The sequence below is a fragment of the Oncorhynchus masou genome, chromosome 28 (assembly GCF_036934945.1).
Source record: "Oncorhynchus masou masou isolate Uvic2021 chromosome 28, UVic_Omas_1.1, whole genome shotgun sequence".
Lineage (NCBI taxonomy): Eukaryota > Metazoa > Chordata > Actinopteri > Salmoniformes > Salmonidae > Oncorhynchus > Oncorhynchus masou.
In genome coordinates, this window is record NC_088239.1 from 35,222,375 (window position 1) to 35,344,270 (window position 121,896).

The window sequence follows — 121,896 nt, forward strand, 5'->3', positions numbered from 1 at the left end:
ACTTCTTTCTTTAACTTCTTATGGGCCAACATCCAGTGAAATTGTAGAGCGTGAAATTCAAACGACAGTATTATAATTATTTAACTTTCATACAATCACAAGTGTAATACATCAAAATAAAGCTTAACTTCTTGTTAATCCAGCCGCTATGTCAGATTTCAAAAAGGCTTTACGGCGAAAGCAAACCATGTGATTATCTGAGGACAGCGGCCCGCATACAAACACATGAAAAACATATTTCAACCAGGCATGTGCGACACGAAAGTCAGAAATAGCGATATATAAAATGCCTTACCTTTGATGATCTTCTTCTGTTGGCACTCCAAAAGGTCCCAGTTACATCACAAATGGTATTTTTGTTCGATAATGTACTTCTTTATGTCCATAAAAACTCAGTTTAGCTGGCGCGCTTCAGTCAATAATCCACACAGTTTCCCTCCATCAGAATGCATACAATATGAATCCCAAACATTACTAATACATTTTGCCAAACAAGTCAAACAACATTTATAATCAAACCTTAGGTACCCTAATACGTAAATAAATGATAACATTTAAGTCGGAGAATCGTTATTGTCTTTACCGGAGAAAAATACCAAAGAACTCTTCCTTGAGCTTGGAAACACTACACCTAGAACAACAACCATTCCTGGCTCATTTTTCCAAAATCCAGCCTAAAACTCTTTCTAAAGACTGAGGACATCTAGCGAGAGCCCTAGGAACTGCAATCTGGGATAAATTGGCCTTATAATCAAAGTGATCGCCATTGAAAACAGGGGTAGGGCAATTCTTTTTTGGGGGGGGGTGGTTTGTCCTCTGGGTTTCGCCTGCCATATCAGTTCTGTTATACTCACATACATAATTGTAACAGTTTCAGAAACTTTAGAGTGTTTTCTATCCAAATCTACCAATTATATGCATATCCTAGCTTGGGCCTGAGTAGCAGGCAGTTTACTTTGGGCACGCTTTTCATCTGAACGTCAAAATACTGCCCCTACCCAAGATAGGTTAAGGAATGGCTTTTTTCTGGCCACTCTCCTGTAAAGCCCAGCTCTGTGGAGTGTACGGCTTAAAGTGGTCCTATGGACAGATGCTCCAATCTCCACTGTGAAGCTTTGTAGCTCCTTCAGGATTATCTTTGGTCTCTTTGTTGCCTCTCTGATTTATGCCCTCCTTGCCTTGTCAGTGAGTTATGGTGGGTGGCCCTCTCTTGGCAGGTTTGTTGTGGTGCCATATTCTTTCCATTTTTTAATAATGGATTTAATGGTGCTCCGTGGGATGTTAAAAGTTTCTGATATTTGTTTATTACCCAATCCTGACCTGTACTTCTCCATAACTTTGTCCATGACCTGTTTGGAGAGCTCCTTGGTCTTCATGGTGCCACTTGCTTGGTGGTGCCCCTTGCTTAGTGGTGTTACTACCTCTGGGGCCTTTCAGAACAGGTTTATATATACTGAGATCATGTGACAGATTATGTGACACTTAGATTGCACACATGTTGACTTTATTTAACTAATTATGTGACTTCTGACGGTAATTGGTTGCACCAGATCATTTTTAGGGGCTTAATAGCAAAGGGAGTGAATACATATGCACGCACCACATTTCCTTTTTTTATTTCACTTCACCAATTTTGAATGATTTGTGTATGTCCAGTACATGAAATCCAAATAAAAATCCATTTAAATTCCAGGTTGTAATGCAACAAAATAGGAAAAACGCCAAGGGGGATGAATACATTTGCAAGGCACTCTAGACTAGCCAAAGTAAACATACCATCGCAAGATTGAATATATGAGTAGCATAATTATCTGTGGCCCTACATGAAATATCTACTATAAAACAACCAACCTAAGCAATATGCACCATGCCAACCACCTGTAGCTACTATGCACTGAAGTTATTACGATTAGCACCAAAGCAATGCTATTGACTGTGGGTTGAACGCCGACATAGCAAACTATATAAGGCATGGGACTCACAGATGAAATCATCCCTCATCCAAAATCTTCTTTGCGTTTAATCTTATATAGCAGGAAACAAGAATCAACAGGACCAACGCCCCATGATCTTCAGTGTGGATGCAGGGACAGATAGAGAAGCCGTTGAAGCAGCACTGATTGGTGTATAGCTCAGGAGATAGCCCACAGCGTTGGCAGAGGATGATGAATAATGGCTTGCCCCGCATGGCCAGTTGTTCCCATTGCAGATAGCATAACATGGAAGACAGGATAGAAAGTAGTGTTTTTTGACAAATGACAACTGGAGTACCTTTACCCTTCCTATCAGTTCAAGAATGCTTTAATTTTTGGCACCTGACTGATGTGGAAGAGTGGATGTGCATCCTTACCTTGTGCACCTGCGCGAGAGAAATGTGAGAAAATCCCTGTCAGTGAATCCATTCACACATTCTGAACACCAGTCACCTGTCTGCTCACTCACTCTTCTCATAGCTACCTACACCTCAAGTATGTTTGAAATACATGTCTCCTCTTCATGAATTTACTCACTTTATATTATTTTTAGCATTTTAGTAATGGGTTGCGGGACCAGCAAAGTCCTACCAGAGCCCTTGAAAATTGGTTTTGTGAGCTTCGTAAAGCCAGTAGTTGGCTACAGTCACCAAAGAAAATAGTTTCATTATGAGCCACAGAAGTGTAAAGGTAAGCAGAAAGCCCTTTTTAGCATCAGAGTTAACAATGCAACTTCACGCATTCAACAGCCGATGGGCCAGGATGGGCAGCAGAGGCACAAGTACAGTGCGAGGTTTGGTGGAAGTGGAGATGGCAGAGGTGGAGATAGTGGGGTTGGAGGAGGCAGTGGAAGGGGCGGAGGTCTGTGTGGAGGTCTGGGTGATGAGGTAGGAAGTGTGGATAGTGAGGGCGGTGGTGATGGAGGGGATGGAAATGGCTGTAGAAGGGACAGAGGGGGCAGTGGAAGCAATGGAAGGGATAGAAGAGGGGATGGAAGAGGGGATAGAGGAGTTGCCGGTAGAAGAGACTGGTCAATGAGGACCACGTATGAGACCCCAGCGTACATGGCCCCAGAGGTGGTCCTGAGGAGACCCTACTCCTGCCAGGTGGACATGTGGGTCCTGGGGGTCATTGCTTACATCCTCCTCAGTGGTTCCATGCCCTTCGATTGCAACACCAGGCCCAGACTCAAGGGGGGTACAGCTTCCATGGAGAGGTGAGGGAAGTCCTTCCACATCCACAGCCTGCCATGCATAAACACACTTTCTGTAACTCTGATTTCACTCACTGTCTTTCATTCACTGTCACACACTGTCACACACTGTTTTTTTAGGGCAGCAGGTAGCCTAGTGGTTAGAGCATTGGGCAAGTAGCCAAAAGGTCACTGTTTCGAATATACGAACCAACAAGGTGAAGAATCTGTAGATGTGCCCTTTAGCAAGGCATTTAACCCTAATTTGCTCTACTACGGCTGACCCTGTAAAACAACACTTTTCACTGCACCTATCTGGTGTATATGACAATAAAACATGTATTTCACTCATGCAGAAAACACACACACACGGTTACACACAATATCCTCATTATTATTTAACTTCAGTCTCTCTGTTCTAATATTATAATAGTATGTGTCACTGAACTAAATGTCTTACTGGATGTCTCAGAACCATCATGTGAAGTTTTTCTCCGTTGATCCCCTTCAGCGCATCAGCACGATGACACACTTGAACAGATACGTATATGTTTGTTGTGGTTTCTCCACTTTCCTTTTGATTTAGTTATTTGAACACGCTTAGAGAGGAAATAAGGCCTTTCTTGTTGTTTATCTCCTCTCCTCTCCATTCTGCACCATGCTGTAACTGAACTGGATATTTTTAACAGGCTGCTCTGTTCTGTGGAGCACACGCACACGCACACACACATAAACACACACACAAACTCAGTCTCTGTGGTGGTGGTGGTGTGTGTGGGGAGGTTTGGGTCTGTTCTTTCATGCTGATTACACCCCAGTCTGGGATTATTCTGTAGGCTTTAAAGCATGGCCCAATTCTGTTGTATGCAGCGGCATGATATTTTAGTCTGGCATATAAGAGCCCCCCTTACATTGGCCTTGCTCTATTATCTCAATGTTTACTGCTGCTAGGCTGACCAGACAGACCACCAAAGGAAAAATAGCTTCCATGCTGGGTGGGATTTCAATGAGACTTATTTCAGAAATATTTCTTGGATAAATGGGGAAATGTTATGTTTGTTGCAATAAGCAGCTGTAGAATAGCCTGGTCCCAGATCTGTTTGTGCTCTTGCCAACTGCGTTGCTAAATGTCAAGCCAATTCTATAGGAGTTGGCAAGAGAGCAAAGACAGACTGGCACCGAGGCTAGCTGTAGCAGCCCACCTTATACGTCCCTTAGTCACATAAAGTATTTTTCACACCGGAGGCTTTATCTGGACATGGTTCTACAGGAGTTCCACCAGCTAAGTAGTAACATTAACGTGATGCCATCAAATGGCAGTTGCTGTACTCATAATATGCAGGAAAACCTTATGGTGAGGATCGCCGAGTGGTAAGCCCAGCTTCAGACGTAATCATTTAGGCAAGGGCAAATTAAGTTTAGGAAAGGATGAAAATGCATCTGTGCAACCAGTAAATACAGATAGTAGTATAAATCCCCCCCTGCACAGTCCCCGCAGCCGGACAATTTTCTCAAGGCTTCTGGAAAGAAATGCTGTCAACATGCTCAACCGGTGTCGCTCATTCAGCCTACAGAAACTTTCAACCGGTTCTTCCAATTCAGCAATGAGTCGGAGTCAGAGGCCGAGCCTTCTCAGGTCTCTCCTCCACTCGTTACAGGGTCTGATTCGCCCAAGCCTTCCACCATTAGCGCTGACAAATTGAAAATCCTTGGCAACTCCATTACCTGCAATATTAGACTTAAAAATAATCTTCCATTGTTTACCAGGGGGAAGGCTACCAACGTGAAGGCTAATCTGAAAATGGTGCTGGCTGAGACTAGTGAGTGTATAGAGATATTGTTATCCACGTCGACACCAACGATGTTAGGATGAAATAGTCAGAGGTCACAGAGCGCAAAATAACTTCAGCGTGTAACTTCGCTAGAAAGATGTGTTGGCATCGAGTATTTGTCTCTGGTCCTCTCCCAGTTAGGGGGAGTGATGAGCTCTACAATCCTCACATTTTTTGGGATACTGTCGCAAAGCTTACTAAAAGCAGCATTCCCCAAGAGAGGATGGCTTTCACTTCAGCAGTGATGAATTCATGAACTTCTTTGACGAAAAGATCATGATCATTAGAAAGCAAATTACGGACTCCTCTGTGAATCTACGTATTTCTCCAATGCTCAGTTGTCATGAGTCTGCACAGAACTGCCAGGACCTAGGATCGATGGAGACACTCAAGTTTTGTAGTCCTGTATCTCTCGACACATTCAAGAAACAGTCATGGCCTCTACACCTTCCAGCTGAATGGACCCTTTTCCAACTAAACTACTGAAAGTTCCTGTGCTTGGCCCTCCCATGTTGAACATAATAAACGTCTCCCTGTCTTTCCGGATGTGTACCAAACTAAAAGTGGCAGTAATAAAGCCTCTCATGAAAAAGCCAAACCTTGACCTGGAAAACGTAAAAACACAATCAGCCTATATCGAATCTCCAATTCCTCTCAAACTTTTTAGAAAAATCTGTAGTGCAGCTCGCTTCCTTCTTGAAGATATATAATTCATACGAAATGCTTCAGTCTGGTTTTAGACCCTATCATAGCACTGAGACTGCACTAGTGAAGGAGGTAAATTACCATTTAATGACGCCAGACCAAGGATCTGCATCTGTCCTTGTGCTCCTAGACCTTAGTGCCGTTTTTGAAACGATTGATCAACACATTCTTTTGGAGAGATTGAAAACCCTAATTGGTCTACACGGACAATTTATTGCCTGGTTTAGATCTTATCTGTCAGAAAGATATCAGTTAGTCGCTTTACCATGTTTCATCACGGAGTGCGTCATCTGCATAGCAGCGAAAGTGCTATTCCATGCCGTCCCTAGGAGAGGTGCATCATTCATGCCAGGCTTTTTTGCACTATACTCGACTTGAGTGGGTTGAGTCACTGACGTGATCTTCCTGTCCGGTTTTTCCCCCTCAGGCTCGTGCGGTGGAGGAGATCTTCATGGGCTGTACTCAGCCTTGTCTCAGGGTAGTAACTTGGTGGTTTGTTTACTCCCTCTAGTGGTGTGGGGGCTGTGCTTTTGCAAAGTGGATTACATCCTGCCTGTTTGGCCCTGGGGTATCATCGAACGGGGCCACAGTGTACCCCGACCCCCCCTTTCTCAGCCTCCAGTATCTATGCTGCAATAGCCTATGTGCCAGGGGGCTATGGTACGTCTGTTATATCTGGTATAATTCTCCTGTCTTATCTGTTGTCCTGTGTGAATTTAAGTATGCTCCCTCTAATTCTCTCTCTCTCCCTCCCCTCCCTGAGGACCTGAGCCCTAGGACCATGCCTCAGGACAATCTGGCCTGATGATTCCTGGCTGTCCCCAGTACACCTGGTCGTGCCGCTGCTCCAGTTTCAACTGTTCCGCCTGAGGCTATGGAACCCTGACCTGTTCACAGGATGTGCTACCTTGTACCGGACCTGCTGTTTTCGACTCTCCCTCTCTCTCTACCCCTCTCTCTCTACCCCACCTGCTATATCGACCTCTGAATGCTCGGCTCAGACTTACGCCTGAGGTGCTGACCTGGGGCACCCTCTACAAACACTGTGATTATTATTTGACCCTGCTAGTCAATTATGAACGTTTGAACATCTTGAAGAACAATCTGGCCATGTACTCTTATAATCTCCACTCAGCAAAGCCTGAAGAGGACTGGCCACCCAGAGCCTGGTTTCTCTCAATGTTTCTTCCTAGATTTCCGCCTTTCTAGGCAGTTTTTCCTTCTTCTTCATCTGCATTTCTTGCTGTTCGGCTGGCTATCTGTATAACTGGGTATCTGTATAACACTTTGTGACATCTGCTGATGTAAAAAGGGCTTTATAAAAACATTTGATTGATTGAGAAGTCATCATATCGATGCAGAGCTTTGTCATTGATGAATTAGACATCAATCACATGTTGACAGGCGTGAGGTTGACACCTGTTCACTGTAGTGTTCCACCAGACTGTTTCTCGCTCTCTCATACCACCCACACACATGTCCATGAGCACACACACGCACACACACACATATTCCAATTATGTTGATTAGCTATTAAGATGACAGCTATATTAAGCTATATAATGGACGTATGCTTCACATTATGTATAAAGGTCTGTCATCCCTAGGGTCCTACCTACACTCAGAAAAAAAAGATTTAGAATAGTACTTAAAGGGGTACAAACACTTTGGGAAAGGTAAAAATTTGCCTTTTTAGTGTACCACCAAAGTTCAATAGCAGTGTGTGGGTAACAACAAGCCATATTAAAAGCTACAGTGGCAAAAAAAGGTATGTGAACCCTTTGGAATTAACTGGATTTCTGTATAAATTGGTTATCAAATTTGATCTGATCTTCATCTAAGTCACAACAGTAGACAAACAAAGTGTGCTTAAATGAATAAAACACAAATTATTGTATTTGTCTTGTCTATATTGAATACATCATTTAAACATTCACAGTGTAGGTTGGAAAAAAAGTATGTGAACCCCTAGGGTAAAGACTTCTCCAAAAGTGAATTGGAGTCAGGAGTCAGCTAACCTAACCTCAATGAGACGAGATTGGAGACGTTGCCCAATAAAAAACACTCACAAAAACTTGGTTTGCTATTCACAAGAAGCATTGCCTGATGTGAAGCATTGCCATGCCTCAAACCAAAGAGATCTTAGAAGACCTATGAATTGTTCACTTGCATAAAGCTGGAAAGGGTTACAAAAGTATCTATAAAAGCCTTGATGTTCATCAATCCACAGTAAGACAAATTGACTATAAATGGGAGAAAGTTCAGCACTGTTGCTGCTCTCTAGGAGTGGCCATCCTGCAAAGATGACTGCAAGAGCACAGAGCAGAATGCTCAATGAAGTTCATAAGAATCCTAGAGTGTCAGCTAAAGACTTACAGAAATCTCTGGAACATGCTAACATCTCTGTTGAGTATACTATACGTAAAACACTAAACAAGAATGGTGTTCATGGGAGGACACCACGGAAGAAAGAAAAACATTTCTGCACGTCTGAAGTTTGCAAAAGTGCAACTGGATGTTCCTCAGCTCTATTGGCAAAATAATCTGTGGACAGATGTAACTACAGATGAGTTGTTTGGAAGGAACACACAACATTATGTGAGGAGATAAAAAGGCACAGCACGCCAACATCAAAACCTCATCCCAACTGTAAAGTATGGTGGAGGGAGCATCATGGTTTGGGGCTGTTTTGCTGGCTCAGGGCCTGGACAGCTCGCTATTGCCGACGGAAAAAGGACTTCCTAAGTTTATCAAGACATTTTGTTGCAAGAGAATGTTAGGCTCTGTCCACCAATTGAAGCTCAGATGCAACATGACAACGACCCAAAACACAGAAGAAAATCAACAGATTGGCTTCAACAGAAGAAAATACACCTTCTGGAGTGGCCCAGTCAGAGTCCTGCCCTCAACCCGATTGAGATGCTGTGGCATGACCGAGAGCAGTTCACACCAGACATCCCAAGAATATTGCTGAACTAAAACAGTTTTGTAAAGAGGAATGGTCCAAAATTCTTCCTGACAATTTTATTCTGCAGGTCTGATCAGCAACTACAGAAAATATTTGGTTGAGATATCACTGCCAAAGAAGGGTCAACCAGTTATTAAATCCAAGGGTTCACATACTTTTTCCACCCTGCACTGTGAATGTTTACACAGTGTGTATAATTGTTTGTGTGTTATTAGTTTAGGCAGACTGTTTGTGACCTAGATGAAGATCAAATTTTATGACCAATTTATGCAGAAATCCAAGTATTTCCAAATGGTTCACATACTTTTTCTTGCCACTGTATGTGTTGTGATAATTGCATTGACAATAAGACAGCGGCAGAATCAATTCAACCACACCTTTGTTTGTTTATTCACAAAACCGGAAAGCAACCTCTGTCAGACGAAATCCACAAAGCATATTGCATGTAACAAACATTTACATGACCTACAGCATGGTCAAGCGAGTAAATGTTTCCGAAATGCTTGGACCACTAAACAGCTATTGATTTACTGCAAGTCGCAAAGAAAATGAGAACTGTTGGCACTATGCTAGCATTTCGACTTCAACATTTCAACATCATCAAATCTACAATGCCTGCAGAAAGTATTCAGACCCCTTGACTTTTTTCACATTTGTTATGTTACAGCCTTATTCTGAAATTGATTCAATTGTTGTTTTTTCACATGACAAAGCAAAAACAGGTTTCTAGAAATTGTTGCTAATCTATATAAAAAAATATTTAAAAAAACATCACATTTACATGAGTACAGTGGCTTGGGAAAGTATTCACCCCTTTGGCATTTTTCGTAATTTGTTGCCTTTACAACCAGGAAATAAATGTATATTTTGGGGGATTTGTATCATTTGGTTTAAACAACATGCCTACCACTTTGAAGATGCAAAATATTTTTCTATCGCCAAACAATAAATAATCTTTGGTCTCTTTGTTGCCTCTCTGATTAATGCCCTCCTTGCCTGGTCCGTGAGTTTTGGTGGGCGGCACTCTCTTGGCAGGTTTGTTGTGGTGCCATATTCTTTCCATTTTTTAATAATGGATTGAATGGTGCTCCGTGGGATGTTCAAAGTTCTGGATATTTTTTTAGAACTCAACCCTGATCTGTACTTCTCCAAAACTTCATAGCAAAGGGGGTGAATACATATGCACGCACCACTTATCTGTTTTTAATTTTTGCAATTTTTTAAAACAAGTTATTTTTTTCATTTCACTTCACCAATTTTGACTATTTTATGTATGTTCATTACATGAAATCCAAATAAAATCAATTTAAAATACAGCAACAGAATAGGAAAACCACCAAGGGGGATGAATACTTTTGCAAGGCACTGTATTTATGGGCTTCATAGCAAAGGGGTGAATACAGAAACTCAGCAAAAAAAGGAATGTCCTCTCACTGTCAATTGCGTTTATTTTCAACAAAAAGCAAGCTTAACATAAATATTTGTATGAACATAACAAGATTCAATAACTAAGACATAAACTGAACAAGTTCCACAGACATGTGACTAACAGAAATTGAATAATGTGTCCCTGAACAAAGGGGGGTCAAAAGTAACAGTCGTGGTCTAGGGCACTGCATAGCAGCGCTAGCTGTGCCACCAGAGACTCTGGGTTCGAGCCCAGGCTCTGTCACAGCCGGCCGCGACCGGGAGGTCCGTGGGGTGACGCACAATTGGCCTAGCGTCGTCCGGGTTAGGGAGGGTTTGACTGGTAGGGATATCCTTGTCTCATCGCGCACCAGCGACTCCTGTGGCGGGCCGGGCGCAGTGCACGCTAACCAAGGTCGCCAGGTACACGGTGTTTCCTCTGACACATTGGTGTGGCTGGCTTCCGGGTTGGATGCGCCCTGTGTTAAGAAGCAGTGCGGCTTGGTTCTGTTGTGTTTCGGAGGACGCATGACTTTCGACCTTCGTCTCTTCTGAGCCCGTATGGGAGTTGTAGCGATGAGACAAGATAGTAATCACTAACAATTGGATACTACGAATTTGGGGAGAAAAGGGGGTAGCATTTAAAAATAAATAAAAAATATTTTAAAAAGTAACAATCAGTATCTGGTGTGGCCACCAGCTGCATTAAGTACTGCAGTGCATCTCCTCCTCGTGGACTGCACCAGATTTGCCAGGTCTTGCTGTGAGATGTTATGCCACTCTTCCACCAAGGCACCTGCAAGTTCCTGGACATTTCTGGGGGGAATGGCCCTAGCCCTCACCCTCCGATCCAACAGGTCCCAGACGTGCTCAATTAGATTGCGATCCGGGCTCTTCGCTGGCCATGGCAGAACACAGACATTCCTGTCTTGCAGGAAATCATGCACAGAATGAGTAGTATGGCTGGTGGCATTGTCATGCTGCAGGGTCATGTCAGGATGAGCCTGCAGGAAGGGTACCACATGAGGGAGGAGGATGTCTTCCCTGTAACGTAACGCGTTGAGATTGCCTGCAATGACAACAAGCTCAGTCCGATGATGCTGTGACACACCGCCCCAGACCATGAGGGACCCTCCAACTCCAAATCGATCCCGCTCCAGAGTACAGACCTCGGTGTAACGCTCACTCCTTCCACGATTAACGTGAATCCGACCATCACCCCTGGTGAGACAAAACCATGACTCGTCAGTGAAGAGCACTTTTTGCCAGTCCTGTCTGGTCCAGCGACGGTGGGTTTGTGCCCATAGGTGACGTTTTGCCGATGATGTCTGGTGAGGACCTGCCCTACAACAGGCCTACAAGCCCTCAGTCCAGCCTCTCTCAGCCTATTGTGGACAGTCTGAGCACTGATGGAGGGAATGTGCGTAACCTGGTGTAACTCGGGCAGTTGTTGTTGCCATCCTGTACCTGTCCAGCACGTGTGATGTTCAGATGTACCGATCCTGTGCAGGTGTTGTTACACGTGGTCTGCCACTGCAAGGACGATCAGCTGTCCATTCTGTCTCCCTGATGTAATGTCTGGGCTCACAGGGGTGTGGCCACTGACTGACTAGCTAAAACTTTATAACTAAACAAGTATCTAATTTAGAAGGCCAACATGACATTACATCTTCTCACAAATATTTTAATATTCAATAATATATGGTAGAAAAGAATAACTGAGAAATGTACACTTCCAAAGCTACCGTTATTCGGTGCTACCGTCCTATGAAACTCTCCCAAGGACATTCATGACACGTTGCTATCAACTATTAGTCTGTGTGAATTAACAGGGACTGAGCTAGAGCGGTGTTTGTGAGACAAGGGCAGGTCCTGAAGGGGCCCTGTGCCAGGTCTTTTTACAAAAACGTCTGTAGACTCCAAATGGAGCTCCCTGACACTCACAAGCTACACAAGAGTTGTTAGAAGGTAAGGGGTTCTTCTATATAGAAGATTATAGGAAATCCAAGGACATAGTGTCTATAATACCGTAATAAGCTCACATAGTTGCTGTCACAAACTTCAAACTCCACACAGTCGTCACTTACTAGTTGGATATTCATTTCCCATTGAGCAAATACTTCCTGTGCTTACATCAGTCATATAAATTCATTTTTTTATCAGGTTTTTGCTTTGGCAGACCTTATTTTTTTATTGAAATTTGCCAATAAAACTCATGAATCCAACTATTTATGTCAAATTGGATTGTGGCCTACTTGTAGCCCTGGTTGTCCTGAAAATACAGTTTAAAACAATTCATTGTGAGGCTAAATATAAGGGCTGAACTTGCAGAAAAATGATAGTCAGATAAATGAAAAGACAATTTTGGCAGGGGTTTTGGGACTGATATGGTTAATCACCCACAACTTGTATTTAGAATGACTGCCAAGCAGGGACATTACTAGACATTCAGAACGTCCGGGGCTCAGCCCTGAAGACCTGGGGCTGACTCCGGGGCAATTAATATTAACCAAATGGATCGTGGTCAGTAAACCCATAGAATATGGCGTCAATAATAAAAAATAAAAAATATATACTAGCAAGTACAAGTGCAAAACTATTATTGTAATTTTCCAATTAGAATTTTGGGGTGAAAATGTATTTAGCATTTTGTTGCAATGTTTTCATCAAACATGTCCAATATGCCTTCGGTGATGGGAACATATCAGGGATTAACAATTTATACACACAGGACATCTTTATTTTTTTTGAGAGGTAAAGTTTAGCAAGGACTACTTCCTCTGGCTTGAGAGGAATATGCTTCTCTATGTTCTCCTGTGTTCTCGCTCTGTCCTGTCTGAAGTTCTGCTCTCCTGAATCTCCTATGTTATTACAGAGACGGCATAGTGTAGCAATATGGAGTATTCTGAACAGACAAACACACACAGAAACAACATACGTGCACACACGCACACTATGAACAACGTGCAAATAATGTTTACCTGAATTGAGCTAAAGGTAAAATCTGGGATAATTTCTGTTCCTGAATGATATTAGCAGTTCACTCAATCTTAAACCTGATTAACATTCAACTGTCTTACCGTTCACTAACCACAATACCTTTCTTCTCTCTCTGTCGCTTTAGCAACCAAATCAAAATGCATGCAACCATGTGGCAAAACAGATGAGGTTGGCTTAGATTGTTAACATGTAAGCTATATTTCATCTCCAATGTTTATTGAAAACAAATACATTTGCACCATGACCACTTGTTGTTACAAATACATCATTACAGATGTTGGTTAGCTAGCTAGTGAATTTGTTTTCCATATTTGCATTGAAATGGAATCAGTGAAAACACCTCGAAACAAGACATGGTATCAATAGCATGATGAAACATGCTGAAATAAGCCACTTATGGTTCCCCACATGACAGTGTCATTCTTGCTAGCAATCTGGCCATGCAGAATCACAACAGGCTCTTATGCCCCATGGAAGTGTTTGCTGGGTTGCTAATGAAGCAGCACTGCTAGCTAGACTGGGTAGTCCCTCACGTTAGTTAGTTCGTTATTTAGCTTAACGTTATCTGTCAGTGCAGCTTTTGAGTTGAAATGTAAGTTACTCGAATCTGGCTTACTGTGAGGTCAATACCTCTGAATAAAATCATCATGGGCGAACAAAATGTGCTTTAGTTTAATAGCAAGCTAACAAAGTTTACCTCCAGTTCTCTTTCTCATATTTGCGCCACAGATAGAACAATGAGACAATTAATAATAATTAATAATTAAGTCTGACTGAGCAATGGTAGGCAGCAGCAGGCTCGTAAGCATTCGTTCAAACAGCACTTTCGTGCGTTTTGCCAGCACGTCTTCAAGCATTGAGTTGTTTATGACTTCAAGCCTATCAACTCCCGAGATTAGGCTGGTGTAACCGATGTGAAATGGCTAGCTAGTTAGCGGGTTGCGCGCTAATAGCGTTTCAAACGTCACTCGCTCTGAGACTTGGAGTGGTTGTTTCCCTTGCTCTCTTCGGCTTTTGTGGAGCGATGGGTAACGATGCTTCGAGGGTGGCTGTTGTCGATGTGTTCCTGGTTCGAGCCCAGGTAGGAGCGAGGAGAGGGACGGAAGCTATACTGTTACACTGGCAATGCTAAAGTGCCTATAAGAACATCCAATAGTCAAAGGTAAATGAAATAGAGATCGTATAGAGAGAAATAGTCCTAGAATTCCTATAATAACTACAACCTAAAACTTCTTACCTGGGAATATTGAGTCTCATGTTAAAAGGAACCACCAGCTTTCATATCTTCTCATTCTTTCCTGAGCAAGGAACTGAAACGTTAGCTTTCTTACATAGCACATATTGCACTTCTACCTTCTTCTCCAACACTTTGTTTTTGCATTATTTAAACCAAATTGAACATGTTTCCATTATTTATTTGAGGCTAAATTGATTTTTATTGATGTATTATATTCCGTTAAAATAAGAGTTCTTTCAGTATTGTTGTAATTGTCATTATTACAAATACAATGTAAAAATAAAAAAAATCTGCCAATTAATCGGTATCGGCTTTTTTGGTCCACCAATAATCGGTATCGGTATCGGAGTTGAAAAATCATAATCGGTCGACCTCTAGTATAAACTTTGGCACAAGGGGACGACAAGCGTATAAGAGGCAATCCGTAATTTTGATGAAGACAATGAACGAGCTAGGACAGACCATAACTATTTGTTTAGCACTTTTGAAATGTACAGCGACAGAATTCAGAACATGGGTTGATGTGCTCTCCCTGTACACCAAGTTAGAAACGTAGGATAAATAAAGGGGGCATATAAGCAGACAATGAAAGCTTGTACAATATTCAATGATTGCATTTTTCTTAAACAGGTTATAGTCTACAGTAGAACAGTCAGAACAGTAGACAAAATTAAGAGGGGTAAATAGACCAAATTATTAGGGTGAGACACATGGGCTACTAACATGTTACTACACAACATACACTTGTACCTTTCTTAGCTACCGTATACATATCTCCCTGGCATATTACGTAATTTATGAAGGAGCATGCAATACATTTTTGGACTCCCATTGTTGTGATCAGCTCACTTGAACAGGAAGGTGGCTCAGCGGTCCTCTGAGTTGAGCGCAGCACAAATCATGGTTCATTGACAGCATGGCCAATGTTGAATGTTGATCATTTTAAACTTGGAAAACAGCCCCTCAATCCCAGATTTGGGACCACACAGCCACCGTCACTGATTTCTTTCAAACTACTGATTGAATTAGCGATTTCCAACTTCTTGTGTAATGTTTATGTCCAATGGCCGATGAGCACCGATACGTTGTAACTATTATTTATCTTCATATACTAAGGATTGAAAATGATTTTCCAGTAGATTGTTGACTTGATTCATGATGGTGACTGCTAGCTAAGATTGTGAAAGTATGATGTTGACATGATCAGCCTTATCAAAGCTACTGTACATATAACGTGTTTTGACGTATTTATCTGTGTCCGATGACCTGGAGCCTTCTTGGATGGGCACTTCTATGGCAGCAGCCGAAGGACTAGAATTTTCAATGTCTCCACTTACACTTGGCAGTGACCTAAAGACCCCATGAGTGACAGAACACTGCGCAATCACGGCGCAACACTCCGTATTTTCTGCTGGCTTGCCCCAACACTACAGAAAGCACTGAGCTAGGCTTTAACACATGTATTTTGGAGCTGCCTTAACTCAAGAAAACAAACAAAAAAGACCATGTTTGTATGCGGCTTTATTAACTCAATGGTATGTATATATTATTTTTACATTATTTGCAAACTGATATGTGACACGTACACAAAGTCGCACACCTTAGCCAAATTCCTGACATTTAATCCTAGTAAAAATTCCTTGTCTTAGGTCAGTTAGGATCACCACTTTATTTTAAGAATGTGAAATGTCAGAATAATAGAAGAGAGAATTATTTATTTCAGCTTTTATTTCTCACATCACATTCCCATTAGGTCAGATGTTTACATACACTCAATTAGTACTTGGTAGCATTGCCTTTAAATTGTTTCACTTGGGTCAAACGTTTCGGGTAGCCTTCCACAAGCTTCCCACAATAAGTTGGGTGAATTTTGGTCCATTCCTCCTGACAGAGCTTGTGTAACTGAGTTAGGTTTGTGGGCCTCTTTGCTCGCACACGCTTTTTCAGTTCGGCCCACAAATTTTCTATAAGATTGAGGTCAGGGCTTTGTGATGGCCACTCCAATACCTTCATTTTGTTGTCCTTTTAAGCCATTTTGACACAACTTTGGAAGTATGCTTGGGGTCATTGTCCATTTGGAAGACCCATTTGCGACCAAGCTTTAACTTCCTAACTGATGTCTTGAGATGTTGCTTCAATATATCCACACCATTTTCCTCCCTCATGATGCCATCTATTTTTAAAGTGTACCAGTCCCTCTTGCAGAAAAACACCCCCACAACATGCTGCTGCCTCCCCCGTGCTTCACGGTTGGGATGGTGTTCTTCGGCTTGCAAGCCTCCCCCTTTATCCTCCAAACATAATGATGGTCATTATGGCCAAACAGTTCTATTTGTGTTTCATCGGACCAGAGGATGTTTTTCCATAAAGTACAATCTTTGTCCCCATGTGCAATTGCAAACCGTAGTCTGGCTTTTTCATGGCGGTTTTGGAGCAGTGGCTTCTTCCTTGCTGAGCGGCCTTTCAGGTTATGTCAATATAGGAGTCGTTTTACTGTGGATATAGATACTTTTGTACCTGTTTCCTCCAGCATCTTCACAAGGTCCTTTGCTGTTGTTCTGGGATTGATTTGCACTTTTCGCACCAAAGTAGACTCTAGGAGACAGAACGCATCTCCTTCCTGAGTGGTATGATGGCTGCGTGTTCCTATGGTGTTTATACTTGCGTACTATTGCGTGTACAGATGAACGTGGTACCTTCAGGCGTTTGGAAATTGCTCCCAAGGATGAACCAGACTCTCCATTTTTCTCTGAGGTCTTGGCTGATTTCTTTTTTGATTTTCCCATGATGTCAAGCAAAGAGGCACTGAGTTTGAAGGTAGGCCTTGAAATACATCCATAGGTACATCTCCAATTAACTCAAATGATCTCAGTTAGCCTATCAGTAGCTTCTAAAGCCATTACATAATTTTCTGTAATTTTCCAAGCTGTTTAAAGGCACAGTCAACTTAGTGTATGTAAACTTCTGACCAATTGTGATACAATGAATTGTAAGTGAAATAATCTGTCTATAAACAATTGTTGGAAAAATTACTTGTGTCATGCACAAAGTAGAAAGAAATTTGTGGAGTGGTTGAAAAACGAGTTTTAATGACTCCAACCTAAGTGTATGTAAATTTCCGACTTCAACTGTATTAATGCCAAAATAACATGCAAAACAGGTAAGTCCCACCTGACCTGAATGACGGATCACCACTGGATCTAAGCATCATAAAACCTATAACACAGTAAATTCATATTACTTTGTGAAAATCCATTTTTTGGGACCTAAGTTGCTTAGCATTTCCACTTATTCCTTCACAGACTCCATGAAATGAGGACCTCTTCCTGAACATTTGGTCATAAACATTTTCTAGAAACAATGGGTGGTTCAACTAACCCTTTGGCACGACTTACCCCACTCTCCCCTACAGTAAATGGTGAGGAGAGTGGGCGAGAAAGGGAGAGAGAGAAATGCAGAGGTAGAGAGTGAAACAGAGAGAGAAATGGAGACAGAGAGAGTAAGATAGCAGGGGAGAGACAGAACGAGAGAAGAAGAGAGAAAGAAAGAGAAAGAAGGGAGACAGAGAGGAGGAGAGAGAAAAAGCGGGGCAGGAAATGGTGGATAGCCCAGGTGTCACCCAGGGGGCAAACAGTGAATAAAAGTTAAGACCTGCTGGGTTCTGTGCAAACAGCCTATAGTCACCTGGCCTGAACTCCTTCACACACACACACACACACACACACACACACACACACACACACACACACACACACACACACACACACACACACACACACACACACACACACACACACACACACACAAACACACACACACACACACACAGGTTTCACAACCCTCGCCTCTGGCTCTGTAGTAGAAACTCACATGTACTGTATACCCTACTGAACTGTAGAAGGGAAGGAGGATGCAATGAGGTATTGAGGACAGAGGCATGGGGGGGAAGTTGCCTCTGGGCTTTTTTGCACCTTATCACTCATGCAAGATGGAGTGTTACTCATGCCTAACCTGAGCATATTTTGTGTGTGTGTGTGTGTGTGTGTGTGTGTGTGTGTGTGTGTGTGTGTGTGTGTGTGTGTGTGTGTGTGTGTGTGTGTGTGTGTGTGTGTGTGTGCGTGCGTGCGTGCGTGCGTGTGTGTGTGTAATAAAGCATGAAGTACAGCACAAGTATGACAAAAGCCACACAATACTGACCCAAACATCAGTATGGTAGATTTAGCAGCAAGAGCTATGCATGCTTCTAATGGTTAGTCCAGACTGCCACCTAGTGAGGGGACTGTAAATGAATTCAGCAGTCTATACCAGGACCAAGCTCCGCACCTTGGGGGATCGGGCTTTCAGCTCGACTGCCCCCAGACTCTGGAACGTTCTGCCGGACCACCTGAAGGCACCACAGACGCTGGGCTCCCTTAAAATGGTCCTAAAGACCTTTCTCTTTAGGAAGGCTTTCTGTTGATGGCTGTGCCCTTTGGTGTCCTTGTCCCTTGTAGCGTCAGCTGTGTTCTTTGTGAAAGTTGCCTGTCTCGTTGTGTCCATTTATTTTATGTATTTTTTATTGTATGCAAATTATTCTGTATAATGAAAAGCGCTTTACAAATGTAATACACTATTATATATAAAATCAATCTCCTCTCTATATTGCACGTTAGTCATGACATTAAAAAAAATACCAATATGTTTGGCATTAGCAAGGGTGTGCAATTCCAGTCCTCGAGGGCCTGATTGGTGTCACAGTTTTGCCCTAGCCCCAACTAATGCACCTGACTCCAATAATCAACTAATCATGATCTTCAGTTAAGAATGCAGTTTGATTAATCACCTGTGTTTGCTAAGTATGGAGAAAAAGTGACAGCAGTCAGGCCGCCGAGGACTGGAGTTTCCCACCCCTGCATTAGAGTATACATGCAGGCTAGTTAGATAGTCAATTTAAAACACCAGGCTACATAATTCCAATGGCCTTAAATTACAGTGCTATTATAGTGGTATATACTGTATTTACTAATGTGGTATATATATGGTATAAATGTACTATTGTTATATAAGGTTGTCTTTGTTGCTATGGGAAAACCCTGCTTGGCTTCGACTTCCCGTAACAGCAGCTAATAAATCTTTAGCAGTGAGTGTCTGAGAGGCTTGCATGCAGTTTTACATTATTCAGGGTGTATTATCCACACATTCACATCAGAGCTGTAATCCTAGCCTCTAGCGTTTCCTTCATTCGTTGTAATTATATGTTTGTCAGGTGAGAATATATCCTGGTGCTAACAAAGCTAGCTTGAAGTGAGCAACTGACACTCCACATCCTCCTCTCGCTCTTTAACAGCTAACAAGATGTTGCTCAATAAACCTTTCTCAGTAGTTTTTTCTCCTATTAGGACACCTCCCAAATGGCACCCTAATTCCTATGTAGAGTACTACTTCTGACCAGGGCCTATAAGGCTCTGGTCAAAAGTAGTGCATTATGTAGGTAGGGAGTAGCGTGCAATTTGGAGTGTAGGCTTATTGTCCCTTTCTCTCCTCAACTGACTTTCTCCTAAGCAATGATATATGGTTCAGGCTCTTGCCCCTTCCACCAAACCTAATAAAGCCATTTTTTTCTACATGGAAAATGTACAAAATAAAACAAGAAAATCAACTTCTACTTCAGGTGGCGGTAGCCCACTTCCAAAGATAAGTTGACACAATTTTTCTCTCTGAACAGTGTATTTATTGTATTGATATTGGGAGACAATACTTGGAGAAAGTATGAAGATCCATCATATTGTACAGTATATAGACCCTCGGTCATATTAGTTGGTTCATGTTGTTTTAACTATAAACCCATGTGTGAGTTACTAATATTGTATGTGATAATGTAGCTTTCACCTCAATTTTTAGTTAGAAACCCTGTTTTGACCAAGACATATTGAATGTATACAAGACATTAACAATAAATTATCAGAACAACACAATGATTAGGAGGAACAAACAGTGGTCTTTAGTTGTGACTGATCTCAATCAAATCCTGTTTCTCCCTCCAGGCAAAATGACTATGACTGACTTCTCTGCCTCCCAGGTGTGAAATAACATAATAAAAGGAGTCTGTGAGGAACATGTAAGTTGCTGCTTTGTGCGCAGTAGACTACTCTGCTCAGATACAGACAGACTTCTCTCTCTGCTCTCTTTAGTACACAGGGTCTATGTGAGACCTGCTTCTCTTTGAATTCCTCTTGCTGGCAACACTCATGATTGTCAATTTCATGGTTGATTAATTGTCATTACTCGGTGAGAGACAAAAAAGGAGAAATGCATTTATGGATAAAAATGGGGAGGAGCGAGACCTTCCCTGAAGAGTGATGTTTAGAAAGAGAAACATTAATTGTTTTCCTTGGGTTGTTGGCGTTGCCCTTATTCTAGTCAGTGTATTTGTTACAGTTTATATTTTTTTGATATTGTGGAAATTGTGAGTGAGATGAAGTTGATTAAAGTCATCATTCTCTACTTAGCAATAAAGTTAGTAAGGGCTGGGGAGCAAACCATATTTTATATTTTTACTTAAGTTTGCTAAACGTAAAATTTGGTTTGTTAAGAAAAAATGTTAACAAAAATATAATAACTGAGTTTTTTTACCTTTATTTTGCTAGGCAAGTCAGTTAAGAACAAATTCTTATTTTCAATGACGGCCTAGGAACAGTGGGTTAACTGCCTGTTCAGGGGCAGAACGACAGATTTGTACCTTGTCAGCTCAGGGATTTGAACTTGCAACCCTTTGGTTACTAGTCCAATGCTCTAACCACTAGGCTACCCTGCCGCCCCGTGCTGTGATGAAACTTGAAAAATTATGTCAATTATCCTTTCTTACCACCAGACATTTTTTTTGGTACCCTTCCACAGATCTGTGCCTCGACACAATCCTGTCTCAGAGCTCAACAGACAATTCCTTCAATCTCACGGCTTGGTTTATGCTCTGACATGCACTGTCAACTGTGGGACCTTATATAAACATGTGTGTGCCTTTACAAATCATGTCCAATCAATTGAATTTACCACAGGTGGACTCCAATCAAGTTGTAGAAACAGCTCAAGGATGATCATTGGAAACAGGATGCACCTGAGCTCAATTACGAGTCTCAAAGCAAAGGCTCTGAATACTTATGTAAATAAGGTATTTCTTTATTACATTTTTAAAAAATTTGCACAAAAATTGTTTTATCCATTTTAGAATTAAGGTTGTAACGTAACAAAATTTGGAAGAAGTCAAGGTGTCTGAATACTTTCCGAAGGCATTGTATAGAGAAACTAGTGGAGGCTGCTGAGGGAAGGACGGCTCACAATAATGGCAGGAACAGAGGAAATGGAATGGCATCAAACACATAGAGGCCATGGGTTTGTTATATTTAAAACCATTCCTCTTATTCTGCTCCAGCAATTACCACAAGCTTGTCCTTCCCAATTAAGGTACCACCAACCTTCTGTGATAGAGGTTAGTTAGTGGGAGATAAATTACAGTCGTAATTTTCTCCTCCCTCTTCGTTGAATGACATTTATGAGTTTGTTCTGTCGTGGTTGTTAAGGAAACAAGTCGATTGTGTTCTTAAAGTATTTCTAAAGTATTATAATCAGTCTACTGTATGTAATATTATTACTGTTGTCAAGCCAATGCTAAGGATCTTACATGGTTTAATACCAAAACAATCGCTTTAGTGCCAGCTGCACCTGTGATATTACATTGAATGTGGAGAGGTGACACAAAGGTCACAAAGTAACAGTACTCTAGTAACAGGCTTTAGATTTTTTTTTTAAATGTTGCAAAGTTTGGATTACTTGTAAGGGCACCTTGATTAAGGGGAACATTGTCTCTATGACAGAATGCCAAAAGGATTATGATTTATTCAATGGATTATATATTCTTTATTTAAAAACACTGCATGTTGATGATCTATTCACAAGGGTGATTTTGTTCAATTCAAGGGGAATCATTTGTAATTCAAAATAACCAAAAGACCCCCTAGATAGATATATGTCTGCAGGGTTGTATTGTGAAGTCAATATAAAACCAGGTTTGGGGTCAATTTGGAATTTCTGGATTTAATTCAATTCAAACAATGATTTTGAATTGAATTTGAATTGGCCACACCCCACAACAAGCATAATTTGAATTGAATTTGAATTGAAGGTAGTAGAGTTTAATTCAAACCAATTCAAACCAATTCAACTGAGAAGTGAAACTTAACATTTTCATTAATTTGACAAATCTTTTATCAAAAGGATATGCCATCTATTAATGCAAAGAATACAAATATTATACCACTCAAATGTCAAACAGTATTTTTCTTTGTCGTGAGATGGGTTGATCCACGAAATAAGTGCCTTTTGCGTCCATTTGATCTTTTTAGTAGAAATTGTGCACCAATATTACATTTCAAAAATATGTTATATAGAATGAAGTGGCCTTTAAAACCTCTTAACGATTGGACCATTTTTGTTTTTCAAATTTCGCCTAAAATGACATACCCAAATCTAACTGCCTGCAGCTCAGGACTTGAAGCAAGGATATGCATATTCTTAATTTGAAAGGAAACACTTTGAAGTTTATGGAAATGTCAAATTAATGTAGGAGAATATAACACATTAGATCTGGTAAAAGATAACACCAAGAAAAAAACGTGTTTATATATAAAAAAAAATCTGTCATCTTTGAAATGCAAGAGAAAGGCCACAATGTATTATTCCAGTTCAGAAGCCATTTAGATTTTGGCCACTAGATGGCAGCGTTGTATGTGCAATGCTTCAGACTTATCTAATGAACCATTGCATTTCTGTTCAAAATGTTGTATCAAGTCTGCCCAAATGTGCCTAATTGGTTAATTGATACATTTTCAAGTAACTGTGCACTCTCCTCAAGTAACTGTGCATGGTATTCTTTCACTGGAATAGCTCCTGTAAATTGGACAGTGCAGTTAGATTAACAAGAATGTAAGCTTTCCAGCCCATATCAGATATGTCTATGACCTGGTAAATGTTCTTGTTACTTACAACCTCATGCTAATCACATACATACATTAGCTCAACTGTCCCATGGGGGGGGGGGGGTCACTGATCCCAAAGAGGTTAGTATAGACCATGTGGAGAATTCAATGAATCATATTTTCTATATGAATAAAGGCTTGATAAAGTGCGAAAATTCAGCATTTTGACATATAGGAAGATTTTACCACGACTTAAAGATGGAATCCTCAGTAGTGGGAAACAGAGCCACTATCCGCCCCACAGTTGTTGTTGTTGAAAAGCTGAGGTGAGGAGCACTAGGGGAGCGTAGCGTAGTACACATGCTGCTGTTCTATTGTGTGCGCAATGATGTCCGAAGGAAAAACATCTTTGTTGTTGTAATATTGCAAACCGACGTTGTGATTTCAATGATTCCAGCTTTAGCCCCAAAATGTCTCCAAGTTTTCACCGTCATTGTAAAGCCCTAGTTATTTTGTTGCGTTGACAAAGTCATTTCTGGAGATAATTTTTTATTGTCAGCTCAGCAAAAAAAGAAAAGTCCTCTCACTGTCAACTGCGTTTATTTTCAGCAAACTTAACATGTGTAAATATTTGTATGAACATAAGATTCAACAACTGAGACTTAAACTGAACAAGTTCCACAGACATGTGACTAACAGAAATTAAATAGTGTCCCTAAAAAAGGGGGGGATCAAAATCAAAATTAACAGTCAGTATCTGGTGTGGCAATCAGCTGCATTAAGTACTGCAGTGTATCTCCTCCTCATGGACTGTACCAGATTTGCCAGTTCTTGCTGTGAGATGTTACCCCACTCTTCCACCAAGGCACCTGCAAGTTCCGTACTTTTTGTTCGGGAATGGCCCTAGCCCTCACCCTCCTATCCAACAGGTCCCTGACGTGCTCAATGGGATTGAGATCCGGGCTCTTCACTGGCCATGGCAGAACACTGACATTCCTGACTTGCAGGAAATCATGCACAGAACGAGCAGTATGGCTGGTGGCATTGTCATGCTGGAGGGCCATGTCTGTAACGCACAGCACTGAGATTGCCTGCAATGACAACAAGCTCAGTCCGATGATGCTGTGACACACCGCCCCAGAACATGACGGACCCTCCACCTCCAAATCGATCCGGCTCCAGAGTACAGACCTCGGTTCAACGCTCATTCCTTCGACGATGAACGCGAATCCGACCATCACCCCTGGTGAAACAAAACCGTGACTCGTCAGTGAAGAGCACTTTTTGCCAGTCCTGTCTGGTCCAGTGATGGTGGGTTTGTGCCCATAGGCGACGTTGTTGCTGGTGATGTCTGTGACCTACCTTACAACAAGCCTACAAGCCCTCAGTCCATGCTCTCTCCGCCTATTGTGGACAGTCTGAGCACTGATGAAGGGATTGTGCATTCCTGTGTACGCTGTGTAACTCGGGCAGTTTTGTTGACATCCTGTACCTGTCCCGCAGGTGTGATGTTCAGATCTACCGATCCTGTTCAGATGTTGTTACACGTGGTCTGCCACTGCAAGGACAATCAGCTGTCCGTCCTGTCTCCCTGTAGCACTGTCATTGCACTGACATTGCAATTTATTGCCCTGGCCACATCTGCAGTCCTCATGCCTCCTTGCAGCATGCCTAAGACACATTTACGCAGATGCGCAGGGACCCTGGGAATCTTACTTTTGATGTTTTTCAGAGTCAGAAGAAAGGCCTCTTTAGTATCTTAAGTTTTCATAACTGTGACCTTAATTGCCTACCATCTGTACACTGTTAGTGTCTTAATGGCCATTCCACAGGTGCATGTTTATTAATTGTTTATGGTTCATTGAACAAGCATGGGAAACAGTGTTTAAACCCTTTACAATGAAGATCTGTGAAGTTATTTGGATTTTATTTAATTATCTTTGAAAGAGTGTCCTGAAAATGGGACATTTCTTTTTTTTGCTGAGTTTGTCATTAGTGATTCATTTACCTCTGTCCCTCATTTTAAGGTCAACCCTTTTACATTAACTGAACTTTCATTTTAATATGGTGGAACTATTCCTTTTTAAATCTATTTTTTTAAAGTACATCTAATAGTCAAATCATATTGGCTCTCTTCATTTGAGAGCCTCTTGGAGGTGGATCCTTCATCTCGCCTCACCGCCACCCAGTCCCTCCGCCATCCCTGGGTGGTCACCATGGCAGCAAGCTCCTCCTCTATGACCAACCTGCACCGCTCCATCTCCCAGAACCTCTGGCGAAGGGTGTTTCGGCCTCAGTCCCCTCATCCTCCTCATCCTCCCAATGCCCCAGCAGCATGGGCTCTGGGGCTAGCCACAGTTGATTTCAATCTACGGGAGAGAGAGCTGCTGGAGAGGAACCAGACCCAGAGACCCACCACCCAGAACTAGAGACGACAGCCAGGGAATCAGGGAATTAGGACAGTCTCTGAAGCCCACCTCACAGCCCCAGAAGCCCCCTGAGCAGGTTCAGCCAGCGGGCTCCTCCTCCCCCACCAACACCACCCGGCCAGGGCTGCTCTGCCAAAGACCCGGTCAGAGTAACATCAGCAGCACAACAGCTGTTCAGGCTAAGTCTTCTGTCTTACTGCTGCAGACATCGGAGTGTCTCCATCCCCAGTCTGAATCATAGGCTTTGTCCCAAACGGCACCCTATTCCCTATTAAGTGCACCACTTTTAACCAGAGGGGGTGCCATTTGGGACACAGATATAGTCTCCAGCTGTGTCTGTGGGTCAGGCTGAGGCCTTAGCCTGTTCTGTCGCTGCCACTCTGTCTTAGTTACAGACCCATGCTCAGCTAGAACACTTTGATCCCTCTATGGCTCATTCAACACCTGCTTGCTCACACACCACAGACTGATATGAGGGTCAGAGGCTTTCTCTAAGACTTAACCCTCTCCAACCCCAATAGAGATGATCAGACTTTGTCTTAAAAAAATAGGCAAAACATCAGATTGTTTTTCAGGTGGAGTATGAATGAAACTTTAGTACAGGCCATATGTTCCTCCAGGAACGAAAAGGATGAAGGCTTAACAGACAGTGATATCTCTTGACACACCCTGCTCTGTGACAATGTAATAAGCCATCATAAATATTTAAATTGACTACCTGAAAAATGTTATTTCAAATCAAAACAGTGCAAGGAGTAGGCTAAAGGGAGAGGAAAACAAAAAGAAAATCTAAGTTTGAAAGTGCATTAAAATGCAAATAGTATGGGAAGAAAAATTGCCAGAAAAGCTCCATTTCATCTGGCATTATCACAAATTACATTCATGATATGTTGTTTTGCATTAATATTGCTGATTATTTTTTTCAGTTGAGATTACTTGGATTGCATCCAAAATGGCATCCTATTCCTGCACTACTTTCGACCAGAGCCCTAAATGGGCCTACCAAAGTAGTGCACTATTGAGGGAATAGGGTTTAGGGACAGCCTTGCTGTCTAGCTCACCTTGCTAGTTTCCACTGTGGAAAGGAAAATGTACAGAGGACATTGGGTCCTTATCACTGACGCTGGTCCAGTAATGGAGTCAGATGTAACTGATAGCCTATTTGTGTGGAAAGACCTCACTGCATCACCTCTCTACGCCATTGATTGGCTGTAAACATAAATATTAAATGTAATCTGCCTGACACCTGTATGTTTGTTTTCTACCCCCCTTCCCCTTCCTCCAATTCTGACCTAAGGTGAAATATCACTCCAATAGGTTAATGCAACAAAAGTGTTTAATCAAATTAATATTTGATATAATTCTACGTCATCATGTTTTGATGACATATAATGTTCTGTTTTATTTGTCCACAAGGTGACACTAGAGGGTAAGAACCCTGTGGCAGTGGGTGAATGTATGCATCAAAAGAAATTATGAGAGTAAATAATGTTAATTTCTACATTGCCCACTTGAATAATTTCTGAGAATGAGTACATTTTTCTTGAGTTGGTGTCAACACGTCCATCATTAAGCTTTATACTTGGGATTGACAACAATTATGGCACTCTTGTAGATCGGGTTGTCACCTTGCAATGGAACAGAGGAAGAACAATATCAGTAGGTCTACATACGATTCCCAATGGTTTATCTCATCACAATCCTAATTCAGACAGTGAAGAGACAAACATAACTACTGTACTGTACTGTATATTCTCCACAAGTAAGTTCCCTTGAGTCTGGTGAGACACTTGTCCTGATACGGCTGTAGCCTTCATGGCGTCTACACCACAGCCATATCAGGGAAAGCCAAACCCAGTCTGTGTCCCAAATGGCACCCAATTCCCTAAATAGTGAACTTCTTTTGACCAGGTTCCATAGTGTCAAAGGTGTGCCAGAGCACCCGCACCCTGTCCCAGGTCATCGCTCCCAGTTCTTTATGGAAGTGGGTGAACTCCATCCAGTTGTGGCTGGGAGGTAAATAGTTTCCAGAGCAGTAGAGAGACCACATCCAGGACCATCATGGAGCCAGACACCACTGCAGTCACCAGAACCACATCAGGACCTGACGGGCACTCCGGGAGGAAGAGAACAATGTCAAAGTTTAAAGCCACAATCTGCCATTTCAACAGCCTGACTTTTCCATTATGAATAATCATTGGGTTGTATGTCAATAATTCAAATGGTCTTTAAACAGCAGGAATATGACAGAGTGTGGTTTATTAGAGGGGTAATCTGGGATTCAAACAGCAACAAACTGGTTACCCACCACTCTTTTGGTAAACAACTGAGGATTGGAGCTGGAGAAATGTAGACACTTTCAAATGACTGACCATTCATGAGATTAAAATGATTATTATAATTTTTTGACAAAAAATGGTTCCTACATACAGCAGCTTAATAGTTGAGTGAATGTGGGCAGCGCCCCGTCTCTGTCTGGCCAGATACAGGTAACTAACTAAGCACCCGTCTGTGTCCCTCTTATTACACCTGTGGAAGCCATACCCAACAATTGATATGCAAACCAGGTATTGAAAAAGTTAGGTCCGAAGAGTTGGTTAGTAGACTATTTGTGGTGTGCAATTGTCATCATGGCTGTTTGCATCAGGGGCCTAGGCATGGGTTGGCCTGTGTGGACACAGCCCCACCCACTGGGGAGCCAGTCCCTGACAGGCCCAGCCAATCAGGTTGATGTGGTTTAAGCATTTTTGTGGACTTAGAACATCACATTTTTATTTTTATTTTTTCAATGGGAAAACATTTAATTTTTAACACAGGGTGGGGACTTTTTGCCAAAATTAGAGTACACCCACTTCTCCAGGCACCACTACACAACTGCATAGGGCCAATAGAAAGACACCAGTCACAGACAGTATCATGTTAAAGCATAATAAGTCAGTAGGTCCAAATCATAAGAATACAAAACACAACCATTAAGCATTTCCTGAAGGAAATATACAACCATTACGTCCCATTGCAAAAAGCATTTCACGTTTAATATATAAAGTAAATGTTGACCTAAAGTTGATTTTTTTTTTTTTTTTTTTTTTTTTTCACCTTTATTTAACCAGGTAGGCAAGTTGAGAACAAGTTCCCATTTACAATTGCGACCTGGCCAAGATAAAGCAAATGTAACAATGTTTCACACAAGTAAGTAATTTAAAGAGTTAGTGAGCTGCAATAAAAAATACAGTTCCACTCACCATGCTCTGCAGTTGTACATTTGGTTTCCTAATTTAGTAGCTAGTTATCTAGCTAAGTGTCTAGCTTCTTGCAAAATCAAGCTTCTCTTGGTAACAGCAGAGAATCCCCTCCTGTGCGTGCAGCACATTTTTGAGTTACTTATATAACTTTAGGAGCTGGGATGTCTGAGTTTATGTCAGACACCTTATAAAATATTTGCAATGCGCTCTTTAGCATTTAGCTAGCATTCGCTATGGGATTTTACATGTACTTTTTAGCATTGCTAACATTCGGATTACAACGTTCCTAGATGACCAGCAGGGTCAAATAATAATAATCGCAGTGGTTGTAGAGGGTGGAACAGGTCAGCACCTCAGGAGTAAATGTCAGAGTTAGAGACGGCAGGTGCAGTAGAGCGCGAGAGTCGAAAACAGCAGGTCCGGTGAATAGGTCAGGGTTCCATAGCCGCAGCAGAACAGTTGAAACTGGAGCAGCAGCACGACCAGGCCGGCTGTTGTATTCTACTGCTTTAAATGGGCAGGTCAAGAAAAGGGGCGCTATTTAACTGTGTAAATAGTGCCCCTTGTCTTGACCTGCCCATGTAAAGCAGTAGAAATGTTATAATCTCCACCCGGCACAGCCAGAAGAGGACTGGCCACCCCTCCGAGCCTGGTTCCTCTCAAGGTTTCTTCCTAGGTTTCTGCATTTCAAGGGAGTTTTTCCTAGACACTGTGCTTCTACATCTGCATTGCTTGCTGTTTGGAGTTTTAGTCTGTTGAGTCCAGTCTGTTGAGTCCAGTTTTCCTGAGATGGCTGTCCCCCCATCAGCTCAATTTGGCCGTGAGGCCCAGGAGGTCATGGTAAGTGAAAGGAAGAACTACCCTACGCCTTGACCTCTTTCTCCCCTCTCTCTAAGAATTCCATCCTGCAACTAGTGGTCTGGCCGACCTACAACCTGGTCGCTCAACCGCATCCCCTCCTCCAGACCATCTCTGGACCTTCTCCCATTCCTCACTTTCCTCATCGCTGACCACTGGCTGCATCCCCTCTGACTTCAAAATGGCTCAAATTACTCCCCTCCTCCATAAACCAACACTCAACTCTTCTGACGTCAAAAACTACAGACCTGTTATCCCGTCTTTATTTTATTTCCAAAACACTTGAGTGTGCTGTCTCTGATTAACTTTCTCGTTATCTCTCACAGAATGATCTTCTTGACCCTAACCAGTCAGGCTTCAAGACGGGTAACTCAACCAAGACTGCTCTTCTCTGTTTCACGCCTCTGCAATGACAAAGCTGACTCTCTCTCTCCTCTGTTCCCATCCTCCTAGATCTATCCACTGCATTCGACATCGTAAACAATCAGATCCTCCTCTCCACCCTCTCAGGGCTAGGCGTCTTAGGCCCTGCACATTCTTGGATTGCATCCTACCTGGCAGACCGCTCCTACCAGGTGACTTGGAGAGGATCTGTGCCTGCACCACGTACTCTCACCATGTACTCTTACAAGTCTAGGTCCAAAAGGCTTCTTAACAGCTTCTACCCCAAGTCATAAGACTCCTGAAAAGCTAACCAAATGGCTCCTCGGACTATTTGCATTGACCCCCTTCCCTTTTTACGCTGCTGCTACTCTCTTTTTATGATCTATACATCGTCCCTTTACCTCTACCTACATGTACATATTACCTCAATTACCTTGACTAACCTGTGCCCCCACACGTTGACTCTGTACCGGAACCCCCTGTATATAGCCTTGTTACAGTTATTTTATTGTTGCCTTTTAAAACCTCTTAGAGATCTCTTCACACGCCAGTCCCTTCAGCGGGATCCATTTGACAACATCCAGTGAAATTGTAGTGTGCCAAATTCAAATTACAGGAATATAAATATTCAACATTCACAAAAATATAAGTGTAATACATCAAAATAAAGCTTAACTTCTTGTTAATCCAGCTGCTGTGTTAGATTTCAAAAAGGCTTTACGGCGAAAGCATACCATGCGATTATCTGAGGACAGCACCAGGAACACAAAACCATACAAACATTTTCCAGCCAAGTAGAGGAGTAACAAAAGTCAGAAATAGCTATAAAATTAATCAATTACCTTTACATTTGATTACAATTACCTTTGATGATCTTCATATGATCTTCAAGATCAACCTCAAAAAAATGTAACTGCTCTTCCTCCTGTGGAAGGCCTTCTCGCTCAGACCTATCCATCACAGCTGATAGCTTCATAGTGTCACCCTCCCAGAGTGCAAAGAACCTTGGCGTGACCCTGGACAACACCCTGTCATTCTCTGCAAACATCAAAGCAGTGACCTACGGAACAGCAAGAGGAACTGTCCCTCCCTACCTTCAGGTTATGCTCAAACCCTACATCCCAACCCGAGCACTACATTCTGCCACCTCAGGTCTCTTGGCCCTCCCACCCCTATGGGAGGGCATCTCCCGCTCAGCCCAGTCCAAGCTCTTCTCTGTCCTGGCACCCCGATGTTGGAACCAGCTTCCCCAATAAGCTATAACAGCAGAGTCCCTGCCCAACTCCCGAAAATATCTGAAACCATACATCTTCAAACAGTATCTTAAATAATCCTCCTCCTCACCTTGACCCCCCCTTCTATCACTGACTCTACTGATAGCTATGTTATTGAGGCTGTGATATGTGGTTGTCCTACCTAGCTATCTTAAGATGAATGCTGTAAGTCGCTCTGTATAAGAACGTCTGCTAAATGACTAAAATGTCAATGTAAAATGGAAGGGAGCAGGGCCAGGGCTCAGTCCTTTGCATGGGTTCTGGAGCATCCCCTCTGTGGTACTATTTTGTGTCTTGTCCGCAAATGCTCCAAAGCTTTCAGGGAAGTAATGCAAAATACTGTTAAGCAGTAGTGATTACACAAATCTGGGCCAATCAGTACGGCCAGGCAGGCAGCCAGGCAAGCAAGCAGGCAGGCACGCACACACACACATACCCATTTTGAAGTCGCTGGTGGTGTTCCTCATCTCCTCCATCAGGTGTGTCCCCAGCCTCTTGACATTGGGTAGGTCATCCTCCATGAAGAAGCAGAGGTCCATGGTGGTAAAGGTCTATGGGGTAGTCCCCCACATGCTTGAACTTCAACTCAAAAGTCTGTACTAAGAGGTAACCACTCACCTTTGCTGACATATTGGGGGGGGGGGGGTATCTAGTCAGTTGTACAGCTGTTTTCCTTCAACTGAAATATGTCTTCCGCATTTAACCCAACCCCTCTGAATCAGAGAGGTGTGGGGGACTGCCTTAATTGACATCCACGTCTTCAGCGCCTGGGGAACAGTGCTTTGCTCAGGCGCAGAACGACAGATTTTTACCTCGAGGGATTCAATCCAGCAACCTTTCAGTTACTGGCCCAGTGCTCTAACCACTAGGCTACCTGCAGCCCCACAGTGCCAGTCAAAAGTCTGGAGACATTCAAGGGTTTTTCTTTACTATTTTCTACCATCGTGGAATTATTCTAATCAAAAGGAGATACTTTTAGATTTCTTCAAAACAATCCAACTTTATTATTTAATTACTGCAGTACGGAGCTTGTCAACAAGCCTCCTGTAGGTAATTCGTTGAGAGCCCCAGCAAGTGGATATGAGCCACAGCATGTTATAGCAAAGTCCATGACAAACAACAGATGTATGGAATGGGTCACAAGGCTGCTAATAATTCACTGCAAACAGTATATGCTGTAAATGCTGTTCTCATTGTGTAGAGACCAGGGTCTGGCCCTGGAGCCATCTCCCCCTGGTACCCCAGTACAGAAACATTAATGCATGCTATGGAATGCAGTCTTGTTAGGCTTATCACCCAAAGACAACGTACATCTTCTGTCAGTGTTAAATCTCCCAAAGGTCCACTTTCAGTCCACACAGACACAATAGAGTTATACAAACACTCTATTCTGTTGCATAAAACAACCATTTGATGCAATTACAGTATTACATAATCTTGCAATTTTCTCCACCATACTACATTGTAGAATAATAGTGAAGATATCAAAACTATGAAATAACACATGGAATCATGTAGTAACCAAGAAAGTGTTAAACAAATCCAAATATATTTTAGATTTTATATTGTTCAAAGTAGCCACCCTTTGCCTTGATGACAGCTTTGCATACTATTGGCGTTATTGGCAAACGTTTCAGTCTTCCAGAGATTTGAGACTGGGACTGAGGTTCACCTTCCAGCAGGACAATGACCCTAAGCTTATTGCTAAAGCAACACTCGAGTGGTTTAAGGTGAAACATTTAAATGTCTTGGAATGGCATAGTCAAAGCCCAGACCTCAATCCAATTGAGAATCTGTGGTATGACTTAAAGACTGCTGTACACCAGCGGAACCCATCCAACTTGAAGGAGCTGGAGCAGTTTTGCCTTGAAGAATGTGCAAAATTCCCAGCGGCTAGATGTGCCAAGCTTATAGAGACATACCCCAAGAGACTTGCAGCTGTAATTGCTGCAAAAGGTGTCTCTACAAAGTATTGACTTTGGGGGGGGGGGATAGTTATGCACGCTCAAGTTTCTAGTTTTTTTGTCTTATTTCTTGTTTGTTCCACAATAAAAAATATGCTGCATCTTCAAAGATGCATCTTCAAAGTGGTATGCATGTTGTTTAAATCAAATGATACAAACCTCCCAAAAATCCATTTCAATTCCAGGATTTTAATTACTTTCTTAAGCCGCTGTATATATGTCACTCCCTTTGGTTTCTTCCCCAGTAGTCATTGTTCCGGTTTCTGTTCCTGTGTCATGTCTCGTGTCTCATGTTGCTCGTGTTTCTTATTTTGTATTATATTTTGTTTATTTATCAAAACACTCACTCCCTGAACTGCTTCCCGACTCTCAGCGCACATCGTTACAGAATGACGATTTAACAAAGACCAGCATCAGGGAGTGTTTTTTTGTGTTGGGGGTGATGTCGGGTGTTGGAGTCGAAGCTACCTGGGAGGCATCAGCCGGTTTGTAGGCTCCCATGCCTCAGCGGGTTCGATAGGCTCCCATACCGAAACTGGGTGAACATGTTCCCGTGCCTCAGCCGAGGCAACCAGGGAGGTCTCAGCCGGCTCATCAGGTTAACTCCTCTGCCAGTTAGTCAGGTTTCTGTGCCTCTGCGGAGGTGAACTGTCCGCACCGGGGCATTGTTACATATGCTCTCTCTCCGGCGCTCTAAGTCGTCATCCTCCCGTCCCTCAACCAGATCGACAGGCTCCCGCACCTTAGCAGAGGTGACCGGTCCGCTCCTGATCCCTGGGATCGTCATCTTGGTCGGCATCCTGCGACTGGAGCAGTGCGTCGGGCGGGGGTACTGTCACGTGTGCTCCCTCTCTGGCCTCTAGGTCACCAGGCTGCTCGTTAGGGTGCACACCTGTCATCAGCGTTAGGCGCATAATGACACTCACCTGGACTCCATAACCTCCTTGATTACCTGCCCTATATATGTGTTGATGGAATTTATATGAATGACTAGAATAATCCACCCTGAAGCCATATAATCGTATGAGTATGAAATTGATTAGAATTATGTATGACCATAGTCTGTACAATATGTCTATAAACCGTGCCTCGTGATACATCAGAGAGGGTGTATTTTGTTACAAAATACAGCACTGAAGCAGAGAACATTAAATGAATCATTAAAAATAATTGGGGAATCATCCAAAGTGATACGCTACTACGCCAAGTCTTTCCTGAGCCACCAGTAATAAGATTTAAGAGATGTCCTACCCTAAATGACAAATTAGTCCACAGTTAAACTTGACTTGACCACAAACCCAAGGGCTCCTTTAAATGTAACCATTGCAACCATTGCAGTAATATTGCACAGAATAAGTATTTTGTTGACACAGCTTCCAAAATGGAGTATTACGTCAAGCATTTCATTAACTGTAAAACCACTCATGTCATCTATAGATTGGAATGTCCACAGTGCAAGGTGTTCTACATTGGACGGACAAAGAGACACCTTCAAGACCGCTTAGCGAACACAAGTACGCCATACGGGTAGGCAATGAAGACTACCCCATGGCAAGGCACTAAAAGTCCCTACACCATGGCAACCCTGCCTCCCTACAAGCTATGGGTATTGATCATATTCCGGCCTCAATTAGAAAAGGGGACCGTCTTAAACGGTTAAACCAAAGGGAAAGTTCTGGGATTTACAAACTACAGGCCACTAAATACCCTGGTTTAAATGAAGATATGGATTTCTCACCCTTCCTGTAAGGTTGTGATGGGTCCATTTGCTGTCATCCAGTGAACATTTTGCTTAATTTGTCCTCAGCTATGGTTAGACTGTTGTTGTTCATGTTTTGCTGTGTTCTAGTGTACTATGGAATATATTGCTTTCTTATTCTTGACACTTCTCCCAGTCATATTTAAGGTTAAAACTACCTTTCAGTCTTCTGATACTTGGAGCTTGGAGTTGTATTTTTAAGATAACTTAGCTACAGTATTTCACCTTTTAATGTGTATAGTATTTTTTGTACTCCCTGACAAAGGCCATGCAGCCAAAACGCGTCAGTTTAAAAAAAAACGTTGTTTCTATTGAACATACCATACTAATAAAGGCATTTTAATTAATTATATGAAGAGTGCCTTGGTCCTCCTTTCTTTTTGATGTCTATAAACCTTATTTGAATAACAGACAGACTCTCTGAGCAAGATTCAGTGCCGACCTTGGCTGGGGCCACTGACAGTACTTCCCAGTCTCCCTATCTTGAGGGAGGAGGGGGAGTAAGTCTCACAGAATCCCCTAATCTTTGTCGGCTGGGTAGCAGGACATTGTGTGTATGTTAGTGTGAATATGTGTGCGTATGTTTGTGTGAATGGGTGTGCGTGAGAAGCCAGTATAAAATTAATTGTTTTTAACAATAGAGCAGCGCTCTCTGTCACACCCTGACCATAGTTTGCTTTGTATGTTTCTATGTTTTGGTTGGTCAGGGTGTGATCTGAGTGGGCATTCTATGTTGTGTCTAGTTTGTCTGTTTCTGTGTTTGGCCTGATATGGTTCTCAATCAGAGGCAGGTGTTAGTCATTGTCTCTGATTGGGAACCATATTTAGGTAGCCTGTTTGGTGTTGGGTTTTGTGGGGGATTGTTTCCTGTCTTCAGTACAGCGCCCTTAACCACTGCGCCACCCGGGAGGCCCCGTATTATGTTCATGTTTAGTTTTCTTATTAAAAAACATGAACTTCAACCACGTTGCATTTTGGTCCGCCTCTCCTTCCCAGGACCAAGCGGCTTGGTGACAGGCAGCGGCAGCAGGAGCAGCGCAAGGAGGACTGGACATGGGAGGATGAGTTGGACAGTAAAGGACCCTGGGCACAGCCAGGAGAATATCGCCACCTCAAAGAAGAGCTGGAGGCGGTGAAGGCGGAGAGGTGCTGGTATGAGGAGGCAGCACGGCGGCGTGGATGGAAGCCCGAGAGTCAGCCCCAAAAATTTATTGGGGGAGGCACACAGGAAGTGTGGCGAAGCCAGGTAGGAGACCTGCGCCAACTTCCTGTGCTTACCGGGGGGCTAGAAAGACCGGGCAGGCACCGTGATGTGAGGCGCACGGTGTCCCCAGTGCGGTACATACCAGCTCCCCGTATCGGCCGGGCTAGAGTGGGCATCGAGCCAAGTGCCATGAAGCCGGCTCTATGCATCTGGTCTCCTTGGGCCGGCTTACATGGCACCAGCCTTGCACATGGTGTCCCCGGTTCGCCTGCATAGCCCAGTGCGGGCTATTCCACCTCGTCGCACTGGCAGGGCCAGTCTGCAAGGAGCCGCCAGTGCCGCCAATCTGGAAGGAGCCTCCAGTGCCGCCAGTCAGCCAGTCGCCGCCAGTCAGCCAGTCGCCGCCAGTGCCGCCCGTCAGCCAGGATCCGCCAGTGCCACCAGTCAGCCAGGATCCGCCAGTGCCGCCAGTCAGCCAGGATCCGCCAGTGCCGCCAGTCAGCCAGGATCTGCCAGGATCTGCCAGTGCCGCCAGGATCTCCAGAGCCGCCATTCAGCCAGGATCTGCCAGAGCAGATGACCATGACCATAGTTTGCAATGTATGTTTCTATGTTTTGGTTGGTCAGGGTGTGATCTGAGTGGGCATTCTATGTTGTGTCTAGTTTGTCTGTTTCTGTGTTTGGCCTGATATGGTTCTCAATCGAGGCAGGTGTTAGTCATTGTCTCTGATTGGGAACCATATTTAGGTAGCCTGTTTGGTGTTGGGTTTTGTGGGGGATTGTTTCCTGTCTTTGTGTTTGTTGCACCAGATAGGGCTGTTTCGGTTTTTCCACATTTATTGTTTTGTATTATGTTCATGTTAAATGTTCTTATTAAAAAACATGATCTTCAACCACGTTGCATTTTGGTCCGCCTCTCCTTCCCAGGAAGAATTCCGTAACACTCTCGGAAATAAATTTTCTGACAATCGTAGCTGGGACTCCGTCTGATTCATTTCAACTAGTTTCTCACAAATTCTGGGTTTCAGGCTGAGTAGTTAATTGAATTGGGTTTATGAACATTGAGAACATAATTCTCATGACATTATGTCACTCCCTTTGGTTTCATCCCCACTCGTTATTGTTCCTGTTTCTGTGTCATGTCTGTGCGTTGCTCGTGTTTCTTATGTTGTATTATGTTGTGTTTATTTTGTAAAACACTCACTCCCTGAACTTGCTCCCCACCTCTCAGTGCACATCATTACACAAGTGGTCAACAAAATAATTATTATATTGCCTTACATTGTTGTTGTTTTTTAAAATGAATACTAATGCTGTTTTCTATGCTTTGGGATACTGATGCACTTGTAGTCAGAAAGGTCCTTTTTTCGTGTAGGAGTAGGCCTACACGATTTTATTCATAACGCATGTAATATTTCGTGGACCCTACATTACACAATTTTCTTCATAATGCATTTAATACAAGGCCCCACTTTTTTGTGTACATTACACCATTTATTTCATGTCAAATTTTATGAGGGTTGCCAGATTGGAGAAAAAAGTACAGATTTTTTGTTTTTGGTGTTGATGAAGGTATTATATTCCCACCCTCCCCAGCCCTCCCCAGCCATCAGCAGTGGCACATGATGCAGGTACTGTGCATGTGTGGGAATCTGACAGAGTCTGTCGTTGGTGGCTGACCTCCAGTAAGTAGTTTAAACAAAGGATATGTTAGACATTTCTTTCTTCTACCACTCAATACAAGAAAACACATTTATAACCGTCACCAGTCTCCTCCTACATTTATGACCGAAGTCCATCTCCTACTGTAAATAACCTGCACACTGTGTGTGTGTGTGTGTGTGTGTGTAGCCAGCCAGACATGTAGCAAAATGGCAGAAAAAGTGAAAAAGGACGGACATCAGAGCTGTCACGTTCTGACCCTAGTTATTGTGTTAATTGTTTGTTTTAGTTGGTCAGAGCGTGAGTTGGGTGGGCATTCTATGTTTTGTGTGTCTAGGTTGTTTTTCTGTGTTCCACCTAGTGTGGTTCTCAATCAGAGGCAGGTGTCGTTAGTTGTCTCTGATTGAGAATCATAACTAGGTAGCCTGGGTTTCACTGTTGTATTGTGGATGATTGTTTCCGTGTCTGTGTTTGTTTCACCACACAGGACTGTTTCGGTTTTCACATTTATTGTTTTGTATTTTTGTAGTGTTCTCGGTTATCGTCTATATTAAAGCTGTTTAACACTAACCACGCTGCATTTTGGTCCTCCTCTCCTTCAGCGGAAGAAAATCATTACAAGAGCATTTGTCAGTACACCAAAACGCAAAGTAAGAACACTCGTAACCTAATATCTCAAAGACTAGTTGATAAAATGTTCATAGGAAATAAGTGAAATGCTAATGGAAAACTGTCATAATGATGTCATTAGGCAGAGCAGGCAACAGCTGGCACAGAGACAGCAGAGCTGGGGACAGATAGGCAGGGACAGACTGGAAGAGACAAGGAGTCTCAGGTAAGTTTGTTGAGTCTTTGTTCGGCAACATTGTGAAAAGTTTCTTTTTTAGACTTGTAAAATAGGAACATAATTTGAAAAGGGCATGGATACCTCCCACTCTCAACTTAAACTGGTGACTGAACTAAAATTTGTTTAAGGCAATGGTATTGCTGTTGTAATTAATTGTGTAGTTTTGGGTACCGGTAGTTAAGAGAATGGCAAAAACCTTATTTATTTTCTAGGAGACAGACTGTTTGTCAGTGAGGGTGGTGAACGCCAAGGAGAGAGACTTCAGAGGACAGTGTCACAGCTACTGCAGGACCAGATGTCAACTTTGTTGCCAGCAGCACCCGTATAGGGGACAGTGGCACAGCATTGTCCAGTTACCTCAGTAATGGCACAAAACCATACTAGCCACACCCACAATTTATAGAACCGCAAACTCTTGCCAAAAGAGTGTTGACTTTTCGAGAGAAAAATGGTTTCGCGATTTCTCCTAGCTACATTATAATCCATCAATAAAAGGAGTGTTGTGTTTTCACTGTAACCAAAGGTTTTCAAGCCAGCCATCTTTTGGCCAAAGAGCGGATGCTGCCTTCATTAGCGCAGGATTTAGGAACTGGAGAAAAGCCATTGAAAAACTTCACAGTACATCCAAACTGCCAAACCCACCGCCACTTTGTAACTGTAACAGCACACCAGCTAAATCCAATCAGTGCCCATTTATACAGCACGTGGGGTAAACAGCAGAATGCAAGGCATTGCTTGATGAAAATTGTTAGTTCGGTGTGGCATGTAGTAAGACAGGGACAAGCCTTTAGAGGCCACAGTGGGAATTTATACCAGCTTTTGAAACATAGGGCAGAAGAGGATGATCCCCTTTTACTGACATGGTTAACAAAGCGTACCACAATGTACACAGGCCCCAAAGCACAGAAGGAAATTCTGAACATCATGGCCAATACAGTCATTCGCGGCATTGCAGCTGAGATTTGGTCTCTTCCGATTGTACAATTTTCAGTAACTGTTGATGGTACTCAATATGTCTCTGGTGCTGAACAGGAGAGTGTCTGCCTGCGTTATGTTGACCATGACCTTGTCCCTCAATAGGAGTTTAATGGGCTATACAGGGTGTCGGAGGCAACAGGCGAGTGCAATGCAAAAGTGGTAACAAAATGTGTTGTTGAGGCTCAATTTGCCAATGTCTGGCTTCGTGGGCAGGGTTACGATGGTGCCTCAAAAATGGCAGGAAAATACACAGGTGCACGGGCAATTGTGAGGAGGCAGCAGCCATTAGCCCTCTATGTGCATTGTGGAGCATACTGTGTACATCTGATTACACAGGCTGGCTGCTCAGCCTCCACTGATCCGGGATCCCTTTCTTGGGTCCATAAGTTAGGTGTCCTCTATGGCCAGTGAGGAAATTTTAAGAGCATGTTTGAACCAATTACCACGTCCAAATATACACATCTGGCCACCCTGAATCCCCTATGTCCAACAAAGTGGACTGTGCGGAATACTGCTTTTAGAGCTGTGGTAGGGCAGTATGAGCGGGTACTAAGCAGCCTGCGTTGTCTTGGCCATGTGCTTAGGGTTGTTGTCCTGTTGGAAGGTGAACCTTCACCCCAGTCTGAGGTCCTGAGCTCTCTGGAGCAGGTTTTCATCAAGGATCTCTCTGTACCTTGTTCCATTCATCCATCCTGACTACACTCCCAGTTCCCTGCCGGTGAAAAACATACCCACAGCATGATGCTGTCACCACCATGCTTTACCGTAGGGATGGTGTCAGGTTTCCTCCAGACATGACACTTGGGATTCAGGCCAAAGAGTTCAATTTTGGTTTCATCAGACCAGAGAATCTTGTTTCTCTTCTCCCCCGATTGCTCAGTTTGGCCCGGGCGGCCAGCTCTGGGAAGTCTTGGTGGTTCCAAACATCTTCCATTTAAGAACGATGGAGGCCAAGGAGTCCTTGGGGACCTTCAATGCTGCAGAAATGTTTTGGTACCCTTCCTCAGATCTGTGCCTTGACACGATCCTTTCTCTGAGCGCTACGGATAATTCCTTCGACATGGCTTAGTTTTAGCTCTGACATACACTATCAACTGCTGGACCTTAAATAGACAGATGTGTGCCTTTCCAAATCCTGTCCAATCAATTGAATTTACCACAGGTGGACTCCAATCAAGTTGTAGAAACATCTGAAGGATGATCAATGTGTCAAGACTTCTATAAGTAGTGGGTGGAGGAGTCAGGCGCAGAGAGCAGGGTAGTTAGATACGTGGATATATTTATTCCCAAAGCAACAGTGTCGGTCAACACCACACACACGGGCACTAAAAGACCCAGTCCAAAACAAACAGGACGTAACGGTTCAGGAAATAAAATACACAAAAAATCACATACACCAATAACATAAAAACAAGCCCGCACAAAAGCCGGCGGGCCTACCGGGTTTAAAAAGCCCAAAACCAAAACCTAAACAAGAAAGAGGTGCAACTAATCAGACAACACTAAATGAAGCAGAAAAGGGGTTCGGTGGCAGCTAGTAGGTCGGCGACGATGTCAGAGGCACTATCTTCGGTGGGATTCGTGACAGTACCCCCCTCGGCCCCAACGCCCGGCTCGAGGGCGGCCCGGAGGGCGGTGGAAGTCCTTCAGGAGGGAAGGATCCAAAATGTCCCTCACCAGTGCCCAGCACCTCTCCTCCGGACCGTACCCCTCCCAGTCCACGAGGTACTGCAGGCCCCTCACCCGGCGTCTCGAGTCCAGAATAGCTCATACCATGTATGCCGTGGACCCCTCAATGTCCAGAGGGGGCAGAGGGACCTCCGGCACCTCACCTTCTTGTAGGGGACCAGCTACCACCGGCCTGAGGAGAGACACATTAAATGTGGGGTTAATACGATAGTAAGAGGGAAGTTGTAATCTATAACACACCTCGTTTATCCTCCTCAGGACTTTGAATGACCCTACACACTGCAGCCCCAGCTTCCGGCAGGGCAGGCGGAGGGGCAGGTTTCGGATCGAGCGCCAGACCCTGTCCCCTGGTGCGAACACAGGGGCCTCACTGAGGTGGCGGTCAGCGCTCTTCTTCTGCCGTCCACCGACCTGCTTGAGAGCGTCCTGGACTGCCCTCCAGGTCTCCCTAGAGAGCTGTACCCACTCCTCCACCGCAGGAGCTTCGGTCTGACTCTGATGCCACGGAGACAGGACTGGCTAGTAGCCCAGCATGCATTGGAATGGCGACATGTTCGTGGAGGAGTGACGGAGTGAGTTCTGGGTCTTCTCCGCCCATGAGACGTACCTCGCCCATTCTCCTGGCTGGTCCTGGCAATACAACCGCAGAACCTACCGACTTCCTGGTTCACTCCCTCCACCTGCCCATTACTCTCGGGGTGATAACCAGAGGTCAGGCTGCCCGAGACCCCCAGACGTTTCATAAACGCCCTCCAAACACAGGACGTGAACTGGGGACCTCGATCAGATACGATGTCCTCCGGCACATCAAATGCGCACAAAAACGCAAGAAATCTGCTGAAATACTTTTTGCAAATATTTACATAAATTGAGTGTGAGATTGTGTTGGCATTGTATATTCCCATGGCCCCCATAGCCACAGGAAATAGGGTGGTCAGGGTGCTGCAGCAATCACCCAAAATAGATAGTAGACACTATTAAAACATTTGCATGGAGAAAAGCACCATAGAAATAGAATTCTATTTAACATTTTGGTACAAAGTAGCACTCATATTTACAGAAATGACAACCCACATGTCACTGAATTCAGTGCCCTCTAGTTTCATTTATCAAACAGTTACTTGAGTTATATTAAAAACAGGAAAATCTGGAGTGCTCTGCTGATTACAGACCCATAAGTTTAATAATTTGTGACAAAATAATAACAAGTCTCTTTAGAAATAGAATGGCAAAAGTCTTACCAGACTTGATACATATCAATGAAACAGGGTTTATTAAAAATAGACACTTACAAATACAAGAACATGTTTCAGTTTAATACGATATGCTAAAAAACTAGATATAGATCTTTCAATAATGACCGTTGATGCCGAAATTATGTCTTGAATTACCTTTTCTTGTCAGAAGGTGGGTGTAGCTGGGGCATGAAGTCAGGCGCAGGAGAGCAGAATGAGTGAGCAATGTACTTTCTCAAAATAAAGGCACACGGTAACAATACACTTCACCAACAAAAAACGGTAATCAATTACGCACGGGTGAAAACAGTACCCGTCGAAAACCAGCCAATAACGTACCAAAAGAAACAATCACGCACAAAAACATGGGGGAAACAGAGGGTTAAATACATTAACATGTAATTGGGGAATGAAACCAGGTGTGTAGAAAACAAAGACAAAACAAATGGAAAATGAAAGGTGGATCAGTGATGGCTAGAGACCGGTGACATCTACCGCTGAACGCCGCCCGAACAAGGAGAGGGATAGACTTCGGCGGAAGTCATGACATTTCTATTTAAAACTTTGGAAGCTTTCAACTTTCCAGCTAAAATAATACAGTTAGTAAAAATGCTATATAAATGTTATGATGTTAAAATGTTAAATGCTATATAAATGTTATAATATATTATTTGATGAAACTGCTTTAGAAAGTGGCACAGGACAGGAATGTCATCTCTCCCCCCTCCTGTTTGCACTGGCAATTGAACCGCTTGCAGAAAGAATTAGACAGGACCCAAATGTAACAGGTATCAGTATTGCTAAACATTCATATAAACTAAACTTATTTGCAGATTCATTTTTAACCTTTATTTAACTAGGCAAGTCAGTTAAGAACAAATTCTTATTTACAATGACAGCCTCCCGGGGAACAATGGGTTAACTGCCTTGCTCAGGGGTAGAAAGCCAGATTTTTACCTTGTCAGCTCAGGGATTCAATCCAGCAACCTTTCGGTTACTAACCCAATGCTCTAACAACTAGGCTACCTGCTGCCCCAAAATCTCCTGATATACCTGAACAATATTGAAAATCACTGCCCCTCTTGCTAAAAATATTTTCAGAATACTGTAAAGTCTCAGGATATAAGGGCCTCCCGAGTGGCGCAGTGGTCTAAGGCACTGCATCGTAGTGCAAGCTGTGCCACTACGGACTCTGGGTTTGAGTCCAGGCTCTGTCGCAGCCGTCCGCGACCGGGAGACCGGGGAGGTGCACAATTGGCCTAGCGTCATCTGGGTTAGGGGAGGGTTTGGCCGACATTGTCCCATCACACACTAGTGACTCTTGTGGTGGGCCGGGTGCATTGCATGCTGACACGGTAGCCAGGTGTACGGTGTTTCCTCCAACACATTGGTGCGGCTGGCTTCCGGGTTAAGCGGGCATTGTGTCAAGAATCAGTGCGACTTGGTTGGGTTGTTTTACAAAGGATGCACGGCTCTTGACCTTCGCCTCTCCCTAGTCCATACTGGAGTGACAACCAACAACAAATATGTAAAGATAACTTTACTCAACAATATGAAAGCAGATCTAATTAAATGGAACAATCTTCCCATAAATCTTACAGGTAAAATAAACCTCTTCAGAATAGCTTGGCTCCTAAAGTTATTATATTCATTCTTGGTAATACCAATTACCACACTGAAGATATTCTTTATAAAAGTACACCAGAGCAATCTTGAAATAATTATATTTGAGAACAGTCTAGGAGAAATGATTGTGGCTGAGACAGGTCAATGGGTTTGTAAAGGAGAGACTAAAACTGTGTCCCAAATGGTATGTAAAGAAATAGGGTGCCATTTGGGACACAGTATTAGTCTCTCCTTTACAAACCCATTGACCTGTCTCAGCCACAATCATCTCTCCTAGACTGTTCTGACTGTAAACCACAGGGCAGTGCTAAAGAGGGATCTTTGTGATCACATGACACAGAATTTTTACAGTAAATTTCTCATAAACATTTGTATAAACCCAGATGGCTGCTGAAGACATTGCTGAGAATGTGATATTAATCACTATGTTCTACCCTCCCTCTGTGACACGATGCAAACATCTAGCAAGCACAGAACTCTGTGACATGCAAAGTTTTTACAGTCAAGAGGAGGTTTATTTCTAGATAATTCCATATGCTTCCTCCGACTCTCCCTCTCATCTGTGTGATGGGCAATATGGGCTGCAGCATTAGCCCATCCCAAAAGCAGTTGAAAGCAGGACGGATCTTTGCACAAAAAAAAAGCTGTGAAGGGAAAGGGAGAGAGGGGGTGGGGTAGGAATTAGCAAAACACTCCTTTACCTTGAGTGAGGAAGGAAAATGTTGCATCTCATTGCAACAATGTATTTCATATGGAATATTGTCACTGTGTCTGTCTGCCTGGTAAATGAATGTGTCTATACTACTGCTCCAGCAATACATTTCCACGCTAAATTCATATTATCAGGTCAGATTAAATGTTCCCTGTATATTGTCTGGCTGCAGGGAATTTACATCAAATGAGCCATACGTGTACACAATTCAATTTTAGTACAATACATTCACACAGTCTTACTATTGGCCTTCATCAATACTTAATGGAGTAGAAGTAGAATATTAATCTAGTTCAGTAATGTTTTTACTAGGTCCACTGGAGTAAACTAACAGTGAGCTCATCGTCGCCACAGGTGATTGGTGCCACTCAAACTGTCCAATCACAAACCGTCTGTTTGACAATGCAAATTTTGGCTTGGTCAGCTGAGCTGTAATCTTTTTGGACATATTTTTCGCAACAGCTATGATATCCCTTCAAGTTCTGATGTTGGACAGCCTAATATTGATCCAACACACAATTTACAATGACAACCGAGAGAAATGTTTAGCTATGTTCTCAATACTGCATAGTGTTTGTGGATTGCTGAGCTAAAGCTAGCAACTAATAATGCGAAAGGTTTCCTATGGCTAACGTTAGCTGGGATATTCGACTCATGTCGACCAGAGTTGTCATCGTTCTCCCTGGTAAGTTCATTTTCTAGTGTGGGGTTTGTCTCGCTTAGACTATCTATACTAGAATAAATATTGTAATGTACATTAGACAAGTTTTTGAATGTAGCTAGCCAAAGAAAAGGAAGACATTGGCTAATGTTAGCAAGCTGACGACGTTGGCTACGACGCCCATGTCTTAATTCACAACTCTCGTTTTTAAAAACGCTGGTGTAAAAGTAACTTGGATATCAAATGCCCTTCCCCACAATCTAGCCTGCTAGATACGCACATTTCTTATTCATCTATACATAGTTATTTAACTTAGCTGTTAATGTTAACTGTTCTCGTTCTTGAAAAAAACGAACGTTAGCAAACTAAGTTAGCTCCGCAACATCTGCCTGGACTGTGTGACCAAACATTCGCTAAGGTCAAGAATTAAAAAGCTGTTATTAAATGTAGTTTTTTTTTTATCGTGGGCGTAACGTTAACTCGACAAGTTGGCTAGCTAACTTACCTAGCCAGTCAACTAGCTAACGGCGCTAGTTACCTACTTTTTTATAACTGCAAATTATTCGACATTTGTAACCAAGTCAAGTGACCACCAAGCAAATCTCGCTAACGTACGATATTGTTGTACCATTTTGTGTCTCTGAACACTGCATTCTCTACCAGAAAGTTGGTTGGCCCTCTGACGTCACGTAGGTTGGATACTTCTGTGTATATATAGTTTAGTAATGTATGTGGACACGCCTTCAAATTAGTACATTCGGATTTTTCAGCCACACCGGTTGCTGACAGGTGTATAGAATTGTGCACACCGCCATGAATTCTCCATAGACGAACATTGGCAGTAGAATGGCCTTACTGAAGACCAAACATGGGTCATTCAGTGACTTACGTGGCACCGTCATAGGATTCCTTCTTTCCAACAAGTCAGTTCCTAAAAAAATCTGTCCTACTAGAGCTGCCCCCGTCGATTGTAAGTGCTGTTATTGTAAAGTAGAAACGTCTAGGAGCAACAATGGCTCAGACACAAAGTGATAGACTACACAAGCTTACAGAACAGGACTGCCGAGTGCTGTAGCGCGTAAAAGTAGTCTCTCCTCGGTTGCAACACTCGCTTCCGAGTACCAAGCTGTCTCTGGATGCAACGTCAGAACAAGAACTGTTTGTTGGGAGCATCATGAAATCGGTTTCCATATCCGAGCAGCCGCGCACAAGCCTAAGATCAACACCTTCTCTGGAGTGATGAATCACGCTTCACCATCTGGCAGTCCGACAGACTAATCTGGGTTTGGTGGGTGCCATGAGAACTCTACATTCCCCAATGCATGCATAGTGCCAGCTGTAAAGTTTGGTGGATCATTTTTTTCTGGAGCTTTTTTTCATGGATCGGACTTGGCCCCTTAGTTGCAGTGAAGGGAATTCTTAACTTTACAGTGTACAATGACATTCTAGATGATTCTGTGCTTCCAGCCTTGTGGCAACAGTTTGGGGAAGACCCTTTTCTGTTTCAGCATGACAATGCCCCCCGTGCACAAAGTGTGGTCCATACAGAAATGGTTTGTTGAGATTGGCGTGGAAGAACTTGACTGGCCTACACAGATCCTCGACCCCATCGAACACCTTTGGGATGAATTCGAATGCCTACTTTGAGTCAGGCCTAATCGCCGACACCCGTGCCCGACTTCACTAATGCTCTTGTGGCTGAATGGAAGCAAGTTCCCGCAGTAATGTTCCAACATCGAGTGTGGGGGGTTGTTATAGCAGCAAAGGGGGACTCTATTATATTAAGGCCCATGATTTTTGAATGAGCGTTTTGACAAGCATGTTTCAACATACTTTTGGTAATTTAGTGTGTTTTCATTTATAAAGCCCTTTTACAAAAAGTCCCACTGTACCTAACATCTTTACTAAACTTTTGGACATACGAGTAACACACGTGGTCTCAGGTATATCGAAATCTTGATATTCCAGTTGTCTCTACTGAGTTAAGTAAATCAGCTTTTTGTTCCACAACTAAGGTCCAAGAAAACCATCTTAAATGTTCTTACATTTTATGTTTTATTACCTTAGTTACCTTAAGGGCAATTCAGAAAGCTAATAGAGGATCTTATTACTGATGAATATGTTTGTATTTTATGACAGTGTTTGTCTTTCTGCATGCTTTTTATATTTTGTGTGTATCTTTTGTAATTTATGTAATTCAGGGCCCATCTGTAAGAGACCTTGGTATCAGTATGACTCCCTGAACCTTTATTTTAAATCAAAAATAACCAGCTAGCTACTAGCTGAAACGTTTTATACTTTTGATTCTACTTATCTATCAAAAAAATGTACTTTAAACAACAGGTGTAGACTAACAGCGAAATGCTTACTTACCGGTTCTTTTCCAACAATGCAGAGTTGTACATGCAGAAATGTATACACTCACCACTGTAAGTCGCTCTGAATAAGCACATCTGCTAAAGGACAAAAAAAGTTAGATAAGAAATGTTTTAATAGTGACAGTGAATAACGACTAAAAATAACCACAAATATGGTTCATTTTTCAGGGGGACTGATTATTTCCCACCCCACTGAGATGGGTAGAAAAGTTCTCTCTCTACATGCCAATATGTATAAATCTATTACAATGTATTGCATTGGGGGCTATGGAGGGGTTGGAGATAGGGATATGTATGACACAGTCCCCTTCAAACTACACATATTTGGTTGGTAGAGACCCCACTGAGTATTTCCCACCCAATTTTAGCTACAAGCCAATATGTATTCTATGTACAGTCTATAGTGTAATGCATTGGGGGATATGGGGGTGGAGTGAAAAGCCAGCAGCAGGCTGTGCAACAGTACTCTTCAAAAACAAACAATATTTGTTTAGTAGAGACTAGTGTTGTCACGATGCCAACATTTTACTTATGATACCAGGTGAAGTATCGCGATACCACGGGGGGAAATTCAGTGGTCTCGCGTCCTGTTCGCCTTGTTCCCGTTTTCTAAACGTAATGCTCATGTGCTACACATCTGGCACTGATATTCATACTTCTACTCAATACAACACATTAACTTCATACTGTTAACTGTGTAATTTATTGAACAAAAATGTAAACGTAATGTGTTAGTCCCATGTTTTATGAACTGGAATAAAAGTTCCCAGAAATTTTCAATATGCACAAAAAGCTTATTTCTCTCAAATTCTGTACAGAAATTAGTTTATATCCCTGTTAGTGAGCATTTCTACTTTGCCAAGATAAACCATCCACCTGAAAGGTGTTGCATATAAATACGCTGATTAAACAGCATGATCGTTACGCAGGTGCACCCTGTGTTGGGGACGAAACAAGGCCACTCTAAAATGTGCAGTTTTGTCACACAACACACTGCCACAGATGTTTTGAGGGAGTGTGCTATTGATGTGCTGACTGCAGGCATGTCCACCAGAGCTGTTGCCAGAGAATTTATTTTTCATTTCTCTACCACAAGCTGCCTCCAATGTCATTTGAGAGAATTTGGCTTCTTCACCTGCAGGATCGTCTGAGACCAGTCATCTGGACTGCTGATGGAACTGAGGAGTATTTCTGTCTGCAATAAAGCCTTTTTGTGGGGGGAAACTAATTCTGAATGGCTGGGCCTGTCTCCCCAGTGGGTGCGTCCCTGCCCAGTTATGTGAAATCCATAGGTTAGTGCCTAATTAATTTATTTCAATTGACTAAAATCCTTATGTGAACTGAAATTGTTGCGTTATATTTTTGTTCAGTATGGAATACTACATAGAATGGCTACTTTGCTAATATTTGCTGAGGCCTACCTGTGATTTGGTTGGAGGAAGGAATATATATGATGATCTGCATGTCACTGTGGCAGTAGGGGGAAAACACTGCATGAAATCTACTCTAAAGTGAACACACACTCTGTCTCCCTTTCTCTCAAACACACACACATGCCGAGATCCGGCGCCGACAGAGATGGCCGCCTCGCTATGCTCTTATTTTTTTATGTATTATTTCTTACACTGTTACCCAGTTATTTAACTTAGAAATCTTAAGTCTTATTACATACAGCCGGGAGGAACTATAAGAGCAACGTCAACTTACCAACATTGCGACCAGGAATACGACTTTCCCAAAGCGGATCCTCTGTTTGGTCCACCACCCAGGACAATGGATCGGATCCCAGCAGGCGTCCCAAAACAACGGTGCCGCAGAAGGGGTAGACGGTGCGGTCTTCTGGTCAGGCTCCGTAGAGGGGCACATCGCCCACCGCTCCCGAGTATACGACTAGCCGATGTCTAGTCTCTTGACAACAAGGTAGACGAAATCCAAGCAAGGGTTGCCTTCCAGAGAGACATCAAAGATTGTAACATTCTCTGTTTCACGGAAACATGGCTTACTCGGGATACGTTAGAGTCGGTACATCCACCTGGTTTCTTCACGCACCGCGCCGACAGAAACAAACATCTCTCTGGTAAGAAGAAGGGCGGGGGTGTATGCCTTATGATTAACGAGTGTGGTGTGATCATAACAACATACAGGAACTTAAGTCCTTTTGTTCACCTGACCTAGAATTTCTTACAATCAAATGCCGATCGCATTATCGACCAAGAGAATTCTCTTCGATTTATAGTCAGTCGTGTACACCCCAGCAGACAACTCAACGGCCCTGAAAAACTTCATTGGGCTCTATGTAAACCCCATCCTGAGGCTGGGGATTTTAACAAGGCTAATCTGAAAACAAGGCTCCCTAATTTTTTTTATCAGCATTTCAAATGGACTAGTAACCGGAAGGTTGCAAGTTCAAATCCCCGAGCTGACAAGGTACAAATCTGTCGTTCTGCCCCTGAACAGGCAGTTAACCCACTGTTCCTAGGCTGTCATTGAAAATAAGAATTTGTTCCTAACTGACTTGCCTAGTAAAATAAAAAAAATGTGCGACCCGGGCTGGAAAAATTCTGGCTCATTGTTTCTCTAACTTCCGCGACACATGCAAAGCCCTCCCTCGCCCTTCTTTCAGCAAATCTGACCACGACTCCATTTTGTGGCTCCCAGCCTATTGACAGAAACGCCCATGCTCAGGTCTGGTCGGACCAGCGTTGAATAATCTGATCCCACGCTTCAAGATTGCTTCGATCACGTGGACTGGGATATGTTCCAGATAGCGTCGAACAACAACATTGATGTACAGTGAGGAGAACAAGTATTTGATAACCTGCAAAATCGGCAGTGTTTCCTACTTACAAAGCATGTAGAGGTCTGTAATTTTTATCATGGGAACACTTCAACTGTGAGAGACGGAATCTCAAACAAAAATCCAGAAAATCACATTGTATGATTTTTAAGTAATTATTTGCATTTTATTGCATGACATAAGTATTTGATACAGCAGAAAAGCAGAACTTAATATTTTGGTACAGAAACCTTTGTTTGCAATTACAGAGATCATATGTTTCCTGTAGTTATTGCACACACTGCAGCAGGGATTTTGGCCCACTCCTCCATACAGACCTTCTCCAGATCCTTCAGGTTTCGAGGCTGTTGCTGGGCAATATGGACTTTCAGCTCCCTCCAAAGATTTTCTATTGGGGTCAGGTCTGGAGACTGGCTCGGCCACTCCAGGACCTTGAGATGCTTCTTGCGGAGCCACTCCTTAGTTGCCCTGGCTGTGTGTTTCGGGTCGTTGTCATGCTGGAAGACCCAGCCACGACCCACCCTCCAAACACGGCGAGTGGAGTTTAGACCAAAAAGCTCTATTTTTGTCTCATCAGACCACATGACCTTCTCCCATTCCTCCTCTGGATCATCCAGATGGTCATTGGCAGACTTCAGACGGGCCTGGACATGCGCTGGCTTGAGCAGGGGACCTTGCGTGCGCTGCAGGATTTTAATCCATGACGACGTAGTGTGTTACTAATGGTTTTCTTTGAGACTGGTCCCAGCTCTCTTCAGGTCATTGACCAGGTCCTGCCGTGTAGTTTTGGACTGATCCCTCACCTTCCTCATGATCATTGATGCCCCACGAGGTGAGATCTTGCATGGAGCCCCAGACCGAGGGTGATTGACCGTCATCTTGAACTTCCATTTTTTAAATAATTGCGCCAACAGTTGTTGCCTTCTCACCAAGCTGCTTGCCTATTGTCCTGTAGCCCATCCCAGCCTTGCGCAGGTCTACAATTTTATCCCTGATGTCCTTACACAGCTCTCTGGTCTTGGCCATTGTGGAGAGGTTGGAGTCTGTTTGATTGAGTGTGTGGACAGGTGTCTTTTTATACAGGTAACGAGTTCAAACAGGTGCAGTTAATACAGGTAATGAGTGGAGAACAAGAGGGCTTCTTAAAGAAAACTAACAGATCTGTGAGAGCCGGAATTCTTACTGGTTGGTAGGTGATCAAATACTTATGTCATGCAATAAAATGCAAATTAATTACTTAAAAATCATACAATGTGATTTTCTGGATTTTTGTTTTAGATTCCGTCTCTCACAGTTGAAGTGTACCTTTGATTAAAACAATTACAGACCTCTACATGCTTTGTAAGTAGGAAACCTGCAAAATTGGCAGTGTTGTCAAATACTTGTTCTCCCCACTGTATAAGCTAGAGGTCGACCGATTTTTATTTTTATTTTTCAACGCCGATACCGATTTATTGGAGGACCAAAAAAGCCTATACCAATTAATTGGCAATAAAAAAAAAATTTTTTTTTTGTAATAATGACAATTACAACAATACTGAATGAACACTTATTTTAAGTTAATTTAATACATCAATAAAAATCCATTTTGCCTCATAAATAATGAAACCTGTTCAATTTTATTTAAATAATGCATAAACAAAGTGTTGGAGAAGAATGTAAAAGTGCAATATGTGCCATGTAAGAAAGCTAACGTTTAAGTTCCTTGCTCAGAACATGAGAACATATGAAAGCTGGTGGTTCCTTTTAACACGAGACTTCAATATTCCCAGGTAAGAAGTTTTAGGTTGTAGTTAATATAGTATTTATGTAACTATTTCTCTCTATACCATTTGTATTTCATATACCTTCTGATTATTGGATGTTCTTATAGGCACTTTAGTATTGCCAGTGTAACACTATAGCTTCCGTCCCTCTCCTCATTGACAACATCCACCCTCGAAGCATCGTTACCCATCGCTCCACAAAATCACGGCCCTTGCAGAACAACCACTCCAAGTCTCAGAGCGAGTGCTGTTTGAAATGCTATTAGCGCGCACCCCGCTAACTAGCGAGCCATTTCACATCGGTTACACCAGCCTAATCTCGGGAGTTGATAGGCTTTAAGTCATAAACAGGGCAATGCTTGAAGCACAGCGAAGAGCTGCTGGCAAAACGCACAAAAGTGCTGTTTGAATGAATGCTTACGAGCCTCCTGCTACCGACAATCGCTCAGTCAGATTGCTCTATCAAATATCAAATCATAGACTTAATTATAACATAACACACAAATACGAGCCTTTGGTCATTAATATGGTCGAATCCTTTCTTTCAGTGAAATACGGAACCGTTTTGTATTTTATCTAACGGGTGGCATCTATAAGTCTAAATATTGCTGTTGCAAACTAATTTGTACAGTGTAACGAGCCAGGCGGCCCAAACTGTTGCATATACCTTGACTCTACGTGCCATGAACGCAAGAGAAGTGACACCATTTCACCTGGTTAATATTGCCTGTTTAAACCTGTATTTCTTTTAGCTAAATATGCAGGTTTAAAAATATATACACTGCTCAAAAAAATAAAGGGAACACTTAAACAACACAATGTAACTCCAAGTCAATCACACTTCTGTGAAATCAAACTGTCCACTTAGGAAGCAACATTGATTGACAAATTTCACATGCTGTTGTGCAAATGGATTACACAACAGGTGGAAATTATAGGCAATTAGCAAGACACCCCCAATAAAGGAGTGGTTCTGCAGGTGGTGACCACATACCACCTCTAAGGTCCTATGTTTCCTGCCTGATGTTTTGGTCACTTTTGAATGCTGGCGGTGCTTTCACTCTAGTGGTAGCATGAGACGGAGTCTACAACCCACGCAAGTGGCTCAGGTAGTGCAGCTCATCCAGGATGGCACATTAATGCGAGCTGTGGCAAGAAGGTTTGCTGTGTCTGTCAGCGTAGTGTCCAGAGCATGGAGGTGCTACCAGGAGACAGGCCAGTACATCAGGAGACGTGGAGGAGGCCGTAGGAGGGCAACAACCCAGCAGCAGGACCGCTACCTCCGCCTTTGTGCAAGAAGGAGCAGGAGGAGCACTGCCAGAGCCCTGCAAAATTACCTCCAACAGGCCACAAATGTGCATGTGTCTGCTCAAACGGTCAGAAACAGCCATTAAGTACCAAGATGAGATCATCAGACCCCTTGTGAGACCATATGCTGGTGCGGTTGGCCCTGGGTTCCTCCTAATGCAAGACAATGCTAGACCTCATGTGGCTGGAGTGTGTCAGCAGTTCCTGCAAGAGGAAGACATTGATGCTATGGACTGGCCCGCCCGTTCCCCAGACCTGAATCCAATTGAGCACATCTGGGACACCATGTCTCGCTCCATCCACCAACGCCACGTTGCACCACAGACTGTCCAGGAGTTGGCGGATGCTTTAGTCCAGGTCTGGGAGGAGATCCCTCAGGAGACCATCCGCCACCTCATCAGGAGCATGCCCAGGCTTGTAGGGAGGTCATACAGGCACCTGGAGGCCACACACATACCGAGCCTCATTTTGACTTGTTTTAAGGACATTACATCAAAGTTGGATCAGCCTGTAGTGTGGTTTTCCACTTACATTTTGAGTGTCACTCCAAATCCAGACCCCCATGGGTTGATAAATGTGATTTCCATTGATCATTTTTGTGTGACTTTGTTGTCAGCACATTCAACTATGTAAAGAAAAAGGTATTTAATAAGAATATTTCATTCAGATCTAGGATGTGTTATATTAGTGTTCCCTTTATTTTTTGAGCAGTGTACTTCTGTGTATTGATTTTAAGAAAGGCATTGATGTTTAGGGTTAGGTTCAGTCATGCAACGATTGTGCTTCTTTTGCAAATGCGCTTTTGTTAAATCATCCCCCATTTGGCGAAGTTGGCTATCTTTGTTAGGAAGAAATAGGCTTCACACATTTTACAACGTGCCAGGCGGCCCAAACTGCTGCATATGCAAGAGAAGTGACACAATTTCCCTCGTTAAAATAAATTCATGTTAGCAGGCAATATTAACTAAATATGCAGGTTTAAAAATATATTATTGTGCATTGATTTTAAGAACGGCATTGGTGTTTATGGTAAGGTACACGTTGGAGCTACAACAGTCCTTTTTCGCGAATGCGCACGCATCGATTATATGCAACACAGGACACACTAGATAAACTAGTAACATCATCAACCATGTGTAGTTAACTTGTGATTATGATTGATTGATAGATTTTATAAAGATAAGTTTAATGCTAGATAGCAACTTACCATGGCTTCTTACTGCATTCGCGTAACAGGCAGGCTCCTCGTGGAGTGCAATGAGAGGCAGGTGGTTAGGGCGTTGGACTAGTTAACTGCAAGATTGAATCCGAGCTGACAAGGTAAAAATCTGTTGTTCTGCCTCTGAACAAGGCAGTTAACCCACTGTTCCTAGCCTTCATTGAAAATAAGGATGTGTTCTTAATTGACTTGCCTAGTTAAATAAAGGTGTAAAAAAAAAACCGGATTGTTATGAAAACTTGAAATTGGCCCAAATTAAATCGGCCATTCCGATTAATCGGAAGTATAAGCTGATTCGGTGAGCGAGTTTATTAGCAAGTGCATCGGTGATATTGTACCCATGGCGACAATTAAAACCTTCCCCAACCAGAAACCGTGGATTGATGGGAGCATTCGCGCAAAACTGGAAGCGCAAACCACTGCTTTTAATCAGGGCGAGGTGACTGGAAATATGGCCAAATACAAACTGTGTAACAATTCCCTCCGCGGCAATCAAACAAGCTAAGCGTCAGTATAGAGCAAAGTAGTCTCGCAATTCAACGGCTCAGACACGAGAGGTATGTGGCAGGGTCTACAGTCTGCCACCGACACGGCCCGCTACCAAAACCTGCGGTCTCTCCTTCACCGCAGCCAACGTGAGTAAAACATTTAAACGTGTTAACCCTCGCAAGGCTGCAGGCCCAGACTACATCCCCAGCCGCATCCTCAGGGCATGCGCAGACCAGCTGGCTGGTGTGTTTAGGGACATATTCAATCAATCCCTATCCCAGTCTGCTGTTCCCACATGCTTCAAGAGGGCCACCATTGTTCCTGTCCCCAAGAAAGCTAAGGTAACTGAGCTAAATGACTATCGCCCCGTAGCACTCACTTCCGTCATCATGAAGTGCTTTGAGAGACTAGTCAAGGATCACATCACCTCCACCCTAGACCTACTCCAATTTGCTTACCGCACCAATAGGTCCACAGATGATGCAATCACACTGCACACTGCTCTAACCCATCTGGACAAGAGGAATACCTATGTAAGAATGTTGTTCATCGACTACAGCTCAGCATTTAACTCCGTAGTTCCCTCCAAACTCGTCATTAAGTTCGAGACCCTGGGTCTCGACCCCGCCCTGTGCAACTGGGTCCTGGACTTTCTGACGGGCCGCACCCCAGGTGGTGAGGGTAGGAAACATCTCCACCCCGCTGATCCTCAACACTGGGGCCCCACAAGTTTGCATTCTTAACCCTCTCCTGTACTCCCTCTTCACCCATGACTGCGTGGCCTCCAACTCAATCATCAAGTTTGCAGATGACACTACAGTGGTGAGGGCCCTCGGAGTGTGGTGTCAGTAAAATAACTGCACACTCAACGTCAACAAAACGAGATGATCGTGGACTTCAGGAAACAGCAGAGGGAGCAGCCCCCTATCCACAGACGGGATAGTAGTGGAGAAGGTGGAAAGTTTTTTTTTTTTTTTAAAGTTCCTCGGCGTACACATCATGGACAAACTGAAATGGTCCACCCACACAGACAGCGTGGTGAAGAAGGCGCAACAGCGCCTCTTCAACTTCAGGGGGCTGAAGAAATTTGGCTTGTCACCAATAACACTCAAACTTTTACAGATGCACAATCGAGAGCATCCTGTCGGGCTGTATCACCGCCTGGTACGGCAACTGCTCTGCCCACAACCCCAAGGCTCTCCAGAGGATAGTGAGGTCTGCACAACGCATCACCGGGGGCAAACTACCTGACCTCCAGGACACCTATGCCACCCGATGTCACAAGAAGGCCCCAAAAAAGAATCAAGGACAACAACCACGCGAGCCACTGCCTGTTCACCCCACTATCATCCAGAAGGCAAGGCAAGGCAAGGTCAGTACAGGTGCATCAAAGCTGGGACCGAGAGACTGAAAAACAGCTTCTATTTCAAGGCCATCAGACTTAACCTCTCTGGGATATTCGGGACGGTAGCGTCCCACCCCAACAACAGCCAGCGAAAGTGCAGGGCGCCAAATTCAAAACAACAAAAATCTCATAATTTAAAATTCCTCAAGCATACAAGTATTTTACACCATTTTAATGATAGACTTCTTGTTAATCCAGCCACAGTGTCCAATTTTCAAAAAGGATTTCCAGCGAAAGCAAACCAAACGATTGTTAGGTCAGATCCAAGTCACAGAAAAACACAGCCATTTTTCCAGCCAGAGAGAGGAGTCACAAAAAGCACAAAGAGATAAAATTAATCAATAACCTTTGATCTTCATCAGATGACACTCATAGGACTTCATGTTACACAATACATGTATGTTTTATTTGGCGCGTTACGTTCAGTAATTCCAAAACATCCGGAGATTTTGCAGAGAGCCACATCAATCATTTAGTACACAATCCAAAATCACGACGCCCGGCAAGTCCATGCTAAAGTTCAGACGAAAAGTTATATTACAGTTCGTAGAAACATGTCAAACGAAGTATAGAATCAATCTTTAGGATGTTTTTATCATAAATCTTCAATAATGTTCCAACCGGAGAATTCCTTTGTCTTCAGAAATGCAATGGAACAGAGCTCGCTCTCATGTGAACGAGCTCATGGCACTCTGCCAGACTCTGCTCAAACAGCCCTTATGAGCCCCCACTTCACAGTAGAAGCTTCAAACAAGGTTCTAAAGACTGTTGACATCTAGTGGAAGCCCTAGGAAGTGCAACATGACCAATATCCCACTATCTTCAATAGGGCATGAGTTGGAAAAACTACAAACCTCAGGTTTCCCACATCCTGGTTTTAGAAACGTCAGTGTTTTCTATCCAAATCTACTAATAGTATGCATATATAAGCAACTGAGCCTAAGTAGCAGGCAGTTTACTCTGGACACCTTATTCATCCAAGATACTCAATACTGTCCCCCCAGTCCCAAAGAAGTTAAACAGCCATCACTAACATTTAGTGGCTTCTGCCAACATACTAACTCAAATCTCTAGCCACTTTAATAATTACATTTATTACATCCAATTTGTATCACTGGCCACTTTAAACAATGCCACTTTATATCATGTTTATATACCCTACATTACTCATCTCATATGTATATACTGTACTCTATACTGTCTACTGCATCCGGTCTATGCCGTTCGGCCATCGCTCATACATATATTTATATGTACATATTCTTCTTGTTCATTCCTTTACACTTGTGTGTGTATAAGGTAGTTGTTGTGAAATTGTTAGATTACTTGTTAGATATTACTGCATGTTCAGAACTAGAAGCACTAGTATTTCGCTACACTCACTTTAACGTCTGCTAACCGTGCGTATGTGACCAATAAAATTGTATTTTGACACCACTCTCTCGCCCACAAACATGCACACACACTGCTACCAACTAAAATGTTTGGCACCAGAAATATATATTTTTAAATATAATTTAGGCCTATATGAATCCTACCTTTTTTTGAATCATTCATGAGTGGCAGACACTTTTCCTTTTAATTCCTGTGCAATAAAAAAAGAATACCTAATGTGACATGGTTTGTGAAATTCTATTAAATGCGTGCAACATCCTGCAGGAAGAAAATGGGTAGCTCTGCTTATGATTCATTTATTTATTTTGAGCTAGATACAAGCCGTTTGCTATGCTGCAAGCATGTCTGTCGCGAAGCTGTTTTTCTTCTCTGGCACTGCTGCTTGACAGTGAACTTGCAAAGCCTATACTCAGACTGGCTTGTGCTCTTGGTTATACCAGGGATTCAATTATATACAATGTATCACTTTAGCTCGTGCTGCTCTAATGGAACAGCAGAAGACTGATCAGGGTCTCCATCCTCGCTCTCCATCACCGCAAAATTATATATATTTTAAAACTGATGGCGGAATAGATGCGGACGGAGAGGAGCAGGTGAGTGAGGGCTGGTAGGGGATGCAGCTGCCACACATGATATGTGCGTGAAAGTGAAGTGGATATTATTGGAGCGGTGCATACGAGACTAGTTGCTGTTCCTTCAACAATTAAACAGAACCTATAAACTGACTATGAACATTTTATAACAGGCGCCAGCGGGTTCTTTAGATAGGTAGGGACAAGTTATTTTATAAAAACATTTTATATAAAGTTTTGGTACCGTGATATAACCATGGGACTTGTATACCGTGCAACACTAGTAGAGAACCTACTGAGTATTTTCCACACCTCTTTAGCTGAGACAGGTAGACCAGTTCTCACTACAAGCCAATATATCCCATGTAAAGTCTATTAGCTTATTGCATTGAAGCTATGGAGGGGATGGCGAACAAAGTACTGCTGGATATGTACGACACAGTCCCCCTCCAAAACTACACATTTGGTTAGTAAAGACTACTGAGTATTTCCCACCCCACTTTAGCTGAGACGAGTAATAAAGTGTCTTTTTTCTTTCCTCTACAACCCAATATGTATAATGTGTATTGCATTGCAGTAGGGTTGGGCAATATGGTTTAAAAATAATCTCAACTGTTTTTTTTAAAGGTTTTATTTTTACGTAGAACTTAAAGGTCAAATACACAGCAATAGTCGAATGAATTGAGGGCTTGTGGAGTTATACCTAGGCTAAATATAGGCCTTCCACAACCAGAACCCCTAATAATAAAATTATTTGAACTTGCTTTTTTTTGCAATAATCACTGATCTGGCTTTTAAGTTTGAAAATGTAATTTTTTTTGTTCCAAATTTAACTAGAGCCATGCATAATGCACATTCACTAATGATGACTAACTTATTGTAGCAGGCATTAGGCTATTGAAAATTAATATAGATCTCATCAACAACCTCAAGCCCACGTGCTGGTGATTAGCCAGCTAGTCTTTATATTTCAAGTTTAGCCAACTTGGATCTATTTGCTAGCTAACAAGGTTGAACAGTTATTGTTATGAACACATCCTGTCTCCAACTGTTTGCAAAGCATGTTAGCCTGTCCACTTTGTTCAGATGTTGAAATCAAGTGTCCTGCCTTATTTGTAAGAATGTGAACGAATTGCCAATTTCTTAAATTGTTTTATGCTTAGTGCACTTTCATAAAAACAGACTAGACTGCTAGTAAAACTTTCTTTGGCTAAAATGCGGCTAGCTGTAAATTGATACTATCATTTTAGTTGTCTGCAGTTGTGTGTAATTTGAGTAGGTGAAACCTAAGTGTATTGCTTAAAACAATGAACTTCTCTTTCTGTCAAATAATCTCTCAATGCGTTTTGTTGTCCATATTAGAGATTATTTTGGACCAAGCCTCAAATGGAAATAGTGAGTTAACTGCTTGCCAGAGAGAAAGATGTGGTCTAAACTTTGTTGGAGTGAGACACAGGCTTTGTGTATAAACCGAAGAGGTGAAGCGAGAAGTTTCCCTTGCTAAAATATGTTCAAAATAAGGGCAATGTGTTTCTATGGGCTTATTTTGGAATAATCTTGTCGCTTTGGGACAACTTAAATTGTAAGTGCGGAGACGTACATCTCGAGTAGTGCAACGGTCTGAGGCACTACATCTCAGTGCTAGAGGCGTCACTACAGACCCTGGTTCGATTCCAGGCTGTATCACAACCGGCCGTGATTGGGTGGCGCACAATTGGCCTTGCATCGTTAGGGTTTGGCCGGGGTAGGCAGTCATTGTAAATAAGATTTTGTTCTTAACTGACTAAATAAAGGTAAGATAAAATAAATAAAAATCTTGTCATTATATAAACATCTCTGGTGTGAATGGGGATGGTACGCACGGCATGGAGGAGCAAAAGAGACGAGACCAAAAATACAACATGAGAACAAGCAGACAAACTCTCATAAAAAGGCAAAATAACAACCTTAATTCTTGCGATACAGGCTTTTGAACTATCACACACAAATATAAATTCAAATTAATTTGAACAATTGCCCAGCCCTACATTGCAGTGGGTGGAGTAAGGAGTCACCAGTACTCTGTATTAAACCCGTTGCCCAGCACGAGACAAATTTGAAGTTTAAGACTATTGAGTAATTCCAGTAACTTATATTTTATTAAGTGTATTTCTTCAAATACAGCCTACACTATCTGTAGTATAATTTGATGAATTTCATTTATCAATAGATTTTTTTCGAAGTTGGTTGCAATACTGGGGAAAATGATTTGTTCTTGATATTCCCAACGTTTAGCATGTCTTTGCAGGGGGACTCTTAAATCTGTTATCGTGCTCCCAGCATAATATCATACTGCTAAGTGAAATGGTAATGGTTGACTGGCTAGTAGCCACACATGCTGATGCTCTTGCTGGCTACATTTAAATCAAATGTTATTGGTCACATACTCATATTTAGCAGATATTATTGTGGGTGTAACAAAATGCTTGTGACTTGAATCTAGCTAGTGACAATACATCATCTACAGTACAACTCCAAACATGGGTATATCCCCTGGGACAACTCTTACCCTACGAGGTCGGAAAACTGCTGGTTTTCTGTTCTACCGAATTAATTGCACCGACCTGGTGTCCCAGATCCAAACCAGTCCCTAATAGTGGGGAATAATGGGGGGGAGAAGCAGTGGAACTTTCTTTAAGATCGAGATTTTTAATTTGAGGGTATAGGTTTAACGTCCTTTGGACAACATGTACACAATTACATCAGTTTCATTTCGGTCTCTGCTTTCCAGGCCACTATCCCATTCCCAAATGGATGATAAGCATGGAGTACGTTCTTAGCATGTGGACTACACACCCCCACTCTACAAGCAGGAGACCACACCCTCCTATCAGTACAGGTGAGATTAAGCTATATGCATTCATACAGTGCCTTCGGAAAGTATTCAAACCCCTTCCCTTTTCCCACATTTCGTTATGTTACAGCTGGGGATGCATGATATATCGGAATTTAGTTCAACGCCGAAGTTAAAAACCGATGTCAAAGCTACCGTGCATACCTATATAACGTAGGTACATGATGTAATGACGCCACATAAAATTTTGCCCTACAAGTGCCACACAGCATTCCTAACCTAGCCCACAATGTCTGCTGTGTGGATCGAGCAGTCAACAAGGCGAGCAGTCATTCGAAAGAGTAAGAACATTCAAAAGGCAAAATTCATTAACGTCAAGATAATGTAATTCATTGCCCTTGACAATCAACCGTTCTCTCGTGGGTGATGTTGGCTTTCGCCCACTGGTCGAGCTCCGGTACTACCAAGTGCGCTATTTTTCAGATGTTGCCCTACTGGAGTTACACAGTAATAACGTCACTGCTATTGGCTTCTCAACATACAGTGGGGCAAAAAAGTATTTAGTCAGCCACCAATTGTGCAAGTTCTCCCACTTAAAAAGATGAGAAGCCTGTAAATTTTCATCATAGGTACACTTCAACTATGACAGACAAAATGAGAAAAAAAATCCAGAAAATCACATTGTAGGATTTTTAATGAATTTATTTGCAAATTATGGTGGAAAAGAAGTATTTGGTCACCTACAAACAAGCAAGATTTCTGGCTCTCACAGACCTGTAACGTCTTCTTTAAGAGGCTCCTCTGTCCTCCACTCTTTACCTGTATTAATGGCACCTGTTTGAACTTACTATCAGTATAAAAGACACCTGTCCAGAACCTCAAACAGTCCCACTCCAAACTCCACCATGGCCAAGACCAAAGAGCTATCAAAGGACACCAGAAACAAAATTGTAGACCTGCACCAGGCTGGGAAAACTGAATCTGCAATAGGTAAGCAGCTTGGTTTGAAGAAATCAACTGTGGGAGCAATTATTAGGAAATGGAAGACATACAAGACCACTGATAATCTACCTCAATCTTTTGTTCCACGCAAGATCTCACCCTGTGGGGTCAAAATGATCACAAGAACGGTGAGCAAAAATCCCAGAACCACACGGGGGGACCTAGTGAATGTCCTGCAGAGAGCTGGGACCAAAGTAACAAAGCATACCATCAGTAACACACTACGCCGCCAGGGACTCAAATCCTGCAGTGCCAGACGTGTCCCCCTGCTTAAGCCAGTACATGTCCAGGCCCGTCTGAAGTTTGCTAGAGAGCATTTGGATGATCCAGAAGAAGATTGGGAGAATGTCATATGGTCAGATGAAACCAAAATAGACCTTTTTGGTAAAAACTCAACTCGTCGTGTTTGGAGGACAAAGAATGCTGAGTTGCATCCACAGAACACCAGACCTACTGTGAAGCATGGGGGTGGAAACTTCATGCTTTGGGGCTGTTTTTCTGCAAAGGGACCAGGACGACTGATCCGTGTAAAGGAAAGAATGAATGGGGCCATGTATCGTGAGATTTTGAGTGAAAACCTCTTTCCATCAGCAAGGGCCTTGAAGATGAAACGTGGCTGGGTCTTTCAGCATGACAATGATCCCAAACACACCGCCTGGGCAACAAAGGAGTGGCTTCTTCAGAAGCATTTCAAGGTCCTGGAGTGGAAAGTCCGTGTTGCCCTGCAACAGCCCCAAAACATCACTGCTCTAGAGGAGATCTGCATGGAGGAATGGGCCAAAATACCAGCAACAGTGTGAAGACTTACAGAAAACGTTTGACCTCTGTCATTGCCAACAAAGGATATATAAGAAGTACTGAGATACACTTTTGTTATTGACCAAATACTTATTTTCCACCATAATTTGCAAATAAATTCATAAAAAATCCTACAATGTGATTTTCTGGGTTCTCTCTCTCATTTTGTCTGTCATAGTTGAAGTGTACATATGATAAATTACAGGCTTCATCTTTTTAAGTGGGAGAACTTGCACAATTGGTGACTGACTAAATACTTTTTTGCCCCACTGTACATACTATGGAACGCTGTTTGGGTCTTTGCGTGTATAAAGATACAGTTGCACTGTCAAAGCTGTACAAAAAAAGTCTGCAAACAATCAAACCCCGTACACGAACAATGTGTAAACAATACAGTGTTGGTAATAATGCATAATTTGTTCGTCTGCAACTTCTAGGGGAGATAGCTTGGTATATAGCTAGCACCAATACAACCACCCTGAAAACAATGACCAGTAGAAACTGCAGTCATTTGCTGCTGGTGATTCTCTGATCCACCTTTACGCAGATGACACCATTCTGTATACTTCTGGCCCTTCTTTGGACACTGTGTTAACAAACCTCCAAACGAGCTTCAATGCTATACAACACTCCTTCCATGGCCTCCAACTGCTCTTAAACGCTAGTTAATGCATGCTCTTCAACCGATTGCTGCCCGCCCGACTAGCATCACTACTCTGAAAGGTTCTGACTTAGAATATGTGGACAACTACAAATACCTAGGTGTCTGGCTAGACTGAACTCTCCTTCCAGACTCACATAAAGCATCTCCAATCTAGAATTGGCTTCCTATTTCACAAAACAAAGCCTCCTTCACTCATGCTGCTAAACATACCCTCGTAAAACTGACTATCCTTGACTTCGTCGATGTCATTTACAAAATAGCATCCAACACTACACAACAAATTGGATGCAGTCTATCACAGTGCCATCTGTTTCATCACCAAAGCCCCATGTACTACCCACCACTGCGACCGGTATGCACTCGTTGGCTGGCCCTCGCTTCATATGCGTCACCAGACCCACTGGCATCAGGTCATCTATAAGTCTTTGCTAGGTAAAGCCCCGCCTTATCTCAGCTCACTGGTCACCATAACACCCACTCGTAGCACACGCTCCAGCAGGTATATTTCACTGGTGATCCCCAAAGCCTCCTTTGGCTGCCTTTCCTTCCAGTTCTTTGCTGCCAATGACTGGAATGAATTGCAAAAAAAAATCACTGAAGCTGGAGACTAATATCTCCCTCACTAACTTTAAGCATCAGCTGTCAGAGCAGCTTACCGATCAATGCACCTGTACACAGCCCATCTGTAAATAGCCCACCCACCTACCTCATTCCCATATTATTTATTTTTGCTCTTTTGCACCCAAGTATCTCTACTTGCACACAGGAGGAAACCTGGCACCATATTGAAATTGAACTTCAGTTCATGAAGATAAATAAATAGCTAGCCAGCTACTTAACCCTGTTGCCCAAATCTAACGTTATTTACATTTAAGTCATTTAGCAGACGCTCTTATCCAGAGCGACTTACATATAAGCAGCCACCAAGCTTCATCTGGCTATTAAGGCTTGACCTGACTGGGTTATGTGTTAAGCTAGCCACAATACAAATTAGGCATAATAGTGGAATTTGCAGTTTGTCTTCAAAATAAGTGTCATTGACAGTCATACAAATAGTGGAATTATGCCATACTTTTATTTTGAAGGCTAACCGCAAAGTCCACTATTGTGGCTAGCTTCACATAGATGGGTCCAACCACCATTAATCAAATAAGAACTGTCTTATAAATTAGTTATTTTAGATGACACCTAGCTGTATAGTTAGCTAGCTAACTGTAGCTAATGAGACATTGTTTTCCTGTGTTCACGGCCGGATGTGATACAGCCTGGATTCGAACCAGGGACTGTTGTTTTGTCTCTTGCACTGAGATGCAGTGCCTTAGACCTGTGTGTGTGTAACTGTACTAGAATGCTTAAAAAGCTGCTCAAATTTTAAATATCGGTATCAGGGTTTTTGGCAAGGAAAATATCGGTATCTGCCAAAAATGTAATATCAGTGCACTAGTTACAGCCTTATTCTAAAATGGATTAAATTACATATTTTCCTCATCAATCTACACACAATACCCCATAATGACAGAGTGAAAAAACAGGTTTTGAAATTTTTGCTAATTTATCATTTAAAAAAATACCTTATTTATGTAAGTTTTCACACCCTTTGCTATGAGTCTCAATTGAGCTCAGGTTCATCCTGTTTCCATTGATAATCCTAGCGGTTTCTACAACTTGGAGTCCACCTGTGGTAAATTCATTGGATTGGACATGATTTGGAAAGAAACACATCTGTCTATTTAAGGTCCCACAGTTGACTGCATGTCTGAGCAAAAACTAAGCCATGAGGTGGAAGGAATTGTCCGTAGAGCTCCGAGACAGGATTGTGTCGAAGGCACAGGTCTGGATAAGGGTACCAAAAAATGTCTGCAACGTTGAAGATCCCCAAGAACACAGTGGACCCCATCATTCTTAAATGGAAGAAGTTTGGAACCACCAAGACTCTTTCTAGAGCTGGCTGCCTGGCCAAACTGAGCAATCGGGGGAGAAGGGCCTTGGTCAGGGAGGTGACCAAGAACCCAATGGTCACTCTGACAGAGCTCTAGAATTCCTCTGTGGAGATGGGAGCACCTTCCAGAAGGACAACCATCTCTGCAGCACTCCACCAATGAGGCCTTTTATTTTAGAGTGGTGAGACGGAAGCCAATCCTCAGTAAAAGGCATATGACAGTCCGCTTGGAATTTGCCAAAAGGCCCCTAAAGACTCGGACCATGAGAGCCAAGATTCTCTGGTCTGATGAAACCAAAATTGAACTCTCTGGCCTGAATGCCAAGTGTCATGTCTGGAGGAAACCTGGCACCATCCCTACGGTGAATGGTGGTGGCAGCATCATGCTGTGAGTATGTTTTTCAGCGACAGGGACTTGGAGACTAGTCAGGATTGAGGCAAAGATGAATGGAGCAAAGTACAGAGAGATCCTTGACAAAAACCTGCTCCAGAGCGCTCAGGACCTCGGACTGGGGCGAATGTTCATCTTCCAACAGGACAACGACCCTAAGCACACAGCGAAGCCAACCCAGGAGTGACTTCGGGACAAGTGTCTGAATGTCCTTTATTGGCCCAGCCAGAGCCTGGACTTGAACGTCATCGAACATCTCTGGAGAGACCTGAAAATAGCTGTGCAGCGACGCTCCCCATCCAACCTGACAGAGCTTGAGAGGATCTGCAGAGAGAAACTCTCCAAGTAAAGGTGTGCCAAGCTTGTAGCGTCATGCCCAAGAAGACTCGAGGCTGTAATTGCTGCCAAAGGTAACCTCTTGAACCTATGGGGCACTATTTTTATAGCACTATTTTAAAATAATGTTCCCAAAGTAAACGGCCTATTTCTCAGGACCAGATGACCAGATGCTAGAATATGCATATAATTGACAGATTAGGATAGAAAACACTCTAAAGTTTCCAAAACTGTCAAAATATTGTCTGTGGGTATAACAGAACTGATATTGCATGTGAAACCCTGAGGAAAATCCAATCAGGAAGTGCCTCTTATTTTGAAACCCTTCTGTTCCTATGCATGCCAATCCTCAATTTCAAGGGATATCAACCAGATTCCTTTTTCTATGGCTTCCCTAATGTGTCAAGTCTTTAGACATAGTTTCAGGCTTTTATTTTAAAAAATGAGCGTGAAAGATCACATTGCGTAAGTGGATAGGTGGGGGCTCTCAGAGTGAGTTTTTGCGCTACAGAGGAAAGCGGCCATTGTTCCTCCCACTGTTATTGAAAAACCTACACACTGGGTTGATATATTATCGAATATATATTTTAAAAACTACCTGAGGAATGATTATAAAAAACGTTTGACATTTTCTGTGGACATTATGGGGACTATTTGGAATTTCCGTCTGCGTTGTCGTGACCGCTCTTTCCTGTGGATTTCTGAACATAACGTGACAAACAAACGGAGGTATTTTGGGTATAAAAATAATCTTTATGGAACAAAAGGAACATTCCCAGTTACACAACAAGTCTCGTGAGTGAAAATATCCGAAGATCAAAGGTAAACGATTAATTTGATATCTTTTCTGATTTGTTACCAAGCTACCTGATGCTAAGTGTACATAATGCTATGCTATCGATTAAACTTACACAAAAGCTTGGATTGCTTTCGCTGTAAAGCATAATTTCAAAATCTGAGACGACAGGTGGATTAATAACAAAAGGCTAAGCTGTGTTTTGCAATATTACACTTGTGATTCATTGTGTATTCATATTTTTTTGTAATATTATTTGACTGTTGCGCAATGCTATTCAGCGGTTGCTGACAAATGATCCCGCGACAGGGATGGGTAGCGTCAAGAAGTTTTAAAGTACTGACTTATGTAAATGGAGTGTTTTTTTATTCTTAATACATTTGCAATAAAAACTAACCTCTTTCTGCTTAGTCATTATGGGATATTTTTTGTCGATTGATGTTTAAAATATAATAATAATTTTAGAATAAGGCTGTAACAAAATGTGGAAAAAGTCAAGGGGTCTGAATACTTTCCGAATGCACTGTATATACTTTGTTGTGACTTTATACTAATGAATGTGTTCTTGACAAGTATTCCCATACCATCTATTGTCTAATTTGGCGATCTGGAGTGCAGGTAATTGTTTTAAAAGCCTTATGACGTGATAGTGTGTTATCCCCAGTAACGAGAACCATGTAACCATGACACATTCCTACACGATTTCCTGATTTCCCAGATGGACCACTTAGAAGTTAAATCATGGGGGAAATTTTACCCACTGATAGAACTAAGGCTTTCACCAAATTGACAAGCTTGCATGATTTTTTATTTCTGGGGGTGGATTATCCCTTTTAAGGAGCAAATATCCACACCTGATTCTATCAATCAGCATAGGCAGACATGGTTACCAGTATTAGGTCATAGAGATCAAGGACTCGTCTTTGTATCTGTGCCATTATAGCATCTGTGATTGAGGCTATCTCCATTTGGAAGTAGCACATTTTCTTCCTTACGATTGGCTGATCTCTCCTGAAGAACCAGTTGGACATGACTCCAACAGGGTCACCAGGAGTGATCAGCCAATGAAGTTGGAAGTCCCACCCAGTTGACTAAATTAAAATGGTGGAAGCTCACAATGGCGCTGTTAATAAAAAATCTTTGATTTTTTATAACTAACCCAAGATAGACCACAACCTGTCGTTTCCAATGGGAGCAAATTAATCATAGTGACAGAACAAGCAGAGAGGTGGACAGAGCCAAGAACGAGCTAGCGAGACCCTATTTGCGCGTTCCAGCATGTAGTTCAAACAAATGTATTTATAAAGCCCTTCTTACATCAGCTGATGTCACAAAGTGCTGTGTAGAAACCCAGCCTAAAACCCCAAACAGCAAGCAATGCAGGTGTAGAAGCACGGTGACTAGGAAAAACTCACTAGAAAGGCCAGAACATGGGAAGAAACCTACAGAGGAACCAGGCTATGAGGGGTGGCCAGTCCTCTTCTGGCTGTGCCGGGTGGAGATTATAACAGAACATGGCCAAGATGTTCAAATGTTCATGTTCAAATGTTCAAATGTTCACCAGAAGGGTCAAATAATAACAATCACAGTGGTCATCACCTCAGGAGTAAATGTCAGATGGCTTTTCATAGCTGATCATTCAGAGTATCTCTACCGCCTTGCTGTCTCTAGAGATTTGAAAACAGCTGGTCTGGGACAGGTAGCACGTCCAGTGAACAGGTCAGGCTGAACAGTTGAAACTGGAGCAGCAGCACGACAAGGTCGACTGGGGACAGCAAGGAGTCATCCGGCCAGGTAGTCCTGAGGCATGGTCCTATGGCTCAGGGCCAGAGAGAGAGAGAATTAGAGCGAGCATACTTAAATTCACACAGGGCAAAGGATAAGACAGGAGAAATACTCCAGATATAGCAGACTGACCCCAGCCCCCCGACACACAAACTACTGGAGCATAAATGAGCATATTTCCATTTGGGAACGCCTACTCTCTGAAATGTGCATGCGCAATAACTCGATTTGCGCTAGCACTGTTTCTCAACAATGCAATAAATTGGCCCACTCTGTTCGTAACAGATTCAAGTTTTGTGGACAGAAAGCTGTATTGAATTCAAGTGTTTCATCAATTGGAAAATTATCATAATGTCGGCCAACATCTATCTTCTCCCACTGCCGGCCACTGGGCTTCCTCTCATCACCATATTTGGTGGTGAGTGGATTTAAACATCCTGTGAAACATCTGGGGCCTCCTTTTATAACCGTTGTGTAAATTTTACACAAAGACTTAGCAAGCACAAACATATTGATTTACTAACTTGGCGCACGCCATATACACATGGTTCCGGTTATAAATCAAACCCGTCGTAAAACCGCTTGTGAACGAGCATTGTAACGCCGCCTGATAATCGCCCGTCATTCACCTTTTTATGGTGACAATGACACCCTTTATTTTCTGTATATTTTGGAAGTAGGCAAAGACAGTATCTAAAGGAAATATCAATGGGGAACATCAAATGTTTTTGGGGATGCATACAGAATATTTTATTTTTCAGGCTACAGCAAATGTCACTGATTGTTTCTGAAAGACAAAATGATTGCAAATTGTTGTGGACCTGTAAACAGTTTAAATTCATGTTTTGCATTTACTTTTCCCCAACCCAAATAGGCTGCACTGTCTGTGAATTCTGAAACTTTGTCTACTCAAAAAAAGAATTAAACTACAGTACTCAATATTTGGAAGGTGTTCTTAATGTTTTGTACACTCATTGTAGATGCCTGTTAATAATTATTTTAGAATGCAAAGATTAAACAAATGACCAGGACCAACACCAGGCTTTTTCACCTGGTTTTACTGATTTTCCTTATGAACTGTAACTCATAACTGTTGATATTGTTGTGTTTTTTATATTTTTGTTCAATATAGAAGACCAGTTGAAGTATGACAAAACCAACGCTTTGCAGTACTTAGGGAATGCCACAAGAGGGCGACATTGACTAACATATAGGTCCCCTAAAATTACAGTACACTGAGTCGTGGTTTGCTTTTCAAATTTGGCTAGCAAATAATTTGGGGAGGTGCGTATATTTGTCCTGTTACAAGTGTCAGTAAGACCAAGGAGCTGATCGTGAACTATAGGAGAAAGAGGGGAGAGCACATCCACATCTACTGGGCTGTTGTGAAATAGGTTGAGAGCGTCAAGTTCCTTGGGGTTTACATCACTAAGGACTTAACATGGTCCACACACACCTGCACGGCAATGTCTTTTCCCCCCCAGGAGGCTGAAAATATTTATGGACCCTTGGATCCTCAAAGTTCTACAGCTGCACCATCGAGAGCATCTTGACTGGCCGCATCACTGCTTGGTATGTCAAATGCACGCCCTTGACCGCAAAGCGTTAGAGGGTGGTGCGGACAGCCAAGTACACCACTGGGGCTGAGCTCCCTGCCATCCAGGACCTCTATATCAGGTGGTGTCAGAGGGCCTGAAAAATTGCAGAAGACTCCAGCCACCCAAGCCATAGACTTCGCTCTGCTACTCTCTGGCAAACAGATTCTGAAACAGCTTCTACCCCCAAGCCATAAGACTGCTAAATAGCCAGACTGGTGAATAGTCAATTAATGGTTCCCAAACTATCTGCACTGACCCTACACACACACACACACACTAGACTATATTATATATCTACATATTGCCATCTACACAGACACACACACACTACATTGACACATTCACAGACACTACATACACACATGCATTTCAACACAAACACCCATTACACACTTTTTACAGATAATTTGCAGCTGCTACTCTCTTATTTGACTCTTATCAATCCTGATACCTAGTCACTTTACCCTGCCGTCATGTACATATCTATCTCAAATACCTCGTACCTCTGCACATTGATCTGGTACTGGTATTCCCTTTTTATATAGCTCCATTCTTGTATTTTATTTTATTCCTCGTGTTACCATTTTATTTTTAAACTCTATTGTTGGGGAAGGGCTCTTAAGCAAGCATTTCACGGTAAGGTCTACACACGTTTTATTAGGTGCATCTGACAAATACAATTAGATTTCTTGCCTAACCCAACTTCCCCTGAGACGCCCGCAGGGAGTGAGGTCACGCCAGGGTCATTTCTCACACCAGTCTGCTGCACTTGTGTTCAACTTCTCAAGTAGCCCATCTAGAGTTTGTGCATTCCTTGTAACGTGTGGAAACTTTTGTTTTACAGTTAAAGAGTTATACTACATGACCAAGTATGTGGACCCCTGCTCGTCGAACAACTCATAAAAAAAATCATGGGCATTAATATGGAGTTGGTCCCCCCCTTTTGCTGCTATAACAGCCTTCACTCTTCTGGGAAGGCTTTCCACTAGATGTTGGGACAGTTGTTGCGGGGACTAACTTCCATTAAGCCATTAGCATAGTGAGGTTGGGCACTGGCTTGCGTCGGCGTTCCAATTCATCCCAAAGGTGTAAGATAGGGTTGAGGTCAGGGCTCTGTGTAGGCCAGTCAAGTTCTTTCACATCGATCTCAACAAACCATTTCTATATGGACCTCACTTTGTGCACATGGGCATTGTCATGCTGAAACAGGAAAGGGCCTTCCACAAACTGTTGCCACAAAGTTGGAAGCACAGAATCGCCTAGATAAAATGTCATTGTATGCTTTAGCATTAAGATTTCCCTTCACTAGAACTAAGGGGCCATGCCCAAACTATATATAAAAATAAAAACGACCCAGGCCATTATTCTTCCTCCACCAAACGCTACAGTTGGCACTATGCATTGGGGCAGGTACTGTTCTCTTGGCAATAGCCAAACCCAAATTTGTCCGTTGGACTGCCAGATGGTGAGCGTGATTCATCACTCCAGAGAATGCGTTTCCACTGCTCCAGAGTCCAATGTCAGCAAGCTTTACACCACACCAGCCAACACTTGGCATTGAGCATGGTGATCTTAGGCTTGTGTGCGGCTGCTCAGTCATGGAAACCAAGTTTGTGAAACTGACGACAAACGGTTATTTTGCTGATGTTGCTTCCAGAGGCAGTTTGGAACTCTGTAGTGACTGTTGCAACCGAGGACAGACTTTTTACACGCTTCAGCGGCCCCGGTCTGTGAGCTTGTGTGGCCTACCACTTCGCGGCTAAGCCGTTGTTGCGCGTAGACATTTCAACTTCATAATAACCGCATTTACAGTTGACCAGGGCAGCTCTAGCAGCACAGAAATTTGATGAACTGACTTGATAGCCAGACTGGCTATTTGATAAGTCTGACCATAATTCTATCCTCCTGATAACTGCTTTCAAGCAAGAAGCACCAGTGACTCGATCAATAAAAAAAGTGGTCAGATGGAAAGCAACAGGACTGTTTTGATAGCACAGACTGGAATATGTTCCGTGACTCTTCCGATGGCATTGGCGTACACCACATCAGACACTGGCTTCATCAATATGTGTATCAACAATGTCGTCCCCACAGAGACTGTACGTACATATCCCAACCAGAAGCCATGGATTACAGCCAACATCTGCACTGAGCTAAAGGCTCGAGCTGCTGCTTTCAAGGAACGGGACACTAACCCGGAAGCTTATAAGAAATCCTGCGATGTCCTCCGACGAACCATCAAACAGGCAAAGCGTCAACAAAGGACTAAGATCGAATCATACCACACCAGCTCCAACGGATGTGGCAGGGCTTGCAAACTATTACAGACTATATAAAGGGAAGCACAGCCGAGAGCTGCCCAGTGACACAAGCCTACGAGATGAGCTAAATTACTTCGATGCTCGCTTCGAGGCAAGTAACACTGAAACATGCATGAGATCAGCTGTTCCAGACGTCTCTGTGATCACGCTCTCCGCAGCCGAGGTGAGTAAGACCTTTTAAACAGGTCAGCATTCACAAGGAAGCAGGGCCAGACAGATTACCAGGACGTGTACGAAGAGCATGCGCTGACCAACTGGCAAGTGTCTTCACTGACATTTTCAACCCCTCCCTGTCAGTCTGTAATACCAACATGTTTCAAGCAGACCACCATAGTCCCTATGCCAAATAATACTAAGGTAACCTACCTAAATGACTACCAACCCGTAGCACTCACGTCTGTAGCCATGAAATGCTTTGAAAGGCTGGTAGTGGCTCACATCAACACCATTATCCCAGAAACCCTAGACCCACTCCAACTTGCATACCGCCCTAAAAGATCCACAGATGCAATCTCTATTGCACTCCACTTCGACATCTGACCGTAAGACACTACAGGGGGTAGTGCGTATGGTCCAGTACATCACCGGGGCCAAGCTTCCTGCCATCCAGGACTAAGATCATGGCCAGTGTCAGAGGAATGCACGTAAAATTGTCAGACTCCAGTCACCCAAGACTGTTTCTCTGCTACCTCACAGCAAATCACCACCGGTGATAAATAAAGGTAACAAAAAAACAATGCCACTTAATATAATGTTTACATACCCTACATTACTCATCTCATATGTATATACTGTACTCGATACCATCTACTGCATCTTGACTATGCCGTTCTGTACCATCACTCATTCATATGGGGCGGCAGCCTAGTGGTTAGAGCGTTGGACTAGTAACCGAAGGGTTGCAAGTTCAAATCCACGAGCTGACAAGGTACAAATCGTTGTTCTGTCCCTGAACAATGCAGGGGCTGTTCCTAGGCCGTCATTGACAATAAGTATTTGTTCTTAAGTCATGGTTAAATAAAGGTAAAAATAATTTTACATATACACTGCTCAAAAAAATAAAGGGAACACTAAAATTACACATCCTAAATCTGAATGAAATATTTTTATTAAATACTTTTCTTTACATGTGCTGACAACAAAATCACACAAATTATCAATGGAAATCAAATTTATCAACCCATGGAGGTCTGGATTTGGAGTGACACTCAAAATTAAAGTGGAAAACCACACTACAGGCTGATCCAACTTTGATGTAATGTCTTTAAAACAAGTCAAAATGAGGCTCAGTAGTGTGTGTGGCCTCCACGTTCCTGTATGACCTCCCTACAACGCCTGGGCATGCGCCTGATGAGGTGGCGGATGGTCTCCTGAGGGATCTCCTCCCAGACCTGGACTAAAGCATCCGCCAACTCCTGGACAGTTTGTGGTGAACTTCCGGCGCCGACAGAGATGGCCGTCTCGCTTCGCGTTCCTAGGAAACTATGCAGTTTTGTTTTTTACGTGTTATTTCTTACATTAGTACCCCAGGTCATCTTAGGTTTCATTACATACAGTCGAGAAGAACTACTGAATATAAGATCAACTTCAACTCACCATCAGTACAACCAAGAATATGACTTTCGCGAAGCGGATCCTGTGTTCTGCCTTTCAACCAGGACAACGGAATGGATCCCAGCCGGCGACCCAAAAAAACGACTCCGTAAAAGAGGGAAACAAGGCGGTCTTCTGGTCAGACTCCGGAGACGGGCACATCGTGCACCACTCCCTAGCATTCTTCTCGCCAATGTCCAGTCTCTTGACAACAAGGTTGATGAAATCCGAGCAAGGGTAGCATTCCAGAGGGACATCACAGACTGTAACGTTCTTTGCTTCACGGAAACATGGCTCACTGGAGAGACGCTATCGGAGGCGGTGCAGCCAGCGGATTTCTCCACGCATCGCGCCGACAGAAACAAACATCTTTCTGGTAAGAAGAGGGGTGGGGTCGTATGCCTTATGGCTAACGAGACGTGGTGTGATCACAGAAACATACAGGAACTCAAATCCTTCTGTTCACCTGATTTAGAATCCCTCACAATCAAATGTCGACCGCATTATCTACCAAGAGAATTCTCTTCGATTATAATCACAGCCGTATATATTCCCCCCCCCCAAGCAGACACATCGATGGCTCTGAACAAACTTTATTTGACTCTTTGCAAACTGGAATCCATACATCCTGAGGCTGCATTCATTGTAGCTGGGGATTTTAACAAGGCGAAAACAAGACTCCCTAAATTGTATCAGCATATCGATTGCGCAACCAGGGCTGGCAAAACCTTGGATCATTGTTATTCTAACTTCCGCGACGCATATAAGGCTCTGCCCCGCCCTCCTTTCGGAAAAGCTGACCACGACTCCATTTTGCTGATCCCTGCCTACAGACAGAAACTAAAACAAGAAGCTCCCACGCTGAGGTCTGTCCAACGCTGGTCCGACCAAGCTGATTCCACACTCCAAGACTGCTTCCATCACGTGGACTGGGATATGTTTCGTATTGCGTCAGACAACAACATTAACGAATACGCTGATTTGGTGTGCGAGTTCATTAGAACATGCGTTGAAGATGTCTTTCCCATAGCAACGATTAAAACATTCCCAAACCAGAAACCGTGGATTGATGGCAGCATTCGCTTGAAACTGAAAGCGTGAACCACTGCTTTTAATCAGGGCAAGGTGACTGGTAACATGACCAAATACAAACAGTGCAGCTATTCCCTCCGCAAGGCTATCAAACAAGCTAAGCGTCAGTATAGAGACAAAGTAGAATCTCAATTCAACGGCTCAGACACGAGGTATGTGGCAGGGTCTACAGTCAATCACGGACTACAAAAAGAAAACCAGCCCAGTCACGGACCAGGATGTCTTGCTCCCAGGCAGACTAAATAACTTTTTTGCCCGCTGTGAGGACAATACAGTGCCACTGACACGGCCTGCAACGAAAACATGCGGACTCTCCTTCACTGCAGCCGAGGTGAGTAAAACATTTAAACGTGTTAACCCTCGCAAGGCTGCAGGCCCAGACGGCATCCCCAGCCGCGCCCTCAGAGCATGCGCAGACCAGCTGGCTGGTGTGTTTACGGACATATTCAATCAATCCCTATACCAGTCTGCTGTTCCCACATGCTTCAAGAGGGCCACCATTGTTCCTGTTCCCAAGAAAGCTAAGGTAACTGAGCTAAACGACTACCGCCCCGTAGCACTCACTTCCGTCATCATGAAGTGCTTTGAGAGACTAGTCAAGGACCATATCACCTCCACCCTACCTGACACCCTAGACCCACTCCAATTTGCTTACCGCCCAAATAGGTCCACAGACGATGCAATCTCAACCACACTGCCCTAACCCATCTGGACAAGAGGAATACCTATGTGAGAATGCTGTTCATCGACTACAGCTCGGCATTTATCACCATAGTACCCTCCAAGCTCGTCATCAAGCTCGAGACCCTGGGTCTCGACCCCGCCCTGTGCAACTGGGTACTGGACTTCCTGACGGGCCGCCCCCAGGTGGTGAGGGAGGCAACATCATCTCCACCCCGCTGATCCTCAACACTGGGGCCCCACAAGGGTGCGTTCTGAGCCCTCTCCTGTACTCCCTGTTCACCCACGACTGCGTGGCCACGCACGCCTCCAACTCAATCATCAAGTTTGCGGACGACACAACAGTGGTAGGCTTGATTACCAACAACGACGAGACGGCCTACAGGGAGGAGGTGAGGGCCCTCGGAGTGTGGTGTCAGGAAAAAACCTCACACAACGTCAATAAAACAAATGAGATGATTGTGGACTTCAGGAAACAGCAGAGGGAACACCCCCCTATCCACATCGATGGAACAGTAGTGGAGAGGGTAGTAAGTTTTAAGTTCCTCGGCATACACATCACAGACAAACTGAATTGGTCCACTCACACAGACAGCATCGTGAAATAGGCGCAGCAGCGCCTCTTCAACCTCAGGAGGCTGAAGAAATTCGGCTTGTCACCAAAAGAACTCACAAACTTCTACAGATGCACAATCGAGAGCATCACCGCCTGGTACGGCAACTGCTCCGCCCACAACCGTAAGGCTCTCCAGAGGGTAGTGAGGTCTGCACAACGCATCACCGGGGGCAAACTACCTGCCCTCCAGGACACCTACACCACCCGATGTTACAGGAAGGCCATAAAGATCATCAAGGACAACAACCACCCCAGCCACTGTCTGTTCACCCCGCTATCATCCAGAAGGCGAGGTCAGTACAGGTGCATGAAAGCTGGGACCGAGAGACTGAAAAACAGCTTCTATCTCAAGGCCATCAGACTGTTAAACAGCAACCACTAACATTGAGTAGCTGCTGCCAACACACTGACTCAACTCCAACCACTTTAATAATGGGAATTGATGGGAAATGATGTAAAATATATCACTAGCCACTTTAAACAATGCTACCTAATATAATGTTTACATACCCTACATTATTCATCTCATATGTATACGTATATACTGTACTCTATATCATCTACTGCATCCTTATGTAATACATGTATCACTAGCCACTTTAACTATGCCACTTTGTTTACATACTCATCTCATATGTATATACTGTACTCGATACCATCTACTGTATCTTGCCTATGCTGCTCTGTACCATCACTCATTCATATATCTTTATGTACATATTCTTTATCCACTTACACTGCGTATAAGACAGTAGTTTTGGAATTGTTAGTTCGATTACTTGTTGGTTATTACTGCATTGTCGGAACTAGAAGCACAAGCATTGCGCTACACTCGCATTAACATCTGCTAACCATGTGTATGTGACAAATACAATTTTATTTATTTGGATTTGGTGCAACGTGGCGTTGGTGGATGGAGCGAGACATGATGTCCCAGATGTGCTCAATTGGATTCAGGTCTGGGGAACGGGCGGGCCAGTCCATAGTATCAATTTCTTCCTCTTGCAGGAACTGCTGACACACTCCAGCCACAATAGGTCTAGCATTGTCTTGCGTTAGGAGGAACCCAGGGCCAACCTCACCAGCATATGGTCTCACAAGGGGTCTGAGGATCTCATTTTGGTACCTAATGGCAGTCAGGCTACCTCTGGCAAGCACATGGAGGGCTGTGCGGCCCCCAAAGAAATGCCACCCCACACCATGACTGACCCACCGCCAAACCGGTCATGCTGGAGGATGTTGCAGGCAGCAGAACGTTCTCCACGGCGTCTCCAGACTGTCACGTCTTTCACATGTGCTCAGTGTGAACCTGCTTTCATCTGTTTAGAGCACAGGGCGCCAGTGGCGAATTTGCCAATCATGATGTTCTCTGGCAAATGCCAATTGTCCTGCATGGTGTTGGGCTGTAAGCGCAACCCCCACCTGTGGACGTCGGGCCCTCATACCACCCTCATGGAGTCTGTTTCTGACCGTTTGAGCAGACACATGCACTTTTGTGGCCTCCTGGAGGTCATTTTGCATGGCTCTGGCAGTGCTCCTCCTACTCCTCCTTGCACAAAGGAGGAGGTAGCGGTCCTGCTGCTGGGTTGTTGCCCTCCTCCACGTCTCCTGATGTACTGGCCTGTCTGCTGGTAGCGCCTCCATGCTCTGGACACTACGCTGACAGACACAGCAAACCTTCTTGCCACAGCTCGCATTAATGTTACATCCTGGATGAGCTGCACTACCTGAGCCACTTGTGTGGGTTGTAGACTCCGTCTCATGCTACCACTAGAGTGAAAGCACCGCCAACATTCAAAAGTGACCAAAACATCAGCCAGGAAGCATAGGATCTGAGAAGTGGTCTGTGGTCACCACCTGCAGAACCACTCCTTTATTGGGGGTGTCTTGCTAATTGCCTATAATTTCCACCTGTTGTCTATTCCATTTGCACAACAGCATGTGAAATGTATTGTCAATCAGTGTTGCTTCCTAAGTGGACAGTATGATTTCATAGAAGTGTGATTGACTTGGAGTTACATTGTTGTTTAAGTGTTCCCTTTATTTTTTTTGAGCAGTGTATATTCTTATGTACATATTCTTCATCCCTTTACACTTGTAAAGGTAGTTGTTGTGTAATTGTTAGGTTAGATTACTCGTTGGTTATTACTGCATTGTCGGAACTAGAAGCACAAACTAGCTACACTCGCATTAACATCTGCTAACCATGTGTATGTGATTTGGAACGGTTGATTGTCAAGGGCAATGAATTCCATTATCTTGCCGTTAATGGATTTCGCCTTTTGAGTTGTCTCGCTGAAATGTTCTTACTCTTTCAAATGACTGCTGGACTTGTTGACTGCTCGATCCACACAGCAGACATTGGTCTAGGTTAGGAATGCTGTGTGGCACGTGTAGCGCTAGATTTTTTTGTGGTTCATTACATCATGTACCAACATTATATGGGTATGCATTGACATCGGTTTTGCAAATCGTTTGTTAAAGGAGACATCGGGCCAATGTTGGCATTTTTAGCTAATATCGTACGATTCTGATGTGCTTGCCGATGTATCGGGCATCCCTTGTTAGGAACTCTTCAAGACTGTTGGAAAAGCATTCAATGTGAAGCTGGTTGATAGGATGCCAAGAATTTGCAAAGCTGTCATAATGGGTGGCAACTTTGAAGAATCTCACACAAAATATATTTTGATTTGTTTAACACGATTTTGCTTACTACATGAGTCCATGTGTGTTATTTCATAGTTTTGATTTCTTCACTTTTATTTTACGATGTGGTATATAGTAAAAATAAAGAAAAAACAACTTTTGACTGGTACGGTGAATTGCATTTTTTTTCTTGCTGATACACGTTTTGTGCAAAATATTAATTATCACTTTTTCTACCGACTGGAGCGTGAGTACTCTCCTTTCACCAGGGTTCCACTAGTTACCACAGCCACAAAGTCAAAATTGACTGTCAAAAGTTCATAAACATCGTTTTTGGTCTTAATTTAAGTGTATGAGTGGTTTAGGTTTTTTTATATCACATTTAAGAAGAAATTGTAGAAATAGGCGGGGTTTGACTTTCTGGCTGTGGTAACTAGTGATATCCACTTCCCCTCGTGTTCCCGCCCCTCGGGGCTCCGCGAGCACGCATGCGCGCGATACCGTAAGGGAATGGCTGTTGTGTGATCGGGGGTTGGGCCGCCAGGAGCGAAGGGACAGCTGCAAGAATTTGTAATGTCCGCCATGTTGGCTATGGCGTATTGAACAAGGGAGGGAGAGTGGAGCCTCGGAAAAAAAGAGACCGACAGTAGTAATCGACCAAAATCCGGGCCTTCCCGGCTCCCGTTTGCATCGCCGTATACCTGCCCTTGTACCAAGCGACTTCTGATGAACATCACAGATCCATCCATGAGAACTCAAACCAGTACTGCTGTGAACATTATTAGATCGGTAGATTTATGCTGCATCTCACATTATAAAAAATGAGTAAATTGTCGTTTCGGGCACGGGCGCTGGACGCTACCAAGCTTCTACCCGTTTTCCGCTGCGAGGACTTGCCTGACCTGCACGAATATGCCTCTATCAATCGGGCAGTGCCGCAAATGCCAACTGGGATGGAGAAAGAGGAGGAATCGGTATGTTTTATTATCGCTGTCAGATTCATAGTTAAGATGTTTGCACTATGTTCACAATATGGGGGTCGCACCTATCTTGCCTGCGCAAGTTTGCACAAAATGGCTGCCGTGTCGGTTTTCTGTGAAGTGTAAATTGCGACGAAATGTGCGTGTAACACCGCAAATATACCGTCAACATTATCCCAGCCGTGTATTATTTCGAATGTAGGTTAGTAAGCCGTGTTGTATCCACTTATTTCACTTGGATTTACATTGGAAAACACAAAGGGGTCACGTGATTCTTTTCGCATCCGCCATTTTGTTTACGTTGTCTTTGCCAAAAACACAGTTGGGGATGGGCTTTGAAGTGGTTCCATTACCACGAACAAATACCAGGGGGGGACACTGAGTCGACATGTCTTTACTATGCATGTTTTGAATGGGCTACACATTTGGACAGATCGGTAAAACAACTACCACGCAAGACGCTGTGCGACTGGCACTACCAGTCAATAACTGAACAGAAACGTGCAAACTCTAAGGCGCAGATACCTCTTGCCAGACTGCACATACTTTTTTCTAATACACATGTGTGCACAAAAGCTATGCTTAGCCAAGTGTCTCAAATTTACAGGGACATTGATTCTGTTGGAATGTATACCCATAGTCAAATTCTTTCAAGCTTGAACTACAACTGACAAATCTGCAATTTAAAAGCCAGTCCAGGTATTCATAAAAGCACCTCGAGTAGGAGGCTGTAGTAAACTAGTTATGAAAGTAAAGAGCACCTGCCTAAGGATAATGAAGCACATGACCTCCTGAATATAATATAGCAGATCTGAGTGCTGATGTGGTGTGCATATTTTTTGCCTGTCGGGGTGAGGCAAAACAACCCAGTTCTGGGTTATAATCCAAAAAAAACCCAGTGACCATTTGAGCATTTTGTTGTGATGATCAGCAATGTCTCAACTACAGCATCGGAGGGATGGGGGAGCAGTAGTGCAGCCAATTTAACTACCAGAAGAATACCGCCAGCCCGTCTCCCTTCCTGTGCTCTCTGTTATGTAACCTGGAGTGACAGATGAGAGGTGTTTTACTACAGGGGCTCAAGTGATATGCAGCATGGCTTTGCTGTCTGACCCTCATCTACCCCAGTGGGAACTGGATGGAAAACCTGGACTATTCTCTTTTATAGTGCATTACTTGTGTCTTACTGTACATTGGGTTAGTGGTCCAGAAGTTGACATCTGGGACGCAGTCTTGGGGCTGGTTGACTGGGGCAGACTGAATGGATGAACTGCTAGCTAGCTTCCCCTGACCAGGTTGTTTTAAATCTGGAAAGCAAAACTCTGTGGCTGGCGGTCTATAGTGAAACCATATAGGAATCAACAGCATATATATTTTATACGTCTCAATGTTTTATGAAATGTTGGAAGTGTTTCCCCATCATGCTTTGCTCTAGGACATGGGTAAGCAACCCTATTTTTGATTTAACCAACTTGGAAGACCAGGTGTGTTGAATTTTAGGCAATAACTGAACTGATCAATCTCAGTTGGGCAGGTGTAGTCCCTAGTTTAAACAATCATGCATCACTCCAGGAACAGGGTTGCTTACCCCTCTAAGAAATCGAAGACTGTTTGGCTTGACCTATGTCTTTTTCCTTGACTGTCCTCTAGTTCCATTAAGTTCAAAATTATTATTTTTGTCTTGGTGGATTGCTCTTTGCACAATTAAGCTACTCGGTTACTGAATGGACTGTGCCAAACCTGTATGAGGACTTGGATTTGTTTGATGGGTGAGCACTAGGCCAGGGGTTTTCAAAGTGAGGTCCATGAAGGTACTGCAGTGGGTCCCCAGCCTCTTTTTTTTTTTTTTTTTTTACTGATTAAACATATTTTGGCCAAAGGATCCTTGGAATAAGATGAGGCTGTAAAACAATACAAATGTGATATTAATCTACAACAGGGATGGGCTACTCCAGTCCTCAGGGGCCTGTTTGGTGTAACCCTTTTGTCCCAGCTAACACACTAAACTAATGTTCTGTTTAGAATGCAGTTTGTTTAATCAGCTGTGTTTTTCTATAGATGGGGGGGCACACACAGCTCCAGCCCTCGGACTAGTTTCCCATCCCTGATCTACAATTGATCTTGTTAACCCTGCACAACAAGGCCTGGGAGGCTCACAGGAATATATTTTTGTGGGCAGTTCTCTACATTTCAACTCAATATTTCTTGTTCCCCCAAAATGTTTTTATTTATTTAAAGTAACTGTCCAGTCAATCTCAGCTTTAAAGTTATTCTATTAACTCGTACCCAAATAATGTTGACACATCCTATACCTGTATTTGTGGCCAAAGCATACATTGCAGGAAATTAACTTCAAAACTGCAACATTCTCTCCAATGCCAAGAGGCGGGCCTTTAAAATGTTCCTTCCCAAGATTCGATACTTAGTCCGTCCAGTAATTCACTGCTGAAGTCATGGTAAAACTCGGTATGCTATTTCTCATTCAAGTTGTTTTGATTGCGTTCCTGATTAGTTCCCTGTAACAGAAAAGGTTTCCCGGCCCCAAAAAGTTTGAGAATGCATGCGCTAAACTGTGTCCCATGTAGTGAACAATTTCCAACCCCTGCTTGCCTCTCCCAGTTTCAGTTTTGTAATCCTTCAAGAGAAACATGAGTCAGACTGAGCCAGTGTTTCATAATCTTCCACACTGACAATTACACCTAGCCTAATAGCTAACATCCCTGCTGAAACAATACGGTACACCTAGCCAATGTCCCTGCTGAAATGTTGACATATGCTGCATGATTTGAGTGCAGTGCTGTTGCATCTGCTACTTTACTAGAATTTACTATACACACACTAGGCTACTTCTTCAATTGGTCGATCAAAACAGAATCTGCACTGAGGCTGTAATTATAAAACCTACTTGAATACTGAACTCGGTCTTGAACAGGCCTGTGACGACCGTTTTAATTTAATTGAATACAAGATGAAATTGGCCTACTTCTTCCTTTGATTACACCACTCTTACCTTTAGCAGATGCCATTGTCTGACTGAACAGACTGGCTATGAGTCATTGTTTGTATCCCAAATGGCACCATATTCCCTATATGCCTCGCCCAGTTTGGGGCGACAGGTGGTTAGAGCGTTGGGTTTATAACTGAAAGGTTGCAAGATCGAATCCCCGAGCTGACAAGGTAAAAAAAAAATCTGCCATTCTGCCCCTAAACAAGGCAGTTAACCCACTGTTCCTAAGCCGTCATTGAAAATACGTATTTGTTCGAAACTGGCTTGCCAAGTAAAATAAAAATATCAAGGGCTGCCCAACCCTCTTTTTGGAGATCTACAGTTCTGTGGGTTTTCAGTCAACCCTAAATTAACACACCTGATTCTACTAATTAGCTGCTCAACAAGACCTAAATTAGCTGAATCAGCGATGCTAAATTAGGGTTGGACTGAATCGGAGATTTCCAGAAAGAGGGTTGGTATAATTTTCTGGAATTTTCCAGGCTGTTTAAAGGCACAGTCAAGTTAGTGTATGTAAACTTCTGACCCACTGGAATTGTGATGCAGTTAATTATAAGTGAAATAATCTGTCTGGAAACAATTGTTGGAGAAATGACTTGTCATGCACAAAGTAGATGTCCTAACCGACTTGCCAAAACTATAGTTTGTTAACAAGAAATTTGTGGAGTGGTTGAAAAACTAGTTTTAATGACTCCAACGGAAGTGTATGTAAACTACCGACTTCAACTGTATATAGTACACTTATTTTGACTAGGGCCCAGGCAATCAGCTTGTCTAATGAACACCTGCTGGAGGCCACACATTTTTATTGGAGTCTACATCCTGTTCCTCGGGAACATTACATTGAGGGAAATGCATGTCTCTGTGAAAATAGGCTGCAAATCTTTCCCATCTGTGTTTCTGTTTTGGCCCACGTGTCCTAGCTGTGTGTATCAGGTAGTCTAATGGTATCAGATGTTTCTGCTCTTGACATTGTCATGCCAAAACATGGAGTTGGCAGGATGGCACAAATACGAGCACTGAGACAAGTAAGCTGATGCTTGTAGCAAGGTTTCTGTATCATGAATTTTTATGACAGGGTGCTTTTCTATTTATCACCCACCCTACATGTTGCACCGGCCTTAGCTAATGCTGCTAGGCCATAAGAAGGTAGGCTACCTGAGCTAAGGATAAGCTAGCTAAATTATCTAATGTACGGTCCTTCTCCCTGCTGTGACTTTTGTTCATTGGTTGTTTCATTCACAAACATCCTTTATCACTACCATGTGCGTACACATTAATAGAGGAAGGTCCCCAACTTCACTAAGCTCAGTCAAGCAGCTGTGAGTAATTTTGCTATCGTCAGGTCAGCTGTGATTCAGGTTAGTGGGTCGCTGCCTGGCGTTCTCCAGAGGAGCGTGCAAAGGAGTCTGGCTTAGGCCTGCTTCCAATTGGTTCCTTATGCAAGTTTTCACCCTGCCTGGAGTTCAGCGGTGTGTATGTTGCCTTAGGCCTCATGGGGGTGATTTGGGGCCATGCTGAGACCTTCATAAACGGCTCATTGAGAGTTTAATTATTTATTTACTTTATATGCTATCATATCTGATATGAACATCCTGTCAGTGACATGGTCACATTACTAAAGCAACAGTCTATCCTTCCAATATGGTTGTCTGGAGTGTATTATTTTATAAATTTGTGAGTGCCACAACAGTTGCCAGGATTCAGCTATAAGCCCACTCTGCCACCATCGGGACAAATTGGAAACATTGCTCAAAGATGAGCTACTTCTGTACTGTTTACCATACTTACCAAATATCAGAACAATACATTGAACAAATTATCCAATAAATATTATGCTTATGCAGTATTTTGAACTATTTTCAAAGATGTTGACGTTAAAACGTCTTCTCCTGGACCGATTTGGCACCAACTTCGTTATGGCATCTCTGTACCCATGTCTTAAATGCAACTTTTTCCAGGACTCTAGCGCAAACAGTATGGCTGATATGAGCCAATGAGTTTGCATGACTGTTTTTTCATGTCTAACAACGCCACCATGCGGCATTACTGAACCATACTTTACAGGTTAGCTAGACTCATATCCCTGAGCATGTGTGCCAAATGTCATCACATGGAATCAACAGATTAAGCTATATTAACATGGGTGCATTATAGCGCCACCGTGTGGTCGATCTGACCGTGCTTGAATATGTTGAGTCTCCAGTGTTTGGAACGGGTACCAAGTTTTGTTACAATACGAATATCTGTGACTGATTTGTGCCAGACCACGCAAATGCGTGTTTGTCAATAGTGGCCATGTTTTATGTACTATGCGCCTTAAAGCTGCAATGTATAACTTTATGGATGACCAATTTCACAATTTTATTTTAGATCTGTCATTCTCATTGAAAGCAAGTCTAAGCGGTAGATCTGTTCTATGTGCTCTAATTTTATGCTTCCCGTTAAGTTTAGCTTTTACTTTCTGTTTTCTACACCAGCTTCAAACTGCTGAAAATACAATATTTTTGATGATGAAAAACATATTTCGTAGTGGTTTACAGTTGAAGTTGGAATTTTACGTACACTTAGGTTGGAGTCATTAAAACTCGTTTTACAACCACTCCACAAATTTATTGTTAACAAACTATAGTTTTGGCAAGTCGGTTAGGACATCTACTTTGTGCATGACACAAGTAATTTTTCCAACAATTGTTTACAGACAGATTATTTCACTTATAATTCACTGTATCACAATTCCAGTGGGTTAGAAGTTTACATACACTAAGTTGACTTCCTTTTAAACAGCTTGGAAAATTCCAGAAAATGTTGTCATTGCTTTAGAAGCTTCTGATGGGCTAATAGACATACTTTGAGTCAATTGGACATAATTTGAGTCAATTGGAGGTGTACCTGTGGATGTATTTCAATGCTTACATTCAAACTCGGTGCCTCTGTGCTTGACATCATGGGAAAATCAAAAGAAATCAGCAAAACTCCAAGATTGGTCATCCTGAACTTCCTTTGTGTGAAAAGTGCAAATCAATCCCAGAACAACAGCAAAGGACCCTGTGAAGATGCTGGAGGAAACGGGTACAAAAGTATCTAAATCCACAGTAAAATGAGTCCCATATCGACATAATCCGAAAGGCCGCTCAGCAAGGAAGAAACCGCCGTAAAAAGCCAGACTGTGGTTTGCAACTGCGCATGGGGACAAAGATTGTACTTTTTGGACAAATGTCCTCTGGTCTGATGAAACAAAAAATGTAACTGTTTGGCCATAATGACCATCCGTTCTGTTTGGAGGAAAAATGGGGAGGCTTGCAATAGAGGTCGACCGATTGATCGGAATGGCTGATTTTAATTAGGGCCGATTTCACGTTTTCATAACAATCAGAAATCTGTATATTTGTAAAACATATTTTGAATAACTTTATTTAACTAGGCAGAGTCTAAGTCAGATAAGAACACATTCTTATTTTCAATGACTGCCTAGGAACGGTGGGTTAACTGCATTGTTCAGGGGCAGAACGGCAGATTTTCACCTTGTCAGCTTGGAGATTCAATTGTGTTCATGTTACACAATACATGTATGTTTTGTTCGGTAAAGGGCATATTTATATCCAAAAAAAATTTCATTTTACATTGGTGTGTTATGTTCAGTAGTTCCAAAACATGCAGTGATTTTGCAGAGAGCCACATCAATTTGCAGAAATAATCATTATAATTGTTGATGAACATACAAGTCTTTTGCATGGAACTTTAGATTAACTTCTCCTTAAGACATTCACAGAAATAGCAACAGCATAAATAATCATCCAAACCAGAAAATGTGGACTACATTCGTCCAAGCTCTAACTGAGGAGACATTGATGTAACACAAGCATATTAGGAAACTTTAGGCTGACAGAGAGCACAATATGAATTATCTAATACCAATTACTATTTATAATACTTCACGGGTGAGCTCAACATTGATCTAAATATTTGAGTAAGTAATCATCGATGGGTAGTTTGTGTGCCGCCATGTATAAGAGACAAGATTAGTTTGGTCTGTTTACAGTATGCATTTTGGAGGTGGTGTGTCGTCTACGATCAGTTACTTACCTTCATTCACTTCCGGAAGTTTACTCAAAAGATGAGTGAACCATTCATTGACCTCAATAAATTTCTGGTCTGACAGACGTTTACATGACACCCAGAATGCATTATATAATGTCAACAAAAATGGCGCCACGCATAGCTGGCAAATAGCTTAGCATTAGCTCATTATAATTAGTACGACCTTCAAAAAAGTATTTTACACACATCATAGGTGTCCATTACAATTTATGCAATATTCGGAATGCATTATTTGTCACAGTACATGAAAAAGTGGATAAAACTGTAAATGCATACATGCAAGCATACATATTTCATGCTACAGTAGAAACGACAACACAATATTTTCTGTATACGGCACTTACTTTGATAGGAATGCACACATCCACACACATTTGTTTATAAGGAAAACAACAATGGGGGCAATGTGAGCTCCAGCCAGAAAATAAACGTAAAATGCCTATTGTAGTTGGAAATGGCAGCAAATTAATGGAATATCTACATATGCGTACAGAGGCCCATTATCAGAAACCATCACTCCTGTGTTCCCATGGCACGTTGTGTTAGCTAATCCAATTTTGTCATTTTAAAAGGCTAATTGGTCATTTGAAAACACTTTTGCAATTATGTTAGCACAGCTGAAAACTGTTGTGCTTGTTAAAGAAGCAATAAAACTGGCCTTCTTTAGACTAGTTGAGTATCTGGAGGATCATTTGTGTTTCCGATTACAGGCTTAAAATGGCTAGAAACACAACTTAATTCTGAAACTCATCAGTCTATTCTTGTTCTGAGAAATGAAGGCTATTCCTTGAATAGAATGGAATAGCCTTCATTTCTCAGAACAAGAATAGACCGATGAGTATCAGAAGAAAGTTTTTTGTTGCCTACATTTTATTTGTGTGCTTCTACTTAGGTGTACATCATGTACTCATTGTAAAAAATGTCAGCGTAGATCCCTGAACTATAATAATAAATACGCAATATCACTCAGCATTTTGTGGCAGGACAGGCACTTTGTTGATGCCTTATGTTCAGTTTTAGATATGTTTGCTGTTATTATTGTATCTAAATTATTTATTTTAACATTGGTTAAAAGAAGCAGGTCACAAAAATGATATTAAGCCGTTATACCCCATTATTACTTACTGTTAATCATTGTTTTTGAAACATTAGAAAGCGTGCTCAGTTTGATTTTTTGTGTAATTACGTATAATTTATTTTTTAACTGCCGCAGTTGTAGTGTAGGCCTACTGACCTTTACCTTACTCCCCCACAGGAGCACCATCTACAGCGGGCTATCTCGGCACAGCAGGTGTATGGTGAGAAACGGGACAACATGGTCATCCCCGTCCCCGAAGCAGGGAGCAACATCGCCTACTACGAGTCCCTATACCCTGGGGACTTCAAGATGCCAAAGCAGCTCATTCACATACAACGTAAGGAGTATTACTATTCATGTAGCCTGTTTGTCAGCGGTCTTTGTTTTTCTGTTGTCTCTTTGGTCAGACGGTAGATGTTTGTTTTTCTTCTCGAGTGTGCTTTGCGTGTGTGCACATACTGCAGTTTGTGTTCATGCTGCTGTGTGTGTGCAGTGCATGTGTGCTCTGTCTGGGGTATGTTTAAAGCCCCAGTGCAGTCAAAATGTGGTGTTGCTATGTTATATACACTGCTCAAAAAAATAAAGGGAACACTAAAATAACATATCCTAGATCTGAATGAATGAAATATTCTTATTAAATACTTTTTTCTTTACATAGTTGAATGTGCTGACAACAAAATCACACACAAATTATCAATGGAAATGTAATTCATCAACCCATGGAGGTCTGGATTTGGAGTCCCACTAAAAAATTCAAGTGGAAAACCACACTACAGGCTGTTCCAACTTTGATGTAATGTCCTTAAAACAAATCAAAATGAGGCTCAGTAGTGTGTGTGGCCTCCACGTGCCTGTATGACCTCCCTACAATGCCTGGGCATGCTCCTGATGAGGTGGCGGATGGTCTCCTGAGGGATCTCCTCCCAGACCTGGACGAAAGCATCTGCCAACTCCTGGACAGTCCGGGTGGGCCAGTCCATAGCATCAATGCCTTCCTCTAGCAGGAACTGCTGACACACTCCAGCCACATGAGGTCTAGCATTGTCTTGCATTAGGAGGAACCCATGGCCAACCACACCAGCATATGGTCTCACAAGGGGTCTGAGGATTTCATCTCGGTACCTAATGGCAGTCAGGCTGCCTCTGGCAAGCACATGGAGGACTTTGCGGCCCCCCCAAAGAAATGCCACCCCAAACCATGACTGACCCACCACCAAACCGGTCATGCTGGAGGATGTTGCAGGCAGCAGAACGTTCTCCACGGTGTCTCCAGACTGTCACGTCTGTCACGTGCTCAGTGTGAACCTGCTTTCATCTGTGAAGAGCACAGGGCGCCAGTGGCGAATTTACCGATTTTGGTGTTCTCTGGCAAATGAAAAACGTCCTGCACGGTGTTGGGCTGTAAGCACAACCCCCACCTGTGGACGTCGGGCCCTCATACCACCCTCATGAAGTCTGTTTCTGACCGTTTGAGCAGACACGTGCACATTTGTGGCCTGCTGGAGGTAATTTTGCATGGCTCTGGCAGTGCTCCTGCTGCTCCTCCTTGCACAAAGGCGGAGGTAGTGGTCCTGCTGCTGGGTTGTTGCCCTCCTACGGCCTACTCCACGTCTCCTGATGTACTTGCCTGTCTCCTGGTAGTGCCTCCATGCTCTGGACACTACGCTGACAGACACAGCAAACCTTCTTGCCACAGCTCGCATTAATGTGCCATCCTGGATGAGCTGCACAACCTGAGCCACTTGTGTGGGTTGTAGACTCCGTCTCATGCTACCACTAGAGTGAAAGCACCGCCAGCATTCAAAAGTGACCAAAACATCAGCCAGGAAGCATAGGAACTGAGAAGTGGTCTGTGGTCCCCACCTGCAGAACCACTCCTTTATTGGGGGTGTCTTGCTAATTGCCTATAGTTTCCACCTGTTGTCTATCCCATTTGCACAACAGCATGTGACATTTGTCAATCAGTGTTGCTTCCTAAGTGGACAGTTTGATTTCACAGAAGTGTGATTGACTTGGAGTTACATTGTGTTGTTTGTGTTCCCTTTATTTTTTTGAGCAGTGTATATATTTCCACACTAAGGTTGGAGTAATAGTGTGAAATTGTGAAAATTATGGTAATGCAGTTTTATTTTAAGAGTAGTGTCAAAAGACCCTGACATTTCTTTTTTGATGGGATGGAGTTTTGGCCTTCTATGTTGACATCACCATGCGGTAAATTAGTTAGGTGCAATACCATCAATAAGATAGCGTTTCAAACCTCTGCCAATAAAGGCTTCTTATTTTTAGTTTTCCCCTTCCAACTCAGACCACTAACAGACAGTCGCAGTAAAATTCTTGTTTGAGAAATTGCTCTTTAAAAATCTGTTTTCTATTTTTTTATTAATCACAGTAAGGTACTTAACTGTTACTCAAAGAATTTGATATTGAGATTAAATTGGCTGCATTGGACCTTTAAGTGATTGTTAGCCCCTGGGGATTCTCTAATAGCAGCAGTGTGATCCAGAGGTGTCCTGTGGTCTGAAAACATTTGAGCACACTTGCACAGTGAGAGAGGGCACATATGGGAAGGTAGAGGGGCACAGGCTAGGCAGGGGTTGTGGGACACTGAATAGTCTAAGCCCAGAGGACCCCCTCTCAGCCCCAGCTCACAAACACTCCTGTCAGCTCTGTTTTTTTCGAAGGGGCTTTCATGTAGAACCAAAGGCAAAGGGAGGGCAGGCTTTTTGCAAGCTTAGTGTATTTCTGGAGTTCGCCGCATTAAGCTGCTGATTGTGATCTAAATTTGGAGACGTGTGTTTTTACCAGAGTTCCTATGGTCATCTTTCTGTAACCCCTATTCACTATTAAGTACACTGTTTTTCTCGGGCCCTGGTGGTCTGTTAAAAAGTAGTGCACTATATAGGGAATTGGGTGCCATTTGGGAAGCACTACCACTTGGGAAGTGTTGGAACATGTTCTTGGGCTAAAAGGCACAAGTATGGACTGAAGATGGCGGTGCAGAATGCCTTGTGAAAAAGCGTAGAAATTAATGTGCTTTATTGCTTATCTGCTCACTCCTGGCCAAAATCATCCAAACTGGATAATAACTCAAAACAACTTGTAAGGTTAGAGAATTTTATTAACATACTACTGATGCAGTCAACACCAAAACATGGTGTAGTGTTAACACAGACAAAATGAAAAACCAAACTCTAAAAGAAAACTAATAGACTCCAAGACTGACACGGATGACCGTAAATAATAAAATGGTTAAAATCCAACAGTTTTATAAGTAAACTATAAATTCACTTTTCAAGTTAGAATTAATTATTTAACAAAATTCCCTATTTTTGTACGTATACTATTTATAAATATACTGAACAAAAAATATATATGCAACATAGAATTGTAATGAAGTCATTAGGCACTAATCTATGGATTCCACATGGCTGGGAATACAGATATGCATCTGTTGGTAACAATACATAAAAAACTTCTTTTTTTTCAAGGTAGTAGCGTGGATCACAAAACCAGTCACTATCTGGTGTGACCACCATTTGTATTTGTGGGAAAATCACCTTGATTCATTCTTTAGTCATATCCTAGTTTACCTATGGCCCTGCCTACTTCTGACAACTTTTTTTATTAATTACATGAGCACAAAATATTCTGCTTTATTTGAAACCGCAAGCCAGACACAATTGAAACGGGCCTATGTGCCTTCAGAAAGTATTCATACCCCTTGACGTATTCCACATTTTGTTACAGCCGGAATTAAACATTGATTATAAATACTGACTTATTTTTTTCTTCTCACCAATTTACTAACACTACCCTATAATAACAATGTAAAAACACCTTTTAAGACGTTTTTGCAAACATATTGAAAATTAAATACGGATATCTAATTTACTTTGAGTAAGTACTAATCAAATCCAATCAAATTTTTATTAGACTTTTATTAGTCACTTACACATGGTTAGCCAATATTAATGTGAGTGTAGCGAAATGCTTGTGCTTCTAGTTCCAACAGTGCAGTAATATCTAACAATTCCCCAACTACCGAATACACACATCTAAAGGGATGAATGAGAATATGTACATATAAGTATATGGATGAGCCATGGGCGGCATAGGCAAGGTCCAGTAGACGGTATATGGGTCAAAGACATGTAAGGTTTTCAAAGTAGCAAAAAAATGTCACCTATGCCCTTATCAGTTATATTCAACAATGAAGCCAATTCATTTTTTGTGATTCTGTATAACATAGTGTTTAAAAAATATATAATAACTATGACCATTTGTTTTGTAATCACAAGGTTATTATATCCATGCTTGGCATTTATTTCAGCTTTTATTTCTTTCATCACATTCCCACTAGTCAGAAGTTTACATACACTCGATTAGTATTCGGTAGCATTGCCTTTTGCATTGCCTGCACCAAAGCACCCCACAACATGGTGCTGCCACCCCTGTGCTTCACGGTTGCGATGGTGTTCTTCGGCTTGCAAGCCTCCTCCTATTTCCTCCAAACATAACAATGGTCATTATGGCCAAACAGTTCTATTTTTTGTTTCATCAGACCAGAGGACATTTGTCCAAAAAGTACGATCTTTGTCCCCATGTGCAGTTGCAAACCGTAGTCTGGCTTTTTTATGGCAGTTTTGGAGCAGTGGCTTCTTCCTTGCTGAGCGCCCTTTCAGGATATGTTGATATAGGACTTGTTTTACTGTGGATATAGATACTTTTGTACCTGTTTCCTCCAGCATCTTCACCTGGTCCTTTGCTTTTGTTCTGGGATTGATTTGCACTTTTCACACCAAAGTACGTTCATCTCTAGGAGACAGAACAGGTCTCCTTCCTGAACGGTATGACGGCTGCGTGGTCCCATTGTGTTTATACTTGCGTACTATTGTTTGTACAGATGAACGTGTTACCTTCAGGCGTTTGGAAATTGCTCCCAAGGATGAACCAGATGTGGAGGTCTTAAAAAAAAAAAAAAAAAAAATCTGAAGTCTTGGCTGATTTCTTTAGATTTTCCCATGATTTCAAGCAAAGAGACACTGAGTTTGAAGGCCTTGAAACCATCCACAGGTTCAACTCCGATTGCCTCAAATTATGTCAATTAGTTTCATGATTACCATCATGTGATATGCTTTAAAATGGCTTTTTGCTTTTGTAATATGTAATGACATTGAGGCGCAGAGGCCTGGACAAAAGTTAAAATATTTTTTAGATACAGTATGTCGCCCATTATTCTATATATTGTTGCAAACACTAACACAATTATGCCATGGGAGTTCATTTATATTTTTAGGACGAATTTCTCCATTTTAAAATTGCACAGGGTGGGGTTGAGACCCAGGGCCTCCAGCTTGAGGAAGAGCTTGGAGGGTACTATGGTGCTGAGCTGTAGTCAATGAACAGCATTCTTACATGGGTATTCTTTTTGTCGAGATGGGATAGGGCAATGTGATGGTGATTCTGTCATCTGTGGACCAGTTGGGGCGGTATGCAAACTGAAGTGGATCTAGGGTGGCCGGTAAGGTGGCTGCGATATGATCCTTGACTAGCCTCTCAAAGCACTTTATGTTGACAGAAGTGAGTGCTCCAGGACTGTAGTAGTTCAGTTCTTTGCCTTCTTGGGTACAGGAACAATGGAAGCCTTCTTGAAGCATGTGGGGATAACGGCCTGGGATAGTTTGCGATTGAATATGTCTGTAAACACACCCGCTAGCTGGTCTGCGCATGCTCTGAGGATGTGCCCAGGGATGCCGTCTGGGCCAGCAGCCTTGCGAGGGTTAACACGTTTAAATGTTTTACTCACGTCAGCCATGGAAGAAGAGAGGGGGGACGTAGTCTTTGTTTGCAAGGCATTACGGTGGCACAGTATTATCCTCAAAGCGGGTAAAGAATGTGTTTTAGTTTGTCTGGAAGCGTGACGTCAGTGTCTGTGATGTGGCTGTTTTTGTAGTCCGTGATTTCCTGTGGACCCTGCCACATACGTCTCGTGTCTGAGCCGTTGAATTACAATTCCACCTTGTCTCTGTACCGGCATTTCGTCTGTTTGATTGCCTTGCAGAGGGAATAACTACACTGTTTATATTCAACCTCTTTCCATGGTTAAATGCAGTGCATCGCACTTTCAGTTTAGTGCGAATGTGGCCATCCATCCACGTTTTCTGCTTAGGGTAGGTTTAATAGTCACAATGGTTAGCACCAATGCATTTCTTTATAAACGCACTCAACAAGTCAGCGTATAGGTCAATGTTGTTCTGAGGTTGACCAACATATTCCAGTTCGCGTGATCAAAACAGTTTTGAAGCGTTGTTTCCTATTGGTCAGACCAGGGTTGAATGGTTCTCGTCACTGGTACATCCAGTTTGAGTTTCTGCCTATAAGACGGAACGAGCAAGATGGCGTCGTGGTCAGATTTGCCGAATGGGAGAGCAGGGGAGGGCTTTGTGTGCGGAGTTAGAGTAGCAGTGGTCGAGAGAATAATCCCTGCGTGTCGTGCAATAAATATGCTGATAGAATGTAGGTAGCCTTGTTCTCAAATTTGCTTTGTTAAAATCCCCAGCAACAAATGCAGCCTCCGGATATATAGTTTACATAGAGTCCAGTGAAGTTGCTTGAGGGCCGTTCACTTGAGGGGGAACGTACACAGCTGTGACTATAACGGATGAGAATTCTCTTGGTAGGTAAAATGACCGGCATTTAATTGTAAGGAATTCTAGGTCGGGTGAGCAGAAGGACTTGAGTTCCTGTATGTTGTTATGATTACACCATGAGTTGTTAATCATAAAGCATACACCCCGCCCTTCCTCTTCCTAGAGATGTTTATTTCTGTCGGCGCGATGCATGGAGAAGCCCGCTGGCTGAACCGATTCCGACAACATATCCCGAGAGAGCCATGTTTCTGTCTCTCTGGAAGGCAACCCTTGCTCGTATTTCGTCTACCTAGAGACTGGACATTGGCGAGTAGTATACTCTGGAACGATGTGCACGTCTACGGAGCCTGACCAGAAGGCTGCCCCTTCTGCTGCGGCGGTGTTTTGGGTCGGCTACTGGGGATCAGATCCATTGTCCTGGGTGGTGTTCCGAACAGAGGATCCGCTTCGGGAAAGTCGTATTCCTGGTCGTAATGTTGGTAAGTTGACGTTGCTCTTATCCAATAGTTCTTTCCCGGCTGTATGTAATCATCTTTGGCAGCGATTTTAAAGCTGTGAATGTTTAAGTCTCTTAGTGCTTTCCACACCTGGATTGTGCAACATTTGCCCATTTTTATTATTATTTTTTAATTCCTCAAGGTCTGTCAAATTGGTTGTTGATCATTGCTAGACAACCATTTCAGGTTTTGCCAGGATATTTAAGTCAACTGTAACTTGACCACACGTCTTGGTAAGCAACTGCGGTGTAGATTTGACCTTTTAAAGGTTATTGCCCTGCTGAAAGGTGAATTCATCTCCCAGTGTCTGTTGGAAAGCAGACCGGATCGGGTTTTCCGCTTGGATTGTACCTGTGTTTTGAGCTTTATTGCTTTCTCTTTTTTTATCTTGAGAAACTCAAGTCCTTTACGATTACAAGCATACCCATAACATGATGCAGCAACCACTACGCTTGAAAATATGGAGAGTGGTACTCGGCAAAGTGTTGTTTTGGATTTGCCCTAAACACAACTCTTTGTATTCGGGACAAAAAGTGAATTGCGGTGCCACATGTTTTGCAGTATTACTTGAGTGCCTTGTTGCAAACAGAATGCATGTTTTGGAATATTTTTATTCTGTGCAGGCGTTTGTTATTTTCACACTGTCAATTAGGTTAGTATTATGGAGCAATGTTGTTAATCCAGCCTAGTTTTTTCCTATCACAGCCATTTAAACTGTAACTGTTTTAAAGTCACCATTGGCCTCATGGTGATAACTTCAACATTAATAACTTCAACATGCTCAAAGGGATATTTATTGGCTTTTTTTAAACAACCAATTGGAAAACCTCCCTGGTCTTTGTGGTTGAATCTGTTTGAAATCCACTGCTTGACTTAGGGACCTTACAGAGAATTGTATGTGGGGGGTACAGAGATGAGGCATTCATTCAAAATCATGTTAAATACCATAATTGCACACAGTCCATGAAACTTATTATGTGACTTGTTAAGCACATTTTTACTCCTGAACAAATTTAGGCTTGCAATAACAAAGGGGTTGAATACTTACTGACTCAAGACATTTCAGCTTAAAATTTTTATTTTGCAAAGAATTTGGATAACATGGTAACACTTTGACATTATGGGGTATTGTGTAGGCCAGTGATGAAAAAAATCTTAATTTAATCCATTTTAAATTCAGGCTGCAACACAAAGTACGTAAAGTCAAGGGGTGTGAATACTTTCTGAAGCACTGTATATAATGAATTTGGAGGAGAGAAGTTATTTTAAATATTAAAGCATTGGATCTCTTACTAAAGGCTCTAGTCATACAAAAACTATACTTAAATCTAAACTGGTTCTCAAGCAGATTAGTACAAATGTCTCATCCTGTGTTCAAAAATGACCTTTTCCCCTTCATCCAGATAGCCTCTCACTTTTGGTTATCTCCAAAATAGATCTATTTTTATAGAAAGCTGGTTGCAATTTCAGTTTGAGCCACAAGAAAAGGCAGAAATATTTGAAAAATATTATGGTTAAACTCAAATATACAAATTTATATAGAAAAAATACAAACATTTGGGGGATGATGTTTGTACATGTGATAAATAGGACTGGTGGAGTTGTTACACATGCAGCTCTATCAAAAAGTATATCCAACTGATTGCAGCATTACCTCAAACGGAGGAGGCAAGTGTAAAGGGGAGAAGTTAAAGAACTTATTTCGGCCCTGCATAAAAGACCAAAATTGTGATAAAGTATACCAGTTTCATTTAATGACCAAAACATGTAGAGCTGTGCCATACAGGTTGCAAAACAGTTAGGAGATTTTCAATGTACCGATTCTATGGCACATTGTTTATGAATTATACACAAAACAACGGCAGATTCAAAACGTAGTTTTTTTTTTTTCAATTTAAATTATACAACTACCTTGAAACCTATAGAATTTTTATTTACTTATTTGACCTTTATTTAACTAGGCAAGTCAGTTAAGAACAAATTCTTATTTTCATTGATGGCCTAGGAACAGTGGGTTAACTGCCTGTTCAGGTGCAGAACGACAGATTTGTACCTTGTCAGCTCGGTGGTTTGAACTTGCAACCTTCCAGTTACTAGTCCAATGCTCTAACCACTAGGCTACCCTGCCGCACCATATTTGTATGGGGGATACAACCACCCCATCTCTGCACATTTTTTCTGAGAAGAGACCGTATCATTAGATCACTTGTTTAAGTATGTGGCTTGTTTTTGGTCGCAAGTTCAGGAATGGCAAAATTCCAACATTTACTTGGAGCTAACGCTGCAAATTGCATGACTGGGTGATTTTGAAAAGTCCTAATCAATTGATCAGTAATAGAATACTCACAGCAAAAATGTTTTTAATTTACAGTCTGTAGAAACTATTAGAATGAAAATTAACAACTTTTAGTGGTACAGCACAGTGGAAAAAATATGTCAGTACGAAATCAAAACTGGATGGTCTTCAGAGATAGATGGGAGGGGTTGAGGGTAGCTGAACGCTGGGACTAAAAACAAAATATAACTAATGTAAAATATACTGCCGTAAAATGTATATATTATGTACTCTTCAAATAAAAATGTCCCTTTTTCAGCACCTTGTCTTTCAAAGATGATTTGTGAAAATCCAAATAACTTCACAGATGTTAATTGTAAAGGGGTTAAACACCATTTCCCGTGCTTGTTCAGTGAACCATAAACAGTTAATGAACATGCGCCTGTGGAGCGGTCATTAAGACACTAACAGCTTACACACGGTAGGCAATTAAGGTCAGGTATGAAAACTTAGGACACTAAAGAGGCCTTTCTACTGCCCCTGAAAAACGCCAAAAGAAAGATGCCCAGAGTCCCTGCTCATCTGCGTGAACGTGCCTTAGGCATGCTGCAAGGAAGCATGAGGACTGCAGATGTGGCCAGGGCAATAAATTGCAGTGTCCGTACAATCTCAACGCTGTATCGTTACAGTGAAGACATCCTCCTCCCTCATGTGGTACCCTTCCTGCCGGCTCATCCTGACATGACCCTCCAGCATGACAATGCAACCAGCCATACTGCTTGTGATTTCCCGCTAAACTGAAATGTCAGTGTTCTGCCATGGCCAGCGAAGAGCCCAGATCTCAATCCCATTGAGCACGTCTGGGACATGTTGGATCGGAGGGTGAGGGCTAGGGCCATTCCTCCAGAAACGTCTGGGAACTTGCAGGTGCCTTGGAAGAATGGGGTAACAACTCACTGCAAGACCTGGCAAATCTGGTGCAGTCCATGAGGAGAAGATGCACTGAAGTACTTAATGCAGCTGGTGGCCACACCAGATACTGACTGGCTTTTGTTTTTGACTCCCCTCCTTTGTTCAGGGACAGACACATTGTTCAATTTCTGTTAGTCACATGTCTGTAGAACTTGTTCAGCTTGTCTGAGTTGTTGAATCTTATGTTCATTCAAATATTTACACATGTTAAGTTTGCTGAAAATAAATGCAGTCAACAGATAGAGGACGTTTCTTAAGCTGGAAGTAGAAGCCTACGTGTTGTTGTCCATTTAGTTTACTCCAATTAGGGGAGAGGTGGCCATGGAGAAATAATAAAGGAACATATTTATTACAAAAGAAAATATGGGGAATTTGAAAGGATACATATAATTACATTGTTAGATCACACAATTTATCTGCAATATATTAAAGCTGGTCTACCACCTAAAACAATATATTTAAAAAAACAAGTTGGTTATTTTTTGTTTACTTCAACCTGTCTTCTCTATCACAGCTTTCAGTTTGGATACAGAGCAGCCGGACTACGACCTGGATTCAGAGGATGAGGTGTTTGTGAATAAGCTGAAGAAGAAGATGGAGATCACCTCTCTGCAGTTTGAGGACATGATCGACCGGCTGGAGAAAGGCAGTGGCACGCAGGTACTTTACCAAACGACAATGCTGATGAAGGCAGTTCTCTCCGAAAATGGGACGTATGCCAGTGTTTATCAATCCTTTTGTCGACTACCTTTCTGCTTATTTGATAATAAAAAAGTTGATAGGCTTGAGTACTAGAAAGAACAGTGTGACTAAATGTGTGTTGTCTGCTCAGCTGGTGAACCTGCAGGAGGCAAAGCTGCTGCTGAAGGAGGATGACGAGCTGATCAAGGAGGTGTTTGACTACTGGACCAGGAAGAGGAAAAACTGTAAGAGCAGTTCTCTCATCCCCACGGTGAAGCAGGAGAAGAGGGACGGATCTAGCACCTCAGACCCCTACGTGGCCTTCCGCAGGAGGACCGAGAAGATGCAGACTAGAAAGGTGAGCCACGTCCTAGGTAGGATGATGGAACTGAACAAGGGCTGCTTGCAAGTATAATAAACCATTTCACTTTCAGAAAGGTGGCCTTTTCACAGGGCATTGCAACCCAGGGCATGGTTGAGGGAATGTTGTTACCCACCTTTCTGTATTCACTAGTGTGTAATTTAGCTATGAACTAGTCTCAGGAAGTGACAGTATAGCAGAGAACCCAGTTAACATTTTAAAGTAGGAAAATGTCTAACTTAAATGCTGCTCTCATGCTTTATTCCTGCACCAACATAGATGTTAACATCTAACTTGTGTCTGCAGAACCGTAAGAACGACGAAGCTGGGTATGAGAAGATGCTGAAACTGCGGAGGGATCTGAGCCGAGCCGTCACTATTCTGGAGATGATTAAGAGGAGGGAGAAGAGCAAGAGAGAGCTGCTCCACCTCACCCTGGAGATTGTTGAGAAGAGGTGATACATATTTGATATTTTTATGTTTTATTCATATGAATGAGGGAGACAGGTCATCACCGTGAGAAAAGAATGGATAACTTTGTAATCAAAACCCCACCATTTCTCTCTGGGATTTAGTTAATGGATTTTTCTCCTGTTGTGGATTATGAATGAATTGTCCCCGAAATCAATGAAAGTTATTTTCTCCGTGATTGTAGCAGACTATTAACTGAAAGGTTGTTTTTTTTGACAAACCGCCCATTTTGTATCTGTGGCAATCTGCAGTAGCCTGTCTGGTTGATTAAAACTGCTATGTTTGTTCAAAAAAAGATGTGCTAATACCCATCATACAGCATGAGTCCCAAATGGCACCTTATTCCCTAGTACACTATGGGCCCTGGTCAACCCTGGTCAAAAGTAGTGCACAGGATAAGGAATATGGGAAGCATCCTGTATGATGGTATTGGCATGTTTTTTTTTAAGGAGACATGCTCTGCTGCTCATTCATTGGCAGCATCGTTCAGTGCTATGTTTTGCATGCATTATCAAATAGTTCACCTTATTTTTGCAGTAAGGTCGAAGCAATGAGCTCATTGACTTTGACTCGTTCCACTGCTGCCCATTAAAAAAAAATGGCATTGTCGGCATGGAATGGAATAAGCTGGGCTTACTGTTGGTTAGTTGCGCATTATATTTCTTAATACTTATTTTGGGGCTTGTTGTTCCCTTGTGGAGCAGTCTATAATGCGTCCCAAATGGTAGCCTATTTCCTATATAGTGCACTACTTTTGAAGAGGGCACATTGGGCTCTGGACAAAAGTAGTGCACTATATCGGAAATAGGGTGCCATTTGGGACTTAACTATCCAAATATCATGTATTTGAATGGAATAGATTTCATCTGAAAGTAACTGTCACTGACTTCAGACTTTCTGATTTGTAGGGACATTGCAATTTCCGCCTGTTTTCAGCCTACTGATAGCATGAGGCTCCTTTTATTCCTATGGTTTTATTTTTACTTAGGTATATTGGGGATATTCTGTTTTTGATGTGAGATGTTTTGCACTCATGCTAAAAGGTGTGTCAGTGGCATGTCAGAGACACAGGTAGCTAACTTCCTTCACTGTACTTTCCTGGTCATTTTCTCAAATTTAGAAATGGTGTAGCCTATCCGCATCCAGTAACCTGCAGGTGCAGAGTACGAAAAGTGAAGTCATAAAAAAAGATGGCACACTGTTTTATTGTGCAATGTTTTGACCCAAAACTGTCTTTCTCCGAGTCTTTCTTAATCAAGCCCCCTTTATCTCCGTATGTCTTTCCCAGGAACGGCATGCCTGACTACGGCAGTGAGGTGATGGCTGAGGCCCTGGCCCAGAGGGCTCTGGTGAAGCCCATCTACACGATACCCATCATTCCCCTCTCCAACAGCAACCAGTACCGCCACCAAGACCACATGGACATGAAGGACTACAAAACTAAGGTCAGAGACAGGGCATAAAATGTACTTTTTTGTCCACCAGCCAAGTAAATTAGACCAACTGTTTAGCCTATGTGCAACGCTTCTAAAAATGAATTTTTCACTCCGTTCTTCACACGTGCATAGCCCCCAGCCAGGCAGGCAGTGTTGCAGCTCGAGGAAGCTATATAGTATTTGAAGTTTAACGTTGTGCAATTATTTTACCAGCTATGAAACAAAACTTAAAATTGTATAAAAACATCAACTGCAGCATTTATTTTACTATATACAGTTGAAGTCGGAGGTACTAATTGAGTGTACGTACACTTCTGACCCACTGGGAATGTGATGAAAGAAATAAAGCTGAAATCATTCTCTACTTTTATTCTGACATTTCACATTCTTAAAATAGTGGTGATCCTAACTGACCCAAGATAAGGAATTTTTACAAGGATTAAATGTCAGGAATTGTGATAAACTGAGTAAATGTATTTGGCTAAGGTGTATGTAAACTTCTGACTTCGACTGTAAATGTGGTCATACTTGACTACTTTTATTCACAAATACAAGTGAATTACTCACACGGTGGAGCCCTGACCACCCGACAGCGTGGCTGGTGAAATAGACATCTTACCTGCCAATGCCAAAATTGACCAGGAGGTGGCCATGTTCATTTTAGGCCCTCAAGATGCAGATGTTCCCGTAGCTGTTGTATTGATAAGGAGACTGAAAAGCGTTATGGCATCTTCAGTAACAGCTTTACTATTCTGAACAAAAATATAAACGCAACCATGTCAGATTTCTGACATTTGCGTTATTTCATACAAGGAAATCAGTCAATTGAAATGCATAAATTAGGCCCTAATCTATGAATTTCACGTGACTGGGAATGCAGATATGCATCTGTTGGTCACTGTTGGTCATATCTTAACATCAGAGGTAGGGGTTTGGCTCAGAATACCAGTCAGTATCTGCTGTGACCATTTGCCACATGCAGCATGGCACCTCTCCTTTGCATAGAGTTGATTGTGGCCGGTGGAATGTTGTCCTACTCTTAAATGGCTGTGCAAAGTTACTGGATATTGTCAGGAACTGGACGCTGTTGTACACGTCAATCCAGAGCATCCCAAACATGGTTGATGGGTGACATGTCTGAGTATGTACGCCATGAAAGAACTGGGGCATTTTCAGCTTCCAGGAATTGTGTACAGAGCCTTGCGACCTTAACATGCTGAAACATGAGGTGTTGGCGGCGGATAAATGGCACGACAATGGGCCTCAGGATCTCATCAATTCAGGGCACTCTTAACCAGCATGGCTACCACGCCATTCTGCAGCAATATGCCATCCCATCTGGTTTGCGCTTAGTAGGACTATCATTTGTTTTTCAACAGGACAATGACCCAAAACACCCAAAACCCAAATCTCCAGGCTGTGTAAGGGCTATTTGACCAAGGAGAGTGATGGTGCTGCATCAGATGACCTGGCCTCCACAATCACCCAACCTCAACCCAATTGAGATGGTTTGGGATGAGTTGGACCGCATTGTGAAGGAAAAGCAGCCAAGTAGTGCTCAGCATATGTGGGAACTCCTTGAAGACTGTTTGAAAAGCATTCCTCATGGCTAAAATGCTGTTATCGGTACGTGGTTCCGCAATGCCGCACGAGACAAACTAAGCATTACGTTTCCACAATCAATGTTCATTGATGCTTCCATTTCCTGTTTTTGTAGCATTTGCTCTGCGTGCAATTTGAGGAGTTGAGACATGGTATTGTTAGAAAAGTTAACTTCTCTATTACAGTAAAATAATGTATCAACGTATTCCACTTTCCATATGACCGAGAATGTTGGACCAAACCTCGAATGCAAATAGCTAATTTGAAACCACTTGTCAGAGGAAGAATTAATCTCAGCTTTGTGAGTCACAGGGGTAGGGGCTTTGTGTGTGTGTGTGTGTGTGTGTGTGTGTGTGTGTGTGTGTGTGTGTGTGTGTGTGTGTGTGTGTGTAAAAGGGAAGGTGCACACAGCACTGAAGATTAGAAGGAGAAGATACCAAAAAGACAACATGAGAACAAGAGGATGTAAACGCTTATAAAAAATACTTGCTTTATGCGATAGACATTTTGGAAATAATTCAATATATTGCCCAGCCCCAAGGTACATATTGAATCGTCTTGAAATTGAAAGATGCGCATCCCTACTACTTATCACTGGGTGATGAGCAACTCTATTGTTCTCTCCCACCCTCATCCGTTGATGTAACGCTGACCCTCCACACTCCGAGTCCAAACCCCGCTGTCCCTTTGCTTTCGTTCCTTCCATTGTTTTGACTTATGACACACCCTGCTCCCCCGTATTGTAGCATTTCTCCCTGCCTTTTCCCCCTGGGGCCTTGGGTTGAAGGGGAGTTCAGTTCACTAACCCTCAGCAGTGGTGTGTGTGTGGGTGGGTCTGGTCAGGGAGAGGCACCATATGTCTGGGCAGAAGGATATGGCACATGCCTCGCCCACCATCTGCATATCAATGAGTCTTAACTCACTACACTTCTGTTTCTAAATGGTTCTCCCCATCACATCACCACCTCCATAAGAAATTCTACAGGGCTCAGACACATTTCTGTTGCCCGTGAAGTAAATGGACCATTAATTAGTCTTCTATATTCTTCCAGCCAGAGAAAACTGAAGTGGTCCGAATGAAGAGGAAGTACGAGAAGAAGCCTAAGATTCCTCCTCTCTCTGCACCCCAACACTCTGGCCCCTCTGTGTTCAACCCCAAGGACCTCAATCAGTACGACTTCCCCAGCTCTGACGACGAACCCTTTTCCCAGGTGAACTCATAAATAACACTGCTGGTGGTGATGAGTGATGCGTCCTAAATGGCTCCCTATACCTTATTGATTTACTGTTTACGAAATGGGATGCCATTTAAGGCATATATGATGGTAGTGAAGGCGATGGTGTTAAGTATCTGTATTTGGTAGTAGTAGCTGCTGCAGTAGTAGTAGCTGCTGCAGTAGTAGTAGCTGCTGCAGTAGTAGTAGCTGCTGCAGTAGTAGTAGCTGCTGCAGTAGTAGTAGCTGCTGCAGTAGTAGTAGTAGCTGCTGCAGTAGTAGTAGTAGTAGCTGCTGCAGTAGTAGTAGTAGTAGTAGCTGCTGCAGTAGTAGTAGTAGTAGTAGTAGTAGTAGCTGCTGCAGTAGTAGTAGTAGTAGTAGTAGCTGCAGTAGTAGTAGTAGTAGTAGTAGCTGCAGTTGTAGAACTAGTAGTAGTGGTAGAAGCTGCAGTAGTAGTAGTAGCTGCAGTTGTAGAAGAAGAACTAGTAGTAGTGGTAGAAGAAGAACTAGTAGTAGTGGTAGTAGAAGTGGAACTAGTAGTAGTAGAACTAGTAGTAGTGGTGGTAGTAGTGGAACTAGTAGTAGTAGTAGTGGAACTAGTAGTGGTGGTAGTAGTAGAACTAGTAGTGGTGGTAGTAGTAGAACTAGTATTGGTGGTAGTAGAAGAACTAGTAGAAGTAGCAGTAGTTGGACATGACCACAATCGTGGCTGTTGTCTAGGTAGCCAGCCACGTTGTTCTTATGGTCTCTGCCTCTTAATGTAACTCACCCATTCCCCCTCTGCGTTTATGTTTAGATCCATTCAGGTTCCTCGGAGGCAGAGGAGGAGAATGACCCAGATGGCTGCTTTGTGTTCCGGAGGAAGGTCGGCTGTCAGTACTATGCTGTGAGTAGAGTAGCTGCCTGCCCTCCTGTGACTCAACTGCTCTTATAGCCCTTACGGCGCTCTCTCGGACGGCCAGCCACACACAGCCAGGGTTGCCACTGGTCCTGCTGCTTTTTTATCTTCCACATTCTGCTGGCCACACCAATGCCTTTCTGACGGAGCCTTCCTCCTTTGTCTCGAACTATCTTCTCTCGCTCTCCTCTCTCTCCCTGTCTCAGTCTCGCCTGAACCAGAGTGGTAACTGGCCATGGGTCAGCCCGTCGGAGGGCGGTTTGGGGGACCCTCGTTTCCGCTACTGTCTCACGTCTCTAACGGTGCCCCGGCGCTGCGTAGGGTTGGCACGGCGGCGCACGGGCAGAGGGGGCAGGTGAGTTCAGGCGCCCTTATTGCTCCCTAATTTGTGTCCTAGATGGCACCTTATTCCATATGTAATGCTGTACTTTTGGGCTCAGGTCTAAAGGTAATAGGATTCCATTTGGGACACATCCCAAATCTCACCTTGTGGCTCTACTAGCCTGGTATAGTAGCCGTTCGTTTGACAGGATCCTATTTCTGTGCTTGATGGCGTTCCCAACCTTGATGGAGTTCCCAACCTTTTTTCCTCTAGGGCCCCAACTCACGTTTGACAAAATTGTTGTTTGAAACACATTTGCTGCAATTCTATGTAATTTAACAAGACTCATTACACTTTTTCAATTTAATTATGATGATGATAATAATATACATGGATAAAGAAATTAAAATCTGGACCCTATTTCCTCAAATTATTCCGCTATCAAATGTTTTATGGTCATTTACATGAACGTCCTTTGTAACTATACGTATTCTCTGGTACAGAAAGTGATTTGAACAATTGATGGCGACAGTCACACATTGTATAAGATTACTTTCCAAGCAAAGTCCAATAGTCCAAATTTGTAGCTCGGCTTCTGAATTTTAGAGGTATTCCGATGTGCATAATTTGAATCTTCCTCTTTTTTTAATGCTTGTTTCTAGCCTAAACCATTGTGGTTTAATGCGTCGTTTTAGATTGTTTATTTCAATCGTTTTTAAATGTATTTTTACAATTATTATTACCCTTCAAATTAAGGGAAGTCCCTCCCTTGATTTCGGAACCTCTGGTTTAGGAGATTACGTTTAGTTGGCGACTGTTTCTCGCACGTGCCCACACAAGAGATATTGGAATCAACTATCAGGTCTTTGAGGAAGGCTAGAACTATAGTACCCTCATAGTGTGATCTGCAATTACAGCTGCAAAATGTATTCGCACTTATACCACCTGCCTGGGGTTCTGAATATATATCCAGAACATACCGTCCTGTGTTTTAGGAAGATGAGTCTATAACTGCATTCCAAATGTCACACTATTCCCTATACAGTCTACTACTTTTGACCAAATGGCACCCTATTTTTCCACCAATGGGCCTTTCTCACAAGTAATGCACTATGTAGGGAATAGGGTGCCACATCAGTCTTATCAATAAAGTGATTTAGGGTATATTAACAGTTAGCCGACAAAAAGATATTTGTCCAGTCATGCATATATTTATAGGTTGATTTGCATTATTTTGTTTAATTAAATACTGTAGGTGTCAGAATTTAACATCCAGTCAGTCATAAAACCGGAACAGTGTCACGTTCCAAAAAATGTACAATGAGTTTATAGTTAGAAAGTGACTCGCGTTTAACGTCAACTAATGGCTTAGTGTCTAGTGGAGTGGTTCCCAAACTGAGGGGATCCACCACCACCAGTCTGCTGCTCTCTCCCTCCACTGAGACCGACCATCAGATGCAGGCACCATCAGTCCAGTAAAATTAAAGGCGCTTTTTTTTTTTTTTTATGTATTACCTTGACTAGCCAGTACCCCTGCACATTGACCCGGTACCCCCTGTATGTAGCCTCATCATTGATATTTTGTAACTTTTTTTTGGACATGTTTTACTTTAGTTTATTTAGTAAATATATAACTCTATTTTCTTTAAAAGTGCATTGTTGGTTAACGGCTTGTAAGTAAGCATTTCACGCTAAAGTCTACACCTGTTTTGTGTTCGGCGCATGTGACAAATACATTTTTTTTGAGAAATGTATACTCAGCTGTACGACATGTAATACAACAACGGATCTATTACTGGTGTGATCATATAGCCCAACTGAAATGTTGAAATGTGTACAGTATCAGTCAAAAGTTTGGACATACCTACTCATTCCAGGGTTTTTCTTCATTTTTACTATTTTCTATATTGTAGAAATATAGCAACGACATCAAAACTATGAAATAACACACATGGAATCATCTAGTAACCAAAAAAGTGTTAAACATATATAAATATATTTGAGCTTCTTCAGAGTAATGAAACTGGCTCATGAAGACCGCCACAGGAAAGGAAGACCCAGAGTTACCTCTTCTGCAGAGGATAAGTTCATTAGTTAACTGCTCCTCAGATTGCAGCCCAAATAAATGCTTCACATAGTTTAAGTAACAGACACATCTCAACATTAACTGTTCAGAGGAGACTGTGTGAATCAGGCCTTCATGGTTGAATTGCTTCAAAGAAACCACTACTAAAGGACACTAATAATAATAAGAGACTTGCTTGGGCCATGAAACAAGAGCAATGGACATTAGACCGGTGGAAAACTGTCCTTTGGTTACAACCACCGTGTCTTTGAGACACAATCACCCGACCTCAACCCAATTGAGATGGTTTTGGATGTTGGACCACAGAGTGAAGGACAAGCAACCAACAAGTGCTCAGCATATGGTGTAACTCATTCAACACTGTTGAAAAAGCATTCCAGGTGAAGCTGGTTGAGAGAATGCCAAGAGTGTGCAAAGCTGTCATCAAGTCTAAGGGTGGTGGCTACTTTGAAGAATGTAAAATATATTTAGAATTGTTTATTTTTTTTGGTTTTGTGTACTACATGATTCCATGTGGGGTTTTTTTTTTTTTTTTGATGTCTTCACTATTCTACAATGTAGGAAACAGAGAAAATCTATAAAAACACTTGAATGAGTAGGTGTGTGACTTCTACTTGGGGCGGCAGGGTAGCCTAGTGGTTAGAGCGTTGGACTAGTAACCGCAAGGTTGCAAGTTCAAACCCCCGAGCTGACAAGGTACACATCTGTTGTTCTGCCCCTGAACAGGCAGTTAACCCACTGTTCCTAGGTCGCCATTGAAAATAAGAATTTCTTCTTAACTGACTTGCCTAGTTAAATAAAGGTAACATAAAAAATAAATAAAATACTGTATATATTTTTTTATGTTCAGCAATGCACTGGCAGGGCAATTCAAGCAAAGCCAATATGCAGAACAACCTGCAGTTGGCCTATATGCAAATATACCATTGCCATATGTGGATCTGTGCCATTTACTCTGAACTGGACTCTTTACGACATGAGTAGATGCTCCTGTTTTGAGGTTAAAGTGAGTGCTGCGTGTAGCCATTTGTGCACATTTTGTTCATATCCTTTGCTAATTAGTGAGTTATTAACCAGGTAATTTATAGTTGGCTATAGGGGAGTAAGTGATTTCCCAAGAAAGCACAAAATGTGTACCGTTCTAGACATCTTTGAAACGCAAGTCAGGTAAATAGCTTTATTTATTTTTATATGGGTCAGTGTTGTATTTTGAGACGGGCTTGAATAAGCTAAGTAGCCAATAGGGAGAGGGTAGTATCATTTCTGATTCTCTGTAATAATGGTATGGGAATAATGTGGTTTATTTTAAGTGGGTTCTTGCATCAAACACAACCTATTCAGTTGTCCCCTTTTCTGAAGCACAAGTGGATAAACAGGTTTATGTCAAGCCCTGCATGTTTTTCTTTTTTTATTCAAAGGTCTGATGGAATGTAAGCCTACATTGAAAACATTGGCTGCTACTGTAGGTTGAATGATAACAGCTATTTCCATGTTACTATGTTATGGGATTCATTTTCTCCAGAGTTTGACGGTAGGCCTACATTATGATGAAATAGCCACAGTAGCCTACATGGCCACTTAAAACTGTAACTTAAAGTGGGTATAGCCACAGTGCTCATAGTAAATGTGCATTGGAAGTTGCACAGAATTTTCACAAGCTCAAGTTTGTGCTCAGCATTAGTGAGTTCGGGCACTGATGTTGGGTGATCAGGCCTGCCTCCCAGTCGGCATTCCAATTCATCCCAAAAGTGTTCGATGGGTTTGAGATCAGGGCTCTGTGCAGGCCAGTCAAGTTCTCCCATACTGATCTCGACAAACCATTTCTGTGTAGACCTCGCTTTGTGCACGATGACATTGTCATGCTGAAACAGGAAAGGGCCTTCCACAAAGTTGGAAGCACAGAATCATCTAGAATGTCATTGTATGCTGTAGCATACTTTGAGCCATGTAGCATACTTTGAGCCATGTAGCATACTTTTAGCCATGTAGTGTATATATATTTTTTTAAGAAACTCAGTCCGGCTTTCAACTTACTCTTGAAAGTTGTAATAGTAGGATGCACAAGGTGCAATTTTGAAATTGGGTAAACCATAATCAGTTTTCCTCTTGCCATGTCAGTCTGTGCACACCGTAGCGAGCTATTTATAACTTGTCAGAAATGTCCAGGTCATCTGGCCCATGTCAGATAACGCTTTTAGCTAGGTTTTTTAGCCCATAGATTTTTTTTATGTTTGAGTCGCTTAAATATCACATGAATACACATTAGACATGACTCTCCACCAACAAGAGGGGTGTTGTTCATTAACAGTACTTGTGCCTATAGAAATAGATGTGGTGTCCGCGCAGGCGTGATATTTTCCCTATTGCTGGAGGGGGACCTGAGTGAAAGTTTGAACACCTGGTCTCTACGAGCAAACCAGAGCGGAGACATGTTACTAAGAGATGCAGACTGTAGCAGCCAGTGTTGCAGACTATTTTTCAGATAATCACTAAATGACGTTTTGCCGTTGCCCCGATGATGCCACAGCACCAATTTGCCTTGCTGAAGCCCAACTGCGGTCCCCTCACCTGGCACACACCCCCTCAGCTTGTGCTTCTTTACCTGTGTGTGTGCCGTTGCTGTGACATCTGTTTCATAGACAGCTTTTCCCACTCTCGTTTGCAGCAGAATTGAGTGGGGAAACTCGCTAAATGTTTTCAAAACCATAGAAATCCTCTGTCAAAACTCTCCAAAGGCAGCCTGAAAAGTAGCTGAATTTGATGCTAGCCTCCTCTACGAAGAAAAGTTGTTGGAGGGGTCTGAAAACTCGCTAAATATTGCAACAATGTCGCTAAATTTGCAACACTGGTTGCTGCAGAGGGAGAGCATGCAGCAGCGAACAATGGCTAAGCTAGCAACCGAAAAGCTTCTTATCATTACTCTCCTGTTCTACTGGTTTTCATAAACTTCCTTTCATTGTCCTGAAGCCAAAGGCACAATTGTTATCATTTTAACAACCTATCCTAGTTGTTGCATGTTTAGATTTCCTATCTTTCTCTTGCATGTTCAGATTTCCCCACTAAGTTTCTAACGGAGATGTTTATCTCTGTCACATGAACCTGCTTGCACCAAGTGCGTCTTTTTTAGAACACTGTTTTCCCACACTGTCGGAAATGCAATGTATTGCATTGTCTACTTCATAACAGTAGTTTAGTTGCATGTTTAATAATGAGAAGATAGACTTGCTATTGTCACATTTTTTAAGCTAGTTATGAAAAATGTTCATTCCTTGTACCCATGCGTAGTTTTTTTGGGTTGTTGCGTAATTTTACTGGAACGAGTTTAACCGTTTGTTAACCTGTCAATGGGGGTTGCTTAGTAGGCAGCCAAATTGACTGGAATTTGCATCCCTACTGTGATTTGTAAAGAGTGTCTTTCTGATTGTTTCAGGCTGTTACTGGACAGAGCACACACAGACCTGGACAGCGTTTTCCACAGCCTGGACTCGGACCCCGAAACCGAACCACTTCAAGACTCATCTTCCACAAGCTCTCCTCTCCGCAACGTAGAGCCAGCCAGTACCTCAGACGCCAATACCTCGGACCGAACCAATACTTCCAACAACCACCACCCCTCCTCCTCCATCCCCTCTTTCTCATCATCTGTGGACCTCAGTGAGATTCTTTTGAACATTAAGTCGTGCCGCTGGAGGCACTTTAGGCCGCGGACACTATCCCATCACCCCCTGGGTGGAGGCGACATCTCACGCTATAGAGGATTTAACCGGACTACGTCCTCGGGATATAGCAAGCTCCTTGGGAGTGGAGTTAACACCCGACCCTGCACTGGCCCTGGAGCTACCCCCGTCACCGGTGAGTTAGTCCACTGTCCTGTGCTGGAGCACTCATCCCTACCTAAGGAGGTTTATGCTAGTATTCAGGCATCAGATAGCCTGCTTGAGAATACTGAGTACTTTGTTTCTGTCACTCACTACTTTGCTTTACGCAATGCAGGTATAGGCCGAGCGGTGCATGCTAATTTGCTTCTGATTCCTGAATGTAAATGGGATTGACCCCAGCCCTGTGATGGGGTGTGTTTCTGACATTCTGTTTTGACTTTTAAATATAACGAATAGTAGAGAGAACCTGATCCTAGATTAGCACTCCTACTCTGAGATGCTTTTGACCCAGGGCCCATAGGACTTTGGTAAAAAGAAATGTGCACTATACGGGGAAAGGGGTGCCGCATTCCACCCTCTTGCATTAGGGCACTATGTCGATGTTATGCAGGATACGCATTCTCTTTTTGGAAATTATCTTTAGAGATTGTAAAGAGTTTGTCAGGCAGGTAAAGGAGGTGGTTGTTTTGTTTTGACCTTGTTACACGATCATAATCTCTTGAATAGTTTTTCTGTTCTGGAAGAGCTATGAAGGTTAAGTGGGAAAAATCTGAATTCAGCAGGCTTTGAGTGTGTGTGGGGAGGGGTGTAATTGTAAAATTTCTCCATGACTTGAATTGTGAGCTGCCATATTTTCATTGACCGCGTGCATGCACGCCTGTCTGTTGCTGTGACCGTAGGGCTGTTGAGGTGACCTTATTACTGTCACAGCACCAGCGGTCATGAGTCATGACCGTAATCTTCTTTTGTGCACTCTGGTTGTGTTGGGAATACGCAAATCGCTAAAGACCATCAATTCGCTAATGTCCTGGTTCTCAGGGCTCTATTTATCCCGCTAACGACTGACATCAATGCACATGCAATCGAAAATCACATCTAACTTTAAAACGCACTGATTGATCAATTTGAAGAAAGAGAAGTTCAACAGGTTGTAACTGAGTGTATAACATGGTTTTTGGGGATGTTTCGAAGCCTAACGCAACAAAATGGACATCACTTCATAAGTTGATTGATTTAATTCCAAACATCCATAGGCATGTCGGAACTTGTGCATACGCATAGGCCTATATATGAGCCCAAGGCTGGGGGGGAACACTTTTTTTTAAATAATGATTGTGACATACAAATATATTGTATTTAGCTGCACCAGACAGGATGCTCTTGCCAGCATACTTGGCGTGCAACATGTATGCTGTGGCGTGTATGGGCTTCAGGCAGAAGTCTTCATGCTTTTTGATGTATTTCAGAACTGCAGTTTCCTCTGCTTGGCGCAACAGTGAAGTGGGCAGGGCAGTACAGATTTCTTCTGTTACATCTGCAAGCAGAGTCTGAACATCAGACAGGATGGCATTGTCAACCTCAATCCGTGCAATGATTACTGCTATGGGTTTCAGGAGTTTCTGGCTGCTTACCACTCTCCCAAAATACATCATCCAAGAGGATCCTCTTGATGGGGCTGTCCATATAGGCAGACTGTGATATGGCCATTTCTAAGAAACTCAGGTGTTGCTGGGCAGCTTCAATGTGGTGCTCTTATTCTTCTCACTTTGCTTGGTGAGGTAGATTGCTGCTTTAACTTGATGACCCTTCACATACCTAACCATCTCCTTGGCTCTCTTGTAGTGTATCCATTGTTTTCAGTGCCATGATGTCCTTGAGGAGCAGATTCAATGCATGAGCAGCATAGCCAATGGGTGTAATGTGAGGGTAGGACTCCTCCACTTTAGACCAAGCAACCTTCATGTTCACAGCAGTGCAAGTGCCTTCTGTGGTCCAAGGGCATTGACTGCCATCAGCTTATCTGCAATGTAGAGACCGTCCGTGTCGTTGTCCCTTGTGTCTATGGTCTTGTAGAATACTGTTTGAGGGGTGGAGATGTAGTTAAAATTATTCCTTGCCCGCAAACATTCAACTCCCCATCAGAGATGATTGCAATACAGTCTGCATTCTCTATGATTTGCTTGACATTCACTTGAACCCTGTTGAACTCTGCATCCAGCAAATGAGTAGATATAGATAGAGTATGTCTGGTTGGATGGGTGCATGTTGGATGATGAACATTGTGATATCTCTTCCAAGCGCTGAGGGGACTTTATGCACTCGGCCAGTCTTTGTTGCGTTCTAAACATATGATTTGGCACAGTATTTGCAAATGTACACAGCTTTTCCCTATACCTTAGCTGTGGATAGTGGCTGTGGCATTTTCCTGTAAAGATTAGGGGGGGAAATTGTTTAAAAAAACGCCTACAATTCCATGTACATATAAATAGTTAATCAGTTAGATTAAACAACTTCTTTGTAAGATAAATGTTTTAAAGTGAAACGTATGGAAACGGGTGAATAAACACTCAGTTCGCAGGCTCAAGCAAGCTAAAAACCCACATGGTAGCAAAAACTAACTAGCAGAAATTGTTAACAAGTTAGAAATTATTTAACCTGTCTAGGACTGGGGTTTCGTTAGTGGAATGAATGAAATTGCAGGGTGCCAAATACAAATCAACAGAAATCTCATGAATCAAATTTCTCAAACATACAAGTATTAGGCACCATTTTAAAGATAAAATTCTCATTAATCCAGCCACAGTGTCTGATTTCAAAAATGCTTTACAGCGAAAGCTCCACAAACGATTATGTTAGGTCACCACCAAGTCACAGGAAAAACCCTGCCATTTTTCCAGCCAAAGAGAGGAGTCACAAAAAGCACAAATAGAGATAAAATGTATCACTAACCTTTGATCTTCATCAGATGACACTCATAGGACTTCATGTTACACAATACATGTATGTTTTGTTCGATTATGTGCATATTTATATCCAAAAATCTGTTTACATTGGCGCGTTACGTGCAGTAATGTTTTGATTCCAAAACATCCGATGATTTAGCAGAAATAATCATAATAAACATTGATAAAATATACAAGTGTTATTCACAGAATTAAAGAAAGACTTCTCCTTAATGCAACCGCTGTGTCAGATTTTTTTTTACTACTTTATGGAAAAAGCATAATCTGAGTACGGCGCTCAGAGCCCAATCCAGCCAAAAAAATATCCGCCATGTTGGAGTCAACAGAAATAAGAAATAACATTAAATATTCACTTACCTTTGATCTTTATCAGAATGCACTCCCAGGAATCCCAGTTCCACAATAAATGTTTGTTTTGTTCAATAAAGTCCATCATTTATGTTCAAACACCTCCTTTTTGTTAGCGTTTCGGCGAGTAATCCAAATGCACAAGGCACGAGCACTAAGTCCAGACGACAAAGTCAAAAGAAACATGTCAACCGATGTATAGAATAAATCTTTAGGGTGTTTATCATAAATCTTCAATAATATTCCAACCGGACAATTCCTTTGTCTTTAGAAATTAAAAGGAACGGAGCTCGCGTGACTAAGCTCAAGGCATTCTGCCAGACCCCTTATTCAAACAGCTCTTATTTGCTCCCCCTCACAGTAGAAGCATCAAACAAGGTTCTGAAGACTGTTGACATCTGGTGGAAGCATTAGGAAGTGCAATCGGACCAAATGTACACTGTATATTGGATAGGCAATCACTTGAAAAAAACTCAAACCTCAGATTTTCCACTTCCTGGTTGGATTTTTCTCAGGTTTTCGCCTGCCATATGAGTTCTGTTATACTCACAGACATCATTCAAATAGTTTTAGAAACTTCAGTGTTTTCTATCCAAATCTACTAATAATATGCATATCCTAGCTTCTGGGCCTGAGTAGCAGGCAGTTTACTTTGGGCACACTTTTCAACCGGACGTGAAAATAGCGCCCCCAAGCCATAAGAAGTTAATATGAAGTGGAAAATGCCAATGGAAAACACTGCTAGAAGTTTGGCCTGGGCTACCTGGGGTTGTCTGATTTTAGTTTTAACTCCCCATCACCAATGAGCTGTGGCGCTTCTCAGTAATTCAGATCTACAAAGGGGAGGAGGAGGGTTGCAAAGGTTTTAATTTTTTCTGGTTATCTTGGTCTCTGGCTCCCTCAACTCATTTGTCTTAATTATTTCATCAGAAATAATTGTTTTTTACCCGAGCACGACACAGCTCATTCAAATAATCAACTACTCATCAAGCTTTGGGGAAACGCTGACAGATGGTGTCTATATATGAAAAATGCATGCTTAAAAATATCTACCAATCATTTGGTTGAAAGGACAGACTACTCTTGGTCAACAGATGTGTTTTAAAGTTGGGGACAGCCCTAATTCATACAATGAATGCTTCCTTATTAGAATACATTAATTCCTGAGAATATATTCATTCCTGTTCTCCTGGCTCAGGTGTTGTATAAATGTTATTGTGTAAATAGATTCAGAAGAGGTGCTGGGGTGTCAGGGTCATTGGCCATAGAGTAGAGGGGGAGTCTGCTGCATACTGCAGTGTCTCAAGCTAGAATATTGGCTTGATTGGAGTTTAACCGTGATAGTCATGTTAGTGTCTAAAGGTCAGAATATACCTCACAGGGATGTACGTTTTAGAATGCTGTTTGATGTCAGAACGCTCAAATGTGTGTTTTCTTTTCATACCCCCTTGTGTTGTGCTAGGCCAGGCATTAAACTGCATTACAATTTTGGGGAGGCATTTTTTGCCATGTGAGCGTTGCTGTGTTTATGTTCACCTTGTCAGCATTTGATGTCACAAGGCGGATTTGTGTTTGAGTAGGTTATGTTCTGGCAATTCAGTGGCTTTGACACCTGTTTTGCTTAGATCAAAGGATAACCATAGGAGGTAGTTCATAGCTAACCTGGTTTTTCTCCCGATAAAGCAATTCCAGGGTCAATTGTTCTGAAGGATGTATTTGTATGGACTCAGTCAAGTCAAAGCTTTGACATAGTGACCTGATTGGAGGTTACATGCCCCATCTCAAACCCCACCTGGAATCTGGAAAGATTTACTCCCAAAGCAGAGCGGCTGGTTAAGTGTAGGATGTGTATTGAGAATGTATTTTAGATAATGGAGTGGCTACGATAGAGTTTCTTGTATCCCAATTTTCCCAGGCTAAAAATAGATATTTCTGAGCATTTTTTTCCCGTAGCCGAGTGCCCACTCCGCTGCCTACGTACCAGCTGTGTGGAGTACTCCGCTGCCACTCCCCCCTCTGATTGCCTTCGTTCATGGGTTAGCCTACCAACTTCATGTTTTACACAACTGTTAGAACTATTGCATTCCGTGCCTCAGTAAGTATAAGCACCATTTCATGTTTGTTCTTCAGGAGGGGAGTAGGCTAAATGCAGCTATTTACATGTTTTACACAAAATACATTATTGACACAAAATACATTATTGACATGTTTGTACAAACAGGCAGTCGAGCGACTTCATGTTCTTCTTAGCTGATGAGTTACATGCAGCTATTTACTCTGGCCAGAATATCAGCATATATTGCGACACAAAACAAACTCATTGTCACACACTTTTTACCGGTCCGTATACACGCTCAGCTGCCTAGAACGTTCGGCTGTCCAGAGGTGGAAATCAGCAAGACACACACAGACCTGCTCTGACTTGGAGCCAAAGCCAGACCACTGGTACTTCACACCAGCTTTGTGAAGATATTGAATGTTGATCTAGATGACAAGCTACAAGGTCAGTCAGCCTTGAAGGAGCCGATAAGACTAAACATTTTGTATATATGGGAGTGGCATATAGCCTACTGTGTGCACTGTGCAGGTATTTCTTTGCTTTATCTATGACTGGTGGAGAGAGATAGGATCTGCATATTACCTCAACTCTTCATTCTCCTGTGTGTATAACCCTTGTGTGTTATAACACTGTTATCCTGTATTTGTGTAGCGTTCACAGCAGAGCAGTACCAGCAGCACCAGGAGCAGCTGGCCCTGATGCAGAAACAGCAGCTGGAGCAGAGTCAACATCAGCAACAGACACAGCCCAACACAGGCACAACCTCTACTACTACAACATCCACAGCAACACCATCCAACACACAGGTCAGACACCACTCCTTTACACACACCACACACAAAGCTCCAAAATAGCCCTGTTGTGTATTTCACCCAGCGTTTCGCCTACCATTGTAAAGGCATGGCAGGCCCCCCTCTAGCCTCTCCTTAAAATATATTAGGGGAAACACTGATATCATTCCTTTTGAGCATTTTATTTCTTCAATGGTATGTAGAATGTCTGACTTGGTCTCTTTGTCCTCCCTCCCCTCCAGTGTATAATCTCTAAGACATTAGACTCGGCCAGCGCCCAGTTTGCTGCCTCTGCCCTGGTGACCACGGACCAGCTGATGGCCTTCAAGGAGGAGGGGGTTCTGGGAAGTGGAGTCAACGGGGTCCTCCCAGGCTCAGGTGAGCAGCACCGCTGATCTGTCATTCACTTCATAGCAAATGAAATAAATGAGACTGGGGAGTTAAATGTTAGTAATTTTAGCAGACGCTCTTATCCAGAGTGACTTAGTCGGCCACTTATCAGTCATTGCAAGTCAAGTGTTCAATTGAGGAAGTGTTCAATGTATCTCTTGTAAATGTATTTTGTCTTTCCCCATCTCTCTCAGGAGTGTACAAGAGCTTACACCTGGCCAGCACCACCCACCACCCTAACAGCAACCAGACTCTCACCCCTCCTCCATCAACCCCCACCTTCCTCCAGCCCTCGTCCAACCACTCCTCTACCTCTCCGTCCCCCGTCACGGCCTCTTCTCTCACATTCCCTCCCAATGCCCATCACACCCACCTGGGTAATAATGCTGCAAACACCTCCCCCACCACCACTCAGGTCCTGATTGCGAATAACATCCGTCTGAGCGTTCCCCACTCATCCTCCACCCCTGCCCTCCCCAGCCTGGGCGGCACCACCACACGCCACATACCCAGGGCCCTGGGAGCCGTGCCCTCCTCTGCCTTAAAGATGGCTGCCAACACCAACTGTCAGATGCCCAACAATGTCACCGGGGCTTCTACCATGGACGTAGGATCCAGGTGAGATGAGTTGACATTCTCTGACTGATGTACTATGTATGTCTTGCAAATGGTACCCTATTCTCTGTAGTGCACTACATTTCACCACAGCCCTTTGGGAAATGGTCAAAAGTAGTGTACTTTATATTGAATCTGATGCCATGTCTTGATTGCCTAATGTCATGCCTAAGCCATGTGTCTCGTGGGAGCTGTGTATTATAACAGAAGTTTGACACTGTTTTGTATTCCTCCTCCAGAGATAATCACAATCAAGACAAGCCAGCTCTAAACAGTATAACTGACAACACAGTGGCCATGGAGGTGACGTAGCAGAGTGATGATGGTGCAGCTAGCTGCCATGACAGGCAGCCCCAACACTACCCAACCCTCTGCTGCACAACCAGTTCTTAGAGTCTGCTGCTACCCTCTGAGTTCACTCTTTAGGTGCTGTGCACCGTAGCATTGGGAATGCAAATAGGGCAGCAGGTGGGACTCCACACACATAACGGACTACATACGTAGTACGGACAGACACGTTTCCACGGCAACTGTGGGAATGTATTGTTGCAATTCTCATCTCATGCTTTTTTAATATTTGTTTTGTTTTTGTATTCGTTAATGAGTAAAAATTGACATCTTGTAAAATATGAATATGGCAAAATAGTATCTGTACTATAACTACATATTTGTAATACCCCCTTGTATATACGTTACTTGAATACAGAAACTTATTCATTTGTGATGTTTTGCACTTGGGAATGAAAAGAAAAAAGCGATAAACTATAGATGAAAGTTTCAAATTAAGACGTTTCATCACTTGCATGTTGCAGAGCCTGCTGTTATCTATTTATTGTGCTGTGTTTACAGTTTTTTTCTTTTGTTTATTTGTACACTGTACCTTCATTGGTTCCTGTGCTGTAGTAAATGTTAGGTAGCTACGGACTCCTGGGTATTTTGTATATTGTGAACACAAAGCAGGTTTTCCCCCTTTTGGGTTCCTGTACTTCTTTGGATCATATGGAATTCAATAGTGACATAAAGAGACTCTTTGGGGATGAGGGGAGCCAGAGGAGAAGGTCGGCTTTGGTTCACTTTAATTCGTGTGGTTATATCTCTTCCCGGTATCTTCCATTTACATTGTTATCCCGATACAAGTAACAAAACTAGGGATGAAGTCTCTTCCTGCTGCTTCTGATTCAAAGCACTATTTTTTTTTCTTTTTTCTAATGATTTGATTGATATTTAATGCTGCTTTTGTATAATTTGTCCCTAGTTTTCATGCAATGGTATCTCTCCCCCTCTCACAATTCATTTCTTTTGTAAACAGAATTGTTATTTTTGTATTTTCCTTGTGGTAAAAAATGATTAAGCTTCTTCGTATTGAAAGACTTCATTATTTTGTTAATTGTTCATGCATAGGTTATAAGGGCGGTGAATGACAGTTAAAATTGCTGTACGTGTATCATCATTCCAATTTCTGACAAGAAAAATCTTGAAGGGGGTTAGCTAATTGAGAAAGGGTGCATTTCTCTTTTCTCCCCAGAAGGATGCAAGGCCAAAAACCACAAGTATCGGGTGCCTTCCCTTGGGGAACTATGTGTTCTCTTCTGTGAAGAGTAAGGCACAAAGACAGTGCTGCTAGTAGTACTTGTCTGTGTTGTCACAATCTGAATACCCAGTCCAATGGCAGGATTTATCCTTGAAGTTTTCTTGTCCCACCTGGAGGCTGAAAAAAATTATATATTTTTGTGTGAAAAAAAGTGACCTAACTCTCACGATAAAATCAGACAATAAAGCCCAGGGCATTATGTGGATAATGTGGCTCGCTGTCTTTTGTTGGTTGAATGTCATGGTCGTGTGTGGGTGCGTAAGCTAAAAATCTACATCTGAATAAAGAAAATGTCATTTTGAAACTACTCATGTCATACAGTGTTGTGTGTGTATATTGGTATTGGAGTAATGGTATTGTTTGGAGGTGCTCTCAGGTGTATGAAATCGAACACACCCATGCCATCTCCATAGACAAACATTGGCCTTACTGAAGTGGCACCGTCATAGGATGCCACTTTTCCGACAAGTCAGTTTGTCAAATTTCTGCCCTGCTAGAGCTGCTCCTGTCGACTGTATGTGCTGTTATTGTGAAGCAGAAACGTCTAGGAGCAACAACGGCTCAGCCACAAAGTTGTTAGCCACACAAGCTCACAGAATGGGACCGCCGAGTGCTCTAGCGCGTAAAAATCATCTGTCCT

The 121,896-nt window shown here is 42.7% G+C and overlaps 1 protein-coding gene across 4 annotated transcripts; it reads left to right on the forward strand.

The window, feature by feature from the left end:
* The first annotated feature begins 45,549 nt into the window (after positions 1-45,549).
* LOC135517531 (enhancer of polycomb homolog 1-like) lies at positions 45,550-121,464 on the forward strand. 4 transcript variants are annotated; one of them, XM_064941923.1, is made up of 17 exons: positions 45,550-45,813; positions 49,309-49,459; positions 61,889-61,996; positions 89,553-89,712; positions 96,319-96,504; positions 100,284-100,429; positions 100,602-100,808; positions 101,118-101,266; positions 102,571-102,727; positions 105,373-105,531; positions 106,331-106,420; positions 106,639-106,787; positions 112,271-112,692; positions 118,521-118,675; positions 118,903-119,038; positions 119,245-119,668; positions 119,905-121,464. In XM_064941923.1, the coding sequence occupies exons 4-17, from the start codon at positions 89,613-89,615 to the stop codon at positions 119,975-119,977; spliced, it is 2,553 nt and encodes an 850-aa protein (XP_064797995.1). In that variant the 5' UTR covers positions 45,550-45,813; positions 49,309-49,459; positions 61,889-61,996; positions 89,553-89,612; the 3' UTR covers positions 119,978-121,464. The 4 variants fall into 4 exon arrangements, with proteins under 4 accessions (XP_064797995.1, XP_064797996.1, XP_064797993.1 ...); XM_064941924.1 differs by lacking the exon at positions 49,309-49,459; XM_064941921.1 differs by lacking the exons at positions 45,550-45,813; positions 49,309-49,459; positions 61,889-61,996 and adding an exon at positions 80,745-81,183.
* The last annotated feature ends 432 nt before the right edge of the window (positions 121,465-121,896 follow it).

Bases quoted from the DNA above. Each gene is read 5' to 3' on its own strand.
- LOC135517531 (XM_064941921.1), top strand. From the start codon at position 81,031: ATGAGTAAATTGTCGTTTCGGGCACGGGCGCTGGACGCTACCAAGCTT. The intron at 81,184-89,552 runs GTATGTTTTATT...ACTCCCCCACAG, and splicing joins TGGAGAAAGAGGAGGAATCG to GAGCACCATCTACAGCGGGC. The intron at 101,267-102,570 runs GTGATACATATT...TGTCTTTCCCAG, and splicing joins CTGGAGATTGTTGAGAAGAG to GAACGGCATGCCTGACTACG.